General features: G+C 38.1%; 4 protein-coding genes and 1 long non-coding RNA gene across 47 annotated transcripts in view; 3 read left to right on the forward strand and 2 right to left on the reverse strand.

Moving 5' to 3' along the window:
* ncln (nicalin) overlaps window positions 1-7,299 on the reverse strand; it is a 10,456-nt gene extending 3,157 nt beyond the window's left edge. Inside the window, exons 1-13 of one of the 2 annotated variants that reach the window (XM_083559228.1) lie at window positions 6,848-7,299; window positions 5,659-5,849; window positions 5,428-5,572; window positions 5,039-5,133; window positions 4,771-4,851; window positions 3,880-3,983; window positions 3,687-3,775; window positions 3,390-3,529; window positions 3,101-3,279; window positions 2,939-3,026; window positions 2,061-2,099; window positions 833-993; window positions 671-724 (exon numbers count right to left, since the gene is read on the reverse strand). In XM_083559228.1, the coding sequence (XP_083415354.1) occupies window positions 671-724; window positions 833-993; window positions 2,061-2,099; window positions 2,939-3,026; window positions 3,101-3,279; window positions 3,390-3,529; window positions 3,687-3,775; window positions 3,880-3,983; window positions 4,771-4,851; window positions 5,039-5,133; window positions 5,428-5,572; window positions 5,659-5,849; window positions 6,848-7,022 (1,541 nt within the window). In that variant the 5' untranslated portion in view covers window positions 7,023-7,299. Of the gene's footprint in view, window positions 1-670; window positions 725-832; window positions 997-2,060; window positions 2,100-2,938; window positions 3,027-3,100; window positions 3,280-3,389; window positions 3,530-3,686; window positions 3,776-3,879; window positions 3,984-4,770; window positions 4,852-5,038; window positions 5,134-5,427; window positions 5,573-5,658; window positions 5,850-6,847 lie in introns of both variants that reach the window. The other variant, XM_083559227.1, reaches the window with a different exon arrangement.
* A 17,646-nt stretch (window positions 7,300-24,945) lies between these two features.
* On the forward strand, window positions 24,946-34,921 carry LOC310736098. Its single transcript, XR_014536436.1, has 2 exons — window positions 24,946-25,240; window positions 30,844-34,921. It is a non-coding gene; the product is annotated as an uncharacterized lncRNA (long non-coding RNA).
* An 11,610-nt stretch (window positions 34,922-46,531) lies between these two features.
* On the reverse strand, window positions 46,532-49,532 carry s1pr4 (sphingosine-1-phosphate receptor 4). Its single transcript, XM_083558034.1, has 2 exons — window positions 49,399-49,532; window positions 46,532-48,450 (listed from the first exon to the last, which is right to left on the reverse strand). The coding sequence occupies exon 2, from the start codon at window positions 48,329-48,331 to the stop codon at window positions 47,192-47,194; it is 1,140 nt and encodes a 379-aa protein (XP_083414160.1). The 5' UTR covers window positions 48,332-48,450; window positions 49,399-49,532; the 3' UTR covers window positions 46,532-47,191.
* Window positions 49,533-62,397: 12,865 nt separating this feature from the next.
* Window positions 62,398-121,421, forward strand: LOC310735809 (myosin IXB). Of its 42 annotated transcripts, none has more exons than XM_083558926.1 (43): window positions 62,414-62,731; window positions 81,032-81,928; window positions 91,994-92,088; window positions 94,780-94,842; window positions 95,179-95,278; window positions 96,225-96,325; window positions 97,493-97,622; window positions 97,946-98,035; window positions 98,199-98,315; window positions 99,032-99,166; window positions 99,312-99,433; window positions 99,676-99,817; window positions 100,542-100,737; window positions 101,008-101,083; window positions 101,471-101,563; window positions 102,583-102,654; window positions 104,161-104,200; window positions 104,344-104,460; window positions 104,756-104,836; window positions 105,768-105,878; window positions 106,018-106,137; window positions 107,052-107,201; window positions 107,275-107,429; window positions 107,523-108,596; window positions 108,792-108,855; window positions 110,174-110,277; window positions 111,065-111,180; window positions 111,338-111,513; window positions 111,605-111,712; window positions 112,187-112,357; window positions 112,570-112,611; window positions 112,763-112,874; window positions 113,086-113,159; window positions 113,502-113,694; window positions 114,383-114,511; window positions 115,043-115,148; window positions 115,592-115,723; window positions 115,946-116,069; window positions 116,530-116,577; window positions 117,713-117,825; window positions 118,104-118,231; window positions 118,319-118,380; window positions 119,770-121,421. In XM_083558926.1, exons 2-42 carry the CDS (start codon window positions 81,092-81,094, stop codon window positions 118,375-118,377), a joined length of 6,216 nt encoding a protein of 2,071 aa, XP_083415052.1. In that variant the 5' UTR covers window positions 62,414-62,731; window positions 81,032-81,091; the 3' UTR covers window positions 118,378-118,380; window positions 119,770-121,421. The 42 variants fall into 42 exon arrangements, with proteins under 42 accessions (XP_083415065.1, XP_083415052.1, XP_083415059.1 ...); XM_083558923.1 differs by lacking the exon at window positions 102,583-102,654 and adding an exon at window positions 102,948-103,061 and having other exon boundaries at window positions 62,418-62,959; window positions 118,319-118,398; XM_083558925.1 differs by lacking the exon at window positions 102,583-102,654 and adding an exon at window positions 102,948-103,061 and having other exon boundaries at window positions 62,418-62,959; window positions 118,319-118,398; window positions 119,774-121,421.
* A 2,382-nt stretch (window positions 121,422-123,803) lies between these two features.
* Window positions 123,804-125,750, forward strand: part of use1 (unconventional SNARE in the ER 1 homolog) — a 7,868-nt gene continuing 5,921 nt past the window's right edge. Inside the window, exons 1-2 of the mRNA XM_083557969.1 lie at window positions 123,804-123,942; window positions 125,629-125,678. Of these exons, the coding sequence (XP_083414095.1) occupies window positions 123,841-123,942; window positions 125,629-125,678 (152 nt within the window). The 5' untranslated portion in view covers window positions 123,804-123,840. The remainder of the gene's footprint in view (window positions 123,943-125,628; window positions 125,679-125,750) is intronic.

Consider the following 125,750-nt stretch of genomic DNA (forward strand, 5'->3'; position numbering starts at 1 on the left):
CAACCCTGCACATTAATCAATCACATGCACACAGCACACTTACTGCTGGATTACTCCATAACATAACACACATAATGTCTTTAATCCTGCAGACAAAATACCGTATTTTCCAGACTATAAACCGCTACTTTTTTCCCCACTCTTTGAACCCCGCGGCTTAAACAACGAAGCAGCTAATATATGGATTTTTCCTGGGTTTTTCCCGGTTTCACAAACTTCAAGCCAAAACACCAAACCCAATAACATTAGACCAATAAAATTGTGAAACGGGTTCCAAAGAAACTCTTTATATTAAAGCAGATGCTCTCCCACTGAATCGGGCCGCACCACATCATAAATATGGATGAGGTTCCTCTGACGTTTGACCTGCCGCTCACTCGGACTGTCTACAGGAAATGCGAATCATTCGTCACGCTGAAAACAACCGGGCATGAAAAAAAACGCACTTTTATATATTTCTAGAATTATAAAACTTACGGACCAAAAGAGATCAAGTACAAGTACCACGCTGTACTGTGCTCTATGTGCAGTTATTTTACAAAAAACATGTCCCAGTAATGTTTAGCACCAGAAGAAATGTAAACACACAGGTGACGAGAGAAGCTATATTAATGTACTGACACTGAAAATCATGATGTGTTCTACTGTGTTTCTGGTGTTGGATATTCACCTGTACGCGTTCATCGTCTGTTTCAGCTGATCATAGAAGACGAACTCAGGATCCCTGGGAGAAAATGAGAAAATAAAATGTAGAAGGTTGTGTGTGTGAACCAATGGGAGTTCTACAACGACACGCATGCAATCATGTCAAGCTGCTGGTGTTAAACGGTACCTCTTGTCGGCTTTGACGAAATGTCGCCTGACGTCTTTGAGGTAGCGGCCGAGGTAATATTCCAGGGTGCTGACCACGCTGCTGTCTTTGTCCACCAGCTGGGCGGCTCGAGGCTGAGCGCTCAACCAGTTGACCAGCGAGAGCAGTTGATCCTCCTGCACCTGCTGATTACAGCATGCATGATGCGATGTGGTGAACCAAACTGCATGGTTTTCAGCTGAATCACCAGCAAACGATCCTTGTGTCTATTGCGTTACTGAAAATACATAGCAGCTGCGGGGAAATTCAAACTAGCGATCTGAATTGCCATTGGCTGAACAAACCTCAGCATTTAAATCTGACATAGAAAGAAGAAGAAAAAAACCCACACAACCACAAAAAGACCAGGTTTAAGATCGTGCGGTTCTTACAGACTCTGCTTTTAGAGAGTTTAACTTTTACATGAACCATCACCCTGAAAATGTGATTAAATCTGGAAAAAACAAATGCTAGCACTTTTTGTTTTTAATCTTCATGCTTTTAAAAAAAAAGAAAAAATTCATGCATAAATTATTAAATCACAAAGTAAGATTTTTTTTTTATTTTCACTTTTAAGCTCGTAAAAAAATTTATCATGGTTTTCTGAGAATAAAAGGAAATGACACTTATTTTGAAGGTACATCTTGTCACATCTCCTCGACCCTCTGCCATTTTGAATGTATGATACAATATCTCAAAATAATAAAGATATCCAAAGACAAAGCCTTCGAGAGTTTGGGACATTGTGTTTTAGTACATGATACTGCAACTTAAATGGTCCAAAATGGCTTCCAATTATTGCTATATATGGACACCATACGTGAAAGGGTTAAATAGTGGTTACCACTAATAAGCCCATGTTGACCTTCTAACTGATCTTATATCTCATTTAGCGACAGCAACCGAGCAGTTGAGGGTCAAATGCCTTGTTCAAGGCCCCAGCAGTGGCAGCATAGTGATGCTAGGATTATGTCAAGTAAAAGATATGTATGCCCTTAAAAATACACAATAAATATACATCATCGTTACTGTTTTATTTGATCCCAACAAGTATTATTGTTACTATTCAGTACATATAAAACAAATCCATCAGTAGGCCAATAAGTTTTTCTTGATTTTAAGGTTTTGCATTGAAAAAGCAATTTCAAATTGCAAAACAGACTCTCAATGTTGGACATGACAAGAGACGGGCCACGAGTCATTTACTTACCATCTGCTCTGTGAAGATCTCCAGATCTCCATTTGTGCCCTGCGGGATTCATAAGATGCTGTTATACCAGTGTACTTTTTACTTTTTCTTCCTCTATATAATCTGTTAAATAAATACACCAACATAATTTACTACATTAATGTAAATTACACGACAGCAATGTTGATTTTTGTTTAGTTCTTTTTACATGTATGGCATTACACCCTCATCCAGAGAGACTTACACAGAGCAGGCATAACATTATGACCAGTGAGTGAATAACACGGATTATCTCTTTATCATGGCACCTGTTATTGGGTGGGATATATTAGGCAGCAAGTGAACATTTGAGTGAGTTTGACAAGTGCTCTTGTGGGCTGTTCCCAATCTGCAGTGGTCAGTATCTATTAAAAGTGGTCCAAGGAAGGAACAGTGGTGAACCGGCGACAGGGTCATGGACGGTCGAGTTTTACTGATGCACGTGGGGATGAAGGCTGGCCCGTGTGGTCCGATCCAACAGACGAGCGCCTGTAGCTCAAAATACTGAAAAAGTTAATGCTGTAAATGCTCAATGGGTCGGAACTGTTTTAGCAGCAAATGGGTGACCAACACAATATTAGACAGGTGGTGATGATGTTATGCCTGATCTGTGCACATTTATCTCATTCATACAAATGAGCAGCTATGGGGTTAAGAGCCTTGCTCAGGGGCCCAGAATTGGTAGGGTTGGTCCCATGCCTTAACCACTAAGTTAGATGTTATTTAGAATCTGTGTATCCAGTATACTGAATGTCAGCTTCTATAAAGGATATTTATTATCATTTTAGCATTTCTAATAAAAGGAAACTTGCCTGCTTTCATTTATGAATTTGAGTCAAGAAATCTTTCAACAAGCTCACCTTCTCAGTCAAGTTGTAAACGACTCGTGCCAGAGCCTCTGCGATCAGTTTGGTGTTCCTGCTAAGCTTTTTCAGGTCCACATGAGTCCTAAACACAAACACCCTGCATTAGTTGGTTACACAGGGACACAGACGAAGCAACAGGATGTCAGTGAGACTGACCGCATGTCCATGATGGAGTTACGCATGGAGCTGCGGTGGGTCTCCAGGTGCGAGAGCGTGAAGGCGGGAAGGCGGCGGATCCCAAATCGCTCGTGTTCCCACGCCAAGGTGTCGTCGGCCAGGTTGATCTTCTTATGCACCATGGAAAACTTCAGCTCCAGGTACTGCTCAGATACAATCTAATGGGAAAATAAAGCAAAATAATGCCGATTAGTTCAATGATTCAATGTTTTGGTTTGAAATGTAAAATCAAGTCAAGGTTTGTTTTTTTTTTTTCCTTTTATGTTACCGTTTGCAACTCTCGGAGGAGAGCGTGCTGAGGAGTGCCCTCTTTGGGAGGTTTAGACACGTGCAGGTAAAGATTGTCCCCGTTCCCCAGTGTGTCCAAACACAAGACAAATGCTACGTTATCCTGCAGGAGACTGGATTCTAACAGAGATATTAAAAAAGGAACAGTCAATAACATTAAATATAACTACTAATAGATTCAAATATTATGTAATTTTGGCCAAACTACTGTGGTATAACAAGAATTACACTCCATCACTGACTATCTTCCCCAAAGCTGTAGTATATATGTACTCGCCTGTGTGGTCCAAATTATCTTCTAGCCACCTTTTAGTTCCCTGATAGTTAAACTTGCCTCCTCCAGACAGGAAAAACAGCAGATTATACCTATAAAAACAAGAAAACCTGCTTACACATGGGAATCTAAAGCAATATTTTGGCTTGTATTTGATTTTCTATTGGTACGACAATGATGGAGTGGATTTTTCTACCCAGCATGAGTCCGTTTGTGGGAGTAAAGTCTGGAAAAGAGTCGAGCCAGCTCCAGGAGAACAGCCACGCCACTGCCGTTGGAGTCGGCACCATACGACAACCACTAACACCACACAGAGAGAAAATGCTTAGTAAAATAAGCAGTGTGAATATTACATACAGTAAGTGATCTTAAAGAAAACTCCACCCTGGGACACATGTTTAGACTGAAGTATCTGCAGTGTTTTCAGGTTCATAGGGAATAAAAACTTTCTTTCGGCTTCTCCCATTAGGGGTCGCCACAGCGGATCATCCGCATGTTTGATTTGGCACATGTTTTTATGCTGGATGCCCTTCCTAACGCAACCCTCCCCATTTATCCGGGCTTGGGACCGGCACTAAGAGTGGCTGGGGTTGGTTGCCTGACCGGGGATCAAACCCGGGCCGCAGCGGGGAGAGCGCCGTATCCTAACCACAAGACCACCAGGGACCCTCAGGTTCATAGGGAATATTTCAGATAAAAAAGATTTGACTTGCAGAATGCAATGCGGTTATACAAATGTACCGTAGGTGCAGAGTGTTCATTTGTTTTTATAAATGAGTCCCGAACACTACTGGTTAATCATATTAGTTACAATTACTGATATGCACCTTGCTGTCAGCAGGGTGAATTTGGCCTTTATTTAATTAATCAAATGCCATCACTTAAACATATCAATACAATCAAAACGTTTTTAAATAGAAAGCTGACTGAGAATCAGCATCTTGGTATTGGCCAATTTCAATTTCACAGTTAAAATACATTGATAACCGTTTTAGTCAAACTTTCATTCAAGTATTACATTTAAAAAAAATAAATAATCGATAATGTTCCTAAGAGCATATTATGATACCAGACCAGAGGTCCTCACCGGAGCCACTCCAAAAGAGTCATAGTGGGCTACAAGGACGATGGTGGGCAGATCTTCTCCTCCCGCTCCTGCTAATTTACCCTAAAAGCCATGAACAGCAACAAGGAAAGCATTTTAATGAAAGCATATGATCTTATTTGGTGTACACAAAACCAAGCCAGGTTGTTCCCATATTAAATCCTTAAAACAATATTAGTGACCGAATTACACCAACAAAATTTAAGATCAACCTTTCTGGTCCCACATACAGCTGAATACGAAAGCTTACCTCGAGGCTGGTGATGGCCCAATCACTCACAGCTTTACTCTGCGCTCCGCTTGTCACCATTTGAAACCCGTTTGCGGTGGCGGAGTGTAGCAGCACTGGAGAAATGAACAGAAATAAATGGTTTAAATTGACAGAAGAAACACAGACCAAACTGAGCTTAATGAGTTTGTTAAAATCCTGAAAATATGCAGAAGACGAAGAAAAGAAATAAACGAATGACTCAAAGGTGGAACATGAAAAAGAGAAAGACAAAAAAAGAGAAGGAGGAATAATAAAAAGAAAGAGAAAGAAAAAAAGGAAGAAAATTGCTGCTGTTATACAAAATTATATCGTGAATTTCTGAATCTAAAATTCAACAGCGCTGCAAGCTGGATGACGTGACGACGTGCCTTCAGCCGCAGAGGTGGAACCCTGTGAAGCAGAGGAGACCTGCGTCTGGGTGTAAATAGACAGCAGTTCATCATCCTCCAGAGCAAAGTAAACAGGAACGATGGTCTCTGTGGCCATCAGCTCTGGCTCCAGCTCCATGAACTGCTATAAAAAAAACACACGCACATTATAAGTGTTTGTGCTAAACGTAACCCGTGTCTTAGCACAGAAGACATGGAGTCGATTCTTACTTGCATGATGTCCTGCGGCATCGTGGACATGTTCTTGGGGAGAATAATGACGACGGCCCCCGCGGACTGCCGGAGAGCCTTCTGGTATTTCTCATAGGAGAAATCAGCCAGTCGCATCATCACACAGCGACGGCTTAGCACCTCCGCCTCTACTGTACGGGCTTCTGTGTTTAAAATCGCATTCCTTGATCCTGCAAACACAGGGCAGTCACTTCAGGGAGAAAATATCAACAAATGATAGCAACATCATCATTACAAACAGTTGAGTAAAAAATATTAGCACCCCACCCTTTTCAATAAGCACAAACAAAGCATTTTAAGTACTGCGCCACATCCTACAAACTGAAATCAGGATAAAGTTATTTCTAGAGGATCTTTGAACAACTTTAAACTGTTTTACACTTCAGACCACAGACTTTCTACATGTAAAATCCTGAGGCTGTCGCAACTATTGCATGATTCAGATGCATGCACTGATTGGAGTCTTTATAAGTGATCCATTCGGTTAACATTCTGTCAACGACAGATACCAGAATCTGATAAACTCACAATGCCATTCATCTTTCCCAAATACTCCAAAGAACATTTGTCAACTTTATTATTATTATTATTATTATTATTATTATTAATCAAATATTCTCAATAGTCTCAAAAATCCGTTTTATTTTTCTCTTGATTTCAACCGTGTTCGTAAAAAAAAAAAAAAAAAAAAAACACAAATGACGTACTTATGGAAAGGAAAAAAAAAAGAAGTTATGAATCCACATTAATGACTTCAATATGTAATGTAATGTTGGGTGCCAATACTTATGCATCTAAACATACTTGTACCTTTTTATATAAAAGTGTATGTATTATTACATTAAAGGGACAACTTTTAATTAATTGATTTATCGTTTGCAAGCCGAACGTGACTTTATGTTTGAATTTTTATAAAAGTATTACTACAATGCTAGTCAGCTCCTTGAGCTAGCTAGCATAACTAGCATTTCAAAGCAGTGTATTTGCAGGTGGGTGAACCCTCACACACACAAACACACACTCACCCGCACATAAACACACACTCACCCGCACATAAACACACACACATGCACGTATATGTGATGATCAGGCTCATCATGACATTAGCATTGATAATCAAATTAAATTAAAATCAACGCGTAACGCTGTGCTAAGAGGAGGTGTGTACCGTAGTTCTGTCCCTGTAGGTCATATTGCTGCATGCGGTACACCGTGAACTCATGCGCCGCTTCAGCCGGGAGAGGAGACACCAGGATCAACACCGCGGGCAGGAACACGAAGATCGTCAGCGGAAAGGACGATTTCAGCATATTCTCGAACACCTCGCTCGCCTCCTCGAACATGATGAAAAGTAATTCCTGCAATGTGCTTTAACAGGAACCAAGAACAATGAATGAAAGTCCGAACCAAGTGACAGCTCTCGGCTCCAGTGTGCCACGGGGCTGCCTGAAGGACCCAGGATTTTTATTCCGGCGATTTTTCCGGATACCTACTGTACAATGGGCGCAATCACGTGATCCATTTCCAAGTCTGTAAACGAAGACTTTTCAATAAATTCTTTCCTAACGCAGGATCAGAGCCTGGGCAGTAGAGGGAATCGAACACATCCCCCTCTGTCTAAGACAAACAGAAACCTGTCCTGTAAAACTCGGTTACATCTTTATTTCTGGCTGTTACAAAGCCCCAACAATTGAGACTCCTTACAGAAAAGCAACACTTACATGTTTTTTTTAAATGCGTTTATGTAAAGCATCTGTCATGTAATGAGCTGCTAGAGAGTCTCTTAATTGTGCAGTGGTTCCTAATTTAACAGTTTTCAAGGCATTAAACTTTGGATCAGAAGGTTACAGGTTCAAATCCCACCACCACCACCATGCTGCCATTGCTGGGCCCTTGATCTTAAACAAGACCCTTAACCCTCCACAGCTCAGTTGTAAGTTGCTCCGGATAAGGCCATATGACACATCTTCTTTTCTTCCTATTCTTTCGCCTTCCCCCATTAGGGATCGCCACAGAGGCCTCAACTTAATTCCTCTGTAGTTACTGCAGATCACACATCTCCCTTGTTCTTAAAGATCGGTACCAGCACACTCCTTCTTCATTCCTCAAGCATCCTCTCACTTTCCAGAATCTTGTTGAACAACCTGGTTAAAAACTCTACTGCCATCTCTCCTAAACATCTCCATGCTTCTACCGGTATGTCATCTGGTCCAACCGACTTTCCACTCTTCATCCTCTTAATCGCTGCTCTCACTTTCTCTTTACTAATCCTATCCACTTCCTGCTTCACCATCTCCACATCATCCAACCTTCTCTCTTTTTCATTTTCCTCATTCATCAGCTGCTCAAAATACTCCCTCATCTTCTCAACACACTCTCCTCACTAGTCAACACATTTCCATCTTCATCCTTTATTGCTATAACTTGCAGTACATCCTTCCCAGCTTGGTCTCTCTGCCTGGCCAATCGGTACAAATCCTTTTCTTAATCCTTAGTGTCCAACTTCTCATGCAGCTCCTCATATGCCTTTTCCTTGGCTTTCACCACATCCCTCTTTACCTGCTTCCGCATCTCCTTGTACTCCTGCCTTTTCTCATCACTCTGTCGCTCCCAATTCTGTTTTGCCAACCTCTTTCTCCTTATGCTCTCCTGCACTTCTTCATTTCACCACCACATCTCTTTGTCTTCCTTTCAATTTTCAAATGTCCCACCAAGTAGCTTTCTAGCTGGCTCCCTTATTACTTCTGAAGTAGTTGCCCAAACATCCAGCACCTCTTCACCACGAGCCCCTGTCTGACCTCTTCCCTGAACCTCACACTACGGTCTTCATCCTTAAGTTTCTACCATCTTATTCTTCTTTTAGTCCTCACTCTCCTAATCTTTTTCTTCACCTCCAAAACCATCCTATAGACCACCATCTGATACAGTCTCCAATCTCCTTCAAGTTGCATCTCCCACATAGAACATAGTCCACCTTTGTGCACCTTCCTCCACTCTTATACGTCACCCCGTGATCCTCCTTCTTTTTAAAATAAAATTCTGATTCGTGATCCACATACTTGATTTGGCACATGTTTTACGCTGGATGCCCTTCCTAACGCAACCCTCTTCATTTTCCGGCTTTGGACCGGCATTAAGAGTGCACTGGCTTGTGCAGCCCTAATGGCTGGGTTCGCCAAATGTCATTAATGTAAATGTTATTATAAATCTGTGATTTCCTAGTATTAGAAACTGCCGTAACTACTGTACCAATCATGTCATTTGAATATCTGCTGATAAGGAGAATCAGCCCTCACTTCATCATCCTGACCTAACTAGAGCAATGGAGCGATTTTTTTAGTCATTCAGTTTGTTCTGCTCACTGACTTCCTCATCTCTAAGATCGTCTCCTATAGCTTGGATTGCATTCTGGAAATTTGAGCCGTGTTCGCATCGCCATATCCACAGTTTCTGTTTGAACATAACTTATTAATGTCATTAAATGTCCCTGGGAAATAGTAAGCGAAAAAACAGAAACTCTTTTGTTTATTGTAAAACTTAATAGCAAAATGTCTGCTATGTTTGAGTTCACATGAAATTTCTCTCATATCAAAAACTATTGTTACAACCTCTAACTTCTCACAGGAATAATGAAAATACAGTATTACAGTATTTTTTATATAAACATTTAATCTGTTTAAGAATTTCTTTCAAATGGAACCAGAATCAACCAAAAAGAAGTAAAAAAGGAATCCAACTGGATGTTAAAATACTGCTGAACACGTTTGGTTGTTTTACCTGTTTTCACCACCAGAGGGAAATAAATCATTAGAAATAGCTTATTGTGGCTCTTTTTTTTTATTATTTTTTTTATGTCACTAATGAGACGTCAGTGAGATGAGAAATACTAATAAACAGTGGATAAGCGTATTAGTATGACATAAGGTATGACATAACTCCAGTTGTTATACGTTCTAATATAACTCCTACACTCTGAGATACAATATCACATTAGTAAAAAATGCCCATAGCATTATTTTCTTGTCTTAGGGAGTCATTAAATGGACTGATAAATGGATGAATAGATGGAAAGAAGTCGATCAAGTGTATGAGTTTATGATCAAGTATGTATACATTAACAAAGCATTTTGTAACATATATCATTGTGTATGAAGTGGGTGTGGTCACGTGTACTGCTAATGGAATAAAGTTCCATCACATATTTTGTAAAAACTATGCGACTGCGAATTCTCTGTAAGGAAGTCATTACAATTATTGTGTAAGATTCTGTGTAAGAAGGTGGGGTGAAGAAGCAGAATTCGTGTTACCACCCTGATGTGTGTGTGTTTTTTCTGATACCACAGCAGTTCGCCTACGGTTTCATTTAGTTTGTATCATAGATATGCGTAACTTTGAGGAATCCATGCGAAACAAGTTTATTCGTGTTTGTTTGCAATTATTTAATAGCAGCTGCAAACAATCTTTCCCTTAATTCCTTAAGGCAAAAAAAGCAAAGCTTTTGAGGTTACTGAGTTCCCTATGTCCTGAATATATCGGAAAACCGACATACCGACTTCCTGGTTTTGCCTCTGATGGTCACAAAGCACTGACACTGGAGACTCCTTCCATAAATGTTAAATAAACAAATTTTTTCACCAAATCGAACATTACACATATTATTTAAAATCCATTTATGTAAAGCATCTGCGTTACAAGTCCATATGAATGAGCTGTTACAATAGAAGCAATAGATACACATCCTGACCAGTCACATTTCATTCAGATCTCAGCTCTATGGTATAAACTATAGCTATTATAGTTTATGGTATATGGATAATTTGATATTGCTAAATTGTTAGCTATAGGTTTTGTGATGCAAAATTAACAGTCTTTTTACCCTTGTATTTCCTTAATACTTTAGTTAACTTCTGTATGCTTCTTGGTTTACTTCCTGGTTTCTCCAGCCATTCCCTGTTTGTTGCTCGCACTGGAAACCTGTATTCCCTAATTTTTTTTATCTCATTGACATCACTTTATTGTGTGTATACACTTGTATACCACTTTACTTGTGAAGTGTATGACACTTCAGCGTTCTCCTGTGTTTCATGCGGCATGAGTTTTTGTTTGGAAAAGGCTTCAACCAAGATGACCTTGCACTGAACATGATCTTTATTATGCATTATGACCTCTGCATTGATTTCATTGTGCCATACGTCTCCAGTATTTATCCCTTTGTTTGACCATTTTACAGACTATCATGAGATCATTTAAACAATATCCAAGTATGATTTAACTAACTGTTTTAAAAATTCTAGACACTCCTCCATATACGCACCAGAGTCACGCTCCATTTCTTGTCTCCATTGTTGTTTCAAATGACATCAAGCCTGGGCCAGTTGACAAAGGCGTTTGCGTAGAGTGTGTCCTGCTTCCTGACTACTCTTTCACATCTATTTCCTCTGAGCACAGAACAACACACTGTCCATTAGTGCAGGAGATCAGTTTCATCACATCAGGTTTAGAAATCTCCAGAATGTCAGCGTAAGAGTGCTCGCTGACGGCCTCCTGACTTCCCAGTCTTGCAGAGATGAATAGCATTGATAGAACATTACCTAATTGAGTTTTTTTTTTAGCTACTACTTTGGAGCAAGTGTTTCAAAATCAAAAACAGAATGTCAAAAATGCCTTAAGTACAAGTGAAGCAGAAATACAGCAGGATTGCATAGCATATAGTAAGTTTGTAGGTCAATTACACACGATATAGAAGATTCTTTTGGACGCCTGACTATAATATTTGTATTTGCTTTTTTTTTAAATATATCAATTCCACATTTAATGCCCGTTTTCTGTGCTAATAACTTCCACTCTTCTGGGAAGATGTTCCACTAGATGATGAAGTTTGTTTGTGGAGATTTGAGCTTATTCAGCCACAAGGGTGTTAATAAAGTCTGGTATTTATGTAGGAAGGTCTGGGGTGCCAACAGCATTTCATATAATATATATTGAAAAAAATAAATAAAAATAATTATCTGAAATATTTTCAGTCCTCTTACACAACAGCAATTTGCCAGTGAATTTTTTTATTAATCGAAGACTGACGTCGTACTTTTAATTCATTTAAAGTTACATTAAATGTTGTGGAAAGTCCCTGAAATAAGTTAGTTCCTGTTTTTATTTATTTTACGGCAGCTATAAACAGTCACTCAGTATCCTCTGTTTTTTTCACTCTCGTCTGAAGTTAATAAGATGCAGCTTGTCACGTTACAGTAAAACCGCAAGGCATAAAGTCTGCTTTTCTGAAGATTACAAAAAAGCTTCAGCTATGACTGAACTGAAGTTTTGATGCTACAGACTCCATCCACAAATATTCAATACATGTTTCCTTATAAAAAACTGTGCTGTATAGAAAGAGTTTTAAGATGTTTATGTGGGTCGTCCACCTGAGCTGTTACTACAGAATCTCATTAATTATATGAGGTTGTTGATTATGAAATAAACCTGTGACTTGAAAATTAAGAATTTAGTCAAGTGCAGAGTAGTTATTTCTCTGTTGTATCATAAACCTGTTAAAAGAAAATTTCTCAAAAATTTTATTTAGAAACAATAAAACATAAAATCAATAACTATGAAAAACATGACTTAAATAGCTTGTATAAGTAGCAGATGTCTATCAAATATATACATGTTACAAACTGTTCATGTGTGTTGTTATTTATAGTTTTTTTTCACAAGTTTTGAGACTTTATGTAAGTAATGTTAGATATTCTTATATCTTCATATATTAATTTTTTTAATCTTTTTTTTATTATTTTTTTTTAAATATATATTTTAGATTTAATTTGCACCTACAAACAACTATCATCCTCTTACTGATTATAGAACTGATATAGGACAGCTATTCAAATATGTGCAATATTTATTTTATTCATTTATTTAATTTAACTATTCATTTTTTTTACATATAGGTAATATTACAAATTTATTTTTATATTATTCATTAATTAATTTATTATAATAATATTAGCTCCTCATTTTAGTTTTTTTGTAGGGTATTTGTGTGTGTGTGTGTGTGTGTGTGTGTGTGTGTAAGATGTGTTTGGTGGATTGGCTGTCCACCAAAAATGTTCTCCAGCAGTAGCCCTGTGTTTCCCATATAGGTTCTGGTTTTAACACGGCTCTGGACTGTAAGAGCGTTTACAGAAAGCAAATGAATGATTCATCTGCTTCTGGGCAAACAGCTGCTGTTTACGTATCACATGTTCAGAAACAGAGCTCATCATTTATCCATAAACAATATCCTTGGGGATATTTTCTATTATTGGAATTGTTAAAAAATTTATCTACAGTATACAGACAAGTGCTTTGAGATGGATGTGGGTTGGTTCACAATGTCAATCTCAGTTACTGTACCAATAATTTTAGGTAACTGATATTTTATTTTGAACAAATGGTTGTAATTGATAATTCAATGCATTATGGAGTACATACAATACAATACGGTACGACACAATACAATACATATGTTAAGTTTTTTGTGAGCAAACTAATAATCTAATACATAATTTTTTAATAACCTAATACATCTAATAAAACATTTTACTTTCAATATTGTGTATATTTTAACCTTTTTTATATTGTTTGTTCACAACAAATGGGTGTAAATTATATCCATGATAACTTGCTAAAGTTACATGAATTAATGCTTTTACTTCTATTTGTTGGATTTTCAAGGTGTTGATTGCTTTCCTAGAAAATCAGCTCGGCAAATCAACTTCAAATCACATTCATCACCTCGTGGTTGACTGTTATTTATTTTTTTCTTAGGTGCTTAAAATAATCACAAAGCAACCAGTTAAACGTTACAGTCTCAAAGTCACAATATTAGCGACATAAATGAGTCAATATGAACCTGTACAAATAAACATACACACCACTGTTTACACTGATGACATCCACATTTAAATATTTGTATTCATTTCCAGGATAATTTGTGTACTTCCAGTCTTTGTGTGTCGAAGGAATGCCAGAACATCGGCACCAACGAAAACCCAAACTTGTTCTCACGCACAGAGAGCACAGGGTGAGCGATTGAGTCAGACGATGATAAACACAAACAAATTGCAGCCGGTTCAGAAATATGCAGCGTGGGTCTGGCAGACAGCGGGCTCGGTGAAAAGGCAAAGGAGTGAAAGTAATTATACTCCCACAGCGAAGTGTGTGACTGACTGGTGAAAAGAAAGAGCCTATTCACACCAGCAGGCCAAGAGTAGGAAGTATGCTCTGGGTGACTGACTTTTTAACATGAGTCTCGTTTAAGGACTGCTTAAGGTCAGCATTAAACTCTTGCTTATTACACTCTCTGCATGCAGAACTAAGTATTGATATTTAAAAACCAGCACAATTTTGTCAAATTAGAGTTCTCAAGTAGTATAATGAGGTTGAGTCATTACACAAAGCACACTCTTGTGTTCTTGTTTGAAACTGGGCTAGTGGTTGATGCTAAGTGTCATAGCAGCGTAATTTTACTCATCCAAAATTTTTTTTGTCATTTCTGAAGTAAAAGTAGTACGACATGGTTTTCCAGTTAGAGTCCCTGTGTTTTTGACTTCACAGAAAAATGCTAAACAGCAAGACTTTAGCTATCATTTGCTCGTTTTTGCTATTGCCAGCACCCACGTTGTCATAACTTTAATTACTTGAATGGTGAGTGCATTGTCGAAAGACATTCTACTGAACTCAACACAAGTCTGTTTTACAATAATATTAAAATCATTATACGTGTAGTGTTGCATTAGACATTAGGAAACGGCGACTAAAACTGTTCATTCACAGGAACCTATACAGCAGATGATGCTGTGTAAAAAAATAGTAGTTTCTGATATCGGTTTTCTGTTCATTTATTTTAATGGATTTCTTTTTGAAAAAAAAAAGAGGCTGACAATATAATATAAAATGTATACTTTTATTATACTTATAGTATAAACTACTATATACCCATATTAATTCTTATTCTTAAGGTTATAAATTGTTTAGTGTACACATTACCTATTGTACATATATTGCACACACATTAGTACTATGTCAGGATAACCTTTTTTGCATCAAGCTTTGATCATTGATAATAGTCTAATAGAAGTGTGACTGAATGAGAGCACTGTGATTTTCTAAAAAAAAACATGCAGTGCGAGTGAATGCTCCTTAATGAAAAACAAGTCTCTAATTTCTGCCATTGTCTGGTTTTGCTCTGCCGTGTTGTTAAATCTCAAGTGAACAGTGAAGATAATCGACTGCAGCCTTTCATGCTCTGGAGATCCACCGGAGACTTGGAAAGAGTTTACATCACGTCATAGTGTTCGACTGTGGCCGCTTAACTCCTGCCTAACAGCCTTGATTTGTCCCCTAGTCTTGTACTAGCTTTCAGACTGTAGCCACATCACTGTATCACTTAAATAGCCACCGATGTAAAATAATTTTGGAATGATGGCAATAAGTTACTTATTAAGGCCTGATGAGGGGCAATGACTGTGTTAGGACGGGTTTGAAACAGCATTTGGTGGACCAAGAGGGAGTTTGATACTGAGAAGAGATGGTTTTCTCATGGAGGCTGCTTTTATCAAAAAAAGTAGAATCATAACAAACACTGGAATGGTCTTTAATACTACTGAAACATTCATGAACCCATCTGCACTTTCTTAACATCTAGAACCACCAGTACAAATTTATAGTTATAATTTCTTGTCAAATTATAGCTCAACTTGCCATGCCATGAAATCAATTTAAAGATTTTTGATGTTTGATGTGATGTTCTTGCCTCATGAAGTCACTGGACGGGGCGCGCCCGCGAGAAGGAGCAGGGCATTCTCCGAAGCACCGAGGTTGACAGGGGGCACCCCGTGGCAGGAGGATTCCTGACGCTGAGAGACGACCACCCCGAAGACCTGGAACGGATTGACGTTATCCAGGAAGGCCTGGGAAGGCGCCCTTTCACCCACGGGGACCTGGAATGGGACGACACCCTTGGCGGCCACCAGAGGCAGGGTAGAGCTCTCAACGGGGCTTACTGGCTGGAAGACCCCCTGGATGGAGACCGGAGATGGAGCGATACCCCTGACCGAGAACAGAGGCCCAGCCGCACCCTCATCCGAGTCCTGAAGCCAGATGACATCCTCGATGGAGCTCAGAGGCCGAGCGATGACCTTGCGGGGTTTCTCAGTTTGACGTCACCTTCCAGGGTACTGGGAGACGAGACGTCACTTTTAGAGGAGCTTGGGAGTGGGACGTCGCTGTGGGAGGAGCTCGGGAGCGAGACTTCGCTGTCAGAGAGGCTCGGGAGCAAAACATCGCTTTCAGAGAGGCTCGGGAACAAGACGTCGCTTTCAGAGAGGCTCCGGAGCGGTACGTCACTTTCAGAGAGGCTCGGGAGCGAGACGTCGCTTTCAGAGAGGCTCGGGACCGAGACGTCGCTTTCAGAGAGGCTCGGGAGTGAGACGTCACCGTGGGAGGAGGTCTGTCATGTGACTTCGTCATGCAAGAACTGTGAGGTGAGTTGAGTGCTCCGGGATCCCATTGGGTGAAGAGGTGCTCTCGGGGATGAGCCGGCGCTGAGCTGAGCACTCCTTGGGATACTGGAGTGGAACCGAGCTCTCCTGTGAGTCCTGGAGCTGAACTGAGCTCTCCTGGTAGCCTAGGAGCGGGACCAAGCTCTCCTGGAAGCCTAGGAGCGGGACCAAGCTCTCCGGGACTCTCTGGAGCGGGACCGAGCTCTCGGGAACTCTCTGGAGCGGGACCGTCACCTTCGGAGGAGGCCGGGGGCAGCGGTTCGACGTCCCTTTCGCAGTCTCGAAGCTGAGTTGAGAGTTCCGGGAACCCATTGGGTGAAGAGGAGCTCTCCTGGAAGCCCTGGAATGAAGCAGTGCTCTCTGGGGTGCTCTGAAGAGGCGATGTGCCCTCTGAGGTACTCTGAAGCGGAGCTGTGCCCTCTGAGGTACTCTGGAACGCAGCGGAACCCTCCTGGAGGTTCTGGAGCAGGGTGGAGATCTCCTGGAGGTCCTGGGGCGGAACGGAGCCATCCTGGAGGGCCTGGAGCACGGTAGAGATCCCCTGGAGGGCCTGGGGCGAAGCAGAGCTGTCCTGGAGGGCCTGGAGCAGGGTGGAGATCTGGGTGGAGGTCTCCGGGAAACCCTGGTGCAGAATGGACCTCTCCGGGAAGCTCGGGAGCGAAGCCGTGCTCTCGGAAGTGGAGGAGAGGTGATGAGATCTGCCGTCACCATCCCGAGTTCCCTTGTGAGAAGCCGGATGAAACGGGCGCATGAGCAGAATTCGCCTCCAGTCACGTCCCACAACTCACTGGCCAGAGAGAGGGATTTTCCAGACAGTAGAGAGCAATCTTTGCTCTTTTCGAAGGGTAGAGAGACAGGTACGACTCCATATGACCCTCCACACTCCTTAAGAACATGCCCCACTCAGCCCTGTCGCCAGAGAAGCGAGCCGGGAACTGCGGGACGTCATGAGGGGGGCGTGGCGCTGCCACGTACGGCCGAGAAATTGCAGCGAATTTCCGGGTTCTCTCGGAGGTGGAGCTTGGCTGTCACTTGGTCCTAGCCGAGCGAACCTGACCTCCAAGATTCCGGGACCATGGAAGTCATTCAAGTCATCATTCTACCTTTTTTTTTTCTTGAAAAACAGTTATTTTCCTTTCCTTTTCGAGGAAGTCCTTTCCCGTTTTCCCCCTTTTTTCTCTTTTTTTTTTTTCCTTCCTCTTCCCTTTCCTTTGTGTGGCAGGGGGATTCCTGACATCATCATCATCATCATCATCATCATCTTTTTTCTGCTTGTGTTCTAAATGGTTGATGTTCAGCCTGGATACATTAATTAGGTAACATTATTTTTTGTTTTGTAGTAACATTAACACGCTATTAATGCAGCACTTTTTATTACAAATATAAATATATAAAAAACGTAATATAAAAGAGGCCAAATTAAAACCTTCAGAGCAACATACATTTATTCACCATGTCCTTTCTTTACTCAGATATAAAATAAATAATGAAAAAAAATAATAATAATTTTAATTAGTAAACATCTGTTTTATTGATGTGCCAAGTCTCAAATTAAACACCAAAATCCTCCACGATGCGCACAATTAATGCTTTGGGGTCAACACATACAGAAATGTGTATGTATAGAACGCTCGCAATGTCTTTTAAATTAACCAATTTTCATCGTAAGCAAATATTCTCTGTTTATTGTGATCCGTATGAAAGTTCGAAGAGGTAAAGTTTCTCGGATATCACCTCATTAACCGTCCGTGCGGAAACATAGCAAAAGTTCCTGTTTGGTAATTTAAAACACCATAATTACTTTAAAACATTTACAAGAATATTTTGTTTTCATGCTCAATGAGTTTGGTTTCAGTAATAATAAACTTACATTTGCATAAAGCATCCATATTTCTCCATGTCCATGTTGATTAAAGTGTTAAAAACATAAAGTGTTAATTTGTTGTACATTTAGAACAGATAAAAATGTGCACTTAAGTTGTGATTAAATATTCTATTCGGTCGACAGTCTTAATATGAAAATTATGTCACATCCATTTATCAGCATGACACTAAAACAGGTAGTTGTAATGGCTACTTTTTACTTAAGTACATGTCAGAGCCCAAACTTTGTTACTTCAACTTGAGTAAAAAAAGTATATTTAGTACAACTTTTACCAGAGTATTTTGAGTATTACATGAGTTTCTGTACTTCTACTAAAGTGAAGGATGTGTGTACTTTTGCCACGTCTGCCCAATAGAGTGGGCTGTAAGTGTATAAACTTGGTGTGAATAAAACATTTCATGTTGAATTCTGTGTCAGAACCCTTTTTTATTCTCAACTAAAACAATACAATACCAACAAAAAAAATGGAGAAAGGCATTTCAAAACAGTTCTTTAGTTTCTTGCTTTTCCTGCATCACTAAGGTTTTTTTCTCTATTATGAATCCAAGGCGGATAGGATGCGAGCAAGCATCTGATCTAGATTGTAATTACTTCCAAGGAAATGTTTCTTAGAGCAAAGAACTTTTACATGACAGGACTTTTTTTCCTACTGAAAGACCACTGAAACCTTAAACGTGCCCCATTGCCCGAGGAACATCCACTCTGGGCTACTACAACTCAGTGAATCCAGAGATTTATTTAGTACACCACTGAGACACTCTTTCCTCATTAGCCCTGCAGCAACATCTGGTTTATTCCTCCCATGTAAATCCAGAGCACTACCCACTATTCTGGGCCTGATGAAGGTCTGACAAAGGAAGTATTTATGCATGAATAATGCCAGCATACAACATCCAGATTTAAACCTGTTGTACTGAATTCTGTGTGAAAAGGAAATGAAGTAACCATATAGCCATGGACAGAGAAGCAGACCGCATTGACTCAACTATGTGTAGTACAGGTGTGCGTTTTAATGTATGTCAGTGTTGATTTTTAGAACAGGAACCTACTTGTTCCATAGATTTTCTGTTCCATAGACATCTTTAATCATTTAGAGTAATAATTCCCAAATTGGTGTAGGATAAGAGAAATAAGGACAATAATAATCAGAATCTTAGCTTCTTTAAGCTGTAATCAGTGAAAACAGAACAGAGAATCAATCAGTCAGAGATATATTTTTCTATAATTCTTTCTACAGACTATACGATTTATCTGTTCCCAGTTTTCCCAGTTTGTTGCTGCCTATGATGAATGACCTAAGCCTATAACATGGTGTCTCAGAAAGTGGTGATAAATGGCCTCACGTCAAGCCCCAGCAACATGCTGGCAGGCTGGGGGGTAAAAAAAACCCAGAAACAGCAATCAGAAATGAACCTAGGAATGAGTTTGGAAAATTTGAAATATTTGGATAAGGTGTTTATTTTTTTCCACAGGCTTTTTACCTGAGTGCCTGTATTGAAGTAAAAGCAATAACTCCTGCAGCAGTCTTTTTTTTTTTTTTATCCCAATCCACACCTCTACACTGAATTTTTTTTTACTTGAAACAGGAGAAATAACCATTCGCATCTCTGGTAAATTGATTTTAAATATTATGTTTTTGACATCACCATTTTGGTCAGGTCTCAAACTAAACATGCTGCTTAGATACCAGTGATATTATCTGCTTTCTGCTGTCTGGACCTGTCTAAGCCTTCCTGAGCCTTTCTGATGTCCTACTTCTGGAGGAGGTGGTAGCTCAGTGGTTAAGGTACTGAGTTACTGAAGGTAGGGGGTTCAAGCCCCAGTATTGTAAAGCTACTGTGGTTGGGCCCTTGGGCAAGGCCCTTAACTCCAGGGGCGCTGTATCATGGCTGACCATGTGCTCTGACCCCAGCTTCCTAACATCACTGGGATATGCAAAGAGAGAAAGTACATGTAAAAAGCGCCTTTCTTGAGAGGTGGTAGCTTAAAGGTTAAGGATCCGAAAATCATGAGATCAAATACCAACCGCACGAAGCTGCCATTCCTGTAGCCCTTTAACCTCAAAGCTGCTCAGTTTATAAATGAGAAGTAAGTCACTCTAGATAAGGGAATCTGCCAAATGCCTTAAATGTATATAAATGAACTTCTGGATGGAGTTCTCTTCAACTGGTATGCCCTAGTGGCTGAGGATGATTCCAAATAAACAGTCCAGAGATGTATGAGACCTGTGTGCAGGGTTAAACCCAAGAACCATGATGATGGATTTGGACTGAAATTATAGTTTTCTACATTGGGTTAGGGCTGCAGTTGCCATGAACAGTTTTGCACGTATGTATTTATCAGTTAACAGTTGATAACCTCAAAAATAATGGAACTGTTATAAGTGGACATTCTGTCACCCAGATGAAAATGGGTTCGTCTCAAGGTTTCCTTCTCATATCAGCTGTTTTATGATATGATATGATATGATATGATATGATATGATATGATATGATATGATATCATATCATATCATATCATATCATATCATATATCATATCATATATCATATCATATCATATCATCACTTCATTGCTGTTTTGGAGTGAGAAAAATATGAAATAAGAAATATGAATTACACAATTAAATCTTTAATGATTTAATGGTGAATTGGGACTTCTATTTATTATGTGGGTCTGGGAGGTGATCTGGGATGTTGTGGGATTCCTGGTGTGATTTTGAATGCTCTGTGTACATTTTACAAGTCCTGAAGTGTTTAGAGCTGATTTGTGCTGATCTGTTTCATCTGGAGGTTTGAACCCTCGGGTGATCCTGGCTGATTAGGACTTGGACTTTGTTCATTTAGGATGAGTGGTATTAGGAAGCTGTCTGTGTGCTCTGTGTCTTTCAGGCTTTGATGTGGTGAGGAAGAGTGGCAGCCAGATGTGGAACTCCATCTGAGGTCTAAAGAAAGTTTTATATTTAATTTATTCAATTCCATTTCACTAAAGTGCTCACAGTATAGATTCGTCTGAAGGTTTTTATGAAATGTTTATGGAAAAAGTCTTTTTAAGTATGATGCTACAAACTGGAGCTCACATTTGAGTGTCACGGCAAAGGCAGTGAATACATATGTACATGTATCTTTTAAATTTAATTCATTTTAATTCATTTGCAAAAATGTCAAACTACACGTTGTCATCATGGGGTATTGTTTGTAGCATTTTTAGGAAAATTATTAATGTAATTTATTTTGGAATAAGGCTGTAACTATAACAAAATGTGGAAAAAGTGAAGTGCTGTAAATACTTTTCCAAATGCACTTTAATTCAGATCCTGCCTATGAATCATAACACACCAATTGTTATCCTGTTAAAGTTGTTAATTAGAGGACAAACAACTCTTTTTTGGGCGCCTGTGAACAGAGTAATTCTGATTGGCACTGCGTGTGGGCAGTAAGCCTGGGCATCAACCACATAGCAAACAGGCCTCCAGTGGGCATGGCATGATGTGTGCGTGTGTGTGTGTGTGTGTGTGTGTGTGTGTGTGTGTGTGTGTGTGTGTGTGTGTGTGTGTGTGTGTGTATATGTATGCACTTGTGTTTTGGAGTGTTTGTTTGGGTAGTAGGCATTTTTCCAAGCAGTGGAACAGCCATGGCATCCCAACAACCACAGGCCACAGTGAAAGAGACTGGCACCTGGGATGGAAAAAATTATCAATGATTGGCATTTAGGAAACAAACGCACTATGGGGATTTAAAAAATACATCTTATTTTTGCTGAGGAGCAGACAAGCTCTTATTTATTAAAATATATAGGATAATTTCTTTGAACTTTACAGTTTTTTAAATAATTTCAATTATCTAGGGCAGAGAAATCAGAATCAGGTTTATTGGCCAAGTGTGTTGACACACACAAGGAATTTGGTTCCAGCTGTTAGTGACTCTCAAAGTACAAACATAAATAAAACTATACATTCAGCTTGGACTATATGAGACAAAACGGACAAGACAAGACAACAAAGACAATGTGAGACAATATAGACAGTATGAGTATTAAATATTAAACAGATCAGTGATGTACATAAAGTCTGAGTGCATGGTAGTGCAAATGACAGTATTGTGCATCAGGTACGATAAAGAGTTACTTTAGAACTTTGTAAACTGTAAAACTTTAAAAATGATATAATTATAAAATTCCGCAAAGATGGCAAAAGTATGCCTTGGTAAAATGGACTGTATTGTGATTGCTTAATTCTATATTTTATTATACCGTTGCATGAGAAGGAACACTATATAACTTACATATTATCATTATTTCCCAATTGCTGTCTAAAGTTGGCTTTTCTTAAACTGATTCTAATTTTTAAAAAAATCTAATCTGGACCAGCAAATAAATTTAGAATTAATTTTATAGGAAATAAATGTGTTGAGGACTGTAATCCAATTTAAATATAAAAAAAAAAAATTTAGCTGGTCTTCGCTCACAGTTTCCACTAGGGTACAAAATAGAACAATGAATTGATGCGAATAAATCCTGCAACTGAAAATATGTGCTAATCATTAGCACGCTTATCATCTTGTTGTATTAGAAAAAAGATACGCATGCTAATGATTAGCACATATTTTTAGTTGCAGGATTTATATTTATATCTTTCTGATATTTATTGGTTTTTCATAATAGTATAATGAGTTCAGTGTTTATAAACATTTTGGCTATTGTAAGAGAACAAATTTCTAGATCTAATTGCATGAACATGTAGTCGAATGTATACATCTTTGTTGTTACTTCCAACCAAGATCATTGCTCTGATTTTGCTGCACACAAGCTCACTGGGCCCGATAATAAAATGTTAACAAATGTTTGGACTCAAAAGATAAGTCAGGTTAACTATCTGGACAAAAGTATTGGGACACGTGACTTTTCCAGCCATATGTGGTTCTTCCCCAAACTGTTACCATTACATTAACCTGTTTTTGCATGACAATCTTCCTGTGCGCAAAGCCAGCTGCGTGAAGATTCGTTTTTAAATGGTTTGGAGTGGAAGATCTTAAGTGGTCTGCTATAGAATCTTTGGTATGAATTTGGGCCTTTTGAACTCACCGATCTGAGTTTACTAACACCCCTGTCTCTGAATGAACACAAATTTCCCAAGCACCCTCCAACATCTAGTGGAACATCTAAGAGGTTATTATAACAGCAAATAAAGCCCAAGTACAGTGGAACCCGGTTATGTCGCTGGCCTAGGGGACGCCAAAAAACGTCGAGATAACCCATGATCGAAATAAACGAAAACCAATATTATGTACATGATGTGCGTTATTAAATGAGAATGTGCATGCACGTGTTTTTGTAGGTTTTTTTACACAACAGTGTTGCCGCGATTTAAATGATTGGTCATGCGGATCGAGATAACCTGTAATGCGGATAAGGAGGCGGAAGCCGAAGTAAACGCAAACAAAGTTTATTGAGAATACTCAGGAGATAATCCACCACTACTTGTAGCGAAGCAGTGATATCCAGTGGTGCGCTCCGGGAGCGCGGTCCACGAAGTTCTGTTAAAGCAGGGACAGTTCGTGTAGAGAATCTATCGATCCGCGCTATGGAAAGCGCAGCGCTGGTCAGCAACGGATAAACTTGTACAGACAGCGTGAACATGAAAAACAGCAGGATCGGGGTAATCCGGGGTGCCATTGAGAGAATGCGGAGTCCGAGAAGAAGGGTACGTAGCGGGGTACGTATACACGATTACACAGACCGCCATGAACCAACTCATACAATCATGCACAAACAATAACAGACCGTGAGTGTGTGGAGGTGAGGGGCTTAAATAGGAGATGGGATGAGTGAGTGAATGAGAGTCAGGTGTGTGTGATCATCATGACCGTGACGAGCTCCGTGTGGGCGGGGCACGAACGGGGAGAAGAAATGAGAATGCACGCCGAAGGGGGCGTGGCAGGGGGATTCCTGTTAAGTGGCAAATTTGCCCAAGCCCCCCCCTTGTGCTCGAATTATTAGGAAAATCAATTCATTAATTTTGTATAATAATTAGTTTTTAAAGTGTATTTATTTTGTATTTGAAACTTAATCCAAATAATTTGTCTCACATTTGCCTACACCTCGAGTAATGCTACACTGATGTGTTATAGAATGCTATAATTGCACATTAGATGTCAGGAAATAGCTTTTAGGTATACTGATGTATTGAGACAGAAAGAAAAATACATTTTTCTCTGGTTAATGTGATGTTCTGAGTAGGAGAAGGCATCTGGAGCAGGCAGATGCTAAAGAATGATGAACACATGTATGATATTGTGCCTTTAATTCATTTAAGTCATATTACCCTGCTATAATACCTTGTGAAGAAAAGCACCACACCCACAGAGAGAAGGAGAGAGAGAGAGAGAGAGAGAGAGAGAGAGAGAGAGAGAGAGAGAGAGAGAGAGAGAGAAAAGAGAGAGATTAAAAGTTCTGTCTGATTTAAAAAAAAAAAGGATTCTAGTTCTAATAGGACTGTCAGTCTCTCTTTCATCCTTTCTCCCTATCTTTCTAGTCTCTTTCTTCTACCCCATCTCTCACTCTTTTACACAGTCTCTCTCTCTCTCTCTCTCTCTCTCTCTCTCTCTCTCTCTCTCTCACTCTGTGTGTATGTGTGTGTGTGTCTCTCTCTCTCTCTCTCTCACTCTGTGTGTATGTGTGTGTCTCTCTCTCTCTCTCTCTCTGGCTTCCATCCTTCCTCCCTCTCTCTCTCTACCTCTCTCTCTCCCTCCCTTCCTCTCTCTCTTTCTCTCTCTCCCTCCCTCTCTGTCTCTCTCTCTCTCTCTCTGGCTTACATCCTTCCTCCCTCTCTCTCTTTTTCTTTCTTTCTCTCTCCCTCTCTCTCTCTCCCTCTCTCTCTTTCTCTTTCTCTCTCTGTAGGGTGGCGGCGGGTGGACACGCGTGCTTTTCTTTCTGGTCCATGAACTTCAACCTTACAAACTTTTGCTCGGTTTAGAGTTCACACTGTTCACTCTGTTCACACTGCTGAATATTGTTTTCGGTAACGTGATTTTAAAAAGACATGATAAAGAAGCGGAATCAGCGCTTGGAGCTCCGGGACCGTGTATCAGGAAGCGCACGGAGGAGATTCGGAGCGCCGGTGTCCTTCTATCAACTGTCCGGTAAGCTCTTTGTGTGTGTGTGTGTGTGTGTGTGTGTGTGTGTGTGTGTGTGTGTGTGTGTGTGTGTGTTTTGGGGTGCATCAAAAATTTCTAATGCGTAAAACAGATTGTGTGTGTGATTGTTACCTGAAGAAGTCTACAGTACATCAAATATAGTACAGTTTAGATATAATTGTGCATGAAGATGTAAAGTTCTCATACTCCAGAGGCTGGGGAGAGAGTTTTTCAATCCCATATTCATTCCACATAGGCACAGTTTTAGGGTGAAAATAACAATTTGCCCCTTTTCCCAACTTTCCCAAACAAACCCAAAGGGAAGTCAAGCCATGTCTAGTGCTGGTGTTTGCTTTTTACCATTCACCACTAAAGCTATAAGATTTAGAAAGCTATAAATATTAATCATTCATTCATCTTTAACCTTTATTTGCTTCCACTGTGGCACAACAATCCCCAATCCTTATGGTCCCAGTGCTAATGTGGTTTCTCTGGGTTCACTGGTTTTCTCCATGTCCTAAAACCTGGTAGGTAGGTGGGTAGGTAGGTAAACTGTCTGCACTAAATTGCCCCTAGGTGTGAACGTGTGTGTGCATGGTGCTTGATGGACTGGCGTCCTAATCTCAGACAGTTCAACCCTGTAAATTACTGCAGATGACTGAAGATACTATGTTTAATGTTTCATGAAGGTGTTCATCCTAAAAATTCCCCAATTTTTTCCCTATAGGTTAAAATTATTTATGATCTGTGGAGTGATATTTAACCGTTCTACTGCAAATCAATATCATTTGCCAAAGATGGCAGACTCAATGTAATTTTATTACATTTCATGCATTATATTAGGAAATGGGTGTGGTAAAAAACTGAAAAGACATTCTGTGAGATCTAATTTCCCAGACGTTAGCTTTTTATAACTCATTTTATATATATATATATATATATATATATATATATATATATATATATATATATATATATATATATATATATATAAAATGAGTTATAAAAAGCTAACGTCTGGGAAATTAGATCTCACAGAATCTCGCACTAATGAGGCATTAATAATGCATCAGTGAGCATGCTAGATAACTAGCAAGATTCATGCTAGCTGTGTTTGGATCTTCATCTCAGAATAACAGATCTCAAATGAACAGATTTAACAGAGCAGTGTTCATATGTGCCATAGTTATGGTCTGACTGAACAAGAGTGACGTCTTGTTCGCGTCTAACGTTCTAATAAAGTCAGGTGTTGAAAAGTGCTTTGAAAGTAGTTCATGTTGACTTGATCTCGCATGTATAATTTTCGCTTACATTTCAGTGAATAGACTCGAACACGCACACAAGCAGCACACAGAAAGAAGCATTCTTTAACAGGCCAGACGGCACATTTTTACTTTTATGACTAGGCAGTAAACAAGTTGACACCAAAGCTTTGCTGCGTGCGATTAATTCAAGCTCACACATGCACGGAAAGAGAACACGGCAGCAGTGAGCAGTCCATTTTACAGAGCTTACACACTCAAACAAGGCACCAAAGTCTTCTTTACATTCTTTAAACCAATTTCATTTATTCTGTATTTTGTTTTATATAATAATGTCTTTTCAAAAAGGTGTCACACAGTATTTGACAAATGTGGGCATGTTGACAGCGAACATCTACATGACTAAGAGGTATTACGATTAGAACAAACCCACTAATATTATTTTAACCTGTGACTTAAAACTTTTTTAATAAAGTTTGTTCAACGTTATAAGGTTGAAAAAAGAGACATTGTTGAGGGTTTTTATAATTGTTATAACAAGCTAGTTTGAATCTACCTCTAGGATGAATAGAGTGATCGACCTATTTAACTGAGAACAGGATCTGACTTGTTTTACAGTATTAAATGTAATTATTAAAGAATACAACGTACAACATGTTATTAAATTAATAACAGATGGAATTCCTGGTGTGCAAGAAGAATAACACAGTTCAGGATGTGGTGTTAAAGTGGCAGATCAAAATCTTGCCATATTGAATTGTTGTCTGCTTGAAATGTATCGTTTATACATTACTTGAAGCTGGTGCATTAGCAGCGCATCATCTCCGCAAGAGAAATCCACACCCCTTCCAGCTCACTCTGACCGCCACTCAGGACAGAGGCTGTAACGTTTTAATGCAACGCTGTAGGGACGCGTGTAGGAGTGAGAGCTGACATTTCGAACACGGATCACTTTGCCTACGCCAAGCTCACATCTAAAGCCATGAGACTGGAGTATTATCTCATCCATCGCCTGCTCGTCTCTCATGACCTTTTACTGTGTGATGGTCCAGTGGAGCTCATCTACTTAAAGCATTCGCTGTTCATACGCCTAATGCTCTGCTCCTTCCCTAAATCACTTACTCACTCTTCTCTTTATTTGTTTATATAACCAGAACATCTTGTCTTCAACAGTAAGAGATAATGACTGCATAGTGGCTACCCACGATGCATTGTTCCACTGGAATTTGTAAGTGGAGTAAATATACATTAGATGCCTATTAGATGCCGTCAGAGTGTATTTAGACTTTGTGTTTATTTATTTTATGTATAGGTTAGAGTTGTTTTAGCTTGTGTTGTTTACACTTGTTATGTATTTTCTATGGGAAATATTTAAAATGACGTTTTCCCAAAAAATTACATTTTTGAATTTGAACAAATGATAATAATTATAATAACAATAATTGTGATTATTATTATTAAAGCTAAATTAATAAAGAGAATCTTGAAAATTTGCATTAAAAATATAAGGAAAAAAAACACACACACACACACACACACACACACACACACACACACACAAACACACACACACACACACACACACACACACACACACACACACACACACACACACACACAGACAGACAGACAGACAGACAGACAGACAGACAGACAGACAGACAGACAGACAGATAGATAGATAGATAGATAGATAGATAGATAGTAAAAAAGAATTCTAATAAAAATGTAAAAATAAAATTAATTGTAAAATGCTGTATTTCTTTCTCAAGTAAAAAAAACTGTAATTGGAAGTATAGGAAAATCATTTAATATAAAATAAAACATTAATGGATGTTGATAGAAATTTAGAAAAGGTTTAATTTGAAGAAAAATGGTCGCATAATTGTCTAAAGTGTACTGTGCTTTTTTAACATAAATATTTTGAAACAACATTTACTACAGAATGTGAACAGTGTCTAGTGTGCATGAAAAACCACATGGAAATGAGACATGGAAATGTGTTGTAAGTAATAAATCGTGGAGTTATCAGAGAGAGAATCCGACAGTTCAGCAGACGGCACGTCATAATCGAGCCATTATGGGGACCAGTGCGAGGGTGTTGCAGGAATGTTCCAGTGGAGGATGGTAATAATAACACAGAACATTATTCTCACGTCATTGGTTTGAAATTTTGCATATATTCCTGTTCACTCTATTTATTTATCTAATCGTTCAGACCTGTATGTAATGCATAGTGACGTAGTGGCTGAGAAACACAGATTACACAATTATGTATGGATAAATGTACTTCAGAGGAGTGAACATGGTGGAGAAATATTTAGTGTCATCAGGATCTAAAATAAAAATTGTAGAAAACATAGGGTGAGCTGGACGACATGACAATATAATATTGATTTCATGATCAGTAATGATATATACTTTTCTGACATATGTTTTATTACATTATTTGTTTCATGCTTCGTTTTTACATTGTACATTTGTGGAAATAAAATATAATTTATAATGCAATAATTATAGTTGTGCTCATTGAATACTGAAACCACTGTGTATCTCTGAGAATCATGGTATAATATTTTTGCCACTTTGTCAGCTCTAGTGTCTAAATGTTGTACAGCTGCTGTTTAAGCCCCACCCTTTTTTAAAATATGCGTCATATGCACGATAAAAAATAAGAAAATTCGTATCGAGGCACGCATAATTGCATTCCAGCTTTAGGTCCATCAAGTTCATGCATTCCATTTTTCTGAGTTGATTTATGGATTTGGTGTTGTAGTTGTAGTAGGTGGATGCTTCTCTAATGATGGGAGAAGCAAAACTGCCATAGAATCAGCTAATGCCATAAAAAAATGCTTTCTAAAAAATTTCATTTTGTGTGTGTGTGTGTGTGTGTGTGTGTGTGTGTGTGTTTATTTACTTTTTTTTTTAATGTTAGTCATTGTAGTGGTGGTCAGACCCTTGCTGTACTGTTGCTGTGCCTAACTTGTAAGAAGGAAAATTGCAGTATGTGTATTTGAGTATTTCTGGATATTTTGTCTCATCTAAGCATTTGTTTACTTAAATTGGTATTCAAATAATCATATTTATGCAAGAGGGCTGTATTCTGCTGTTCCTATGTTCAGTAGAACAGCAAGATTGTGTCTGTGATATTGATATTATAGATCAGTTCTATAATCAGTTCTAAACAAGAAATTAATTAGATTTAGAATGCCCTTTATTGGCTAGTATAATGGGTTGATTATGTACATGGATGTACAAAGAAATTGTGACATTTCACCATTGTACCATTGGAAATCTAATATATTATTTAATTACTTTTGCAAAACACCAGCACACCATGACAAATTACTTGTATGTGCAACCCATATTTTGTATATATTTTATATATATTTCATATAAAGCAAAAATGAAGACTACACAATTTGTGCATGGTATGTAAAAGTGGGCCAGTGCAAATTATAACATTTTCCAAATTGTAATAACTGATATTCTAATGGTAGTACTAAGTAAACTTACCTTTTGAACACAATATACAATATGGCCATGCCTTTTGTTTATTTCGTTCCCTCAATGATGAAGTAATGTTTTCAGTGAAAAAGAGTATCGGATTAGTGGACTTATGAAACCATTGTATTATATTGTTTTTATTACGTACAGAAGCAATGAGCTGGTTTTAAGGTGTTAACATACATAAAAATAACATTACTGTCCCCTGATTTAACGGACTTCTATCATTTAATTTTATTTCATGTACTTTTTTGTCTTAAAAACGTAAAGGAAAAGCATGAAAGGGGAAGTTTGCAAATCAGAAGTTAATGATATAAAATCCCAGCAGCCCCAATCTCCCATTGCTGGGGCCTAGAGCAAGGCCCTTATCCCTGAAATGGTCAAGTAGTTGTAAGCTGCCCTGGATAAGGAGTCTGCCAAAATGCTGTAAATGTACATGTCTGTTTATAGTTGTTTTGAGTCTTGTTTTGTGGACATACAACAAGTGTATCCACAACATGTAATTATAATGGATAAAATGTATGATGTAATTTTAGAAAAGTAATAAAATACCTCTGGTATAGGAGGAATAAACCACTTCAGGACATGCTGCCATAAGTAATAATAAATTCCGGAGAGACATTACAGATTCCATGTCATCACACCACCCTGATAATTGATAATTATCTTATTACATGATACAGTGCCTTTAGTTCATTTGTTTAGTTAATGTTTTTCATTTGTTAGTAATAACAAACCCATAAGCTCATGAATCCACCCATGTTGCACAGCCAAGAGCAGCTTTGGGTGAACGTATGTTGGACGTAGTGCATATTTAAACTCTTCTTTCTCTTCCCACAGGGAGAAACTGAGGCTCTGAGGAGCGTGTGGTGTGCAGCTGGTGGAGGCACTGTGATGGGGGGCCATGCTGTGTTGGAGAGGGTTCCTGGCATCGTGATTTGGTGGACAAACAGAAGTGAAAAATCACATTGCCAGGGATTTCCACTCCTGCACGGCTCAGCGTGGTGCTTAACATCTGTCCTAGCTGGACACTGGTGAACGTTCCAGCTGAGATCATTTCACCTTGTAAAAAAAAAAAAAAAAAAAAAACATGGAAAGGAGTCAGTGGGTTCATGTTGCTTCAAAATACAACTCCAACAAGCCTATGATGCAGTGCAGGTTTTCGCATGTCATGGTGGTGCTTTTAATTCAAAAGGGTTCTGTCAATTATATTTACACTCATGCCTTTGGAACTATCACATGGTGTGAGGTATATGGGAAACTCATTTTCTCTTGCATGTTATCATGGTAGTCTAGCAAGCCGACATCTGATGACAAGCTAAAACTTATTTCTTGGGTACTAGAATCCTACAATCAGCTGCTTTTTTTGCCTCGCACCACATCGTCACTTGCTCTAGGCGCAGAGCTTAGCTAATTGGTGAGCACTGATCCATGAAATAAACTGTTCACAGTGGCTAAGTTCAGCATCTGCAGTGAGAAAGCTAACAGGATGTTGCAAAGCTCTTCTGGATTTCTACCAGTCACTGTGGTGATGCCTAACAGAGCCTAACAGATGGAATAATGAAAGAAAGTAATGGTTTGGTCTGCCAGGTAGGCACAGAGGTGTTTGTTCTAAATGTCAATCCAGTTTCGGCACGGCGGTTTTCAGTTAACACTCCCTCGAAAGCCATTTTGGCTCTAAATAATAGCGTTGATTTACATCTTTATCCTGGCCTCATATGTAGGAGTCGAGTCAGACTACTATTAAAGTGCAGGTTAATGTCAAATCCGGTAGCTCGCGTTTCAGTTCAGCTCCTCAAAACACACCTGATTTTTCATTTGTATATTTCATGTGTAGCTGTTATTGTCTGGAAGAAGGAGACCTCTTCTTTTAGGAAGAAGAAACAGATAGGAAGGATAAAAGAAACAGAAATTAAATGTAGACATTTTTATTTGAAAATTTTAGTTCAGGATTTGCTTTGCTTCTTTAGTTTTTCAGCTTTGAAGCTGTCAATACAGGAATGTATTCGTAAATTAATTTGGTCTGCAGACTTTGATTGGTTGAACTGAAGTCTCCTAACTGTTATTGATTTTATATACATTACACTTATTTTCATTTCAAGTGCACGTCAGTTTATAAAGCATTTATGAAAAACTCAGTCGTATTAAAGACTTGAAATAAAGCAGAAATTAGAAAACTACAACAAGATGTTCGATTAGGAGAAAATTAATGAGGAGTAATGAAATGTAGAAGTGATATATGTCTACAGTGGCTGACATGCAGCAATGGCTAAGCTGCATTACTGGAGCACATTGCATGATTTTGTCATCATAATGTCATATTAAGTTAAACGTAAGTTTCACATATTATTATGGAGATTTTTATGGAGATCTTTGACCGTAACTAGATGCTTTGAATGCAAATAGAATTGATTTTGCTTTCATAGGTGATATGGCTGAATATTTCATTTCATTTGCTCTGTCATTGGTGTGGTTTCAGTGAAACATACTATTGTGCTAAAGGTTGAATTTTATGTACTGGTGCTGTTTTACTATATATCAGCTGTCTTGGAATGACAGAATGGTGGACCAGAATGAATTGTTGTATAATTATGTGCACAAACATGACCTGGTTTATTAAAATACAATAAAATTTTACATTGCCAAATGCTGTGAATGCAATTATAAATTAACGCTTGATACATTTTTATCAATGTGTGGACATGAGTAAAAAAGAAATTCAGCGAAATTTGTGTGAATCTAGCAGTTTTTATATCGAATTGGTCTATGAAAGGTTTCACCATGAGTTAGATTACTGAGTGGAATCCCAGTCTGGCTGCAGATTAGACCAATTGGAGTATGTGTGTGCGTGTGGTTTATCTAATCACATGCAATTTTGTAAATTATTTAGCTGAAGGCAGCTCATCCAACCAGAGTATAGCTATAGGGTTAGAGACATTAGTTTATAAAGTGAATACTTTTTTCAGATTTTAGTAGATTTCTTATTTTAACCAGCCTCTTATGTCCGATTAGTGGCCTCATGGCTTGATTACAAATTCAGAACGGATCAAAACTGATGAATCTCCAGTACAGAACAAAATAACCACATCGATTTAGTTTATTTATAACCATACACAGAATGATTAAAATATATTGTCAGTAAATTTAGCCACTTCTCTGAATTTTAGCACCACAAAACTCTAGCTTTAGAAATATCACACTTTTCAATATATACTTCATTTAATTAGAAGTCAGAGTATTTAGAGGGCAGAGCCCTCCAGTGCCTGCTGAGCTGGTATCAGTGTGTGAACAGAGAGCTGGCTCAGCTCAGCAGGAACAGGAGTCCTGCCCCATCCACCATCCACTCCTCTGACTCCTCCCATACTGTCTGGGAATCTAAAATTTATACGCCTTCGATGAAATATGAACTCTATTGGATATGCAAGGCTGGGAATAAGTTCTGCTGCATTTCTAATAAGTGCTCTATCTGTTTATATCCATCACTCCACCACAGGCGAGGCTTCTAAGTCTGTCACGTCATCAGTCAGATCTGACTATTGATATATGTGACATTTTGCCTTTTAACCTAATTCTGCCTGCTTTTCTTGTACTTGCAGGAAAAAAAAACAGCCTGTGGTGTTCCGGGCGTTTGCAGCCGGTCATGGTGAATTATGGCCAGCTCCTTATTTTAGGCCTCTTTGTCACCTCCATTTACGTGTGACTAATGGTCATCATATATCTCAGGTGCGCCATAGAGCTCGACTCGTTACGCAATTTTTGGCACGCTGGAGTCCAACTTTAGCTTTCATCCTTTTATGTCTGAAAGGTTGCAGTAAGAGCAGGGTGAGATTTACAGCTGAATGGGAAACGGGAGCCTCGAGGTTTCAAACGGCTGTCCGCTTTCAAGACAATAAACTACGTCACTTGTGTTTCTGTGAGATAAACCAGGTCATTTAGGTCCCTTGATCACTGCATGGCTTATGAAATTGGAGCTCTCCATTACATGACAGGGTTCCAGGCTAATGTGCAATGCTAATATTGGCAACAAAATGATGGTCTTGTGCAAAATATATCGTTTCTGTTCTTCAAATCGCGTTTGACTTTTTGATTCTGATCAGCCATAAATTCACTGGTTTATAGTAAAGTACTCATTCTAATGTGCTATAATTTCTGTACTGGCAGCTCAGTCACATGGACTTGTATGGGGTTTTCTGTGAAGAGGATTTATTTGACATTTACAACAACAGGCATTATTACCATATCTTCCTCAGCAGGACTTTGAACATACATGGCTTCCATGCACACTACACTTTATACATTGACCAGGCATAAAATTATTACATTATAACATTATGACCGGTGAAGTAAATAACATGATTATCGCTTCATCGTGGCACCTGTTTGTGTGTGGGATATGTTAGGCAGCAATTTAACACTTTGTCCTTGAAGTTGATGTGTTAGAAGCAGGAAAAATGGGCAAGCATAATGATTTTAATAAGTTTGACAAGGACCAAATAGTGATAATGGTTAGTATCTATAAAAAAAATGGTTAAAGGAAGGAACAGTGGTAAACGGGTGACAGGGTCATGGACTGCCAAGTCTCAATGGTGCATGTGGGGAGCGAAGGCAGCCCCGTGTGGTCCGATCCAACAGACGAGCTACTGTAGCTCAAACTGCTGAAGAAGTAAATGCTGTTAATGCTTGACAGGTCGGGACTGTTTTGGCAGCAAAAGGGGGGAAAACACAATATTAGGCAGGTGGTCAGAATGTTATGTCTGATCAGTGGACTTAAAGTTATGTCTGCTTGGCGTAAGTCTTGTGTTTTTCCATGTCTTTGTAATTTATGTTATAGGCTGCAAAGGAGGAGCCATAGCGTCAAAATTTCACTGGTATATGTAAAAGACTGTACATATAAACTCAACTCTTGAAACTTGAAAAAGTCTCCAGTGTGAGCGCTTTGTAACAATCAATGGTAAACTATGTTTTCTGTTTCATGAACAAAAGAGAGAAAGTAAAAGGAGGCTCATTAATGAATGACTATGAATCGCCATTATATAATGTACAGTACAGACCAAAAGTTTGGGCACACCTTCTCATTCAAAGAGTTTTCTTTATTTTCATGACTATGAAAATTGTAGATTCACACTGAAGGCATCAAAACTATGAATTAACACATGTGAAATTATATATGTAATTATATACATAACAAAAAAGTGTGAAACAACAGAAAAATGTCATATTGTAGGTTCTTCAAAGTAGCCACCTTTTGCTTTGATTACTGCATTGCACACTCTTGGCATTCTCTTGATGAGCTTCAAGAGGTAGTCACCTGAAATGGTCTTCCAACAGTCTTGAAGGAGTTCCCCTAAAGATGCTTGCCACTTGTTGGCCCTTTTGCCTTCACTCTGTGGTCCAGCTTACCCCTAAACCATCTCGATTGGGTTCAGGTCCGGTGATTGTGGAGGCCAGGTCATCTGGCGCAGCACCCCATCACTCTCCTTCTTGGTCAAATAGCCCTTGATGCCTTCAGTGTGACTCTACAATTTTCATAGTCATGAAAATAAAGAAGACTCTTTGAATGAGAAGGTGTGTCCAAACTTTTGGTCTGTACTGTATGTGAGAACAAGAACTGATTGACTAACATTAAAACACAACAAACACCCCATTCTTTTGTAAGTAAAATAGTAATTGATGGGTAAAAAAATGCTGTTTAGGAAAATAATAAAGTTCAGAGTGGTACCTCTACTTCATCACACAACAATACTTGTTAATTATTTGCAATGATCATTGCTATATTTCCCACCAAAGTCTATTAGTGTGCTTGTCCAGACATGATGGCCACAGCTACACAGTAAACTATCCCCCGTCAGGGAGTCTCTGTGATATAACTGAAAAAATTAGGGTGTGGTTCCTGAGAGATATTTGCAGTACAAGACTAACTTTACTTGTTAGCATTAGATTAAGTTTCATTAGCCCTGTGGCTCTCATGCAAAACTCTGAATTGACCAGAAAAGGGGAAGTAGGAAAAGGGGAAGACTATATATCATTTTTAACACATCAGATCACACGCAGTAATCTTAAAGATGGTCTCTGTTGAACACTAAAAGGCGCTAATGGAGGATAATTATGGCTAATCACCCTGTAAGCGTTGTAAATAATAGAACATCTGCTGTCCACACCCTTCACAACGATGAGAGCATTGTTGCAAACCCTGGTACAAATCATTTACAAAAAATTTGCTTTGTCCATTATTTAACGACATTTCATGGACTAATCTGCCACACACAGTGATCCAGAGTGTGTACTGAGAGTGTTGAGGTTTCTCAGTGTGTGGGGCGACAGTGTTTCTCGAGATAAAAGCTGACAGCCTCTTATTTCAATTTCATAGCCATGCCTGAGCCCCTTTCATCCTCACCTCAGACGTGGACAGCTGGATTTTTTTTTATGTTGTTTGATATTCGTTAAGTTGTTTCCGCTCTTTGGGTGTGGGTGGGTGTGATGGGGTTTATAATTGGATTAAGTTGTGCAAGACCAGCTGTGTAGAAAGCAACGAAGCAGCAGGGGGGAAAAAAGCCATTGCATTGAGACTGCACTGATCATCCCATCACACACATGACATTTTATTAGGAACACATGTTTACATTCCTATTTATGGGACATTGCATTCAGCCAATCAGGTAGCAGCAACATGCTTCAATTAGTATACACTCAAGAATGTGGAAAAATCACAATGACTTTGACTCTGACAGAGTAATTGATGCCAATTTGATTATTTAAGAAATCCCTTAGGAGAATGGCTAAACTTTCTCTTTCAGCTGCTCCCATTTGTGGTCGCCACAGCAGATCATCCATACTACTCTGCCCTCTCAAACCAACTACCTGCATGTCTTTGCTCACCACATCCATAAACCTCCTCATTGGCCTTCCTCTTTTCCGCATTCCTGGCGACTCCATCCTCAGCATTCTCCTACCGATATACCCCATGCCAATCGGGCCTCTCTCACTTTGTTCCCAAAACGTCCTACATGCGATGTCCCTCTAATAAATTTGTTTCTAATCTTTATCCATCCTCTTCACTCCCAATGAAAATCTCAACATCTTCAGCTCTGCTGTCTCTAAACCATACAACATAGCAGGTCTCACCACAGTCCTATAAACCTTCCCTTTCACTCTTGCAGATCTTTCACTCTTCAATCACAAATCACTCCTGTCACTCTTCTTCACCCACTCCACCCTGTCTGTACTCTTTTCTTTACTTCTGTAAGTGAAGAAACTCCATTACACTTTATTACGTTGCACTGTTGACCCCAGGTACCTGAACTCCTCCTCCTTCACCATCTCTTTTCCCTGCAACTGCACCACTCCACTGCCCTCCCTCTCATTCACACAAATGTACTCTGTCTTACTCTTTCTGACTTTCATTCCTTTTCTCTCCAGCATGTACATCCACCTCTCCAGGCTCTTCTAAACCTCCCTACTTTCACCACAAATCACAATTACATCCGCAAACATCATAGTTCACGTCCATCACCACATCATGTCCATCACCACTGCAAGCATGAAGGGCTCAGAGCCGATCCTTGATGCAGTCCAACCTCCTCCTTTAACCAGTCTGTCATCCTGCACCACCATCACATACTTCTCTGCCACCTACAGACCACCATCCAATACTTTTTAGCTACACTGTCTCCTGCCAACACCTTACAGTCTCCAGTCTCCTTCAGGTTGCTTATCCTACATAGAACATAGTCCACCTGTGTTAACCTTCCTCCACTTTTACACGTCACCCTATCCTCCTCCTTTTTCTTAAAATTCAATGCCATTTCAATCCTTTTAGCAAACAGAAAGGCCCTATGACTTAAATGACTACTCTTTACAGAAACATGTTAGAAAGTGCAACAACATCAGACCTTAAGGTGACATGGCTGTAACAAAAAAGACCACATAAGGTTCCACTCATGTAAGCCTACAGTATACAGTGGGTATATATATATATATATATATATATATATATATATATATATATATATATATATATATATATATATATATATATATATATATATATATCTGTATGTCTGTATTATGTTTCTTTATTATATATAAAAACTCTGTGTTCACCTCTATATGGTGCCTGCAAAATAGAAATGCCAAAAAACCATGCAATTTTCACTTTACAAAAAGTCAAAAAATATATTATAATAATATTAATAATACTAAAAAACAAACAAATAAATAAATAATCATATTTATAATAATAAAATTAATATAATATAATTGGGTCAGATTTCGAGTATAATCGAATCTAAAAGAATAATAACATGATATAAGCATAGATTAATATTAAAATACACAGGAAATTTATTTAAAAGGGAAAAATGAAATTTGATTAAACACACCTCAGTAAAAACATACCTTTCCTATTGAAATACAAATCAGGAAGAACATTAAACATACTGACTTCAAAATTTAAGGGAAAACATAAACTGGTAGAACCGTTTGTGTAATTTTACTCAATAAAACTGTATGAATTAAACCTACCTTTCATACCTGTTACATGGGTACTGTCTCACCCCAACAAGATAAAAACATAAAGGCATCACCTGGCTATTTCTTTAATCCAACCACAGAATTGTTCAATTGTAAAAGTTTGTGTGATGTGTGATGACTGAATAACATTATAAATCGGTTATTGTGACTTCTGTGGAATCTCACTTCCCCTCTCTCTCTCTCTCTCTCTCTCTCTCTCTCTCTCTCTCTCTCTTTCTCTCTCTTTTCTTTTCAGAATAAAAGGTGTTTTCTGTTCTCTGCCAGTAAACACAGCTACTCGTAATTTTCCTCTTAACATTACCTACAAATACATCTTGACCGCATACACAGTAATTTACTGAATATTATCTCACAGTGTTGTTGACATCTTGATTCTGTTTGCTCAGAAAGGTATTGATTCATTTTCTGTAAGAGCGGTTTTGAAAACAGTGCAGCATGCACATATATATATATACAGTACAGACCAAAAGTTTGGACACACCTTCTCATTCAAAGAGTTTTCTTTATTTTCATGACTATGAAAGTTGTAGATTCACACTGAAGGCATCCAAACTATGAATTAACACATGTGGAATTATATATGGAATTATATACATAACAAAAAAGTGAATGCCAAGAGTGTGCAAAGCAGTAATCTAAGCAAAAGGTGGCTACTTTGAAGAACCTACAATATGACATATTTTCAGTTCACTTTTTTTTAAATAAATCTTTTTGTGACAATGTTTGCTTAGCATTTAAGGAAGTCTTCAGAGAAGTAAATCGAGGTGTTAATGCTTTCTGAATTTGAACTAATAGGACAAGCGGCACGTTTTTGACGGAGTTATTATTCGTAACTGCTAACAGATTTTCCAACACATTAAGTGTAACAAAAAACGGAATAGAATGTATAACGTGTATTTTTTTATCATTAATAAATAGCTGAGGTTTAAAATACTTGAATGTTTTGTTAAATGAAAATACTTCAGTGTGGTTTATGCAACTTAACACAAAACCTCTTTTAATTATTTTCCGACATCAGCACACTCCAAAGTTTATTTATTTATAACGATATTAACACACTCTCTTCCTTCCTCTTCCTATTTGCTCTTTATTTTTATCGTATGCAGATCAGGAGGACATTTTTTAACTACATCCTGTTTATAGCTGTGATGTCATCATTAGGCAAGTCAGCACACTTTGGCATCATGTGGGAACTTTAGTGCAGGAACTAAATGTTCAGTATAAAACACATTATGTAACACACATCACTGGCCAGTATGTTTCGAGGCATGCTGATACCAGAGATTTTGCAGCATGGTGTCAGGGTCTGAGTGGGAATGTGCTCAATTTTTCAAAATGACTCATCAGGGTTTGGCCTCAAAGATACTTCCATCCAGACTATAAACTTATTTGACAAATTATAAAAAACTAAAAAAGGAGGGTGGAATTCTGTCAATAAAATATACATGCCTTAATCTTAACAAATTAAATATAATTCTGAGCTCCACCTTGCTATTAACACACAGAAACACACATAGCAGCTGGAGACAGTGGAGCGACGTGGCCTCACGTGTACTCAGGTGCTGGAATGCGTTTAGGCGTTTACACACACACACACACACACACGTACACACACGCACACACACCTGTCTGCTGAACACCCGGCGGCCAGGCGCCTTGCCATAATTACAAGAGAAGCACAAGTAACCTTTGCACGCAACAAATATTAACTTTTCGCATCTTCGCTAAAGGAGAGAAAAGATGAATCTTTTCAAAAATAATGCACACGAAATTCACTTGGTTCCCTATTATATATTTGTTAAACTGTAACAATGACGTTTTCCCAAAGCAGCTTTAAAGAAAAAGATAGATTACAAATATACATTTTTATTTCATAACTTAGACTAGAAATTTATCCCAAATGAGCGAGCCAGAGCCGACTGTGGCAAGGAAAAGTCCCTGAGATGGCATGAGGTAGAGACCTTGAGAGAAATCTGACTCAAAAGAGAACATATATTCATCTGGGAGTCAACACCAAGGTTAACACAGATTAATTGGTAGATAAGTCCCTGGGTTACTGATTGGAAGTTCAGGGGTTTAAGCCTTGGTATTGCCGAGCTGCCACTCTTGGGCCCTTGAGAAAGTCACTTAACCCTATGTGCTCTAGGTGTGCTGTATTATAGCTGCTCTGACCCCAGCTTCCTGATAGGTGGAGTCATGCGTAGAAAGATTATTGCTGTGCTGTAATGTATATCTGACAAGAATAAAAAGCACCATTGCTGAATGTCTATTCTTTATGTTATAAACTGTTCATTGATGAATATGGTGATTGTAGAGCTAAGCCATTGTAGCATCCTCAGTCTTCTTCAGTCTTATAGATCTTTAGACTGGCCAAGTGGAACCATCTTCAACTGTAGCGAGTGGTCGCCAGTGGAAAAAGGACTCCATTCAGAGGTAAAAAATCAGGATGAAACAGGTAGGCCCAGAAAAAAGAAAGGGAGAGGAACAGTGTTACGTGAGGAGAAGTTCTGACTTGACAAATGGAGAGAGAGAGAGAAAGAGTGGAAGGGCAACAGGGAAGGCCAGACATATGTATGTAGGTATGCAAATTTTTACATAATAGTCAAGGACATGTTCAGTATAATTAGAGTGCAAGCGATAGTGTTTTGTTATACGAATGAATACATTATGTGGTGTTACTAAATCACCACTTACTCACACTATAAGATTTATTACATGCTAATAATAATGTACCGTTGAGGTGCTATGTACACTAATGACAGGCAAACCTATAGTAATTATAGTAATATGCAATAATAATAATAATACAGTGAAGTATAAAACCACAATGTGGTCATCAAGCCTCTTAATATGAACAGTGTAGCAAATGTAAGTGCACCCTGACAGACATAAATTTACACTCACTGAGCTCTCACCTTTTTTTGACATTCAGTCATCACTCATCGCTGATGTGCTGAGCATCAACCTGCAGAGAATCAAAATAAAACTCAATGTTATTTCAAGTTATGGTACATTTAAACAGATTGATGTCTGCTTATGCTGAGCTCAAACACCTGCCCCTCTCGCCGTTCTGTTCACTAATGATCCTTCAAACTGCTTGTGACATTTGATACATAATCTGGAAACTTGGCAGGCAGACGATGACGAATCTTGCACGCTGTTCTCCCTTTAGTAAATGTTATGTCTGCTTCAGACTGCAGGTCAAACGAACCTCTTGTGGAAATAAGCTCCTGAATTCAGAACCATCTCATGATGTGTGAAGAAATATAAGGGGGAATTAAAAGCAGGGGTTCCCAAACTGGGGGTTTTGTGACCGCATATGGATTTGCAGGCTACTGTTTTGTGTTGAAACAAGCAGTGTTTAAATGATGAGCATGTTACTTTCCTGAACAGCTGCCCAAATCTCTCCATCTGTCTACTTTCTCTAATTCCTTTACTAACAATATCGAGTGACTCAGTAATGAAACTGTGTTTACACGTCTATGAATTATAAATCTGGAATTAAAGAAACATAAAAGTGAATTCATTTCGATGTCCATTTAAGGTAATTTGTCCAGAAAATTAACTCATTAACCCATAAACTAGATGAATACTGTCTTTCTACATTGTGTTTACATTGTACATATGCTGTTTAACAATAATTTAACAATGAGCCTCTCCCTTTCTAGAGAAAGATTGTGTAATTTCACTGCATTGTCTACATTTTGATGTAATATTTGGTTGAATATTTGGTTGAAATGACAATAAAAGCTACTTGATATGACTCTGTGTAGCTGTGGATGGTTCCATATGAACAGCCTAAAGATTCATGGACATTCGGTGCCACCCAGATGAGAATGGGTTCCCTAATGAGTCTGGTTCCTCTCAAGGTTTCCTCCTTATACCATCTCAGGGAGATTTGTCTTGCCACAGTCAGCACTGGTTCGCTCAATAGGGATCAACTTAAAACTATAGCTAAACTTACACACTCTTTTATACAACTTTATAACCTTTATCTCTGTAAATCTGCATTAAAACAAAGCTCTAAACAAATAAAAATTAATTGATTTGAATTTAATTGAATATTTATTCCTGGTTTCCTGTTGATTTTATATATTAAAATGTATTTACACTTCAAAAAAGATTTTATTGCCCCAACACCTTACGACCAATCAGAATTCAGAATTTAATACCGCTTATCTCCTACCATCAGGGAAGCATTCGGGTCCTCACATCCAGACTGTGCAAAAGTTTTTTTCCCTCAAGCCATCAGCCTCCTCAACACACAGAACTGAAGTGAAACTCACATGCACACACCCACTCAACTGTGTGCACTGAACTGATACAAATCTGAACTCAAACACACTCATACTCATTTCACACATCCATGTCTTTAGTACCACCCATATTATATTATTTTATTATTACATAACTGTTTACATGCTGTTTCTGTTTTGTGTTTATTTACAGGTACACTCCTGTATTCAGTTCTCTTTTGCACACTGTACTGTAAACTATACAGTCGGTTTACAGGCGGCGCTATTTTGTGTTTTGTGTATTTGTCCTACACTGTGTTGTGTCTTTTGTCTTGCACTGTTTGCACCAGGTTGCACATGATGCACTTTATGTGGCAAAGACAACTTACTTTAGTCCTTAGCTCTGTGTTCTGTTATGTAGCTTTATGTTGTTTTATGTTGTTTAATGTAGCACCAGGATTCTGGAGGAACGTTGTTTCATTTCACTGTGTACTGCGTCAGCTATATATGGTTAAAATGACAATAAAAGCTTCTTGACTTGACTCTTATTTCTTCTTTAATGTTAAGATCAAAAGTGAACACTTTCTATTTCTATTATTATTCATTCATTCATCCTTCATTCATTTTCTCCCGCTTATCCGTAATTCGGGTCGCGGGGGCAGCAGTCTAAGCAGGCCCCTGCCTTCGACTGCTGCCCAATCCTCATAGCACCGTCCCTTACGGTCCCTCCTGCAGGTGGTAAACCCACGGGAAGGCGGCCCCACGTCACTCCGACGTCACGGACCTTGATATTTCCCTCGTAAGGGACCCCCGGAGCATAGAGGGTTAAGGGCCTTGCTCAAGGGCCCATGAGTGGCAGCCTGGCGATACCGGGGCTTGAACCCCAGACCTCCCGATCGGCAACCCAACGCCTTAACCGTTGGAGCCACCACTCCCCCATATTCTATTATTGTCTTTCTATTATTAATGTTTCATAAATGTGTTACTGAAGAAATATATTTTCGATTCATTTTTTTTCTATGACAGATACAACAGTCTCAAGCAGTTGACTCATATAAACCCATGCAGAAGCAAAGTTGTTCAGTCACTTGTCATCGTAAGACTGCAACTCTCTTTCAAAGCTGAATGAATTTTTTTCTCTGTGTCCTAATAAACCAGCTGAATGGAGACTTCAAGTAGAAAGGTGTCTGCTAAACGGCATAAACGTAAATGTCATGTAAATGTACATTACTTTTATTTTGACTTAAAACATATATTCAACTTTATAATATATGTATAGTGTGTAAAAGATTAATGTAGGTCGCTTTTGAATAAAGTGTTTTCAATTATAAAGGCAATATTATACTGAAGTATTACGTGTAATGGGCGTATAGGCGGCAAAAAAAGAATAGATCAGATATCAGAGTAAAGAAAATACTGTATCATATATTAGTTCCTGTCAGAAATGGAGAAGGAATGTGTACACATAAGGGGAGTTTTTTTCTTTTTATTATATTTTTACTTGACACTTCTATTTAATGTAAGTGATGTTTGGTTGACTTTATTGTAAAGATTTTTTGTTTTTTTTAAATTTTAGTAAAGGTTTATTATTATAATATCACTTGTATGAGAATCAGTTATCTCTCCTATCATGTGAAGAAGATGGTGAATCCTGATGCACCTGAATGAATGGGTGCTGTTTATACAGTATCTCACAAAAGTGAGTGCACCCCTTACATTTCAGCAACCATTTTATTATATCTTCTCAAGAGACAATAGTATAGAAATGAAATTTGGATATATATTAGCGTAGTCAATGTACAGCTTGTATAGCAGTACATATTTACTATCCTCTAAAAAAACAAATCACCATACAGCCATTATTGTGAAAATATCTGGCAACAAATGTGAGTAAACCCTACGTGATAACAGCTGTACGTCGTGTGACCAGGCAAAGCCACATTTCTTCAGGTTTATGCTTTTGTCTGCTTGACAGGACCATACAAATTTGTAAATCTTGTATTAGAGCAGTTAAAATGTGGTGCTTTGAGTGAAATCTTCTCATACTGACATACAACAGGATGTTTAACATGGCACCTCATGGGAAAGAAGTCTCTGAGGATTTGAGAATTAGAATCGTTGCCAGACATTTTCCAAGATAGTTTCCACAGTTTTCGGAACAGGCCTCGTAAGGGTCGATCAAAATAGTCCTCGTGCTGTGTGTCAGGTGCAGAAGATGTCTTCAAAAACAGACGCATGAGTGCTGCAGCATTGCTTTAGAGGTTGCAGAAGCAGAAGGTTCACTTGTCAGTGGTCAGACCAGATGCCGCATACTGCAACAAGTGGGTTTCCATGGCTGTCGTCCCAGAAGGAAGCCTCTTCTGAAGCTGGCTAACGAGAAAAACCTGCAAACAGTTTGCTGAAGAACAACCTGTCCAAAAGCATGAATTTCTGAAACCGTGTCCTGTGTTCTAATAAGACTAAGATACACTGGTTTGGCTCAGATGGTTTCCATCATGTGTGGTGACGCCATGTTAAGGAGTATTAAGAAAATTGTGACTTGCCTACAGTCAAGCATGGTGGAGGTAGCATCATGGTCTGGGGCTGCATGAGTGCGACTGGCTCTGGGGAGCTGTGGTTCATTGAAGTAAACATGGATTCCAACAGGTACTGTGTCATTCTGAAGCAGAACATGAAACAGTTTTCCGAAATAAAAATGACCCCAAACACACCAGTAAGATTTAGACAATAATGGCTGTATGTTGAGTTCTTTTTAAAGTACAGTAAATCTGTACTGCTATACAAGCTGCACATTGACTACTCTAAAGCAGAGGTGTGAAGTAACAAAGTTCAAATACTTTGTTACTCTAATTAAGTAGATTTTTCTGGTATTAGTATGTCATTATTTATTTTTTAACTTCTTACTTTCACTCATTACATTCTTTACACAAATATCTGTACTTTCTACTTCTTACATTTTAAAACTAGACTCATTACTTTAGTTTTAATCAATTTGTTGACATAATCAATATTATGTCTTCTCACTGCGCACTGTTTTCAGCCCATCAACCTATTATTTGTTATTTAGCGGCTTTTTCAACTTACCACTGGTGTATAATTTCTTGGTTATCACACACCCCAGATGTCTGCTAGCCTACAAAATTAAAAAACAAGCACTGCAGAAGGCAACAAGAAGTCTGGGGTTAACGTGGATGGGACTGAGGGAGTCATTCCTGATTACCTGATCATCATCTTTTTCCTTCTTGTATTCTATATTCTATATGTTCAGCCTGAATACATTCATTAGATAACAAAATAAGTTTTTTTTTAGTTCATATATTAATATGACGTGAGGTCCAGTTACCAATGTGACACTAACACAGGTAGTAGTAATGGCAAATTTTTACTTAAGTACATGTCAGTCCCTACACTTCTTTATGGTAATTTGAGTGAAAAATGTATAGTCAGTACTTCGACTTTTACCAGAGTATTTTAAACATAAGTACATGAGTATCTGTACTGAAGGATGTGTGTAATATTACCAAGTTACCAAGTGTTGTCCCTTGAGAAGATATAGAAAAATGGTTGAACTTTTGTGAGATACTGTATATACATGTACATTTCTTCTTAGACTTCACAGACATTAATAACTATTTTAAGTTTTAAACTGTTTTTAAGTCTCAAAGCCTTTTGTAAAAATAAGACATTTTAAATGGTTGAGTGTGGAAGTCGCCCTCTTGTGGTCAATTAGTGTAGTGTAACGATTGCACATGAACACCTTGACGTACTGTCAATGAATATTTCTCTTTATTTCAGATATAAAGCTCTTATTTCTACATTTCCGCAAAAGTGTAAACATTCCACCACGATAAACATCGTGTACAAAAAATATCCATCATTTACGCATATAAACATTTACATAGTTTTCATTCAAAGCCTTTTGGTGAGTATAAGATATTGCATTTATTTGAAAGTTTTTGAATGATTTTCTTCATTCTTTATAAAGAAAGGCATCCACATGCTTTTTACCTGGCAAAATCTGATATTTTTCAACAATGTTGATGTCTTCATTTAATATTAAAACAATAACAGCAGAAATAGTCTTAAAATAATAAAAAGAAGAATATAAACTGTAGAAAATTTTTTTTTTTTTTATGTTTTTGTTAATAAAAATATATGTTTCATGGTACATTCATAATCCATAAAGATGACAAAATAAAAAAATGGTAAAAAAACAAAAAAAACAAGTTGTCTGCTAACACACATAATTGTCTTTATGTGTGTTGGTATTTACGCACTTCTTCAGAAAAATACTGAATAGATGTAAAATGATGATTAATAAAAAACATTCCGTTTGCATGTGCGTGGCTGTGTGTGCATGAGCAAGCATCTTGTGTGCATGTGGGTGTGTGATTTCCTTGTGGTTTGCGCGTGTAACATGTGGTTTAAGAGCTCGACGCAGACAGGCAGGAGGTGGTGGAGCTCAACCTGGTCTTCTTGCTGCTCCTCTCTTGGCTCTGTGGGCTCGTGCTCAGGTTCCGCACCTTGTTGAAACTGTTACGCAGGCTGCTGTGGCGGCTCACCGATGTGCTCGAGGTCTCCTTGGATGAGAAGCTCTCTGGGCGGCAGATGCAGCACAGGAGGCTGCAGATGGCCTTGCGCAGATCCTGGCTGCCCATTGAGTAGATGAGTGGGTTGATGGCGGAGTTGAGGACGGCCAGGGCGATGACCCACTGCGGGCTGAAGAGAGACTCGCAGCGACGCGAGTAACAGTAGTAATCGATCAAGAGCAGGACAAACAATGGGCCCCAGCACAACACAAATGCAGCCACGATGGAGATCACAGCTTTGAGGAGACGGATAGAGCGCTTTCTGCTTTTCACCAAGGCCGTCGAAGTGTTTTTCCGGACGCGCCAGTATATGGCGAAATAAAGGCCACAGATGGACAGGAGGATGATGAAGAAAATGACCAGAGCAAACAGGATGTAGCTCTTAGAGTACAAGGGCAGCAGAGTTGAGCAACCACTTAGATCGCACACGCAGTTCCAGCCGAACAGAGGCAGGAAACCGATGATGAACGCCAAAATCCAGCACAGCACTACTAGGAGATAGATCCGATAGGTCTTCTTGTACCTGTTCTCAGACTCTGACTTCATGGTGGCGTATCGCTCCAATGCAATCAGCAGCAAGCTGAACACGGAGGCGGACAAGGCCACAAACAGAAGTCCTTCACGCACAAGCCAAAACAGCGGGCTGAGCTGCATAGTGAGCCCTCCCGACATGCAGATGTTCACCACATAGGCTGCTCCTGTGAGCAAATCACTGAGAGCAATGTTGCCGATGCAGATGTACAGCCAACGGTGGCGCATGCGCACACGAAACAGCACGGCCATCAGCACCAGCAGGTTCTCCAGCATGATTAAGATGCTGAAGCAGAGGAGGACGGCTGAACCTGTGCTGATGCTGCTTTTGTCTGATGTTCGGTGCTGCAGTCTCCCGGTGTAGTTATAATGCTGCAGGATGATGCTGCCTCCGCTCCGGTTGTACACTTCCGGGCAGGATGCAGAGGAACTGAGTGTGTCCATGATTGAATAATGGGGTAAATTTTAGGAGGTTTGGGTTGAATCTCACTGAGATGACTGGCTTGTCTTTTCTCAGGCAATCAGACTCCCTCTCCTGATAGTTCTGCTGCTCTTACAGTCTCCTAATAAAGGAAAATAATTAATTACATATGAACATCAAAACCTCTGGTGAGAATGTTGTTTTATTTTAAAGGAAGTGCACCAACATGATGACTAGTGGCTGCAGACGCAGACAGAAAGTTGCCTTTACAGTCACAAATTGTTTTATATATACAATATTTTTTGGTGTTGATTATATAGAAGAATTATTTATTATATAGAAGAATTATTTTCTTACTTTACTTTATTTATTCTTCCTTTAAAAGCATAGTTGGGTTGAATTTCTTTTTGTTTAGTTGTTGTTGTTGTTTTTTTGTTTTTTTTTTAAAAGATGAAAGATGTGTCTTAAATACCTCAAAATGCTATTTTTGTACGTTTTCTTTCTTTTCTAAGAGAGCAGTGATACAACACTGGCACGCTTTCAAAGTGCATGTAAATATCTTTACTTTCACTACTACACTTGTGGTTATAGGTGGAGTTTCCTTTACTGGCCGTTTAAAAACCACGCATGTGTTTTGCAAAGAATGGCACAGTCAGCATTTAAATACCCTGAATAAATAAAAAAAATTACTTTTTTTCCTATACACAGTGCATTTAATTAATTACATTTAATGAATGAATTCATTCATTCATTTGCAGGTGGTTCAGGAGATTAATTAAAATAAAAGATTAACAGTTTAGTTAAAACAATTCCAATAAATTTAATAAATGGAGTTAATTTGTTAGATTTGCGCACAATTAGTCCTTAATTAGCTGCTTTATTTCATGTATTAAAAAACAAAAAAGCACAAATCATATGCAAATTAAAAGGTGCAGGGAGGTTACTCAGGAAAAAAAGGCATAATAAAATAAACAATGTCCAATTTATTTATTTTTTTTAAATAACATGATTAATATTATTGTCCTGCTTTATGTTTTGTTCAGTTCCAAAACTCTGATTTGATTGTTATTATCAAAGAAATATGCCTTACCTCGTGCATGTGATGCTGATGTCTGTGCAGCCATCCATCCTCTGAGCGCTCATCCTCTATGCGCGACTATAACAAGGAAGGAAGCTTACACATTTTGACACACCCAATGGAGAAAGGGCTGATGAACTAAAATGTGTTTTTCACACATCGTTTTTTACAATAGGCCTAGAAAAGAATTGTGACATCTTCCAGGAATAAATGCACATTGCATGTTTCGCACACGTTGTGTGGACATTGTGTGTGTGTTGGCATACCGTCCTTTAAATGGCAATGCATTAAATTAAATATATATATATATATATATATATATATATATATATATATATATATATATATATATATATATATATATATATAAATAAATAAACAAGCCAACAAATAAATGCACATTATTTATTTACAGTATTATCTACAAAATGGGTCTCATTGAAAACCATTTTTGTACAGATAATATAAAAATATAATTGCTACCAATTTTTCCTGAATTTTTTTGTCGCTTTTTTAGCAGCTGTTTACAAGTGTTGCTGCAATACAGCACAAAAAACTGTCACATTCTGACCTACATTATGCACTAGTCTTACAACAGCTGAAAAAATAATGGTTACCCAATATTTTACAGAACGACTCAGCAAACAGGAACTCCTGATGCTCTGCCCTCCTCCCTTAATTCCTCACTTTACATCATCCAGGTGTGAGCAACAATTTCTTTACTACAACTTGTCAGACTTGGACCTCTGTGAGTGCACATTCACCACATTTAATGAGTCAGATCATATTGTTGTCATTGTTGTCAGATCAACAAGATTAAATTGAATTAATGCTGCTCTATATAGTTCCTCATTCCTTTCATATTTTAAGTAAAAAAAAAATTATTTTTTTAATTGATCACAAACCCCCTCAAATAGTGGAATCATCTGAAAACAGGACGATCTCTGAGCGTACCACATCCTTGTGAGTTACGCCCTTAACTGTCACCTTCTTTCTGGTTGACAATCAAACCAAATGAGAGGAAAAACACATGAGGGTGTGAAACGCCCTGTTACTTCAACATGCTAAAACTGTCAAGGTAAACCGACCACATGTTTACATGCATCTTAACAGAAAATGTCCCTTTAAACTTTCCAAAACATCTTTTAGAAGTTAGTTCTGTGCAATACGAAATATTAATAATCAAATTTCATGTTACGAAAATTTTTTAAAACTTGAACAACACAGCTGTTAAATCCAGGGATTTTAACTCACAACCTTCTAATCAAAAGTACACAAAAATCAACACTTTATCTCACAAGCCTGTCCCAGAATGTTTTGCCACAGCTAAGCACCACCCACTTTTACACACACACACACAAACACACACACATTTCGTAATCACTGTGTGCGTCACAAAGAAACACGTTAAAAACATATTTTTTTTGAGCTGAGGGTTGCAGGGGTGCAAAGGGGGAGTTCTGCTTCTAACCCACATGCAAACAAGCAACACATTCTGCCTCATTGTTTACATTTCTACGATAATATTCTTGTTTTTTTCTCCTTGGTTTTTTTCTCTCCTTTTTTTGAAATGAACTTATTTATTTGCAAATGGGGGAGAATAAATCACAATATACATTTTATACATTTTTTTACATTTATGACATTTTTTGACAGAGTTATAAGTCCTCATTATCCAGAGCAATTTACAAGTACCATACAAGTACACCGCTATATAACAAATATCTGAGGGAACTTTCATTGTATGTACAGTCCTAAATGATGAATCTTAATGAATTGTGAATTCTTCTGTTTTTTTTGTTGTTGTTGTTGTTGTTTGTTTGTTTTTCACACAAAATCAGTTTAGTTCTCACTTTTGCTCTAGTGCACATTCACCACATTTAATGAGTCAGATCATATTGTTGTCATTGTTGTCAGATCAACAATGAGAGTTGACTCTATAAGCTCCCAGATGACTTTAACTCAGTGATATATTTTCTTCAAATCAGAGAAAGCCTGAGACATTTTGATTAGTGATTAGTAGAAAAGATCCACTATGGCTTAAACTGTACCATCAATAACCTATTTTTGCATTTTGCAAATGTGCATGAAGGCCAAACTGTGATGGCTAGACGACTGGGTCACAGCATCGCCAATACTGCAGATCTTGTGTGGTGTTCCTGGTCTGCAGTGGTCAGTATAAAAGTGTAAGGAAGGAACAGTGGTAAACCGGTGACAGGGTCATGGGCTGCATTGGCTCATTGATGCACTTGAGGAGCAAAGGCTGGCCCTTGTGGTCCAATCCAACAGATGGGCTACTGTTCAAATGGCTGAAGAAGTTAATGCTGGTAATAATCGAAGAGTCAGGATTGTTTTTGGCAGCAAAAATGGGGACCAACACAATATTAGGCGGGTGGTCATAATGTTCCGCTTGATCGGTGGCCATAAAGTTAAGACTGATCGGTGTTTACTTAACAGCACAGGAAAATAACAGAGTTTGCTTGAATACAGGGTCTTGTTCAAGGTCCATTATTGACAGCTTGGTAATGTTGGGGCTTGTACCCCAAACCTTCTAAACAGTAACCCAGAGCCTTAACTGTTGAGCCACTGCTCAAGATACAGGTAAAGGTTTTCTGTGAACACTGGGTATGTGACAGGAATATACTCCAGATGAAAGACCTAAGATAAACTGTAATAAATGGGTATTCAATGCCACCCAATTGAGAATGGGTTCCCTTTTAAGTTTGAGTTTTTTCTTGCGACAGTCACCACTGGATCACTCATTAGGGACAAGCTTAAAATAATAAGGAACAAACATATATTCTTTTATTACAGCATTATCTGTGTAAAACTGCTTTGAGACATAAAACGTTATTCCTGACACATTTTAAACAGTGGAAGAAAACCAGAGAAAGCCCAGGACACAGACATGGCAGACATATGCAAACTATGCACAAACCGTAATGCAGGCTTAAGGTTGCACCAGGAATCCTGGAGCTGTGATGTGCTGATATAATACCCATTGCATCACTACGATGTGCGTTCAGACACTAGTTCTACTAAAGTAGAAAAGAAGAAACATGATCATCGCAGATAAAGATGTTGTTTTGTTGAAAATCGGTTGCCTGCTTCCTCTTCTCTGAGCCTACAAGTTCTCCACGTAAGGTTTTCATGGAAGTATCTTTTAAGTATCAGAACGCTTAGGGTGCTAAGCTAGCTTATTGTAACGCTGATCTAAACACTCGGTTTAGAATAATTTTTCATTTGTTTGTATGTTAGTCTGGCAAAATTTATTTGGCATGAATTTTCTGTTGCATAAGTTAGTAAACTATAGTGACATTCTTAGCATTTGGTAGATGCTTTGTAAGATGGACATTCGGTGCAACCCAGATGGGGATGGGTTCCCTCTTGGGTCTGGTTCCTCTCAAGGTTTCTTCCTTATGCCATCTCTGGGAGTTTTTCCTTGCCACAGTTGCTCATCAGGGACAAACTTACTTACAAAGAACATATTTACTTTTAATCACCACATTATCTGTGTAAAGCTGCTTTGAGACAATGTTCATTGTTAAAAGCGCTTTACAAATAAAAATGAATTGAATTGAATTGAATTGAAGACCCCGATTACAGTGACCTTGAAGTGACTTGCTTAGACGACACTTTTTAACATCTGAAAATGAAGGGCTCCAATGCTGATGAGAATGTTCAGTGTGTGAGAAATCACAATGACATTGCAACCACAAAAAACAACTAAAAATAAAGGGAAAACCCATCTATTAAAGTATATGTTCACCTAAATGAGTTGAAATAAAACTCATAAGCTTTTCAGGAACCAAAACTAACCAAGACATCACATTTATATTTAGTTACCACCCTGCAATAACTACCAAGGGGGTTTTTATATGCAAACTACACTACAGGTGGGACTAATCATCACTGAAAAAAGGTTATAAAGTTTCATTTTAGATCTGATGAATCTAAACCACTGAGTCATACAGGGATTTCACCATGACTTAATGCTCCTCACATCTGAAATATCTACACACACTCACACAAAACATTTTTTTGTGTAAGATTTAGGTTCTGTCTTTTTTTTTTTTTTTTTTTTTTTTTTTTACTTTAATCTGTATATTTATTATTTTTACTGTACATTTATGTCAACTACTGCAGCGAGTTTTATCAATAATCGTCCCATCTGACCTCGCAGAGCTCGACTGGGCCACTGAATGTCTTGAATCAACGTTCCGTTACATACTATATGATGTAGCTCCCCTTAAATCTAAAATGATCAGGGAGAAAAAATGAGCACTGTGGTATAATGATCATACGCGCACCTTAAAACAGACAACTCGGAAATTAGAATGTAAATGGCGTCAAACCAAATTGACAGTAAGTGCTGCTAGATCAGCATATTTCTCTACCCTTATAGAAATGAACAAGCATAATCCTAGATTTTTATTCAGCACGGATCACAAATAAAAGCACTGCACTAACATGCACACTATACCCCAGCCATTAGGGTTGCACAAGCCAGTGCACTCTTGGTGCCGGTCCCAAGCTCGGATAAATGGGGAGGGTTGCGTTAGAAAGGGCATACAGCGTAAAACATGTGTCAAATCACATATGCGGATCAAGAAAGAGAATTTTATACCAGATCGGTTGAGGCCCGGGTTACCAATGACCGCCACAGGTATAGTTAGCCAACAGGGTACCGGTGGAAATTTGGCTACTGTTGGCCGAAGGAGGAGAAGGAGAGGAGGAAGACGTCTACAGAGACGACAGGGAAAGGAGAAGTGGAGGAGAGTGGAGGTTAGGGTTGGTACTTTAAATGTTGGTACTATGGGGAGGGAGAGAGTTTGCTGATATGATGAAGAGAAGAAAGGTAGATATGTTGTGTGTTCAGGAGCCCAAGTGGAAAGAGAGTAAGACCAGGAACATTGGAGGTGGGTTTAAACTGTTCTTTCATGGTGTGGATGTAACGAGAAATGGTGTAGGGGTGATTCTGAAGGAAGAGTATAGTAAAAGTGTAGTGAAGGTGAAGAGATTTCTCATAGGGTGATAAACGTGAAGCTGAAGGTTGAAGGGGTGATGATAAATGTCATCAGTGCTTATGCTTCACAAGTGGGTTGTGAGATGGAGGAGAAGGAAAAATTTTGGTGTGAGTTAGATAAAGTGGTAGAAGGTTTACCTAGGAATGAAGGATCAGTAATTGTGGCAGATTTCAATGGCAATGTAGGTGAAGGGAACAGAGGGGATGAGGAGGTGATGGGTAGGTATGGCTTTAAGAAAAGGAATGTGGAAGGGAAGATGGTGGTAGATTTTGCTAAAAGGATGGATATGGCAGTGATGAACACTTATTTCAAGAAGAGGGAGGATCATAAGGTGATGTTTAAGAGTGAAAGAAGGTGCACACATGTTCTATGTAGGAGGTGCAGCATGAAGTACATTGGAGACTTTAAGGTGTTGGCGGGGGACAGTGTAGCAAGACAGCATCGGATGGTGGTCTGTAGGATGGTTTTGGAGGTGAAGAAGAAGAGGAGGAGAGTGAAGAATGAAAGAAGAATAAGATGGTGAAAACTGAAGGAAAAAGACTGTAGTGTGAGATTCAGGAAAGCAGTCACACAGGGGCAACTACTGCAGAAGTGATAAAGGAGACAACTAGAAAGGTACTTGGTGTGACATCTGGAAATAGAAAGATAGACAAAAAGACGTGGTGGTGGAATGAGGGAGTGCAGGAAAGCATAAGTAGAAAGAGGTTGGCAAAACAGAATTGGGATCGACAGAGTGATGAGAAAAGGCAGGAGTACAAGGAGATGCGGCAGCAGGTAAAGAGGGATGTGGCAAAAGCCAAGGAAAAGGCATATGAGGAGCTGCATGAGAAGTTGGACACTAAGGATTAAGAAAAGGATTTGTACTGATTGGCCAGGCAGAGAGACCGAGCTGGGAAGGATGTGTTGCAAGCTAGTACAATAAAAGATGGAGATGGAAATGTGTTGACTAGTGAGGAGAGTGTGTTGAGATGATGGATGGAGTATTTTGAGCAGCTGATGAACAAGGAAAATGAGAGAGAGAGAAGGTTGAATAGTGTGGAGATTGTGAATAGGATTAGTAAGGAGGAAGTGAGAGCAGCAATTAAGAGGATGAAGAGTGGTTGGACCAGATGACATACCAGTAGAAGCATGGAAATGTTTAGGAGAGATGGCAGTGGAGTTTTTAAACAGATTGTTTATTGTTGATGTTTGTGGATGATATTGTTATTTGTGGTGAGAGTAGGGAGCAGGTTGAGAAGAGCCTGGAGAGGTGGAGGTACGTGCTGGAGAAAAGGGGAATAAAATTCAGTAGGAGTAAAACAGATTACATGTGTGTTTGAATGAGAGGGAAGGCAGTGGAGTGGTACGGTTGCAGGAAAAATAGTTGGAGAAGGTGGAGGAGTTCAGGTACCTGGGCTCAACAGTGCAAAGTAATGGAGTGTGTGTTAGAGAAGTGAAGAAAAGAGTGCAGGCGGATGGAGTGATTTGTGATTGAAGGATATCTGCAAGATTGAAAGGGAAAGTTTATAGGACTGTGGTAAAACCTGCAGTGTTGTATGGTTTAGAAACAGTGTCATTGAGTAAAAGACAGAAGGTGGAGCTGGAGGTAGCAGAGCTAAAGATGTTGAGGTTTTCGTTAGGAGTGACGGGGATGGACAGGATTAGAAATGAGTTTATTAGAGGGACAGCACATGTAGGATGTTTTGAAGACAAGGTGAGAGAGGCAACATTGAGATGGTTTGGACATTTGCAGAGGAGGGACATGGGGTATATCAGTAGGAGAATGCTGAGGATGGGGCCACCAGGAAGGAGGAAAAGAGTAAGGCCAAGGAGGTGGTTTATGGTTGTGGTGAGGGAAGACATGCGGGTAGTTTGGTTGAAAGAGGCAGATGTAGAGGACAGGGGGGTATGGAGACAGATGATCCGCTGTGGTGACCCCTAATCAGAGAAGCCGAAAGAAGAAGAAAAAGAAGAAGAAGAGAAGCAGAAGAAGAAGAAGAAGAAGAAGAAGAAGAAGAAGACCAACATGCACACTATCAATAGGTAGTAATGATTTCATGAACTTTTTAAATAATAAAGTTGAAAACATCAGGCAAAAAAATCCAGATGATTAATATAAATCCAAATTATTTTATAAATAACCCTGTAGATAGCCCTTTAATTATAAATGACTTCATTTCATCTATTTCCTCATCAAAATAATCAACTTGTATTCTTGATCCTTGACTACAAGTTTCTTCAAACAGATAATTCCAGAAGTAATTAAAACTGTTCTAAAAAATAATAAACTCTTCCATCAGCACTGGTTATGTAACTAAATCCTTCAAAATGGCAGTTTTTAACCCCTAATTGAGAAACCTGACCTTAACCCTTGTCAGCTATCCAATTATAGGCAAATATCAAAACTCTTTTTTATTTCCAATATTTTAGAAAAGGTTGTAGCACAGCAGTTATGCTCACATCTACTTAGGAATAACATTTTTGAAATGTATCCGTCAGGTTTTAGGCCTCATCATAGCACAGAGACAGCACTAGTTAAAGTAGTAAATGACCTATTATTGGCCTCTGATCAGGGTTGTGTCTCCTTAATTGTTTTGCTTGACCTTAGCACAGCTTTTGACACCATTGATCATACTATCCTCCTTGCTAGACTAGAGAAGGTTGTAGGAATCAGAGCTCTCGCCTGGCTTAGGTCTTATCTGACTGATTGCTATTAGTTTGTTGATGTAAATGGTAAGGTAAGTTTGGTGTTCCACAAGGATCCGTCCTAGGCCACACTGCTTTTCTCATTATATATGCTGCCCCTGGGTGAAATTCTATATGGTATAAAAAAAAGATGGTATCGCTTCCATTACAATGCTGACGACACACAGTTGTATATTTCAGCAAAGCCAGATGAGAGAGATCATCTTAAAAATGTTGAGGAGTGTGTAAAGGACATTAGACAGTGGATGCTTGATAACTTCCTTCTGCTCAACTCGAATAAGATGGAAGTACTTTTACTAGGACCACATGCAGCTAGAAGTAAACTTTCCGATTAAGTAGCATCTCTGGATGGTGTTTCTGTCTGTGTTCAGCAGTCAAAGACCGTGGTGTGATTATTGACTCTTGTCTTTCCTTTGAGGCTCATGTGAATAATATTACCAGAATCGCCTTCTTTCACCTGAGAAATATTGCTAAAATTAGAAATATGATGTCGTTACAGGATGAAGAAAAACGAGTTCATGCTTTGGTTACTTCTAGATTAGACTACTGTACTGCTTTACTGTCTGGCTGCTCGAGTAAGTGCATAAATAAGCTTCAGTTAGTTTAGAATGCAGCAGCAAAAGTCCTCACTAGATCTAGAAAATATGACCACATCACCCCTGTTTAAATCAGTCTACACTGGCTCCCAATTAAATCTCGCATTGATTAAAAAATACTACTACTGACGTATAAAGCACTTAATGGTCTCGTGCCGCAGTATCTGAGTGAACCTTTGTACAAATATGATCCCCCATGCCTACTTAAATCAAAAGGTGCAGGGTATTTGTTTGTACCTCAAATAAAGATCATAGAAAACATATCAAATGTTAAAAATTAGGAAATATACCACTTTATGAAATAAAATAAAGTGATTTTGAGTTAGATGAACACAACACTTTTTGTGGCAGAGGCAACAAAAGTTGGAAAACTAAGTGTTGCAAAAAAGAAATAGCTGGAGGAATATCTTGCAACTAGTTAATTGGTAACAGGTCAGTACCATGATGAGTATAAAAAGAGTATCTTAGAAAGGCTCTCAGAAGTAAAGATGGGCAGAGTTTCACTGATCTGCAAAAAAACTGTCTACGAATGGTGAAACAATTTCAAAATTATGTTCCGTAACATCGAATCAAATATCTTATCATCTGAAGTACATAATATCATAAAATGATTCTAAAAATTTGAAGATATCCTTGTGAGAATACGACAAGAGAGAAAATCAATATTGGATGCTCTTGATTATCAGCAATCAGGCTGCACTGCATTAAAAACATTCATTCTTTTGTAATGAAATTCACTGCATGTGTTTAGAAACATCCCCAGAAATCATTGTTTGTGAACACAGTTTGCTGTGTCATCCAACATGCAGGTTCAATTTCTATTATGCAAAGAAGGAGCCATATGTTAGCATGATTCAGAAATGCCACCATCTTATCTGGGCCAAAATCTCATGTGAAACAGAATGATGCAAAGTATTCTGTGGTGAGATAAGCTGAAATTTTAAATTATTTTTTGTAAAACATGGATGCTTAGTCTTTAGGACTAAATAGGAAACATATCTTCTACATCAGTGGTGAAAGAGTATAAACAGTGCTCAGCTCAAAAGTTTGGATCTTTGATGGCATGGGGGTGCATTAGTGTTCATGAAATTGGCAACTTTTACATATAGAAAAGTACCATCAATGCTAAAATGTAAATACTGTATTTTTAGGGAAGGTCTTGAATATTTTAGCAAGACAATGCTTAACCAAATACTGAATCTATTACAACAGCATGGCTTTGTAGTAGAAGAGTTCTATTGTTGAACTGGCCTGCCTGCAGTCCAGACCTTTCACCATTTGAAAACATTTGGTGCATCATGAAATGAAAAATACAACAAAGTAGACCCAGGACTGTTGAGCAGCTAGAATCCTGTATCAGACACGAATGGGACAAAATTTCTCACCAGTGCACCAGAAACTATTCTCCTCCAGAGTTATACAGACTGTTGTTGAAAGAAGATGGGATGCTCACAGTGGTAAGCTTGGCTCTGTCCCAATTCCTTTAGACATGTTGTGGTCATCAAATTCAAAATTACCTTATTTTTTTCTTAAAATGGTACATTTCCTAATTTTAAACAATTGATGTGTTATATGTTGTATTGTGAATAAGATATGGGTTTGTGAGTAAAAAAAAAAAAAAAAGATTTGATCTCAGTGACTTCTGGATGACAGACCCTAAACGTGTTGTGTATTATGAGATGCTTTTCTGCTCACTACAATTGTAAAGCCTTATTTTAGTTACCATAACCTTCCTGTAAACGCGAAGCAGTCTGGCCAGTTTCCTCTGATCAAATCTGCATTCTATGAATTTTTTATTTATTCTGTTTAAAAAAAACTCTATAGACTTAGGTGTGTTTCAGAAGATCAGTCATTTCATTTAGTAATAATTATATATAAATAAATATTTTTACCAATGCAAGTATTTTAAGAAACGATGCATCGTGAAACAAATGCTAACTTGTTCCACGATACACACTTTTTTTAAATCAATGCATCACATCGTTAACTTTTATGCTGATGCACCAATGCAAATCTGTGAATCTTATCATCCCTATTATCTATGCGATTTTATGCATTGCACAACTGTAACAGGATTGGCTGATGAGGTAATTGCATCAATATGCAGATGAACAGATGTTTCTAATAAAGTGGTTGGTGAGTCAGAATTCCCAGCATACAGTTTATGTAGTCAATGGTCTTAAACTTGCATGACATGCCACGAGTGCCACCGTGTGTGAGTATGAGAGCAGCTCAGCCATGTTAGATGTAGTTACATAAACCCAAACACAGATGTCAGGGTAGACTTAGTTTCCAGTTTCTGGAAATCACTAACGAGTGTGTCAGGTTTCCTGATCCTGAATGGCTTTTAACTGATACTTTACATTAATTGACAATTTATTGAATTGAAGGGAATTTCATCTGAAACTAACTTTATAAGAAAATAGATACAGCAAACACAGTATGTTTTTCTATAGAAATGTATTAGTTTACTGTAGTTTTTGGTTTACTTACATTAATCCTGTGGCTGCTCATTCAAAAATACAAATATCTAAATGTACTAAACCATACCACATGCATCTTCCCAGGCAAAGAATGCATCCTTTATGGTAAAACCCCAGAAAAGGTACAGTTTACTCTTTACACCTACAGTATCTGTATATTATCAATGGTATAGCAGGGTTTTTTTTTTTTTTGCATTTCTGCCATATACTTTTCCCTCTGAGGCAAACCCCATCATGCCATCATTAGTGATTTTTATATCCTCTATATTTTTACTTTTGAAAGCTTCCGTGGAGGATGCGGATAATATTGTTGTTTTAGGGATTTCTTTTTTTTTCAATATCCGCACAATATTTTTTGTTCCCTTGACCACGCTGTTTGTTGTCTGATTTTTAGTGCACCAATGGGTTCTTAGTTTTTTTTTTCAGGATGTTGGAAATTGTTGCATTAGTTATGCCTGATATTTAATATTTGCACATTACTTGCATGTGGGAAGTGGCAACTAAGTGGTTAAGTCTCTGGGTTCCTAATTGGAAGGTTAGGGGTCAAGCCCCAGTATTGCCATGCTGCCACTCTTGGGCTCTTGAGCAAGGTCCTTAACCTTCTGTACAGCAGGAGCCCTGTATTATGGCTGCAATGAACATGTGACAAGTAAAAAGCACCTTTACCTTTGTGCAATAGCTTTAATAGACTTCTTTACTCAGCTTGGCTTGCTTTACTAACTAGACAGCTGTTTACTTTTAGAGCTATTAATTGTTTAACAATTATTCACACAGGGCACACCCAGGCAAGAAATAGCTGTCAATGACATGGTCTATTATTTTGGACTATTTGACATTTGTTTTTTCACACAAAATATGTCATGTTCTAAGTTAACACATTTAGATGTGAAATGAAATCATGAAATGAAATCGGAAATTTGTCACATATGTATATATCTTATTATCTAAAATGTCTACATTTTAGACTGGTTCTGTGTGTATCTCTTTATATATTATATATACATGGTTATTCAAAAAGAATGAACTGATATCATGACGCATTGCTTTAGTTCTTAAGCATCGTCATGGTTTGAGTCAGTGACCATTTGAAAGAGTTATCTAAATTGATTGTGAGTATAATACTTGTGACTTGGCTGGATTGTTTGTATTACTTTTGCATAATTAAATATTGCATAATGAAATCGGTTCATTCTTTTTGAATAACCCTGTATATATAATATACATATTTATATTACTATAACAATACATTTATATATATATATATATATATATATATATATATATATATATATATATATATATATATATATATATATATACACACACACACATTGTAATGGTTTTTATATTTTATCTTATAAGTTTCTTTTCGGCTTCTCCCGTTAGGGGTCGCCACAGCGGATCCTCCGCACGTTTGATTTGGTCAAGTCAAGTCAAGTTTATTTGTATAGCGCTTTTCACAACAGACATTGTCTCAAAGCAGCTTTACAGAAAACAACAGTGAAGGTGAATGGTGTGCGTTTGTCCCTGATGAGCAGCCGTGGCGACAGTGGCAAGGAAAAACTCCCTTAGATGATATGAGGAAGAAACCTTGAGAGGAACCAGACTCAAAGGGGAACCCATCCTCATATGGGTGACATCAAAAGTTTGGTCATAAATCTTTCAACAATACAGAACAATTTGTGATCATCATAGATCCAGCATCAGCTTCTCCATGCCAGGGCCTTTAAACACTCGGCATCTACTTCTCCATGATCATCCATAAAGCTGGCACATGTTTTACGCTGGATGCCCTTCCTAACGCAACCCTCCCCAATTTATCCGGGCTTGGGACCGGCACTAAGAGTGGCTGGGGATGGTTCCCTGACCGGGAATCGAACCCGGGTCGCAGCGGTGGGAGCGCTGCATCTTAACCACTAGACCAATTTTATCTTATAACATATAGTATATACACACACACACACACACACACATTTTATATATATATATATATATATATATATATATATATATATATATATATATATATATATATATATATATATATATATATATATATATATATATATATATATATATATATATATATATATATATATATACATACACACACATCGTAACGGCTTTTATATTATATCTTATTATATATAGTGTATTTAAAAATACAAAGCCCAAAGTTAATTGATATTTCCGGGTACGCGTCCACGTCTCTTCCATCCTCGCGGGGGCGCGTACGCAGTGCGCGAGCATTGACGCTGCAGGTTCTTCCAGCCAACCCCCCTTTCCCCCTCAGAGAGCGCGAGACTGGAACGCGCTCCTAATCTGGGGCTGTGAGAACCCGGAGGAAGTGCGCGTGAGCCGTCACCGCGAGCCGACCGAGTTTAAAAGTGATTGAACGGGGTAACGGCTTTCATATTCCGTCCATCTGTAGTCTGAGGGGAAATAAAGCGGCTGAAAAACCCCGCCTGTGATCCTGTCGAGAACAAGTTACAGTTACTGCTCTTTTCTCAATGCAGGGACGATTTTCTTTTGGGATGAGACTTGAAAGACCGAGGTAGGGAACGCTAGCTCAATTGTTAGCCGGTCCGCTAACATATAACGATATTTTTTGTGGGTTTTTTTTTTTCAAAGATTTGAGTTGAAACTCAAAAAGAAAACTTCAGCTGGAATCAAATCGGGGTTTTTTGTGCTGCTACTTTATACATATTTTAATACATATTTTCGGATATATCCTTATAAATCATTCATATCTCGCTCCGAAAAAAATGGTTTACCAAACAAGGTAAGTTTGAAAAAAAAATAATACCTTTTAATTATCTTGTGATTTTGTTGGACTTTGCTACCTTTGGCTGTGTATCTAACGCTGGCTGAGAGTTAGCATGGGGTTTGTGTCTATGATGTGACCCAGGTTTTATTCTCTATTGTATTATGTAGCATAGCTGTTAGCTCTAGGTGGCTAACTTGTAGCCATCATTTGTCATCGGCGAGGGAAAAAGCAACTCATAGCCACAACCCAAGCCTAATACAAACAGTGTTGAAGTGAACTCAATTAACCAACAGATGGGAAAAGATCCCTATCTGACAATGGGTGCCATTTTATTTATTTGCTAACCACCTCTTTTTGTGTAGAGACACTTCTTTCATATCACAGAAGGTTTAAAGTTGGCTTTACTGCTCCTAACATATACATGTATTGTTTGCACTTTACTGCTTTTGGTATATATCTTAAATAGGCTTATTTGGCAAATAATATCTCAATACAAATCATGAAAAAAGATTGGTATAAAATAATGAGCCATTCTAAGCTTATTGTTTGGGAATCAGCTCTGCAATTGTGATGTTATAAACTCCTGATTTAAGATACTAAAACTACAAGCCTCCATTCTGAGAAAGTAATTAGTGATGACGGAAAGCTTCCTAAATCCTAAAGCAAACGATTCCATACTTCGATCACTCAAACCTCTCATTCTGATACGATTTGACTTGGTTCAATACTTCAGGGGATACTCGACTGTCTGTACCTGCTTCAACAAGCCTTTAATCAAAAAACAAAACAAAACAAAAAACGGGCCACACATTGATATTCTTGTGTGCTGTCTTCTTTTCTACACTCCAGTTTTAAGTTTCAGATCTTCCGTGCTACATTCGTGAGTAATAAGTGAGCTATGGAAAAACCAAATCACCAAAAAAGAAGAAAAAAGGAAACGAGAGAAGAAATGCAGGCATGTCAGATGCTGTTAGGGTTTAATATTTTCCTTTCACATCCACAAATCAGTTTATGCTTTTGCCATTGAGACCCTTTAAAAGGACCAAGTCTGGCTTTAGACCAACGGTTCAGTGACATCATTGCGACTATAAGTCTAAAGTTTGTATCATGTGTCATGTTAACATGTTTGGGCATGTTGTTTAATTTTTTTAAAGGCTGTGTTACTTCACATGTTAATACTGCATTACAGTATGATATAAGCAACACATTGTGCTGTATTAAAAGGTTATTACGGTTCAGTTCAATGTTGCTATGGATTTGGGGAAGAAATGGAAAAAAAAGCTTGTCTTTTTGATTAACTTTATTTTTATAACAGATATAAATAATAATTATCAAAATAAAATGAATGCGATACACTTATTATATTGATTAAATTGAGCAATTAATTAAATTGGCACAAATTTAATTGAATAAATAAAATTTAATAAATGAAAAATATTAAATAGTTACATTTGTTAGACCCCATTTGTGTAATTTTAATATTGGATTTTCTAAAGATATAATCTAGTTAACTGTTCTACTTATTTCAGCATACTGTAATAAATGTCTTCCTTTCTTCCATCCTTCGTTCATTCACTCGGTATGCGAGATGTCAAAATGTTCTCCTTTTAAAAAGTATTCTTGAAGATGGACATAAAACGCTAAAGAACCCATGGTGTTAGCGTTAGCCGCTAGTCACTTTCTGTTTAGCCACTAGCATAGATTCTTTAATGTTTTCATAGATGTGTAAAACAAATCTTACTTCCGGTATGGAGTGAGTAGCCCCAGTGACACTGTACTAACTTTAGGTTCTTTCTTGTTTTTCATTTTTTTATAATTATATATTTTTTTTGTTTATATAATTTGTTATACCCCTGCCATAGTTGTGTGTTCAAGTTTAATAATAATGAAAAAATTGACTCAAAGTGCGAGGTGGAGTCTAAACTAAATTGTGGTGTGTGTGTGTGTGTGTGTGTGTGTGTGTGTGTGTGTGTGTGTATATATATATATATATATATATATATATATATATATATATATATATATATATATATATATATATATACATACACACACACACCTCAAATAATTAAATAAACATTGGATTTTGAACAAAAACCTTAAGTTGGAAATCTTACATGCGTTGTGTAATTTGTTGAGAACAAATTATGTGCCAATGTTCAATGAAAACCAAAATCATGAACCCATAAAAGGCTGGATTCAAAATCACATTGAATTTTGATTCAACCTGTATGTCAGTAATTTATAATGTAGATCAGCAGTGTGCACTTTGTGCCTGTAGGCATTCCTGATCAGATGGTGTATGATGTCCTGGGGAATGTTCTCCCAGGTCTTGTTTAGAGCATCAGTGAAGTCCTGTAAAGTCTGCGGTGCTACTTGCTGGCTTCAGATGCTCAGAGACATACCGTTCCAGAGGTTCTCAGTTGGATTTAGGTCTGGGGAGCATGAATAGGGCCAGTCAATGGCATGAATGCCTTCATCATCCAGAAACTGTGCCCACACTTTGTACACATGAGCTTGGGCTTTGTCATGCACCTAAAAAAATCAATTTTTATATCCATTAGAGAATAAAGGGCCCTCATGCCACCCGTTTGGGGCGGTTTGGTCAGAAACTTGCACAACAGTAGCCTGCTGGTCATTTTTGTTGGGCTTTGGTACTGCTCCTATGGTTTCTTCTTTGCAAAAAGGTGCAATACCTCCTGGGTTGTTGCCCTTCTACAGCCTTGTTCAGTTCTTTACACCTAAAGATCTGTCCTGTGGTACTTACACTATTCTATTGAAACTGGGTTGGGAGACACCCCCAAACTTTCTTGTGATAGTACATATGGATGTGCCATTCTGAAGAAGCTGGACTACGTGTGCAAAATGGCTGGTTTGCAGGCACTGTTTCATGTTACAGTTGGTAACAAGGACCATAACAAAACACAAAACTAGCAACAAATCACTCAGGAAGGGTAAGGAGAGAGCAATTGTCTGTGGCTACTAGTCTGGGGGGAAAAAAATTACTTTTTTGTAGTTGTCTTGCTTTTGCCTCCCAAACTGAAACTGATATGCAATCACTTATGCTTCCTAACTGGGCAGATTGTTATCATTGACGTTTAAATGATTTGGTGTTATACTGTAATTAAGTTAATTTCTTATAAGCTTTTTCTTTCTAATTACTCACATAGTCATCTCGGGTGAATATGCAATAAACACAGGCAATCAGTATTCAATTTTGTCGATATGTTGATAAAAGAGAGCAGATTCAAGGTATAGGTCTCGTTAGCTGTAGATAGTCTACATATGGGATTAATAAATGTTTATAATTTATTGCTGATCTGCTTTAATTACTGGTTTTATTAAGTCTAAACTTTACTGCACATTCAAATGTTTTCTCTACAACTGAATGCTAATATCAGTAGGAATAAGATAAGATAAACCTTTATTCGTCCCAAAGTGGGGAAATTTCTATGTTACAGCAGCAAGACAAAGAAATAAAAATAGATGCAAATATATAAAAAAGAATATACAAAAAAAAAACAGAAATAAAAACAAATATTAATAAAAATAATAATAACAACAAACAAAGAAATACAAATAGGGGGAGGGGAAAAAAAAGTACGCATTTCTGGAATGATTACCAACTCTAGCTAGCAATGTGCTGATATTTCCAAAGATCTAAAGGTTTTTAAGATGCTTACATTTTGAGACGTAATGTCATTTGAAATGCACATGATCATTATGGGGTCCAAAACATTTACAGTTTATTACATATCTATTGTAGAAGCTAATATATATTATTAATTGAACAGATTCTTTTCAAGAAAATTCTCCATTTGTAATACGTGTGCTGTCACCTTTCTCAGATGCACACAACTTTTTCAGATCTACATAAACCATTGCTGACCTTTCTGTGGCATATTAGTGAAGCATAATCAAACATATTAGTTCCCATGCAGCCAAGCTTGTACTTGTACTCTGAATGCTTGAACACTGAATGCTGATTTATGACCTTTACATTCCATTGGAACAGTAACATGTTTCCAGATTTCATAGTTATGACTTGCTACCTTTTAAATGATAGTTTGTACATTAGTACTTTTAGTCCCCGGAGCACTATTGGCATGTTTTTTTTAAGAGTTTTCAGACCCTGCCCAAGTAAGGGCAACACTGGAGCCATTCCCCATGACTCTAGCTGGAAATGGTGGATTTTTATGCCACAGTGACAGGAAATAGCAAATTCTAAACTGCTATATACTTATGGATACAGCTTAAGCAGTAAACTCCTCACTGACTGGAATATACGAACCTGTCTTGAGTATGCTATTGGCTTTAAACAAACTTTTTGTATAGAAAGGAAAATGGCAGGATTGATTTAGTCTGTTGAACTGGAATAAAAAATGTCTATATCATCTGGTCAGAAAGTGTTTAGATCAGATGAGGTATTAAGATGGTCAGCCTTTTGACCAAGTTCTGTACGTTTATCCTGAAACTTTAGAGCTGCATCTCGGGATATATAAATACTCAAACACACCATTAAGTGTGTATAAATGAAAAATTGTTGGTAAAATAATTATTCACTTGCTTGCTTGTTGACTGAAATAACCCAATGCTAATTTAATTTAGCTTGCCTCAAAGCTTGGGTTTGGTGCTTGTGTATCAGTGCTTGAAATTTGTAACTCATCATTTTGGGGCAATAGGAACTGATGATTTGTCGTGTAATCTTATGATTTTTGTAACATTTTAGTTTTTTTGTGTTGATTTACACAATCATCTTTGCCAAATAGGTTTTCTGATTTTAATGCAAGGACAACACACTTTAGAACATTCTTCATGATACACTATCTAACTGATAAAAAAAAAAAATTATCATCTATCATTTTCTAACATTTATTAATATTTGATTCAGATCAAATGTAAATAATTATCTTGATGAAAAAGGTAATTAACTCAAGAAAAAGTATGCAGGATTAAGTCATGTTTGTTACTGGTTGAAACAACTTTATTTTTTTCGGTTGGTAAAAATGTATAAGATATTTATTCATTAGTGCTCAGACTGTACTACTTTCTTGTTTTCATTCTGGAAAACCTGAGCTGTCTCATCTACCGACAAACATTACTGGCCCCCACTTCCCCGCGCCTGCTGCAGCTTTCTTTTCAGCACCTGTGAGGAGGAATATTAAATCTGAAGATAGTAGTTTGCTTCTAAAATATAGTGCCCTCAAATTTCCAAAGATTTCACAGACCTGTTGCAGTCTGACACGGATGTTGAAGCGTGTGTACTTTATAGGGAGAGAGAGGAGAAAACGATGCTTCATGTACTCATGTGCTGCTCCATAGTATACCAAATAAACATTAGTCATGTTGTGTGCATTATTGATGACACGCTCATGGTGTGGCAAAAATGTTCAAAAACATCTTATGTGGTCGACGTGTTCAATCTCACCCAAGAAGGCATTCTCTAGCTGTGATGGCATCTCGGTTCCACCAGAGCAAAGTTTTAAAAATAACCGTAATTGCAGGGTATGTAAGAGAAAAGTAGGTCTGGTCAGCTGGGAATGGTCCTATATTCTCTTGCTGTGCTCTTTCCACTTTGTTTTACCCATTTAAAAAAAAAATAAAAAATCAGGGTCTATCTTAGTCAAGTCTTCAAGTATAAATAGTGACATGAATTTGATTGGTCTTTGTGTGAAATCTATTTCATTTGACAGTTTTTGAGGGCAACATTGAGAATAAAATTAAGTGCATGTTTGCCTAAAGTTGAATGCACATGCTTTTGGGGACTCGGTGTGGTATGTTTGGTGAAGTGTGAACCTTGTTTTCAAATACCGGTGCAGTCCATTGAAATGAGACATGGTCCTCTCAACACTGGTTGCTCTGGTGTACACCAGAATTTGGTAGTCATCATCAGGTGTGGACGCTAACTACACTTAACGCCCCATGCCGAGTAACATTATTGGTGCAGCTTGTCACATTACTTCCTTTTGCTACTTCCCTTTGTTACTTCCCTGATTGTGTGGAAAGAACTGTTCTGCTTAATGCTGCAATTAGTATTCTGTTATACCTGCACAAGAACATGTACTTAAAAAGTTCTAGTCTTTGCCACTCGTGTGTTGTTCCCAAACGGAAATAATTAAAAGAAATTATGAATCTTGTGTAGACCATCTTGCACATGCATTCACAAATGTGATGTAAGGAATAGTACATTGTTGGAAGTCCAACTCTATGTAGCAAACAAGTAGCTACCTCCACAACGAGCCCGGACTCTTTGGAAATGAGTGCATCATTTCATTTTGATTGACAACATAAAAGGTTATGATGATGTAAGAGATTTCACATTATACGTTTCCAGGCTGTAAGGGCAGAAACCGTATGTTTTGGACTCCCAAGTCAGTGTAATTTCAAATTCTGGCACGTATTTTTTTTCTGTAGGCCAAAACCCAGCAAGTTTCTCTCCCTTTTCCCCCACACTATGCAACACACACATTTCTGCCACGAATGAAAATCCCAGCAATCTGTTTTTCATTTGATTTATTTATGAAGCAGTGGATGCTCTCAGTAGACATACCATTATCTTATTGTCAGAAACCCACACCAAATCAAATTAATAAGCTAAAACTATCAGTGCAGACATGATTCAATAGAAAGGAGCTTTAATTAAGAACACTTTTGTTTCAATACATTGGTAAATTTTGCCTGATGGATGCCAAATTCAATTATAAATTTATTCAAAGTGGCAAAAGACTGGTTCCCTGGAACATTTTCTGTGTTTATTTACACCAAAGCACCAAAGTCTCGCATCTTATTGGTTAGTAGTTGTGGTTATCGTATACAATAGTGTAACTGCTGGTCAGAAAGGTGATAATATTTATGGAATAAATCTCCAGTTTCAGCACTTTGTAACAGTTACAGGTAACTTTTTTCAGACATCATTTTGCAGGTTCCTCGGAAACATGACACTTCGAGATAGAACGTTGTCAGTACACCAAAAGTGTTATATTTTTTATTTTGTCAGAAAGAAGAGGAAAAAATAAGAGAAGCTTATAAAGGATAAATATAATACTATACTAAAATACTAAATAAAGGTGAGTGTGGTCAGGAATAAATGGATAGCAAAGGCTATCTCAGCTTCATTGTTTTTTTTTTTCATTTTGCTAGTGGTGATAAAACACTAGATCTGAAGGCGTTAGCGGTAATGGATCATTGCTAAGTTAAGCCTGATCCCTACACCATGATTAATCACAAACATAATTTTCACCCTCCTGGTCAGACAAGAGGCTGTGTGTTTAGGCCTTGGAAAACATTCTGTCACTCTTTAGCTGATTATTGGTGGTGAGTGGTTCAGTAACAGGGTGACTCACATAGTCATGCCCTCACTGTAAGCGCAGACACTAGCTAATACAGGAAGTGCTGTGTACGTTTGTGTGTGAGATTGTAGATAATGATTTGAGTGCTACAGACATTGTTAAAAGCTCTATGTTCTATCTCTGTAAATAACTTAGTATTTTTAAAAGCTTCTTCAATTTGCTGTAGTTGCTAAAGTCTGTGTCTTGAAGGTGATTGTGACAAGACTTTTGAAGCACAGGAGAGTTCTTTGCTGAACCGTTAACCTTTTAGCATTTTGTATCTATTGTTCATTCATCTAAAGATAGAGATCAGAACATGTCCTCAGCTTGTTTTTAGGGTAGAACAAAACTAAAGTTCTGTTGATTTTGATGGCTCATACTATTCGTAACAAAGAAACCAAATCCCCAAATCCTGAAATCAGGATCGATTGTGTCAGACTTCATCTTCCATCTGCAGTTCTGTGGTTGTTACACTTGTTGTTACACTATTGACACTTAAGATACAAAACATATTTTAGCATTGGTGAATTTAGCTTACTTCTAGGATCGTTGACAGACTTTAAGGCTAAATGTCTGAATGGAAATTAGTCACCCAAAATTGACAAGAGGGAATAAGGGAAAAATGTGGTACAGTAATTCCTGGGTCGTGAATGCCATTTAGTGGGCAATTTTTTTTTTACTCTCCGTAAACAAATGCAACCGTTGGCAGTGTATTTACAGTGATTTGTCTTTTGCCACTTTTTTCTGAAGCACATGAGATCAGTAATATATGGCATTGTATGCCACTGTATATAGACAAAACAAAATTCACATTTTAATTTCACAAGTTTACAGGAGTACCCAGAAGCTGGGTATTATATTTATGTATTTATTTCATAAATATTTCACATCCTGCTTTGTAGACAAATGCTTCCATAAATATGTCCAGTGGCGACTACAAACTACAGATTGAGGAGAAACCTAATTCTTTAAAAACAACTTTAAAGTTGTTTGCGAAATAGATTGTTTGCACTTAGCAAACACTTGCCAGCAAATGTTTCAGTTTTCAAATGTGGTGTTTTCCTACTGAAATGCATGTGAAGGCTTGGCTAGTGTTTTTCTCTCTCTCCAGATGTTTAACCAAGAGATGTGTGTTGTAATAAGCTGAAGAGTTTTATGATGCTTGTTTGCGTTGCTTTTGGTGGAGCACTTTCATATATGCAACATATTTGTCATGGTTATTCAAACTTTGCACATGTTTTAGTGCATGTCTACATTCACTTTTAGAAATATCGGTCTGGTACATGGACAGGGTTTTCTATGATATCAGCACACTACTGAAGATTTGAGTTCAATTTCCAGGATTACCAGAGCCTGGGCTTTTAAACAAGATCCTTAACCGTTGACTTCTTCGTCTGAATCTTGGATTGGGTTTTGTTTCATTTTTATGCTATTGTAAGGTACCTGCACATTTGAAACGTTTTGGTTTTTAAACTAAAGGGGTTTTTTTGCCATAAAATTGTGACTAGATTGAAACTGAGAAGTTGTGACCTTGACCTGTGACAGAAGTATGTGGTCTTGCAGGCATTGCACAGTTTTGCTTCTCAGAATGCAAAAATTGAGGAAGTATAAGACTTTTAGCCAAGATGTTTTTTTTTTTTTTTTTTTTTAATGTTCATAAGACATGCTGTGTCAATTTCTGCTTTATAGACATGGCCAAAAAAAGATGCGTGTCGAGACAAAATGGCAGTCTCTCTAATGCAGAACAATTTTTCCAGCTTTTCTTTTAGCTTTTGCCTTTCTTTTTTTGCCCCTGAAGCTGTGTTCCCAACGGCAAAGCTAAGAAAGGCGAGGCCACTCTGGTGACGTGAGATTCCATTTAGAAATGCCAACTAATCCCAGAGATCTGCATTTTCAGGCCGGGGAAGCGGAATCAACAGCAACAGTTTGCCATGCTCTAATTAATGACTGGAGCTGTACTTCTTTTAGTTTAAAATAGCAAAGTATCCTGAAACTTGAGAGACTGCATGGATCAATGTTAACCTACTTGGATAAAGTAGGACAAAGTTTCCTGCACACTCTCTGCAACGTGACTACATGGTCAGAAGTTAATTATGGTCCTTCGTCGGATCGAAGTGAATTATAGCATCCCACTATTCTTGATCCTTTCAAGATGTGTTTTGGTCACAGCAGTACACACTACTGCATGATGCAGAGACATGTGTTCTAGCTTATGTGCCCTACTTAAACCACTTTTTAGATGACACTGAAATAAAAAGAAAAGTGGTTTAGAGCCTTTTTTCCCCCTCTTTACTAGTGTTATGAACATCAATAATATATTTTACAAAAAATAGTTTTGTAGTATTTAGTGTTTTACTTTTGACCACATAATTACAGTTTAATAGTTCATACTAGAACTGTTCTCTCTGGGCCCCAGTGTGTATCTTGCACTTCATTAGCTGCTCAGACATGGTTTGAAGATGTGTTTTTGGTTGTGCACACAGTATTCCGTTTTTTCAACTGTGAAAGAACTGTTGGAGTTTATTAATCTATTGCAGGATACATCAGCATACACAATCCATTTTACCTAAAATACATTACTACAAGCTTCTTCTTCTTCTTCTTTCGGCTGCTCCCATTAGGGGTCGCCACAGCGGATCATCCGTCTCCATACCACCCTGTCCTCTACATCTGCCTCTTTCACACCAACTACCTGCATGTCTTCCCTCACCACATCCATGAACCTCCTCCTTGGCCTTCCTCTTTTCCTCCTACCTAGTGGCTCCATCCTCCGCATTCTTCTACCAATATAATTCATGTCCCTAAGCAATTCATGGAAATTTCATGCTGACTTCAAGCATGTCTTGAAGTTGGTTTCTGTATTCATAGTTAAATTTATAAATGATCAAGTTAATTGCTAAAAATCTGTTTTGTTTGTCTAAGGTTTTAGTATTGCCCTTGCAATGTCTGTAAGGTCTGTGAAGTCACTTCTTCATATATTTTATATTCAGCAAACCTATAATTTAAACAGAAAATGACCACTTTATGGTCACCTTGTTAAAACATTACTTTAGTCCTGTGTAAAGATTTTGTGCAATGCATTGTTGCTTAAATAACTCATGTCAATATCAATGAAACTGGATGCAAGTGACCTCTCAGATTTTATGTCTAAGGATTTGGGATAAGGAAACAAGCCAGAGGTTTTGTTTCTGTAACCAACATGCAAACCAAAAATATATATTTATTTGTCAGAATCAAGGTTTTTTTTTTGCTTGTGATTGGCGTAGTTTGTATGCATTTGGCAGATACATTCAGGCTGGATTGAGTTGAAATGCACATTGAGCCAGTGAGATCTTAAAAAATGCCAATGAGGACAGAATCCTAATATTATGATCGAACAAATGTGAAATAAGAAATGTGACGCAAAGATTCGAAAATTTTAAAAAGTTTAGAAAGCAAAATTTGAGTCATATCACTATGCTTCATTAATTAATAGTACAGTTGTAAATGCAATTATCTGCATGGTGAATTGTATTTCTCTAATGCAACCAACAATTCAGGAATAATCAAGTTACCTTTATATCTTTTGGTGGTTTTTATTTTTTTCCTCGACTTGACCAGCAGCTAATAATGTGCATCTTGTACTCGGGAGTCTGGTTATTTTCTACAATGAGGTATAAAAATGCCTAGGTAGCTAAAGCTGGACCACATGTGTCCCAGCAGGAGACCTTTGCACAGCAAGTCTTCAACCCAAGGTTTTAAACGACGAGCAATGTTTTATTAAGCTCAGCCAAAACTGGTGTCAAATATCTCACAAGAGCGGTTTGCGTGACGTGATACTCAATCATCCCAGTCGCGCCATCCAGACCTTTTTTCCTCTGGTTTTGTTTGCTTTCTCTCTGTCTGAGAAAATCTGTTGCCCAGGAAAAAAAGCAAATCTTTAACAAAGCAGTTTTAGACATTTTCAGTATGCAGTACAAATCCTGCAATGTATATGAAAGAAAAAAAATAAACTTTCCACCGGAAGGAACACATACAGACTGCTATATAATTTTTTTTTCACCCTGTGCACTGTTTTACTTCTCTTTTCTGACCCTTCCATCTGCTAAAAGACTTACTGGCCTTAAATCAAGGTGATCTTTAAACAAAAGCTTTATTTCCACCCACGCATTCCTACATGGAGACAGTTTTTTCATTCAGAACAACTCTGGCTGCATCTGGACTCCATAACGACTCCATGGCTGAATTACCTCAGGACGTGTCTTCTACCCCCCCCCCCCCCTTCTTGTTCTGTTCTTCCAGAACAGCATACCAAGAGTGCTTGGCCAACTACATACAGGTCCAGCATTTGATTGAGGACTCAGTGTTGCCTGTGTTTCCCTCTCTTTCTATCTGTATGGCAAAAAAAAAAACTGGTAGAACACCTGGAGAAAATGCTGAATAATGTTCCGCAGCAATGAAAAGATTGCTGAAAAAAGAAACTCTTCTAAAGAAGAGTTTTAGAAAGACATAGATATTGTGAGACAAAGAGACAGGAGCAAAAAGCTGAGATAAAGATAGATGGAAAATGATGAGGACATGATGGATGGTGAGACAGGTAGACAGATAGACACAGTGACTGACTGCAAACGATAGATGTGAGGGTGAGAGACAGATCTGAGTCACTAGTTTGCAAATTAGATGGTTTTGGTAGTTGAGTGCTTACTCTGTACTTGAGATTTTCACTTCTGAAAGATCAAGGGTTGATGTGGTGATTATCTCAAGCACTTCCTTAGTTTGTAGTCAGATTGTAGTTGGATATGTCCATGCTGGTTCGGTTCAGTTTGCTTTGCAAAATCAAGTTTTTATAGTTGAAAATGTCCTCTTTAAATTCATTGGCCGGAAATACGAAAGCAAAAAAAAAAGAAAAGAAACTTTTACTACATTAACAAAAAAGGCTACAAACTTAATTTGAGCACAGAGAACACAGATGTGTTATCTGTAATGTCTTTATCTGAAATTATATAGATAACTGAAATTGGAGCCAAAACTCAGCTCTGCCCTTTAAGCTAAACACAACATGCCTTCCACAGCTTTAGAAATGTATTTTGATGATGTGGCCATCAGTGAAGAGAAGAGAGTTAAGCAAGCAGAACGTAAACAGGTTAGATTGCTACTGAGCAAATGGGGGTTTTGGGATTTGTGCTTTTTTTTGTTTGTTTGTTTTATTGATTTTGAGAATTAAGCCAAAAAAGTCAAGGATATGCTTTCTTTTAAGAAAGTCTTTTTGAGTGATTATTATTATGACTTGAGTTTCCAGCTGACAGCTTCTGTCTCCTGCTCCCATGCGCTCTTGTTTCATGGTGTAAACAAAATCCATGCACTAGTAACTAATAAGCAAGCTTCCGTTTGATGAAACAGTCGCACCGATCAGATTCAGGTATGCAGCAAATGAGCTTTTCAATGTTGTGCATGTAATAAAGAGCTTCATCTGTCTAAACAGTGGAATTTCTAATTAATTTAAATTTCTCATCAATGCCCTTGATTATCCATGTATTTATTACTATTGCTTCTGCTGTTTAAGGTAACAGTGAAATCACTTCATCTAAATTGACTGTGAAGGAGCACTTAAATAGCAACCAGAAACGCAATGCTAAGTGGGCTCTGAGCTTTTGCATTTTTAGCTGCAGCTGCTCAAAATGTCAGTTAGTGCCTGCTACAAATTTCATATAGGGGAATATCCCTGTGTTGTTTTTTTTTTTTTTTTTTTTTTATACAGCTCTATAGAACTTAGTTTTGTTTGTCCCAAAAAAAATGAGTTGTGGATTGATTATGATTAAAACATTTCAAAGCATTTTAGAGCCCAGGATAAGAATATAATTTCCTCAGACTGTTAGGTATTTACCAAATGAACAAGCATGAAAGCACCATTCATATTCTCAGGGCTTTCCAGAATACGTATGGTTCACCATGTGCCAGCATTTTCATTCGCTCTGCTTTCTCTCTTCAGAAAGTGCATACATTCTCAAGTTTACAGCTGAAACCAAAGAACAGCGCTTTTAGTTTTACTCAACATGGAGATGGCACTCTGTCATTATCCAATCCAAATGCCATGATGACTGATCTCAAAGCTTTTACTAATGACATCAAGAGAAAGAAAAACAATAGTTTGTGGAGGGAGTGATTATTTAAGATGCTATAATCTTATGCAACATTTGCACTATATTGTATAAGAATAAATATTATTTGTAGATGCTAAGTTTTGATAGAATTTTGATTTGATTGACTGATTATTAGCACATACACTATATGGACATCTGACCATTAAACCAGTGTGTGCCTGTTAAACATCCCTTACCAGATTTAGTTCCATTTGCTGTTAGTTATTTCCAGTTCCCAAATGTTTTCAGTGGAATTGAAGTCCAGGCTCCACGTCAGTGTTGTTTAGTGCATTATGGTTTCATAACACAGCCCGAAGTTTGTTATTCAGCTTATACTGCAGCGATTTGCCAACATGCAAACGTTGTAATTCACTGGGTTTTGGGGAAGTGTGTTTTTGCAAAAGTCGGCCCTGGTTGAATTGCTCTGAGTGAGATTTCTACAACGATTTGTACATAATTTGTTTCATAGCATAGCTGTTTGACGTTTATTGTACTTGTTTTATTGTAACGCTTTTATTGTCAGATGTTGACATCATTAAATCTGTACTACTTTTAATCATAGCATAGCAGAAGCATTAGCAATAGCACTGATGACTAAAATAATCCCAGTAATATAAATATTTCAAGCTTTTTATAGAACATATTTAATGTACATTTCTTTTATATTTAATTTTATTAATATAAAGTTGGTGTGAAATGACAGCAGGCTGTAATTAGGTTTGTACATGTAATTAGGCTATGGATTTCTTTAGTACTATAGGTAACCTGGTTGTGTTGTTTGAGTTTATAGAGAAGAATGGTCATATACAAATTTCCCCATTCTCTGGTCAGTGTAGTTTTGCATTTTGTCAGTAACATAAGAAGCTGTGGAGGGTTTTTTTTTTTGGACAGAGAAAGAAAGAGGTTGGTGGTAGAGCTGATGTGACGAGAGTAAAAGCAGAAATTAGCAGAGCAATAACTGATTTGTTTTAATGATTTCTTTTGATAATCTTCCAGTGTGATATTGGTCTTTCTTGTGAGTTTTAATACATAAAATTTTTACAATTCCTGATGCAGCCTGAATCTTTGTCTGCCTTTTTTTATACTCTAGATCAGGGGTCTCCAATCTTTTCCAGAAAGGGCCGGTGTGGGTGCAGGTTTTTATTCCAACCAAGCGAGTCCACACCAAATTCTACCTGTTCAAATCTAATGATCGTCATTGTAAATGACTATCAGGTGTGACCATTGATTGGTTGGAATGAAAACCTGCACCCACACTGGCCCTTTCTGGAAAAGATTGGAGACCCCTGCTCTAGATGCTATATCATTTGTTTGCAATCATTTAATTTGGGCTGTAGCTATCGATTATTTTAGTAATAAATCTTACAAATTATTCCATCGATCAATCGAGTAATCGGGTAAAAAATAAAATAGAGGTAATTTATTTTTTTTATTTTTTTATTTTCAAGAACAATACTAAATATACAAGAGAAAATAAGATGGGTGTCTTTTCAAATTAAGTAATTTGTTTACTTTTTAAGAAAAATAAAAATTTTATTGCTGAAGTTTCATACAATAAATATCTGTGAAAACTAAACCTTGAAAAAAAAAAAAAGCATTGAAGTGCCGTGTTAAATTAAAATGCAATTACAAATAAATAAATTATTCATAAATAAAAAGAAATCAGACTATTCTTTAAAAAAAAAAAAATTGTATACAGTGGGTACGGAAAGTATTCAGACCCCCTTAAATTTTTCACTTTTTGTTATATTGCAGCCATTTGCTAAAATCATTTAAGTTCATTCTTCTTCCTCATAATTGTACACACAGCTCCCCATATGGACAGAAAAACACAGAATTGTTGACATTGTTGCAGATTTATTAAAAAAGAAAAACTGAAATATCACATGGTCCTAAGTATTCAGACCCTTTGCTGTGACACTCATATATTTAACTCAGGTGCTTTTCCATTTCTTCTGATCATCCTTGAGATGGTTCTACACCTTCATTTGAGTCCAGCTGTGTTTGATTATACTGATTGGACTTGATTAGGAAAGCCACACACTTGTCTATATAAGACCTTCCAGATCACAATGCATGTCAGAGCAAATGAGAATCATGAGGTCAAAGGAACTGCCTGAAGAGCTCAGAGACAGAATTGTGGCAAGGCACAGATCTGGCCAAGGTTACAAAAAGATTTCTGCTGCACTTAAGGTTCCTAAGAGCACAGTGGCCTCTATAATCCTCAAATGGAAGACGTTTGGGACGACCAGAACCATTCCTAGAGCTGGCCGACCGGCCAAACTGAGCTATCGGGGGAGAAGAGCCTTGGTGAGAGAGGTAAAGAAGAACCCAAAGATCACTGTGGCTGAGCTTCAGAGATGCAGTCAGGAGATGGGAGAAAGTTGTAGAAAGTCAACCATCACTGCAGCCCTCCACCAGTCGGGGCTTTATGGCAGAGTGGCCCGACGGAAGCCTCTCCTCAGTGTAAGACACATGAAAGCCTGCATGGAGTTTGCTAAAAAACACCTGAAGGACTCCAAGATGGTGAGAAATAAGATTCTCTGGTCTGATGAGACCAAAATAGAACTTTTTGGCCTTAATACTAAGCGGTATGTGTGTAGAAAACCAGGCACTGCTCATCACCTGTCCAATACAGTCCCAACAGTGAAGCATGGTGGTGGCAGCATCATGCTGTGGGGGTGTTTTTTAGCTGCAGGGACAGGACGACTGGTTGCAATCGAGGGAAAGATGAATGCGGCCAAGTACAGGGATATCCTGGACAAAAACCTTCTCCAGAGCGCTCTGGACCTCAGACTGGGCCGAAGGTTTACCTTCCAACAAGACAATGACCCTAAGCACACAGCTAAAATAACGAAGGAGTGGCTTCACAACAACTCCGTGACTGTTCTTGAATGGCCCAGCCAGAGCCCTGACTTAAACCCAATTGAGCATCTCTGGAGAGACCTAAAAATGGCTGTCCACCAACGTTTACCGTCCAACCTGACAGAACTGGAGAGGATCTGCAAGGAGGAATGGCAGAGGATCCCCAAATCCAGGTGTGAAAGACTTGTTGCATCTTTCCCAAAAAGACTCCTGGCTGTATTAGATCAAAAGGGGGCTTCTACTAAATACTGAGCAGAGGGTCTGAATACTTAGGACCATGTGATATTTCAGTTTTTCTTTTTTAATAAATCTGCAACAATGTCAACAATTCTGTGTTTTTCTGTCAGTATGGGGTGCTATGTGTACATTCATAAGGAAGAAGAATGAACCTAAATGATTTTAGCAAATGGCTGCAATATAACAAAGAGTGAAATATTTAAAGGGGTCTGAATACTTTCCGTACCCACTGTAAATAAAACTCACTATGGTGTTTTCTGTTTTCGTTTGAAATTACCCCAAACTTTGAAAAACGTTGTCGTTTCCTTCGGCTTGAATCCTATGAAAGTCAGTTTCCACCACGTGAAAGTTTGCATAATTCTGACTTTTTTTCTCATAAGCATGTTGTCAGTCTGAAGTTTGAAGTTGTTGGTGTATAAACAAGGCTTCTCTGTTTCATGTGTCTTGTTCCGTCTCCTCCATAGAGACAGAGTTCTCTCCAGGGATCGGAGGCTCAGTTTGATACCATGCGATTCGATTGATTGTAGTCTTTTTCTGTGTAAAGCTTTCTGGCGCTACAGTGGGGGTGATGCTGCCCGATTGGCTAAAAAAATACTTCTCGTCCCCCTGTTTTTCTCCCCTTTCCTCTAGTCCTGTCCAGAGCGCTCCAGAGTTTAGCAGGTGGTACGTCAGTAATAATGTCTTACCTGGGTTTGTGGAAATGTTGTTGTTGTTGTTGTTGTTATTTTTACTTAATTGTCTCATAAACCATGCTGAAATGTCTGTTGTTCTGAAAGTTACCATTGTACTTAAAACTATTTATTGGAATCCAATGCTAATTTTATGTATTAGCCATGAATGATTATTGTTTTTCGAACATCAAACAGAGTTCGTATTTCTAAATTTCCCTTTCTGTGAACTCTTTTTTTTGTTTGTTTTTTTGTAGTCGGCTCTGTTATGTATGAAGGGATATGGTTGCTATGCCTATGTTGACCCCGATGACGTAACAGCCTTGTGGCTTTGCATTGTGTATTTATAGTTATGCAGCATTTCACTGGTGTGGATGAGAAGGTTAATTCGCAGTAGCATGTTGCCTGCAGCTGTTTGAGTAGTTTCCTGCGTTTGCTTAGCACCCATAGTATGAGAATGTGTTTGTAAGGGTGATGCATTTGCATGCACGCGAACACTCAGTAGCTCATCATTGAAATGTTTGACAAACAATGTGCTGCATTAGAAACTTTGAAAATAGAGAATAATCGTGAGAACCTGTTTCACTTTTGTATAAATATATACTTCGGTATAAAATGGGAACAGCCAGCACCAGAGCAGTCACTTGCAAATGGATTTTTAATTTGTCCACCCCTGAAATAGTGTTTTAGCTAAACAGCCATTGAGTTAAGCATGCAGCATATATCCTTCAAATGTTTTAAAAGCATTTTTGTTGAAACTTTTTGCAACTTATAAATCTTATCAACACTAAATTCTTTGAAGTCATTGAAGTTTCAGCTAAACCATGCTTTTTACTGTAACTTTAATAGGATGTATTTTCTTTTCTCCAGGTGCTAGATGGTGAGTAGGAAGGCTGTGCGTAATGCTGAAACGACTCATCCAGAGTCAGAATGAGTGTCACAGATGGCGAGGGCACAGTTAGCCAAGATGGCCGGGCCTACATTCTTCAAATCTACCCCCGCCTCTCCTTAGAGACGGCAGCATGCTGCATAGTCAGAGTGCACAAGGAGGCCACAGCGGCCACCGTCATCCAAGACGCAGCCAACACCCTGGGGCTGGATGCCGCCAAGCACTATGTATTGGCTGAGGTAAAGGAGAGTGGAGGGGAGGAGTGGGTTCTGGAGGCCACAGATCTGCTAGTGCACAGGATCTTGCTATGGCCAAGGAAAGCTCAGGAGGAGCATCCGCAAAACGAGGGATTTTACTTCATCCTGCAGGAACGTAATCGTGATGGCACCATCTGCTATGCTCACCTTCCTACTGTCGGTAGAGAGCAGGACGCTCAGCACCTGGTTGCCAGAGGCTTCCTGCCTCCCTGTCACAAGGACTTTAATGACCTGTGCAACCTTTCCATCCTAAATGAGGACACTATCCTGGCCAACCTGCGCAGCCGTTTCAAGAAAAAGAAGATCTACACATATGCAGGCAGCATCCTTGTTGCCATCAATCCTTTCAAGTTCCTTCCCATCTACAATCCCAAATATGTCAAGATGTATGAGAACCATCAGCTGGGCAAGCTGGAGCCCCACATTTTTGCCATTGCAGATGTTTCATACTACACTATGCTGCGCAAGACGATCAACCAGTGCATCGTTATATCCGGGGAGAGTGGCTCGGGCAAAACACAAAGCACTAACTTCCTGATCCACTGCCTGACTGCTCTGAGTCAAAAAGGATACGCCAGTGGTGTGGAAAGGACTATTCTGGGAGCAGGGCCTGTTCTGGAGGTAGGATTGAATTTGAACTTTTGTTAGCAACAATCTAGCATAATTATCTAAAGTTAAGGTTTAGCGTGACTCTAAGATAACACAGCATCTTGCAAAATTACTGAGAGTACAGAGTCAACCGGCAGCAGGAAAAAGTGTGCATCCCCAGCCACCTAAGGCATGGGAGCAAGTTATGCAAAGCTAGCTTGTGTGTGGCATGGAAGTACCATAGTCATGCACAAGCACATAAAAGGAAAACACAGTGGTGTCACGGATAAAGGCGAAACATCTGTATATCCTCATCGTGTGAAAATGATATAGTTTAATAAAGTGCTATATGAACCTTAAAACGGTTTAAAAGTAGTGGAATGCTGCTTTGTTTACTATTTATATAGATAATTCTGTACTGTACATAATTCCATTTCGCAAGGAGAAACGGTCTTAACATCTCACATGTTGCTGCTTTGCCTGTTTGTGGATGTGGATTTGTTCTGGCCCTACATGGCTGCAGTTTCCCTTTTCCTGCCTCTGTATATTGATTCGGAAATCCAGGATTAAATGTGATATTAGGCAACGGCAGGTGCTGTGTGTATAGAATTGAGTGCAAATTACAGTCTGTCTGAGACCAAATATAATTAGTAATGCAGGGTGAATTACAGCTTTATTAGATTGTGTGCCTTTTCTTGTTTGCTTTGTATCACTGTGATTAACGAATGTCAATGATCATTCATTTAGCCATAAGCACAACATCGCCATAACAATCATGAACTGGTTCTCTGTTCTTGATGCTTTTAATTTAGTGAACCTGGTAGTCACTCATGTGGTTGCTTTTTCTTGCAACTGCAGACAGGGTGTAGTTTGCCCTGCTGAGATTGCTTTACATTTTGTAGAATGATATCAAAATATTTTGGAGCTACACTGACAGTGATCTTCTGTAATTTTAACCACCAATGTATTAGTGCCATGTTGTGATTTAATGGTAAAATTCTTCCTTGATTTTTCCATTATGTTTTAAATTATTGATGCAATGAAATTATAAGCATGGTTTTAACTGTTAATTATACTATGAAAATCTCTAACACCAGACTCATGACTCGCTGTCAACAGTTTGACAATAGCAAAGTCTCTGCAACTCGAGTTTCTCTTTTTTTTCTTTCGCAATATACCACAGAGAATACTTCCTTTTTAGAATATCCATGTGAAAGAAGACGCTGACTGAGAGCTGTGACTTTTAAAGCATCTCTTTGCTCGCGGTTTACGCAGAACTAGACGTTCTTTTCCCTTCTGTCAGCACGGCCATCGTTCCTCCACGAGCAAAGATTCAGCTTGCTACTTCCTCCTTGCTTGTGGTTGCAGGAAAAGCTCAAGAAAAAATTCAGTAGAAACGGAACCAGCCTGCTTATTTAAATGTACAGACAGTTGGAGTCCATGAAATCAGGCTTTTGGCTTCTCTAAATGTCAAAAGGCATAAAACCGTGATTTCCGCATTAAGAAAAGTCTTCCATGTCATGAAATGGCTGCTGATATTTTGTGTATCAGACAATGTGACTTGGTTTACACAATTTTAACTATTTTTTTATTGTAAATTTATGCACCCCAACCATTTGCACATTTATCCAGTTCACATCTCCAAACACTGAAATCTAATTACAGCCAAAGAATATTGCTCTTAATCGTGTCAACATTTTTTGCTTGCAGGTGCTTTGCATATATTCATTTGTGTTTTGACTCATGTCAGACTTGAAGAGTTAAAATTTGGGATCTAAAGGCTTAATCTTCAGGACATCCTGTATTTTTTGGGAATGTGATGAAAGTCTCTGTTTGCAGAATTGATAAACAACCCGTTTTGAGCTATTTTTTTCTGCTTCAACACAGAATCAGGTTGCAGGCATATGGGTTATAAAACAAGGCTGTACATGCAGCAACATGCAAGAACGAGCCACTTTAGAAAACCACAGTTTTTATGGTATGTGTTAATAAATTAACATTAGACAAATACAACATCGTGGAGTGACAGTCCGAGGGTTCACCTATTCTGGGCAGCACTGTTGAATTTTAATCGATCAGAATTCAACACTGATTGTTATATATAATCACTATGATTGTTATAAAAGAGAGTAGTGCAGATGGATAGTAATTTAACGATCAACTATCCATCTGCACATCTTTTATATAACAATCATAGTGGTGTTTAATCACCCTGGTCTAAGTTGTGAAGTGTGCAATAGAGCTGAAAGGAGCACTAAAACTAGTTTGTGGTAAGAATGTTCTTTTCTGTAGCCCATCTCTTTCTTTCCGTCCTCAATGACCTTCTGTCATAGCGTGCTAATCGAGCTAATGACTGCCAAGTCCGCAGCCAATCAGAACTGCGTCTCCATCTGGCTGGGCCTCAAAGCAAACCTTTGTTAAAGGTCAGATCTTGGCGGTTTATTTATATGAGCTATATCAGAGCACAATCAGAGGATTATCATTCACATTTACATGTTATTGGTGGAAACTGGACATCTTGTATCTTAGGATTACAAGCAGTCTGAAATAAGTTTCTTTTGACTTAAGAAATAATCTTGCAAGGAAGTATTTCTTTTTAAATCCCTCCTTCTGAATTGACAGTTAGTGTGAAGTCTTGTTTGTGCAGCATTTTTAACTGTGAAGCAGTCATTAGATCATTTGATCACTGCAACCCTGGCCTGATTGTTGCTGCTGCAGTTTTTAGGAATCTTTCCAAGTGTAAAAAAAAAAAAAGCGCAAAAGAAGCCACCCACTGATCCCCAAAGCAGTGTATAGACAGGTTAGACAGGTTCTTCTTTATTCAGTTTTCTCTGTTAAAGGTCTGCTTTTATCATGGTCTCTACATGCCTCGCACAACTGTCTGGAGGACAATAATATCCAGAAAAACAGCTAGTGGTTTTAACACACCGGTAGCTTTTTTTCCCACTTTTCAATAAGAGCATAGAAATATTGCTTTTGTCCTATTTAACACCTGTAGTGTTTTGACCTTTAGATAAAAAATATGTTACCAATTTTTGTGACCTGCTTTTGCTGGGCCTCTCGGATAAACAGATCACGGTAGGCTTATAAATTGCGTAGCCCAAAGTTTAATGCAGACAGAAACTTCCTACAGTTCAGGGCCTGATCCGACAGGAAGCAGAACTCTTTTGTGCAACAGGAAGTGGTAGCTGCTATTCATCTCTCCATATTAGCTCAGTCTCATTGTTCCTCAGGAAGTCCCCAGAATTAATTTTTTTTTATTTATTATTAATTTGTTTTTTCCCCTCTCAAGTTATTGTAATATCTGTGGGTTTCCACTATATTTGGTTGTCTAAGGAATGACCCTGAGACTATCTGACCACATGGGAAAAGGTGCAAAACCCACTTGTCACTGTAGGCTTTCCATTGTTTTCTGTAAGTGTATGCAAATTCAGAACACAAAGATGAAACAGTTGTGGGTCATCTGGAAATGTTTTGTGGCAAAAAAACACTTTCCACTTCATCTAGCTGCTGCTTGATAGTAGGATGCTCCCCATATTTGTCAATTAAATTAGACAGATATAATTGAAATAGATTGTGTAAACACACAATAAAACATGGATATGCTGCTGAAGGAAACTGATCAGTTTTGGAGTGGTACCAACCCCACTTCATCACACCACCCCAATTGTGGAAGACTTTCCTCTAAAAGCCTGGCTCTGAGTGCTTTAATCTAATTTGAGTTTCCCCGTGTAATTATTTTGAAGTAATAATTGAATTCTAAGCTTTTGAATCTAATTGACTAAACCTACAGATCTGTTAGTACATAACTGGTTTAGTTAGCGCCTGTAGGCACTGCTGTTCATCAATGAGGCACTGACCTCGGAGCTAATGTTGGGGACTTTTTTTTTTTTTTTTTTGAAGAGAAAGAAGTCACGAAGGCCACTTCAGACCGACTAAGATGAGATTGCAATGATGATTGTGACTGTGGCTCGAAGGCTGAATATGAAAAGGGCTATAGTTAGCGATCATGTGAATTCCTCATAGTGTTATTTGCATGACAGTTCTTTGCTGATTGCCTCTATTTAATAATAGGTCCTTTGTTACTAGACGTCACATATTTGTGGAGAACTGGAGTAGATTTTTTAGTGTGGATAAGAAGTCTGTTGTAGTTTTATTTCATACCCCAAACTTTCTTTTTTGGCATCAGTTGTCAGTTGTTCCACTTTATATAAAGCCAGTAATGGGTTGAACTTAGCATGTTTCCATAGCCAAAGGCTGTTTCAGAGAGAGAACCACAGAAGTAAGACAAGCAATCCAAAGCAAATGAAGTGCAGGAATAAAAGGCACAGTCGTGAATGTTCAGATGTTAAGGTTAAACTTCTGTTTAAGATTTCCAGGTTATGGTTAATTTTAGGAGACTTGGACAGACATATTTATTCTCAATTTTACTCCGTGTTTATCCACTCATTTTTCCTAGTTTCTGTGGGTGTTGCTTAAGAAAGATTGTAAATGATTTCAGGTAAACTTAGCCATTTCCTCATACCCCTTCACAACTGCCAATCACAGTTGCTGGGCTAGGGCATGTTAGAATCTGAATCATTTCTTTCCACTGCGTTCAAAAGTGTGACTGGACCTGTATATGAATCAAATGGTAGACGGCTTCACAAACTACTTAAAATGTTCATGTTTGACTTCATTCAAGTTTCAAGTGTGTATCTCTATCTATCTATCTATCTCTCTATCTATCTATCTCTCTATCTCTCTATCTCTCTATCTATCTATCTCTCTCTCTCTCTCTCTCTCTATCTCTATCTCTATCTCTCTCTCTATCTCTATTAATAAATATATATACACACACGTGCATCTCAATAAATTAGAACATAACTAAAAAGAAATGATTTAGTAATTCAATACAAAAAGTGTAACTTCAATATTATATAGATTTATCACACACACAGACGATATATTTCAAGTGTTTATTCCTTAGAATTTTGATGATTGTAGGTTAAAGCTAATGAAAACACAGAAACTTTGAATATTGTGAAAGTTCAAAATTGGAGACACATGGCGTCGCACTCTAATCAGCTAATTAAATCCAAACACCTGCAAATATGATGATCCTGATCCTTTAAATGGTTTAGGCTACACAATCATGGGGGGAGACTGCTGACTTGACAGTTGTCCAGAAGACAATCATTGACACCCTGCACATACACAACACAAAAGGTCATAGCTAAAGAAGCTGCTGTTCACAGAGTGCTGTATCCAAGCACATTTATGGAAAGTTGAATGGAAGGAAAAAATGGGGTAGAAAAAGGTGAAACGAAGCCCATTCAAGAATTTGAGGGAGATTCACAAAGAGTGGACTGCAGCTGGAGTCAGCATTTCAAGGGCCACCACAGACGTATTCATGGGCTACAACTTATGCATTCCTTGTGTCAGAGGTGTCTTACCTGGGCAAAGGACAAAAAAAGACTGAAATGTTGCTCAGTGGGCCAAAGTCATCTTTACAGATGAAAGGAAAGAACTTTTTGCATTTTATTTGGAAATCAAGATACCAGAGTCTGGGGAAAAAAAGAGGAGAGGCACAGAATCCAAGTTGCTTTAGGTCCAGTGTAAAGTTTGTACAGTCAATGGTGGTTTGGGGAGTCATGTCATCTGCTGTTTTCGGTCCAGTGTGTTTTATCAAGTCCAAGGTCAGCACAGCTGTCTAGCAGGAAGCTTTAGAGCACATCATGCTTCCCTCTGCTGACCAGCTTTTTGGAGATTGAGTTCATTTTCCAGCAGGATTTGGCACCTGCCCACACTGCCAAAAGCACCAAAATTTGGTTAAATTACCATGGTGTTGTGTGCTTGACTGGCCAGCAAACTCACCAAATCTGAACCCCATAGAGAATCTTTAGTGTATTGTCAAGAGGAAAATGAGAAACAAGAGACCAAAAAATGCAAATGAGCTGAAGGCCACTGTCAAAGAAAGAAACTTGGGTTTTCATACCACCTCAGCAGTGCCACAGACTAATCACCTCCATGCCACAAATCCTCAGAGACTGTAAGCCAGTGGTACCGCTCGTATTTACTTGTCTATAAGTGACGAACAAAGTCTTTTTCTTAGGCTGAGACAAGCTAGCTTGCTTCGGAGTTGGCCAACCTCTTTTCACGATGTCTCGCTTTTCTTGAAAATGTATTAAAATATTTCCGAGACCAAATAAATTTATTTTCTTCCGTAGGCATCAAAACGTCTATCTCAGATGTACTTATGTGTGCAGAGCTACACATGTGTTTTGCTAGTCGAACTTGGCTGTAACAGTTTCCCTCTGACCAACCAATCAGAGGATGGAAAAATGCTGCTATTCTGGGCCAGCTAGCTGCCCTGTGAGGCGAATATGAAATCTGATTGGTTAAAGAAACAGACCCGTTGCTAAATTTCTCTATGGCCAAAGAGCCAGCAGTATTAACTTTGCATAATACCACTTTATTAAACTGTACTATTTTCACATGAGGGTTATGCAGTTTTTGCTTACCGTGCTGGTGTTTTGCCTTCATCCATACACACTATCTCACTGGCAGATATAACTAAGTACACCCCAAGGGAACTTCATAACTAAGTAAATAACTGGCAACAAAAGTGAGTACATCCTAAGTGAAATCTGTGTACTTTGTGTGAGTAACATTGTTATCTAGCACTGCCTTGATTTTCCTGGGCATGGAATTCACCAGAGCTGCACAGGTTGTTGCGGGGCTCTTCTGCCACTCCATAATCACATCACATGACTGCTGGGTGTTAGACAAATGGTGCATCCATATCTCTCTCTCTCTCGCTATCTCTCTCTCTCTCTCTCTCTCTCGCTATCTCTCTCTCTCTCACTATCTCTCTCTCTCTCTCTCTCTCTCGCTATCTCTCTATACGTTTGTTGATTATTTATAGAAGGAAATCCCTATCCTTTTTCTGTGCACACAAGCTCAGAGACGCTAACTAACGAGGAAAGCGAGTATGCCACTCCCTCCCCAAGACCATGCCAATTTTGCTTTTGATCTCTTGACAACATGCCAAGGCAACCAGGGAAGCTGTACAGTTTAGAGACCCAGGATGGTTTAGGAGTCCACTATCGAGCAGCATTTTTAGCAGTTGATTGAAAATGTGTATTAGTTTTTAACTGTTTATTGTTCAAATTATTATTAACATTTAATTAGAACAATTATTATTATTCTTTGTTAATTATTGTGAAATTTTGTTTTTTTTGCAGTAACAATCAAACCTCACAAGCTTAAAATCACTGAGATGGTTTATAATTAAATATATTAAATATTTAAAAGGGTATTGTGCATATTGCACATTTATATTCTGAAACTGTGCACATTTAAAAGATAGAATATCTTTTTTTTTTCCTTCCAAGACACAGATGGAGGCCTCAGTGCATGGAATCTTAATCAGTGTATGTATAGTGTGTCCTCAAAATGGCTGGCTGAAAAATACCACCATTCCCTCTTTTGGCCTGTGTTTGGAACACTTGCAGCCCTATTTAGGATGCACCCGGGTCACTTTGTCTTATTTTGCATTTAGTTTCCTGTGCTCGGTAAACACTGAGCACTATTCATGCCTTTAAGCCTGCTGGCTAAGGTTGGCATCAACCAGGGGGTTCTGGAGCATCAAATACCTCGTTAATCAAACTCTGACTCGGTGTCACTGACCGTTTCTCTCTTTCTGTCTTGCACACAAACGCACACACAAACAGGGCTCTGTGAGCCCCGCTGGCATTTTCTGTCTCTTCCCACCACCTCCAGCTTCACATAGACTAGAAAGGGGAGCGTGTCCTGCGTGTATCCCCCCCATAACAAATTTAGAAATTACACTAAATTATCAACATGTGGCAATCGGTCTAACACTAGTTCTAGTTCTGGTGTTTATCTTAGTTCGATGAATGGGTCTGAATTTACGTGGAGGCCTCTTGAGAAACTCTCCTGTGCATAAGCATGAACCCTGATAGGAATCAGCTGTAAACCATGATAACGTGCCTGGATGCCATGATACCAAACATTTCAGTAAGTTTGATTCTGTTGAAATCTTATTTTATTACCATTTTTAAAATGCGTGTTGTTTTTTTTTTAAGATGAAGTTCATTAATAAAGGTGTATATCACTAAAACATTATATGATGCACAAATAAATGCTTGTATGCATGACAGGTGAGATTTAATTAGCAGAAAGGAATAAACCAGATAAAGTCTTGTGTGAATCTCCATATCTTCTCTTTCTCAGTAGCACAGATGCTCAAGATCTTGATTTGAATGTTGCTCAGTTGTTTTTGCAGTTTATATTACGGTTATTTTCCACATTCTATAGATCTGACTAGAAATGTTTTTGTGTCTAATGTAAAGCTGTACAGGTCAGATTTATTCTGTCCAATGTGTGTTTGTGAAAATCATGAATAAGAAAGGCTTGTAAATGTTCTACAACAGTAGCTCTAACAGTTCAGTTTCATTCTAATGTTGGGCTGTAGCTATCGATTCATTTAGTAATCGAGTATTATCCCGATTATTACATTATTTAATGAAGTAAGCGGATAAGTACTTTTGCTTTATTAAAGAGCAATACTAAATATACAAGAGAAAAAATGTAATTTATTTTCTTTCTAGAAATTATTTATTTATTTTATTGAAATTAAATACAGGAATATCTGTAAAAACTAAACCTATTTAGTGAAGTTAATTGCCAAATGACACAAAATTGCAAATACAATCATATAAATAAAAAAAATAGAGATTTCAAATAAATATCAGATTTAAAAAAGTAAACAGTGTGTAGTGTACAGTGTTTTAAATTTTGTAATTTTATTTGCTTTGGAAGTTTTGTCGTTTTCGGGTTTGGACTTGTTTTTCTCACTATTTGGATTTTTCTGACTATTTCTCGCAATTGCGACTTCATTTATCATAAACATCCAACGTTTCTGGTGCATCCACTAGTAACCATGTTGTCAGCCTAAAGTTTGAAATTGTTGGTGTATGAACAAGGTTCCTCTGCTTCATGTCTCTTGTTCCGTCTCCTCCAGAGATGATTGTTAGACTGAGTTCTCTCCAGAGATCGGAGGCTTTGATACCATGCGATTTTATTGATTGTAGTCTTTTTCATTTTCACTGTGTTAAGCTTTCTGTTTCCCAGTACAGAGCACACCAGAGTTTAGCGGGTGGTGCGTCAGTAATAATGGTCCATAGGGAAACTATGCTCATTGTGTAGTTAATTGGACTAAACGAAAATAATTTGCCTTGAATATTTGAATTACTTGAGTTACTCGGGGAATTGTTTCCGCCCTACATTATTGCATCATTCCAATACAGTCACTTGTACAGCCCTCCAACAGTGGAAAACAGTAACGAAGTAAATGTAACTCTTTGCTGTAAATAAGTAGCTTTTTTTTTACGTATCTGTACTTTACTGAAGTGTTTCCATTTTTTGGAGATTTTTACTTTTTCCACTACATTTCAGTCAAATGTTTTACGAATTAATAGATTTGTGTGCTAAGATTAACGTTAGAGTCTTTTCACATAAACTGAGTTGATTATGCAAGTCTTGTGACAAAAATGATAATAGGAACAATATAGCCATAATACATCAAAGTACTTTGGATACTTAGGTACATTTGAAGGCAAATACTTTTACTTAAGTGAATGTTTAATAGGAGCACTTTTACTAGAGTAATATTTTACCTAGAGTATCTGTACATTTGTTTGTATAATAATCGTCCATCACTGCCCTCCAAGTATATAGATCTAAAAAAAAGTGTGTAACTGTTGATAGTTCTGTATTGAGAAATATCCTTTTTTTTTTTTTTTTTTTTTTTTTTTTTTTACATTTATTGAAAAAGTGTCTGGTTTTCAGTGCAAAACACATTTCCTCCAACCATCTTGCTATACCCCAGCAATGAAAAATGTTTAAAGAATCACCTCTGGTACACAAAGGGTGTTTGTATCAGAAAGGACCTGTTATTGAGGACTGTGTTAAAGGAACAAAAAAAGATTTTTCGGTTTAAAACGGACAGAAATGAAAAGAGGCTTATTCTCTCTGTACTTTGCTAGAAATATAATCCACTCCTCTTTCTTACGCATCTTTTCATCTTCTTAGGCATTCGGCAATGCAAAGACAGCCCACAACAACAACTCCAGCCGCTTCGGGAAGTTCATACAAGTCAACTACCTGGAGAGTGGCGTGGTTCGGGGGTGAGTTTGTTGCATCTGTTTTGCATTGTGTCTTCAAATGTGTAAAGTCATTAGCAGCACATCCACTCATGCTCAGTTAATCAGTCCGTCTAACTCTTCAGCATCTGTGTATTCGAGCCAGATGCTCAGACCCAAATGCTACAGGGTGGCCACAGTGCATGTAGCAGAGCAGCATGGGAAAGGAGGTTTTGAAGAGCTTGTGTGGTTATTATGCACGTCAGAGCAAAATCATGTGTCATTTCCTCTTGCAAACCTTAGAGAATGTGCATGACTAGAAATAAGGAACTGTTCTAGACTCAGGCAGTGGTAATGGTTCCGCTTAGATTAAACCAACCGCACTTTTTTTTTTTTTCTTTCTGATAAGGGCCGTTGGAGAGCAGTAATGTCACATGTTTCGGTATTCATAGCACATCATACACAGTCATGTAATTATTTACCAAGAGACATTACAGGTATATTTGTAATGCATTCATCAGTTGCAATACGTTTATCATTATCAGAATGCATTATAAGCAATCACACAGTCCCAGTTTTATAGATATTGACTGCTACATTTACAACAGTTGTAAAATGTGTTTTTCCCTGTGTATTAATTTAAAAGGAACTGGGACTGGATGTATTTGCTGTTATGTGTTATGAACACTTTACAATGCATCATGTTATTAACAAAATCATATTTAATGTGACCTTCATATAAGTGCTTTGCCTTATTTCCATCAGATGTTTACAGTTAGAAACAATCATATCATCAAACTCAAAATTTCCTACACACTTTCATTTATTTAAACACACATACTTAAAGTGTATACGCTGGCAGTCAAGGGGAGAAGAATGGGGCGTGTCTCAGCAGCTCAAATAACCGACGTGCAAGACTTTCTCTGCACATTTGCTTCATTGCTTCACGCTCGTGCATTTTTGTGCGTGTGTACAGTTCACAGCACCTAGTGTTTAATTTAATTGATTATGCTCACTGATAACACTCTTCACACTCAGACTGCTCTTTCACATGCTCTCCGTTGAAGTTTAAGTTGATAGGAATTGTACTTAAAAACAATACTTTGAAAACATCTGCTTGTTGTCCTGTGATTCACATCACCTATGCGCTTTAAGACCAAAGGATTATTTTGTGTTCCCTAGGCTATGCATGATATCTACCTATCGCAAAAACACAGTGATTCATATAATTAATAGTTAATTATGTAGGATATTGCTGACTTTGTATCCATTCGGAAATATCGTAATTGTGCAGTGATTTGCTTTTAAATGCCAACCCCAATGCCATAATTTTTTTCTGGGTGTGGCGATAACAAAATGCCATGACGCCACTAAATCTAAACAGGACTCCTGCAATGAATGAAGAGATTTAAATGGTAGTTTTTCATGTTTACTGTGCAATGCTCCAAGGCAAAATAAACTTGATAGATAATACAAAAATAAAATAAAAATTTGTCTTTAACTTTTGTTCACAAGGTCCATGTTGTAATCATACGTATGCAGTAATTAGCCGGGAGGATTTTAAATCGTAATAACACAGTGGCCAGTGTGTAAAGTGCTGCTCTTTTCACATGTGGTAATGTGATTGTTTTGCTATGATTTGCATTAAACAAATCTATAAATGAACAGATGCAACTCAGTTTACCATCGCATGGCACAAGGCTACTAATGATAACATTGTCAATGTATAGAATACCAACAAGCAGTGTTTAAGAGGTGAACTCACAACCGTTATTAATATATAACCATTAAACAAGAAGCTTAAATCAACAGAACTGCTCATTCTTTTGCAGTCATTAGTGGTTTCTTTTTTTGGGTTTACGTAACAGTTTTTTTTTTCCGGGGCTTTCTACTACTGTGCTTTTGTTTTTTCCATTGCAACAAAGAGTGCGATAATTAAACACACTTGCATGGAGTCAGTCTGAGATTAGATCCAGTGCAGACTCGCAGCAAGCTGCTTTTATTGCGGAGGGGAAAACGGGTCATGCTGGGTGCAACGGTTGCCTTTGTCTCATTTCTGAGTCTTTGTCAAAAAGTCTCCATTGGACAACAATATGCGCAGCTGGCACTGTGTGCGGTGCACGTGTTCAGCTCGAAACAAAAGCAGGGCTGTACCAGAGCAAGTACGGCAACCAAGGAGGCTCAATAAACCCGATAACAAAGCTGGCAGCTTGAGAGGATGCTTTCACGCACTTCATTGTTCTTTGGCTGAATGCAGCCCCATGCAGTCATCCCCACTCCATTGATGAGCACTCAGTAAGTCTGTTACTTTTGTTAAAGCTTGAGACTGATTTATTTATTTTTGATACAGTATGTTTTTATTTACATGTCTTACAGATCTCTAAATAGGGCTTTCAACCATCCCAAATGCTTTCCTGTATATTTTTTTATTAGAGAACAAACCATGGGTTTTAATTATCTTCTGTGCACTTGAATAATAATTGTCGCTCTTTATTTTGGTTCTGTGCAAGAATAGCGCTGCTGTGGACCGCATGGTCGCATCACTTCGACTTGATTCTTTGTTTAGTTTGTAGTATTGTTTAGGCCATCTGCCTCCACTGTGCTATTAACCAAAAGCCTCTCTCACCCTTGACTCCTATTGACAATCAACATCCACCAAACATGATTATTAATCAATCACCACATGCAGCATGGAAGACAAGGATTATGTAAATCGATGGTTCTCTCCTTTTGTAGGGCAGTGGTCGAGAAGTACCTGCTGGAGAAATCCCGCTTGGTTTCCAGAGAAAAGAATGAAAGGTAAAAAAAAAAAACAAAAAAAAAACAACACACTTAATTGTTTATATAATTTGCTTCAGGGAATCCTTTTTATGGAGTATCAAGCTAGGCATTTTCCATCCTTTTTTCAAGCTAGGCATTTTCCATCCTTTTTTCAAGCTAGGCATTTTCCATCCTTTTTTTTTTTTAAGGCAAGCCATCTGTATCAGTGACGAGCTAATTATAGAATGTAAGAACCTTATCAGTGATATTGTGGAAAAACAACTCCTGATGGGTGTAAAATAAACACAGCTGATTAAATTGAAGCTTGAATTTGCTTATCTCGTTCTCTGAACTGCCATTTTGTTCCACACACAGAAACTACCATGTGTTTTATTACCTTCTGGTGGGAGCATCTGAGGAGGAACGCAAGGAGTACAAGCTTCTGCAGCCGGAGAACTACAACTACCTCAAGCAGGTGAGGACAGGTTAAATAAATTTGCCTTAATAATCTTTTCACTAAAGTACAAAAGTGTAAAGTGATGCTATATTTCTAATTATTTATATATTGGAAAATTTTGTACATCAGCTGTGAAACATCATCCAAACTTTGGACTGCAGAGTGCTGAAGTGAAAAAATTAGATAAATGACCACCATGTGACCATATACAGTAATAATGTTCATGATGTTTAGAAATAGTTGCACTTAGCACTGTTTTAGAAAATATAAACACATTGATGCAGAAGAATGAGTAACCCTGACTTGGATGAGTTCTAGCTGGTTCTAGCTCATACCATTCTGGAATGTCAGGGATAAAGTATGCTTCCTGCTTCACCACATACTGACTGCATGTTCAGAGAAGAGAACTGATAGCTAAGAACACAGAAACTAGCAATCATAAGTAGGAGAAATTATAAGCCCATCTATCTATACAGTAATGCAGTATTGGCTCACTGGTGCACTCATCAGAATTCAATCTAAGTTTTTTCCTATATTAGTTTGTATTTAGCATGTGACGTGTATATATAGATTATTTTAATTTACTTCATCTACTTTGATGATAATTGGCTGTATGGTGATTTGTTTTCAGAGGACAGTAAACCTGTACCTCTATACAAGCTGCACATTGACTACTCCAAAATATATCCAAGTTTCATTTCTATACTATTGTCCCTTGAGAAGATATACTAAAAAGGTTGCTGAAATGTGATTAGCTGTACTTTTGTTAGATACTGTATTTCCTATATAAATGTTTCTAAGCATATACTAAAAATGAAAATAAGATCAATCAACAAAGATGAATCAGTAGTTGTAAAAAAAAAAAAAAAAAGCATGCTAGGCCAAAAATGGGCCTGATTTTGTATTATATTTACATTATTTAATGTTGTGTATATATATATATAATCTTATCTATTTCCTATAGCAAAACTTTACCATAGAGGATGCAGACGACCTTCGGCATGACTTTGAGCGACTGCAGCAGGCCATGGAGATGGTGGGCTTTCTGCCTGCCACCAAGAAACAGTCAGTATAATAAACTTGTCACAGCAGTTTCCAAAAGAAATAACATAACATTTTATACGTTTATGGTTACATTAAATCTTGTGGAAACAATTTATGTCCTGAATAGAGTTTTTTTAAAACAGTCAACACAAAATAAAAGGTGCAGGATATCATTCTGAGGCAAATGAATTTACATTCCTTGCCTGAGCTATGGAATAATTTGTGCTGCCCAGAATGTCCCAAAGTAAAATCCAACCTGTTTCGAAAATGAGACACCACCCACTGAATGCTTAGTGCACTCCTTCAAAACAAATGTAGACAGTTTTTAGTTTGTTTCTGCTGTTTGAACCCTGTACAGAGATTTATGTCCCAGTGTTCAGTTTAATGGTGGGGTTTTTTTTCCCCCTGGGTTTCACTGTGTTCTAAACCACATAAGCATGGCTTAGTGGCATCCCTGGTGACCTGGATATTGTTTTGATTGTTAGATTTGTTAGCTGCATTAACTGTGCAGGTCCACTGCTAATCCAGAGAAGCAAATTCTGGATTTTAAGCATATCTTGGCGTTTAGGGGCTGGGTGAGATTATTTGCACTAAGCCTTCCATCAGAAGTAAACAAACGACTGTGGAGCTCAGCAGCTTTGAGTCACTGCATTTAGTAGTGCATACTGCTTGTTGCTCACGCCCTGCAAATGTTGATTCATAGTTTACATTGGGTGAAGAGGAAGTGCATATCTGACCCAGTGTCTGTTATGTAAGGATTAAACACTCAGTATTTGGCAGTTTAAAGAAACTGATCAGCAGCAGGCTGGTGTGCAGAATCAGAGTTATTGGTCCTAATGCGACAAACTTTTTTTTTTTTTTTTTTTTTACAAAAGAATTTGAGTTTGCTTTTTATTTTTATTTAATGTGTATATCTAAGTAGTTTCCGTTCTGATTTATATTAATAGCAGCTTTACCTAAAGGAACTGCTTCAATTCATTTTAGTTTAAAATGTTATTGTATGTAGAGCATCTGCTGTGGAAATTGCTATGAATTACCTGCATTAATATAAGACCTGTAATTTACAGTTAAACTACTGACAGAGCTGCTGTTTTCTTAAATGATTCATATATCAGAATTGAGATTATAATAAAACTGGTATTATTATCTTTAATGAGTGGTTTAAAAACAAGTCGCTTTTTCTTTCAGGATATTCTCGGTGCTGTCAGCAATTTTGTACCTGGGCAATGTCACTTACTCCAAGAAAGCCACAGGCAGGGATGAGGGCCTGGATGTGGGACCACCTGAGGTGCTTGCAAACCTCTCTGAACTCCTCAAGGTAACTGAGTGGTTTGCAGTAAAGCATCAGCACAGCATACTGAGTAGATATATGTAATCATAAAAACAGTATAACTTTTTTATAATGAGGCAATATAATGATGAAAAACTTTTTTTTTTTGTGTTTGGTTAATTCTTTTCTTAATTTGTTACATTTTCTCTCTTGTTTTTTTTTTTTTTTTTTTGAGATTGTCCTTATTTAATTGTGAGAGATTTCATCTAATGCATACATACATACAGTTAGTGCAGTTTAATAGTTTATATCTGTTTATATAAATTACAAGAAGTTTAGTGTACTGTTAATTATTTGTGTGTGCTTTGCAGGTCAAAGAGGAGCTGCTAGTCGAGGCGCTCACAAAGAGGAAAGCGGTGACGGTCAATGATAAGCTGATCCTTCCCTACAGCCACAGTGAGGTACAGCAGGCATTTCTTTACCCTTTTTTTTTTAATTTGCAAAGTCACTGGACTGAATGACTTCACCCCCCCTCAGTTACTTGTCCCTGCAAAAATACTAAATGAACTGCATGTATGAAAACGTTTTCAGATTGAGAGAGAATAATTTTTTTCTTTTCCTTAGGCGATCACCGCCCGGGACTCTATGGCCAAGTCTTTGTACAGTGCGCTTTTTGACTGGATTGTCCTGCGCATCAATCATGCTCTTCTCAATAAGAAGGACATGGAGGAATCTGTGCCGGTGAGATGTTGCACTGTTCTCCATCAGACCTGAAACCGATTCACATTATTCTTTCATATTTTTTATCCTTTTCCTGTCATAAGTGGATTAAATGACTGATCACTAAAACTCTGGCTGTCTCAGTATTTTATGTGAAAGCTATTGTTGCACAGACTTGTGCTTTCTTTTTGATCATTTACTTAAGTAAAAACTGTAGATGGTACAATGGTACTGTCTGAACTAAAACTGCAGTGAGAGGAAAGGAGTGTGACTGGTTCCGGCACAGAAGCATGAGCATAGCAGCCACACCCAGGCATTTTGCCACTCTAAACAAAATGCTGCCTTGCCTCCTCAATTGCTCTGTATTTTGAAACAATATGTAATGTAATAACTCATGCTTCAGTGCATTCAAACAGTATATAAAGTCCAAATAAGAACCTTTAAGACCAAGAAAATCAAGCTAAAGTTATTTGGAATATGAATATCGATACCCAACAATTGTGAGGGACTAAACATGAGAAAGTATAGAAATTTGTATCTCAGTAGATTTGACTGGAACAATGCGGGGGGAAAACGTTGTACTACTAATAATAGTAACACTGAGATTAAAACAAGGCATCAAATCAGCACTAATAATGATTCATATTTTCTTAATCTAAGTTTATAAAGCCAGAGGACTTCAGCACGCTTCAGAATGTGTGCTCATACATTTCTCTTTTATCTGTTTTTTTGCACAGTGTTTGTCTATAGGCGTTCTAGACATCTTTGGCTTCGAAGACTTTGAGACCAACAGCTTTGAGCAGTTCTGCATCAACTACGCTAACGAACAGCTACAGTATTATTTTAACCAGCACATCTTCACGTTGGAGCAGGTCAGGCTACATGTTGTCCTTTAACACCGACACCTAATTTGTAATTTTTATTTTTTATTTTATTTATTCTGCTTTGTTTCTGTTCTGTGCCATGAATGAAAGTCTGGTACATACTGTTTATTGTTGTAGCATTTTGTCTGTGCAGGAGGAGTATCAGGCTGAGGGCATTACGTGGCACAATATCGACTACACTGATAACGTAGGCTGCATTCACCTCATCAGCAAGAAACCCACCGGACTCCTCTATTTACTCGACGAGGAGAGCAAGTAAGGCTAGAACATCTATCATATTAGTCTTGCTTCTTTATGGGTGGACAAATACAAATAAACAATAGCCTGAACAAGAGATCTTGTCCCATTTGATACTGATTTGTCCTTTCCTGTTAAAAACAGGTTCAACATTTCATTCTGTATTGCACATACATGTCATAACAGATGCTCTTTACTTTAGAAAAAATATTTTCTCTCCATTTCTTATTTGTGTTTATTTTCTCTGCCCATCTCTTTAGTTTTCCCCATGCCACAGATATAACCTTGCTGGCAAAATTTAAGCAGCAGCATGAGAGAAACCACTATTTTGTGGCCACACCTGTGATGGAGCCGGCTTTCGTCATCCGCCATTTTGCTGGGAAGGTCAAGTACCAGATCAAGGTAACATCTACAGCTGTATAACATTTTTACCTTTTTGTCTTCCTTTTGTATGTCATATAACGCTGAAGTATTGTGAGCCCCCCCTTTATTACTAAAACTGCATGCATGTATGCTCCATCAAAACAATTAAATGCTCTTAAAATTATATCTACTAGTAAGGAACATTTGGCTTATTGAATTACACTCCAACACTTGAATTCTGTATTTTCCTGCATATCACATTTACATTTATGTGCTCATTCCGGTGTTATCTATTATCTTTCCTGCAATATCTACAAATTTTCAGAAACTTGTAAAGTAGATGCATAACGTAGACAGAACAAATGTGTAATCGGTGATATGGTGACGTCTATAAGGAGATATGGTAACATGATGAGCTGTGTTGTTTTTTTGATTATTTTTAAGTGAGGAAAATAGTCTGGTATGGGAACAAGGGAACGTTGGGATTTTTGAAAAAATTTAACTATATAAGGATAAAATATGAATGATATTAAAATAGTTGACGTGTCATTTAGTATAAGTAAATGAATCTTTCATTTTCGGAGTAAAATAAGAAGTAAAATACAACATCAGATGGTGACAGTAACTTACTGATTAGTTACCATCCTCCCATGTGGTTTCTTTATTAAAATAAATAAAGTGGTAGGTATTTTACAGCTGTTGTGCTCACCTGCCAGTTGCTCCCTAGTGTGTTTGACGCCTGTTATATTTGACATTTTGGCAGGATTTCCGGGAGAAGAATACAGACCACATGCGGCCAGACATCGTGGCCTTGTTGCGCAGCAGTGATCGGGCCTACGTGCGCCAGCTGATTGGCATGGACCCGGTAGCGATGTTCCGCTGGGGCATCCTCCGTTCTGCCATTCGTGCTCTTGCTGCCTTCAATGAAGCTGGACGCCGGTGGGCTGCGAAAACCTCCGGTACATAGAGTTTGGCTTTTTAAGATCAGAATCAGATTAGTGCAAAAAAATCTTAGGTTTATTTTTAGCCTGCACATGAAAGTGTGGTGTGTGTGACGCACGTCTGGATTTGAGTCGATTAAACGCACAGGCTAAGAACAAAGTAAACAGAAGGAGGTATTGTTTGAGTCAGGAATTCAGCAAGTCTTGAATTTGTTTCAATAGACATCAAAAGTTTCTGTGCATGTGGCATATATTTGTGTGTGTGTGTGTGTGTGTGTTTCCATGCAGGTGTGGTTAGACCTGTTTCAAGAGTTCCACTGGGAGAGCTACAGCGGTCCAACACACCCATCGAGAGGATGTATCGGTGAGGCTTAAACTAAGATTATAATTATCTAATGCCATAGCAGGAAGTGCTGTGAGGAACATGATCTCTTCCTGTCCTTTGCTTTTATTTGTGGAGATCATGTGACATGTCTCGCCTCCCGGAGGCGCACTACAGGCAGGTTCTCACAAGTTTACCCAATCATAGCAACATTTTCTCCTCCAGTCATATAGTTTATACATGTTATCCTATGATCCCAAATTGATGCTTAGATGCTGTGCATTTATTGCCATAAGAATACCTGTGGTGTTCTCCTGTTGACCATCTATCTCTTTCTTTCTCCTTTGAGAAAAAAAGTTGCTCACAGATCAGCCTCCTTGAGTCCATTCTGTGATAATTGATTGCCTGTGTGCTGTTTCTGCTTCACAGCCGGGCCTCTATGCTCGATTTCTCTTTTGATCTCTCAGAGGAGCGCCCCCTAGAGGCTTTTGAGGACATCTTTGCTAGTTATGAGAGTAAAAAGTAAGTGGAGGAGCTAGAGCACAGCTCGGGGTCTGGCAGGAGCAGCTGTCTGCAGTATGCCAGACTGGGACATGGAGTTTATGAGCTCATGTGCAAGTACGCTACTTGTGCAAATCTCACTCAGGATTTTAGTGGAGCTTAGTCTATCTTTACCACAGATGCAGCAAAAATATTGTCGGATAAATAATGGTGATAAATACTTTGTCCAAATAAGGCTGGCTGTTTTTGTGGTTATTGGTGACAAACGAGAGCACAGGGGCAGAAAAAATTCTTCACCATGTTGGAGCAATAACCTCTGACTACACAGCTACATATTAGAGTAAATTGATTTCATGTCTAAACTGCTGTGGGCTTTTGGAGCTATAAGAGGAGATTACAGTTGTTGTTTTTTTATTGCAAGCTTTCAGAGATACTGTTAACATCCCCAAAGTTGATTATTTTCTTAGAGCATGTCTTTGAGTCTCTTAGACCACAGCACTTTTCTGATTATTACAATTGTTTTATTTTTTATCTATTTATAATTACATGTGATGTGGAACATCTGTGAAACAAGTTCCTGTTCTTTTTTGCAACAGCTATAAACATTCAGTCCCTCATCTTGCATCTTTTTTTTTCTCTCTTGAAGTTAATGCATGCTCAGACAATAAGCAAGTTAGCGTCACAGTGTAGTCTGTTTATTACTGAACTGAATCCACGATTGGATGTGTGTGGTCTAATGCAAATGTGAGAGAGAGGAATAAATTGAAATGACTTAATCATAAGAACGGTCTCTATATTATGCCATTAGTAATGGCAGTATTTATTAGGCGAATAAAAGTCAGGCTAGTGGTTTATCAGTGTGTCGTCTCAACGCCTTCTCTGCCAGCACATCCTGTTTGACCTCTGAGCTGTGTGGTAGGTTTTATAAGTGCATGGACCACATGGAGGCAATCAGTCAGCACCAGTTAACACCAATATCACGAGTTGCACCTGCATGGACTTTCTCACGTCAATGTTTCCCCCCTGTTTTTTTATAACAGCACTACCATGCTTCTGATTAAGAGCCTTGAGTTCAGCATTGTGGTCGCAGATGAGAGTCACAGTCACGCAAGGCACGATGGCGAGCCTTCATGACACCGTTGTGGTTATGATTAGAATTCAAGCTGCTCGTGGTTCTTCATCTGCTACCATGCTGTGTGTGTGTGTTTGTGTGTGTAAGAGAGAGAGAGAGAGAGAGAGAGAGAGAGAGAGAGAGTGAAATGTATTAAATGTAGACTGTGCGCCCTTTGGTGTCTTTGGTGGAGGAACCTTTTCTTTCCAGCGGTGCATAATTAACGTTTGGGTTTCTGTCCTTTTTACCACATCCTACCTCATCTACACATCCCCCTCACTAAATGTGAATCAGCGACATGCACGCCCAAATTATCAACTCCATTAAGGACTTGCAGTTGGATGGCGAAGACCCACGAAAGCTGCTTCAGTCCTGGGGTCGCCTGCGCTTCCCACGCCACGTTCTTCAGTGAGTCGGTCCAAAGAGACATCGTAACTGTTGAACCCTGACACTCGCCTGCTGTCCCCAGCGTCATATTTTGTATCAAATGACGCTGTTTTCTTGGCTAAGCTTTGATTTGACTTAGGTCGTAAAAGTACAATTTATAATGAATGCTCCTAAAGCCATACTGCTTTAATAGACCCTCCTAACACGTTTGGCACTAATTTGTGCCCAGCTGCTTCAGTTAAAAGAATGAAGTGTTTACAAACCTCGAGCTTTGTTAGGCTCTCCTGAGTTGTTTTTGCCTGCCACGCTTGTGTTTGTTCTAACCTACAAATACACCTCCCACTGTCTCTTAGAAATGAGACATAACCGCTAACCCGCTGCATGATCTAGCTAATGTAGTCTGTCATTTTCACAAACAGGGACTTTTTAGTCAGGGGGGAAAAGATTTTGGGATCCGTGTTTTTGTTATTTAATGTAATTCCAGTCCATCTATTTATCTATTTTAAATGTACACGTTTTTTGACTTTGTTCTTCTAAATTCATTCGAAATTTAAGACCTTGAATTGATTGAAAAATTTTGGTACCACAAATTTATATTTGTGCAAAGCCACTGTTTGCATTTTCTTTAGTAATCAACTTTTTGTGCCATTGTGGTTCAGTGTTGTCCCATTCCTGTTGGCAAATCATTTTCAATTCTCTAAGGTTACAAACGTAACAGGAGTGCTGATGGACTTGCAGTTTCGGAATGCTTCAGAAAAGGTGTAGGTCAATTCAATAACAACCGAATTGCAGCGGAAAAATATACGAGTAAACAATTGAACCGTAATAGCCTAAACAGTCGGAGAAAACAGGAGTTCTGATTCATTACAGGCAAGCATTTCTTACACGAGTGTCAAATATATTCACAATCAAAATATATCATTTGTCCTCAAGAAAAAAAAAGGATCCATAATTTTCTCTTCTCCTTTCTTCATCATTCCCCTTCTTTTTCTTCACTCTGATTCACATGCATCCTTTAATCCCCCTTGCCTATGCATGTGCATGACTTGCAATAACAACGTACTAACCTCCCTCAGCCCCGTCCCACCACACACTCAACCCCGCTATTCCTCCTTTGCAGGAAGAACAAGAACACAAAGAACAAGCAGCTGATTCCGAAGGTACAATATTTTATTTATTTATTTATAAAAAAAATGTTTTATAAAATTATACAATACCATTTCTGTTAAGGGGGGGTTCTACCTTGCGTAAACGTTTTAGCATCCGTGTTGTATCCATTGCTGACCATGCATGTGCTGTGCAGAACCTGCTGGACTCTCGCTCACTGAAGTTCATCGTGGGCCTTCATGACCGCACCACAAAGCCTCTGCTCCACCTACACAAGAAGAAGAGGCCCCCGAGTATCAGTGCTCAGTTCCAGGTACAGCCCCTTTCACCTTTCAACTAAAACCTATGTTAACCACTTAAAATCCATTGGCTCATACACGAGTTCTGCAGAAATTATGCTAAAGATTTAGTTTGTCCGCTAATAATATAGTATAATTTTTGGAGTCTTCGCAAATGGATCAAAGTCTAATGAATTCAGTTTGTATTTAAAATGCTATGCCTCTGTGTCATCACATCATAAAACTAGAGAAAAACCTGCAAATACTTTGTGCAAATAAAAATCAAACGAGGGGTGAATTAAGCAATAAGGCATATGTTTTCTCTGGTAGACCTCCCTCGGTAAGCTCCTGGAAACTCTGGCGAAAGCTGAACCCTTCTTCATCCGCTGTCTACGTTCAAATGCTGAAAAGGTGCTGCATTCCTCATTCCTACAGACACTTACACACACAAAGATACCCAGTGTACACTCTAAGCAGGATTGTTCTAGTGACTAACTAGTGATCTCTTAGTCAAGATCTGGTAAAAGTAATTGTTGCTAATATTAATACTTGTACGTTTGCCATTTTTGCTACAACCAGGAAGGCAACATAAGTGCCCTTTTACACTGTGTCAGAATGATCCTTTTTCTGATTACACACTGTACATGATTGATTATTGCATGAAACAAAAGAGCACACGATTGCAGAGTGTGAGTAGAAATCAAATCGCTTTCTTTCTAGAGTTTAGACCAAGAAAACTGTATTCTGACTAAATTTCTGATTACATAGAGTTGAGATTAATAGAAAAGAAACATCTTTGGTAAGAGGTTTTTTATCAGGAGGTAACAGAGCAAGCAAATGCCACCAACCAGGAAGTTTCAGGAAACTCCTCCTGTTGAAGTTGGCTCTAAATTCATTACATGTACCACAAAAAGTCACACCAGGCAAAACTATAAGTAATAACTAATTATTTTAAAAGTTATAACATAAGAATACTGAATAGGACTCTCGTATGTTTTAGATAGAAATTCTAATAATGTGAAAAGTGTGGGGAGGTGGTAGCTTAGTGGTTAAGGCATTTAAATTTCAAATCCCAGCTACACCATGCTGCCTCTTCTGGGCCCTGTGCAAGGCCCCTAACCCCATAGCTGCTCAGTTGTATGAATGAGATGAATGTATATCGCTCTGGATAAGGGAGTCTGACAAATGCAGTAAATGTAATGTTGTGTGTGTGTGTGTGTGTGTGTGTGTGTGTGTGTGTGTGTGTGTGTGTGTGTGTGTGTGTGTGTGTGTGTGTGTGTGTGTGTGTGTGTGTGTGTGTGTGTGTGTGTGTGTGTGTGTGTGTGTGTGTGTGTGTGAGCAGAAGGAGATGTTATTTGACGAGGCGCTGATTCTGCAGCAGCTACGTTACACAGGCATGCTAGAGACAGTGCGCATCAGGAGGTCAGGATACGCTGCCAAATACACCTTTCAGGTACACCTTCCATGTATTTTAATGCTTTCAAATGTCATTTGACGCTGTTCAGAAATATAATGTTCGAATTTATAGAAAGTCGTGTGTATATTCTGTTTTGCTCACAAAGAAAATGTATTAAAATGTATTTCTGACACAGGAGTTCATTGAGCAGTTTCGCGTGTTGCTGCCAAAAAAAGCGTCTACTCCAGAAGAAATCTTGACGCTGCTTCAAAACCTCAACCTCGACCCCAAAACGTACCAGATCGGCAAAACTAAGGTCCGCCTTTTTCCTGTTCAGAAATAACAGCGCATGCAAGACAGTGTTAACGAGGAACTTTTGAACTACAGGCTTTGTTTATATTTAATTCAGGATCATTAGGTTGATTTTTTGGAACAGTATTTTAATGCTACAATTGATGCTCATTAGGGATAAACTTTAAAGAATTATAAATGTTTAGGTATTACACTTGTTTTTTAATGCAAAAAATGAATAAAAATGAATTTAATTAAATATTGTAGGGAATTCGTGAGATATTATACACCGAGCAGGTATAACATTGTGGCCACCGATCAGGTATAACATGGACCACCTCTCTAATATTCTGTTGGTCCCCCTTTTGCTGCCAAAACAGTTCTGCTCCATTGAGCATTAACAGCATTATTTTCTTCAACAATTTCAGCTACAGTTGCTTGTCTGGTGGATTTGACCACACAGGCCAGTCTTCACTCCCCACTTGCATCAATTAGCCATGGCTGCCCATGACCTTGTCATCGGTTCACCTTTGCTGCTTCATTTGAACACTTTTAATAGATACTAAACACTGCAGACTGGGAACACCATATAAAAGCTGCAGTTTTTGAGAAGATCTGACCCAGTCTTCTATCCATTACAATTTGGCCCTTGTCAAAATCCTTACGCTTGCCTATTTTTCCCTACTTTTAACACATCACCATTGAGGACAAAATGTTCTCTTGCTGCCTAATATATCTCACACACTAACAGGTGCCATGATGAAGAGCTAGTGTTATTCACTTCAGTTGTTAAAATGTTATGTCATAATGTTATGCCTGATCGTTGTAGATCATATATTATATATTGTGATAACATGTATTGTAGATGTGATCATTTTGTTACATTACAACTCTCTAAGCTGCACTTCTTCTAAGCTTCTGCATCTTTGATTTTTACAGGTGTATCTTAAAGAGCTAGAAAGGCAAAAGCTTCAGGACACCCTCCACAAAGACGTCATGCACAAAATAATTTTCCTGCAGCACTGGTTCCAAGCTAAAATGCAGAGGAGGGAGTTCATACGGATGAGGCAGGCAGCCATAATTATTCAGGTAAATGCAAAGTTTTTTTATATTGCACATTGAAAACGTGAATCTGCATCTAAGCACGTATTTTTGGGTATAGCACTCCTGGCGGGAATGCCGCAGCAGACGGTGTAGAGCAGCGACTCTGATTCAAGCTGCATGGCGAGGATACAAACGGAGAGCCGAATACCAGAGTTGCCGAGCCTCTGTAACCAAAGTCCAGGCCCTGGTCCGAGGCCAGTCGGCTCGAAGAAGGTGAAAGGATTAAAGATAATGTTTACGTTGCCCTCTGGGATAGTTATGTTCTTTGTATTTTAATTGTTTCTTTTTTTTCTTCAAATTTTTTAGGTACAATTCTCTGAAGGAAGATAAGAGTCAGAGAGAAGAGGAAGAAGCTCGACAGAGGAAAGAAGAGGAGGTAGCAGCAGCCAGACGAGCCCAAGAGGCAGCAGAGGTGGCCCGAAAAGCACAAGAGGCTGAGAAGGCAGCCAGAAAAGAGAGGGAGGCAGCTGAGGCTGCCAGGAGGGCACAAGAGGAAGCAAAGAGACAAAAAGATGCAGAAGAGCTTGCTATTAGACAGAAGCTAGCAGAGGAGGAGGCAGCAAAACTCTTAAAACAGAAGACAAAGAAGGAAGTACCAGATCTGCAACTTAATAATCAGGCTGTCTTAGAAATTTACAGTCAGAATGATTTAGCACAGACCTCTGGGAAAAAGGAAAGCCAGCAGACTGAGGCTGGTCCTCAGCATAAAGCAGAGCTCTTGGATAGTCAAGTAAGACCTGAGCACAGTAAGAGTTTGGTTGTTGTAGAGAAGCAAAATAAAGCTATGGGAGATGCACAAGAAGCAAACAAGGACTCTATCACCACCACACCAGAAAAATTGAATCCGAATACAGCTACTGCTCACAGCACAATTTCCATTTCTCCCCTCCCTAAACCATCCATCAGTGTTTCTGTAGAAGATTATGTAAAAAGCCCACAAACTGATAACTTAACACCTAACGCCATTCATCCTGATTTAGTTCGGCCCAAAACACCACCAATTGGGAAACTTTCCACCACCCGGAGTCAGGAAAAGAGAGAGCTGAGGAGGCAGCGTGGTTTAGAACACAACCAGAGGGAGAGTGTGCGTGCAGCTGCTGCAGGCAAAGATGAGCGCTGCAAAGAGCTTGACCAGTACACCTTCATATCCCAGAAGAACGAAAAGCCTAAGAAGGAGGCTGAAGATGAAGAGATGGTAAAGAAAGAGGCTGCAACCGGCCCAGTCAGACCCTCGACTTTACCCCTGGATGTGCCTGCATCTAATGAACCCAAACACACTTGGACCAAGGAACTGCCAAGCCGAGAAAAAAGCAACACCCAGCCTGAGATTATGCTGAAAGAAGCCAGACACCAAGAAGATAAGAAAGCACGCATGTTAAAGTATGGCTTATTGCACAGTGCTTTTTTTTGTTTTATTACTCATAAGTCAGCGCAAATGATTCCACAGACCAATCCTACACTGTAGAAATAAGTGGATATAACCAATTACAATAATCATTGCATCATCCATTGTTAGATTTATATCATAGCTCGAACATAGAAATTATTTTTCTTATTTTCCTCTGTGTTTTTCAGGACCTCCCGGTCTTTTGATGACATTACAGAGTTTAAAACCTCAGATGTCCCCGCAGTTTTGCAGGTAGAGTGTTTACAAGTGTTTTTTTTTTTTTTTTCTTTTCTGTTTATCTGTAAAACATCACCTACCTATTAAACCAAGCTCTCTGGCTCACTCAGGGCAGTGTGCATTGTCGGAAGTGTCCCAGACGCAGACACCGACTTGGCATTGTTCGTAACTGCTTGAATGTAAAAAGTGCAGAAATGGAGGATGTGGAGTTCTGGAGGTTCTCTCTAACTAATCCTGTGCAGGTCACGTATCTTAACTCAGAGTCGAGAGCTGCTTGGGGAGACTGAATGAGCGTGCTGGGAATCAATGAAAGGGCCTGCCTTTTTTTCCTTTTCTATTCAACAAGAAATCAAGCATGGCTGCTGTTAGGGGTTTTATACACTAATCATCCAAACGATTCACTAATCATATTCAAACTGCTAGTCTGGAAATATTTCAAACATGGCCGCAATCTATAGTCAACTTCAAATTGTGTTTGGTTTTAAATTTATTTATTTATTTAATCGTTTTTACTACATTTTTTGTTTTTTTATTTTCTATTTTGATTCAATACTTCATTCATGACTCTTTCTTGGAAAGAATCTTTATTTCAATCCCATACCTTTCTGCTACTACTACTACTACTAACAAGTAAACAATGAAAAGATGCACGCAAAGAAAAGACCAATTTTGCCACGAAAAATCTCAAAAAAATATCAGTGAGGCAAAAGTACTACTTGAAGGTCAGCATCTAATAATTTGTATGGCCAAACATCTTTTACATTCTTTTTTTGTTGTTTGTTTGTTTGTTTTGTTTTTTCCAGTGAATTGGCTTTTCTGTTGAGTGAGTTTAACTAACTTTTACAATTAGTAAAGAAAATAAGAAAATACTATTCGACGAGTGAAAAAGGATTTGTTTTGCGAACTCTATCTTTTGTAGTAGAGCAAAATGAAGCGCTAGTCTCATTGTTGAAGCAAACATGCTTATGATGTTCCTGCCAACCACGATCGCTTACATATTCCTTACTCTCTGTTCAGTAATTAATAACTGTCGAGAATGTAATGTGATATTGATGTGCATAATAATTTTGATTTTGATTTTTCTTAGGGTGAGGCAAGGCTTCTGGCTTAAAAATGCAAACTTCAACAATAACATTCTAATTGCTATCTGAGAATGAGCATATTCTTAAAATTGTGTTCAGTCTAGACAATAAAAGCGGTTTATAATCCTGGTGGTGGTGCTAACTGATCGTTCTTAAAACTGTAAATGCACTGTGCCTTTGGTTGAACGAATCGGCACACCTGGTGAAACCGTGGTGTAAGTAATTGAGATTATTTCTGTATCCCTTTACAGCCCATGCCTCGTGTTGTTGAGGGTACACAGGGAGGAAGAGTGAGTAGCGTGAAAAGGCCACCGCAGGACGACAGCCTTCATGCCCATCCTCCCACTCCTGAGAGGTGCGATTCGAACATCGGATTATTATTATTATAGAGAAATAGATGTAACAGTACAATTTATTCTTTGGGAACGTTTAATCTGGTACCAGAACTACTCAGACAAAGGCTGATGTAAAAATGTTCTGTTCCAGTTTGGTGGTGCCAAAGATTCTGGTATTTCACACAATTAAAAATTATGAAAGTATTGATCAGGAAAGTTACAGTTAGTGCTGTTTCACTTCATTAGGTCCTGGAGCTTAATGTAATCACATGTAGAAAACCAAAGAGGTTTAGATTGTGAAATTAGAAGCTTGAAATACATGATTCTGTGCTTACCACTGTTGAAGTGAATAGTTGGCTGTGTCCTTGTGTGAGCAGTCATTGCTGTCAAACTGTTATCGCACAGGAAACCTGAGTCATCTAGCTCATGGGAAAACACCAGCCATGCCTGAGCTTATCTGACCTGCTTAAGAGCCTGACATAAATTTTTTACTCCCTTTTATAGCTGTTATGGGAACAAAGAGATTCCTTCAATTAATCATATCATTAAGTACTTGGAATGGACAAATGTGTTTAAAAGGGTTCATGTCTAAACTGAGATTTTGGCCTGACACCACCAGATTCCATGTTCAATCATACTTTAGGTTGCGTCGGTTGGGTTTTTTAAGAAAAGAAAGCAAACATTAATTACACATTTATCTTAGTGTGCTCTGTGCAAGTCTCTGTAAATGAGCTGTGAATATATAATAAAAAATGTTATATAGTATCATTCTAGTCAATTTGCAGTTAAGTGCTTTTCGTGTTACAGATCAACAGGCTTCTTGAGGAAGATCTTGAAGAAACGTCCTCATAAAGAGGCCCAAACTCCAGAAGACGGAGATCTAACACTGGCAGTTGGTCTGAGTGAAAAAGAGAGCGTTCACTGTAAGTTGCTGGGTGTTTTTAAGGTGGAAATATTCAATAGTTTTATTATTTCCTTCAAATAATTCAACTGCAGTGTTACGCATATGGAATCATTAAAGACTCACAAAGTGGAAATTTGTCAAACATGTTGGATTGTTTTTCTCTCCGTCGCACACAGCCATCACATCTTCACGCACACCTCATTCCGAGCCTCCCAGTGGCCGCCCGAGTCGAAATCCTTCTATTAAGATAAGCCGGGCCACACGGGTCACAGAGCAGTGGAACGCCTCACTGGACCGGGAGATCACCAATGCCAACGAGCTTCGGCATCTCGATGAGTTTCTCGGAAATCAGGTCCCATAAACGACACTGATTACAAATTATAGTGCAAAAACAAAGAAATTAAGTGCTTAATGCTTTTTTGGTTCATTTCTGCGTGGTACAGGTGAACGACCTGCGTTCGAGAGGAAAGCACCTGTCGGCGACAGAGCACATCTTTATTACAGCCACCATGCTGTTCAGAGAGAACATCAAAAGCATGTACTCGCGTTCAGTAAGTGTTCAAGGCAGATCTCAGACCTTTTACTGCTGGTTGCCCTGATTAGATATAATTATATTGTCAATTAGTAGTGTTTTTTATTGGGTCTTCTTACTAACGCCTAATGGTGGCAATGGGAATTACATTGAAGTAGGGATGAGGAAATGTGCTAAATAATGTAGAAAAAAAAATAAATTGCATGGTCTTTGGATTAGAATTTGTTTGACAAGCCAATGCATTTTGAATTAAAACAGTTATAACAAATGCATGTTGATATCGAGAAGTTTAAATATAAGAATCATAATGTTGGTCGTTCATGAAAATTACAGTAAACAAGTATATATTTGTACTTTGCATGGCTTTCAAAGTTAAGATTACCCTGAAGGATATACTTCACTAGATTGAAGAATATATAGCTGATATAACTGATTATATTATTTTCTGCAATCATTTACAAACTATACTTTCCTCTTTTTTTTTTTTCTGCAGGAGCCTCACATTGGATATAAGAGTCTAATGAGGGGCTACCAGAAAAAGGTGAACAGCTTAGCGGGTGAACAGCAGAAGGGCGAGGTGCAGCTTGTTGTCAATCTGTTCCAGTCAGTGCTGGATGGGTTTATACGAGGGGAGATCAAAAGGGAGGAGGCTGAACCTGCGAAGGTAGAAAAAGACAAAACATATATCTTCTTTCGAAATATAATGCTGTGTAGCCATGTCTGTTGTCAGGGATAAACACACATCAATTTCCTTTCATTCTTAATGTTCATTGTGAAAAGCGCTATAGAAAATATCCTGGAACTTGGATTTCTTTTTGTATAATGTGTAAACTAGGATATCTACTTTAACAACTTTTTCCCCATTATCTGTTTCAGCCTCCGAAGGGTCGGAAAAAGAGGCGGAAAAAAGACAAGAACGTAAGTGCTGCTGCCTACACTCACTTACACTAGCCACACCCACTTCACACACATTCAGCACTGTGTCATAACCCTTTTTTTGGTAATAAAAAAAGCTACAAAATCACTCCCTTTTTTTTTTTTTTCTTTTCTTTATCCTCTTCATGTTCAGACGGAAAGTGCACTGGACCATGTGTTTAGCAACTTCCAGGTGAACATAATGCAGTCATGTGACCAGTGCTCTTCCTACATCTGGGTGATGGAGAAAGCCTACATGTGCAGCTGTGAGTATGCATCCTGTGTAAATTATCATTTACTTTAATGGTAAATCTGTTGTTTCCTATTAAAATCTTATGTTTAGAAACTCACATTTAAATATAGTGGCTGTATTATTAAGTTCTCAATTTTACCTTTTAATACCATTTACACAATGCTGATGTTAGTGTCAAAAACAAGAAATTAAAATGGAATTACAACTGAGTGTCTGCATTTCAGATTGCAAGCTGGTTTGCCACAAGAAGTGTCTGTCCAAAATTGTCACGGATTGTAATACTTACTGCTCAAAAAAGGTACAACTTACAGTACAACCACTCAAACTTGACAATCTGTCCACTTAATAAATTCACTTATTCTAATTTTATTGTTTTTATTGTAAGTTTTCATACAGCAGCGATTTACCCTTCACATAAATCAATACAAAAAAAGTGTGTAGTGATAAGTGTATAGGTCGATAAGGAGCTATTTATTAAGGAAGAAGTCAGTGTCAGTGCTTTGTGACAGGATAAGCTGTAACTTTATTTAACATCATGTGGGAATCATTCACTTGCTGTTTCAGGAAAATAATACAATTCTGAATGGAAACTTACTTGTTTTCTTAAATGTTGTCTCCTGTTTCTTCATGTCTGGTCCAGAATGAAGAGGACTCCAGTTCTCAGCACTTTGGTGTGCGTTTGTGCCGTCTGGTCACTGATAAGGTCCCGATCCCCATGGTTCTGGAGCTTTTGCTAGAACAGGTGGAGATGAATGGCCTCTACACTGAGGGCATCTACAGGAAATCTGGCGCAGCCAATCGCATAAAGGAGCTCCGGCAACTTTTGGAAACCGGTAAGCAAAGTTCCTACACGTTTTTAAAAAGTATAAATAAGTATGGAATTTTACTTGTATTGATTTTTTTCGAAAACATGTGTGTTTCTGTACTATTGCCCCCATTCTGTTTTCTAAAATATAAAATTTTTTTATAAAACAAAGGCTACATCTAACATCGTATCCGGATACATTTGAAAACGGCGTTTTCTTCTATTAAAACGCTCTGTGTCCACACTTTTGTTTTCGTTCTTTCCCCAAAATTTGCTCATTAACACAAACGTCTGAAAAAAGCGAAACGCCCCTGTCCAGCACGAGACACTTCGACCTGCGTATATACTTTCCGGCTCTTTGAACACTTTGGACTTTAAAATCATTTAGATGTTAAAAGTGGTCATACAAATTTTTATGGAGTTTGCATATGTGAGTCTGGAAAAGTATGGAGTTTTGAAATGAAAATGTGGAGGAACCCTGGGTCCTGGGTAAGACTAAAAACATCTCTAGAGTTGTTTCATTGTAGCATTACACTAATAAAGCAGGGTATTTTTTTTCTTCTCAATTTATTATATATAAAGCGCTACTGGAGATGATGTTAATGCATTGCAAACTTTTTCACATTATATATATATCACAGTAAATATTGGAGAAATTGCTTGTTTTTTAAATATGTGTGGTGTTTTGTTATAGCTGTGTGTGTCTGTTTTTACAGATCCTAATACCGTGTGTTTGGAGGACTACCCCATCCACACTGTAACTGGTTTGGTGAAACAGTGGTTGAGGGAGCTCCCTGAACCCCTGATGACATTTAATCACTATAATGACTTTCTCCATGCAGTAGGTGAGTTCAAAAACACCTAAATCATAAATCGAATAAAAACTGTGCGTGTTGATTAATAACTCGATAAGGAGATATTTATCTAGGGAAGAAGTCAGTGTCAGTGCTTTGCGACAGGGAAAGTGGAAATGTTATTGCTTTAAAATGTTTTAACATCATGTGGACAGAGAGGAGGTTTGCGGTTTCACAGTAATATGACAAGCAGCATTTTCTGTTGAGGGAATAACTGTTTGTAGCTGCTGTTATGTACGTGAAAGTAGGAATTAATTGTATTTTTGGAAATTTAACATCAAATGTAACTAAACGTATAAAATATTAGATTTTTTTTTTTGGATAAATAAAAAAATGCAAATGTTTTCACTCACTGTTCCAGGAAAATAATGAAAACTTGTGTGCTGGGAATGACTACATAAATGTTTTATTTTATTTTATTTTATTATGTTGTCTGGTGCCATTGTTACATGTTGTCTGGTGCCATTGTCATTTGAGTGTTTGCCCTCATGTATTAAATTGAATGGGTTTTTTTTTGGACAGAATTACCTGAAAAGCAAGAACAGCTTCAGGCCATCTACAGGATTATAGAGGAGCTCCCTACAGCCCACTACCAGACTCTGGAGAGACTCATTTTCCACTTAGTCAGGTGAGCAATTCAGCCTCTCGGTAAAAAGCGAGGCATTGGTCTTCACAGCTCATTCATGCGATGTGTTTGTAGTTTTGAGTAACTTAGGAGTTTGTTGGGAAGTGAGCCTTCTCCAGAACTAGGTTGAAGGATACATTAAACATTGAGCTTGTGAATCAGAATTTCTCTTTTCACTTAAATTATTAAAAGTAACCAATTACTAACGTTATGTTCTTGTTTTTATAGTTAATATTACATAATTAACCACAAGATCATGAAATTAAATGTAACAATGAATGTTTTTTTTTTTTTCCCAAAGAATTGAAAATCATTGTTGTGCTAAAAGATAAATAAGACACTTTTTTATATTTTTTCTTATACCAGCATGAGTGTTTTACTTGACTTTACTTTTATTGCCTGTGATGTAAAAATGTTTGCAGTAATAATTAATTTGTTTCCTCCAGAGTATCGAGAGAGGAGAAGAGTAACCGGATGACCCCAAACTCCCTGGCCATTGTTTTTGCCCCCTGTATCCTGCGTGGCCCTGACAGTGCTGACCCGCTGCTCAGCATGAAGGATGTTGCCAAGACGACCACGTATGTGTCCTGCTGCCAGTCTTTCTCAGTCCAAAGATAACTGGCAATGATTATAACAAACATACCTTGTCTTTTTTTTTTTTTTTTTTTTTTTTTTTTTTTTTTTTTTTTTTTTTTTGTGTGAGCATATTGTGCAGGTGTTTAGAGTTGCTAATTGTGTGTGAAATGTAATAGTTGTGCAGGTGTGTAGACATGCTGATTGTGTGTGCTCCTGCTGCACAGGTGTGTAGAGATGCTGATTAATGAGCAAATGAGGCGGTATATTGAAAGGCTGGAAGAGATTGAGCAACTGGAGTATGCTGAAACGCTGGCAAAGAACCAGCTCAAGCTGAAGCGAAGCAACACGGTAGGAGCAGAGAGGATTTAAACATCTGTGCAGACACACACAACTGCAGCATTTCTGCCTTTTCTCTCTGTAGCTCCTTCAGTTTATTTCTGGGTCTGTATTTATTTATCTCCCCTTTCTGCAGCTAATGCTGTCTCACAATTTATTTGTCTCTGTCTGTCCATTTTTTTTTTTTTTTTGTCTCTCTTTATCTTTTTATTTCAATCTCTTTTTAATATCTATTTTTTTTAGTTGTCACACAGTAAGAATGAAGGCTGTCTTCCAGGATGTTTCTGCCTCCTTACATTCTCTCTTTTTTTATCTCTATCTATATATTACTTAATTTATGTCTCTTTCTATGTGTCTGTTTGCTCTCTTTCACAATTTCTCTCTCTGTCTACTGTATTTGTGTGTATAGCTGCAAGAATTGCTCTGTCAATTTGTGATGCATTTCTCCCTGCTTCTGTGTTGGTTTCTGTAGACCTGGCCTTTACCTCTAAGGTTTACCTCTCCTTATAAAGGAGTAGCGGTATGTATGTTCAACTGGAGTCCCATGTACTCACTCACCGTGTGTATATGCGAGTCTGCATGTTGTGCAGATGCTAACACACTCTTAACAAATCCCCCCTCACTGCATGCATGTTTGTGTAGTTCTGTTTAATGTGGGGTTTTGTATTATGGGTTGTCGTCATGGCACTGCATGAATTTTCATTTCATCTTTCATATTTTTTAGTTTGCAACGTTTTCCATAATACCTAGTTTTCATTCTTAGTGGAGATTTGTGGGTTTTTTGTGCAAGGGTTTTGTTTTTATAAGACTTGTCTAACAATTTCTACTTCACTGCATGGGTCATAAGCCTTGCACTATCTATAATTTTCATTTGCTATCTGGAACGGTGTGTTCTCTGTGAATATTATAACTTGGGGATGTGGTAGCTTAATTGTTTAGGCATTGGACTTTGAATCCAAAAGTCAAGTTCAAATCCCAGTTAAACCAATCTCCCACTCCTGGGCCCCTGAGGAACGCCCTTAACCCCATCACTGCTCAGTTGGATAAATGTAAGCCACTCTGGATAAGTGTGTCTTCTAAATGCCCCAAATGTAAATGGCTGTTGCAAGATCACAGAACATGGGCAGTACTCAAACCATCTCAACATCCATTCCAGTAAAAAGTCACAGAGATCACTTTCTTCATTCTGATGTTTGATGTGTTCATTACCTGAAGCTCTGGAGCTGCATGCTCTCCATGATGTTAAGGATTGTGTTGGTACTATATTATTGGTCGATTAGATAATTGCATGGTTGCACAGGTGTTCCTAATGTAGACTGTGCTGTTTATCCAGTTGTGTGCGATAGCTTCTGTCATGTTCCGACAGACGAGAAACATTACACACTTTCTGAAATAGTCTCTGTGGTTTTAGAAGCACTTTTGATGGAGCTGCACGGGCAGGGATGAACTAAAATGACCTGGCATCACATTGGAAACAGTTGTAAATTCAGAAATAACTCTGTGTGTGTGTGTGTGTGTGTGTGTGTGTGTGTGTGTGTGTGTGTGTGTGTGTGTGTGTGTGTGTGTGTGTGTGTGTGTGTGTGTGTGTGTGTGTGTGTGTGTGTGTGTGTGTGTGTGTGTGTGTGTGTGTGTGCGCGCGCGCGCGCGCACTTCAGGTGAAAGAGAAACCTTCTGACCTTCGTGTAGTTCCTGAGAATGAACCACTTGACTCAGACACAGAGGCTGAGAGGAACTTGGTGGAGCGAATCAAGTCCATCAAACAAGAGAAGTAGGATTAAACACAACTCTTTTTTTTTTTTTTTTTCTGGTCTTTCGTCACTCCCTGTCCTCCCGTACACCCTAATCTCTCTTTCTTTGTCTCTTTCACACTCCCTCTCTCTGTCTCTCACAGCATTATAGTCATGTATGCAAAAAAAAATATTTATTTTTTTATAAAAATGGTGCTGAAAAGATTGTAAAGAACAGTTTTTGTATGTATTCAACCCTAAATATAATGGGTTGTTTTTTTAATTAAGGCATTCTGCTGAATGTGTTTGTGTGTTTCAGAGAGGACTTGGTGTGCAGGCTGCCAGATATGGAGCAGCCGGGTTCAGATCAGGAGAATTTGGACTCTGAGGCATCGGCTAGCTCAGAAAGTCTTTTAGATGACCGTACCCCCTGTTTGGACATGGAAGGTCAGTATTAAGGTACAGCCAATTTGGCTTTTATAATCTCTGGACTTTCTCTTGGCATGATGAGTCACAGTGTCATTTATGATACAGGTGTGGAGAGGCCGCTGCTGGTACCTTTAAAGAGAGTCGCGGTGCCGGCTGCTCTCTAGCAGGTTTTGATCAAACCGAACGTGTGTGTTGGGGGTCTGTGGGAGTTTGGATCTCTTATGAATGCATGTATATATTATTAGAGGTTGGATGTTTTGTTCTAATGAGAAAGCATGGCACTGAGGTCTGTAGGTAGAATAACCTAAAATTGTGTATGGTGGGGCTGTGACTATTTGCAAATGATACAGATTGTAATGTAGAAAATACATTTTACTATTTACATAGATACTATTTATCTAATGTTTCCTAAACTTTATTTTACAAATTTGCCAACAGTTGACAAATTTTGTTTGAATACAGCACTGTTTTTTCTTTTAACTTTTTTTTTAAATCATTATTATTGAATTTAATTTGCTTATAGATACATTTAATATGGTGAAATATCCGTGAAACAAACTAGTTCCTGTTCTCATTTGCGGTACAACATCCATAAACAGTCATTTTTTTCACCGGCCTTGTCCCGTGTTATAGTTAAGGAAATTATTTTACAGAGGAAAAACCTTGAAGGTGTCTAAAAACGTAACGGTGCAGCACACCGTAACATTGGCTGATGTTAACGATTTCCAAAAAAGGTTAATGTGGCAGGAGATGTGGGGAAAGATCATTCAGTTCAGAGACTCTGGCTCATTATGTTTAAAATACAACAAATTAGCAGTAATTAGGAACGAGAACAGTTGTGCGTTGCGTGCCAGATCAACCTGCTTCCTCTCCATCCAAAACCGGTGCTTTCTCACAGGCTTCAGTTCACTACATCTAAATCGAGATTCTGCAGAAACCTTCACCATATCAATGATACCGGTTTATGTAGCGTTTCCTCAAGAATGAGCGATGCCCATTTTTAACGAGCACATTTGCATAATTTTGTAAAGTTCCCCTTCCCTGTTGTCAGAGCCATTGCTACAGACAAAGAATCAGCACTTTCAGATTCATCTGAATCTTAAATCCAGGCGTACACATGACTAGAAAGCTATTTTCGATTTGGTTTAAATAAAAAAAAAATAAAAAAAGAAGAAATTTGAACACATAATTTGAATTTGCAAATATCTCACTGTAACCTACATAAGTTCATAGAATGGCCTCATCATGACACAATTTTATCCATCTTATGCAGTTTGTAATGTATGTAGTGCTACCATTAATGCTTAATCTGTCTGTACAGGTGTTTTGAATGCTGAATATTTCAAGTGATTACAGTGTGCTGTGTGGTTGCTTTAATGCCTCTCATATACTGCTTTTCCTGAGCTTGGTGTTTCTGGGTTAAATGTTGATCTGTACTGTGCATGTGGTCTGTAGTAGGTTTGATAACTGCATGAGTAGATGCATGACTGTTGTGGAGAGGAGGGTGGGGATTCCTTCTCCTATCTAAACCAAGCTATTATTTCCTTTCTGTCCAGGTAGAATGACAGCCATACTGCAAACCCATAAACCGAAACCCTCTAGCTCATCCTCGCTATCCCAGCTGAGTTTATCACAAACTAAGAACTGCAGTTCCTCCACTCCTGCTTTATCATCCTCCAGAAATCAGCTTCAGCGCCGATATCCCATAATCCCCTGCACCCTGCGCCTGCCCGCTGGTGCCTTCACACTTGTACAGAGACGGCCCAGGCCCGGACGCCGCAAAGACAGCATCCAGTCTCTCTTCTTGGGCTCTGGGCCCGAATTGGATGCCTTGTCCTCTTCTTTGTCTTCCTCCTCTATCCCGCAGAACCTCCTTGTCCCCAGACGCTTCTCGGACCCCGACATTGCTCGTATAGAAGATGATGTTTGATTTACGGCTTTCATATCAGCTCAGTCAAAGTTGACTGATCCTGTTCACAAAGCACTTTTTCTCCTCATATTAATAATATAGAAAATTTTTTTTGAAGTGCATATTTGTGGTGCAGCCTCATGGGTGCTATCATAAACCTAAATTCTATGCTTGTAATTTTTTTTTTTTTTTTTTTAATGGACAAAGAGCATGATATTGCACCTTTCTATTTCTTCTTTTTTTTTAAAAAAACAACAGTTTTTAATTGTGCCTTTTAATTTCTTGTCCGTGTATATGTTTGTACTGTTTCTCTTGAAAAGTATGAGGGCAAGGACATTTTTGGACATGACCTCTTACTTAAAACACTTCCAAAAAAAAACAAAAAGAAATCTGACACTTTCATACCTGTTTCCCACCAACACATTGCTGGTGCAGATTCTGGTTGGTGCAGACCAACAAATTTTTTTTTTTTTTAAGCAGTCAAATTTTTTTAAATGTTCTATTTTATTTTGGCTTTGAGCGTGTTTACGTTGAATTCATAGTAAAATCTACACAGCACACAGAGAGAGGGAGAACAGGATGTATGTACATGTATCGATTACTTTTAGCTATTTATTCTCGATGTACAGTTGTGCAGTTGATCCTGATCTTAACAGGGACGCTGAATTTATGGTTGCGATAGTCATTTTAACATTTTTTTTTTTTTTTTTTTTTTTTGCAATATCTAGTTTTAATGATATATCAAAAACTTCAGTTTTCTGATCAATTCTTGCTCTCTTGTTATGCTGGAAACATTTCAACATTATTCACCATGCACCATGTTGGTGGAAAAGCTCTTTGTGAACTGTGGACTTCTCAAGCTCCTTGGGAGTTATCTAACAGATCGTATAAACCGGACAGCAGAGCAAAAGAAAAAAAAACAGCATGAGCCACTTTTTGTCTGGTGGAAGACACCCAGACGAAGCAACATGAAACCAACATGAAAAAGCATCAGCTTTTTTCAGACAATGAACAATATCCTGGATCTATAGAAAACAGTAGGACGCTGCTCTCGAGGTCAGTGGGAATGTCATAGAAGTGTGTGTGTATTGTGTTTACTAATGATGTGTTTAACCTGCTGGTGTATGTTGTGCCATGTGGAAGTGTCGCGAGTGAGGAAGAGTGGGTTCAAACGACATGCTTGCTTTTGTTTGGTGTATTTGTACTTTTCAGTGGCGAATGTTTCTGTTCTGCTGTTCCTCATCCAAAGGACAGATTGAACTAATTATTTTCTTACAATACACTTTGTACTTGGCTGCAGATGTGCCTGATTTTCATTCTTCATTTCGTTCGGTTCAGACCAGTGTTTTGTTTTTGTTTTTTTTGGGGGGGGGGTGTTTTGTTTGGTTTTGTTTTGCAGGGTTATCTCAGAATAAACGTGGACCAAGATGGAGGTCTGATGCTCATCATCAGTATGGAATTCACACTCATGCACTAATGGAGCAGAACCAGTGAGACGGTTAATGATTTCCATGACGCCATCTGGATCGACGATGGAAATCGTGCGCAACTTAAGTTTAGGAAAAATTCCTACAAATTAATTTTATCAACGCTAATAAACTTCTCGCATGGCTTTTATAGTAAACAGTGAAATTTAAAACCTGCAAGCTCACAGGTTAAACTGCTGCTGATTTGACATTGATGCGAGTTCATCTCGTTGTTCAAGAATCAAATTGATGTTTGACAGCTACGCACTACTGATGATGATAAAAACATACCTTTGTGATTTTAGCAGCTAAATATTTCAGTGCTTATTTGTTTTGAACGTAAACCCTGAATTTTTGGAGTACTACAGAACATTCAGCTCAATAGTCCCACCACTGTGCTGTTCTGGATTCTTATTGGTCAGAGGGTAATGATAATACAGTGCATCTGCAAAACATTTTAGTTTATATTAATGTGCTCCTTTTAATACATTTTTACTATATGTGGAAATATGCCTCAGATTATCTAGAGCGTTTTAGATCAACTTCAGGACAGGAGTTTATACAGTGTTGTTTCTCTGTAACTTTACAAGCTGTAGGGTTTTTTATTATTATTATTATTATTAATTTGTAAAGAAAACAGATTAAAAAAAAAGTGATTCACTTGATAATGTGACAGTTCTACATCAATAGATGTAACGGTCTAGCCATGCAATAAATGAAAAAATTATTCATAAAATTCAGTACTAATGGACTACAGCAATGACTGTAGTTTCCAAAAGATTTGGATGAAGTGTAGCACATTTGTTTTTACACACAAGAAGGCATCTCAAAGTTTTACATTACATTCAAAGAAAATCAGCGTTTTAAAGAATTTAGTTATTGAGATCAACTCGAGGTTTTAAGATGTCTGGGCTTTTGGGTGTTTTGGGGCTTGGTGTCTCACTGCTTAATAAACCATACTATTTTAGAGAGAAATGTACTAAGTGCTTCCAAAGGATAAGCAAGAGGTAAACTCTATTTTATTTTTTTTTAATGAACAACTATTTTAACTGTAAAATTAACATTTTAGATCAGTTTCTGGATTTGGGTCAATGGATCTGGATCGTCGTGGTGTCTGGAGATGTAATGCAAGATTTTCGACAAATTGAGCAGCTGCGTTTTGTTTTCACAATAAATCTATACAGCCATCTAGTGGTGAGAGCCCACTATTACATTTTACCCATCGATGTTGACGCACATTTAAGCTTTTTGCTCTGTCTCGAGGTTCCCGCAAATATTTTATTGTAAATGCATGTCGTGTTAATGTCCAATGTGCCATGAGGATTTTTGCGCATCTCAAAAAACATGGCCGCCATCTGCCAATTACATTTGAACACCTGTTAGACAAGGTTAACGAAGGGCGATCAAAATCTCTAAGAATTTTGCACGACATCGGCCACTAGGGGGTGATGTTTTTCATGTAATGAACATAAGTGTATATTGCACGATTTCTCCAACATGCACTTAATTTTCATATCATTTGATTTATCTCTTCATGCTAAGAAATTTTGCTTCAAGGACCCCTACTGTCAATAAAATCCTTCATTAATTATTCTTAATTATGTTTTTTAAAAAAACTACTTTTGCGAACTAGTCCTAAGTTTTTCATCCGATCAGAACCAAGTGCAGAAATGTTCAAAAATGGTAATAATTCATTGACGGAATGAGAAACCAGAGGAGCTTTACGACGAAACTCTGTGTAACTCCAACTCATGTTCCTAATGTCTTTTTCCTTATGACATTCAGTACATTAGTTGCTTGATCCATGCTAATCGCTGCTTGCAGCTATATTTATTATTGTTATTATTGTTTATTATTATTATTGTTTATTATTATTATTATTATTATTATTATTATTATTATTATTATTATTATAAAGTAGTTTCGTCATCAGTACATATAGAACTCCGAGCAAATTCTTATGACTACAATAATTGCAAAGGTAATAATTCATTATTTGTTTAAAAAACAAAACACTTGTGTGACAGGAGTGATTTGCTGGAAACTGTTAAATTCATTAAAACATTCTTAATAACGTGAGATTTTTGGGGGTTTTTTCTTGTTAAAACCTAATGAAATTCCCAATGTAAAAGCAAGAAACTTTGGATTGTTAAAAAATGTGTCAAACAAAAAAAAAATAATAAAAGCGTTGCAACCACGGTCGCGTTCATATTACGTCATATCCCCGCGACACCCGGTTTTCTGTTTCCAATATGGCTGCGTCCAGGTTAGAAATCAATTTTATCCGGTTATTATCGCGGTGTGAAGCTATTGCTTCCGAGAAAAGAGGAGAGACTGAATGGAGGCTGGAGAAGGTATATTTAACTCCGTGATTGAGCGGGAAATGTTGCGGTTGTCGGTGGTTTTAACGCTGTTTTGAGTTCATTTGTGGTTGCGTTTTTCCCCCAGCCGGGCTGAGAGCCACGTCGGCCAGCAGGAGGATTCAGATCCAGAGAGAATATGATCATTTATACTGCTGTTCTCTCACCTACACCGAAATCATTATTATTCATCAGGCTTGAATGAAGATTCGTGTTTGTTGTTTTATTATACGAGCCATTTTACTGTGCAGTTGTACATGTCGGTGCATATTATTTCAGCAGCAAAATCTCTGTGACGGTATTTACATTGGCAGCAGTAATCAGACACACTTATCCAGAGCAACCTACCAGAGCGTCGAGCCTCAATCAATGAATATAAATCCACTGGTTCACTGGGTTGAGAGGAATTATAGCCCACTTTTTTTTTTAAACATAAAGACAGAAAACGAACATGGTGGGAAAAGTGGTAGTTTAGTGTGAAAGGAAGAGGCAGGGTTTCACCAGTCGTTTGAAGATGAACACTGAGCAGCTGTTTCGCTCCATACGAATAGCTCTAGTTGTCTATAGCGTCCTTATGGAGGGATTGTGGCTCTATAAATGTTCTTAAATCTGGCAACCTTCTTTAAAGGCCAAACTGTATAAGTTCATGTCTTAATAAGCCTCTTATGGACCGTAAAAATATTTGTTCTTCAGTGGTATATGATGAAGGTCCTGCATTGCACAGGATCTCAACTCCCTTTGAGATCATCTCCCTTGAGGTCTTTCTACGTTGGGGTTTTCTCTTCATCCCATGCATTTTCACTTGAGATGTTGGATGCAGAGAAAACAATCAGTTGCTTGGAGAATTCAGTTTTATTTGTAGCACTTTAAACAATGGGCTTTAGAGAGATAGAGAGGTTATAAAGTTAGAATGTAAGTTTAGTGCCTAGAAGTTTGTTCCTGTTCCAAGAAACCTTGAGAGGATGCAGATTAGAAAGGGGCCCATCCTCATCTGGAAGACACCGAATGTGTGTCCATTACAGGTCCATTATTGTTGTGTCTTAAGCCAATGTAGCAGACTTGATAGTAACTATACCGTCCAAATCCATTCTTATCCAAGAACTCGTCCTATAATTATAGAAAAGTTCAGTTTTATACCAGTTCCTGAAGGTAAAGTGGTGCCTGATATCATATCTGTTATTCTAGATTATCCTCATGTCTATATATCTGTATATACACTGTATATACCTTTTGTATGATTGTAAATACATCGTACATTTTTATATCCCATCTTCTCTACACATATTGTGTCTTACAGACATCCTGCACTAATAGAACCTCTCAACATTTGTTCATATGTGTTTATATTATAGATATTTATAATCAATTATAATCTGCCCAAAGGCTTCGAATTGATGAATAGCATTAGAATGCATCACTTTCTGCTCATTAGCTTTTTACTTAGATATGTTTGCTTTGTTTTAGTGTGGCTTATCAGAAAATATGTCTCAGTCAGTCTGTCTATTTAGTTATCTATCCATCCCTCCCTCCCAGCTCCGCTCTCAGCGGGAATAAGAAGCCTCATTTGTCAGCTTTTTTTTGTTTGTTTTTTTTGCATTAGATTTGGGTTTCGCTCACGTTTACTGGATGTTGTCTGTGATTTCTTGCATAATTAAAAATCTTTTTTTGTTGTTGTTAAAGTACGTTGGTGCCTTGGAGGACATGCTGGTGGCGCTGAGAAAAAGTCCAGGGTATGATAAATGCATTTTTCTCTTTTCTTTGAATACATTTGTGCTACATGTATACATAATGAGGGTTACCTG

This window comes from Silurus aristotelis (assembly GCF_946808225.1).
Source record: "Silurus aristotelis genome assembly, chromosome: 13".
NCBI classification, from domain to species: Eukaryota; Metazoa; Chordata; class Actinopteri; order Siluriformes; family Siluridae; genus Silurus; species Silurus aristotelis.

What these genes read in the sequence shown, in the direction of transcription:
- LOC310735809 (XM_083558928.1), top strand. Translation starts at nt 81,092, where the DNA reads ATGAGTGTCACAGATGGCGAGGGCACAGTTAGCCAAGATGGCCGGGCC. An exon ending in GTATCAGTGCTCAGTTCCAG is followed by an intron (nt 104,461 to 104,755) that starts GTACAGCCCCTT and finishes TTTCTCTGGTAG; the next exon opens with ACCTCCCTCGGTAAGCTCCT. An exon ending in GGCGGAAAAAAGACAAGAAC is followed by an intron (nt 112,612 to 112,762) that starts GTAAGTGCTGCT and finishes CTTCATGTTCAG; the next exon opens with ACGGAAAGTGCACTGGACCA.
- s1pr4 (XM_083558034.1), bottom strand. Translation starts at nt 48,331, where the DNA reads ATGGACACACTCAGTTCCTCTGCATCCTGCCCGGAAGTGTACAACCGG.